The 144,179-nt window shown below is 48.1% G+C and overlaps 1 protein-coding gene across 1 annotated transcript; it reads right to left on the bottom strand.

Moving 5' to 3' along the window:
• Window positions 1–33,911: 33,911 nt before the first annotated feature.
• Window positions 33,912–97,656, bottom strand: LOC138848827 (calpain-13-like). Its single transcript, XM_070069721.1, has 23 exons — window positions 97,411–97,656; window positions 80,097–80,328; window positions 75,582–75,654; window positions 74,459–74,574; window positions 68,187–68,323; window positions 65,657–65,831; window positions 64,986–65,060; window positions 60,546–60,631; window positions 56,840–56,914; window positions 55,304–55,449; window positions 53,464–53,606; window positions 49,563–49,574; window positions 47,212–47,414; window positions 46,138–46,174; window positions 45,723–45,779; window positions 42,639–42,696; window positions 42,484–42,542; window positions 41,398–41,466; window positions 40,278–40,353; window positions 38,176–38,304; window positions 37,250–37,305; window positions 36,633–36,690; window positions 33,912–34,454 (listed from the first exon to the last, which is right to left on the bottom strand). Exons 2-22 carry the CDS (start codon window positions 80,292–80,294, stop codon window positions 36,664–36,666), a joined length of 2,007 nt encoding a protein of 668 aa, XP_069925822.1. The 5' UTR covers window positions 80,295–80,328; window positions 97,411–97,656; the 3' UTR covers window positions 33,912–34,454; window positions 36,633–36,663.
• Between the last annotated feature and the right edge of the window lie 46,523 nt (window positions 97,657–144,179).

Raw genomic sequence — 144,179 nt, 5'->3', positions numbered from 1 at the left:
ACTCTTTGCTAATGCATCTGAGGAAGCAGCCGAAGATGGCCCAACCAAGTACTTGAGCCCGAGCCACCTGCATGGGAGATCTGGATGGAGTTCCAGGCTCCTGGCTTCAGCCTGGTCCAGCCAGGCCATTGCGGTCATTTGAAGGGTGACCAGCAAATGGAAGAGTTCTCACTTTCTGTCCCCCTCTCTTTCTCTTTAACTCTGCCCTTCAAGTAAATTTAAAAAAAAAAAAAAAAGAAAAACTTTTGTAAAAAGCAGTGGGACCTTTCTCTGTGTCTCTCTCTCTTACTGTCCACTCTGCCTGTCAAAAAAAAAAAAAATGCAATGGGGAGGCCGGCGCCGTGGCTCACTCGGCTAATCGTCCGCCTTGGGGTGCCGGCACACTGGGTTCTAGTCCCGGTCAGGGCACCAGATTCTGTCCCGGTTGCCCCTCTTACAGTCCAGCTCTTTGCTGTGGCCAGGGAGCGCAGTGGAGGATGGCCCAAGTGCTTGGGCCCTGCAACGCATGGGAGACCAGGAGAAGCACCTGGCTCCTGCCTAAGGATCAGCACGGTGCGCTGGCCACAGTGCGCTAGCTGCAGCGGCCATTGGAGGGTGAACCAACGGCAAAGGAAGACCTTTCTCTCTGTCTCTCTCTCTCACTGTCCACTCTGTCTGTCAAAAAAACAAAAAACAAAAAAACAAAAAAAAAAAAGCAAAGGGGGTCTTTAGAGAGGGCTCTGCGCAGCTCCAGGGGGCCGTTTATTGGAGGAAAGCTTGGCCTGTTCATGCTCTCCCTCCTGTGCACTTTAGGGGTCAACTCTCAGTGATTTCCGTTTTCCAGAGAATCAGGCCCAGGGTCATAAAGCCGGACACACCTCACATTAATGGCATGGCAGTCACAGGAACAGGCCATGGCCCTCACATCCAAACACTCCCAGATGCAGCACACAGCTTCCCCTGCCACTGAGGCTCTGTGTCCTTCACTGATCCGCTGGGAGCTGTGTGGCTGAGGCCTGCTGAAGCCTCCATGCCTACCACCTGTGTCTACACGGCCACTTGCTGCGCCTTGGGCATTGACTGGGTGTAGGTAACATTGTCATCAGCATTGGGCTGTGGCTGTCCACAACCCTCCCTCAGCCAGTGCTCAGGCCACCCCTGTTGCTCAGGTTCCTTCAGGAAGGACGGTGACCTTGCTCTGATGTGTCACAAGAAAACTGTACACATATTAGAATCCGGGTCCCCAGCCACCCCTTATGAACCAGGGCTGCATTTCCAACTCAACTCTCGGCTAATGCAGCTGAGGAAGCAGCCGAAGATGGCCCAATCAAGTTCCTGAACACATGCCACCTGCATGGGAGATCTGGATGGAGTTCCAGGCTCCTGGCTTCAGCCTGGTCCAGCCAGGCCATTGCGGTCATTTGAAGGGTGACCAGCAAATAGAACATTTCTCACTTTCTGTCCCCCTCTCTTTCTCTTTAACCCTGCCCTTCAAGTAAATTAAAAAGAAAAAAAGAAAAACTCGTAAAAAGCAATGGGGGTCTGTAGAGAGGGCTCTGTGCAGCTGCAGGGGGGCCGTTTATTGGAGGAAACCTTGGCCTTTTCATGCTCTTCCTCCCATGCAATTTAGGGTTCAATTCTCAGTGATTTGCGTTTTCCAGAGAAATCAGGCCCAGGGTCATAAAGCCGGACACACCTCACGTTAATGGCATGGCAGTCACGGGAACGGGCCATGCCCCTCACATCCCACCACTCCCAGATGCAGCATGTAGCTTCCCCTGCCACTGAGGCTCTGTGTCCTTCACTGATCCGCTGCCAGCTGTGTGGCTGAGGCCTGCTGAAGCCTCCATGCCAACCACCTTGTCTACACGGCCACTTGTTGAGCCTTGGGCACTGACTGGGTGTAGGTACCATTGTCATCAGCACTGGGCTGTGGCTGTCCCCGACCCTCCCTCAGCCGGTGCCCAGGCCACCCCTGCTGCTCAGGGTCTTACAGGAGGGACGGTGACCTTGCTCTGATGTGTCACAAGAAAACCGCACACATATTAGAATCCAGGTCCCCAGCCACCCCTTATAAACCTGGGCTGTAATTCCTCTTTTCCAGGAATTTACATCTTTTTCCATAGAGGATACAGGGAGAAGGATATTTCTAGAACTTTGTGCTTTTCCCGCAGCTTTGCTCCCTGGCCCAGACCTGAGGGGACAGATTTGTTCAGGCACCCAACATCGCTCACTTTGTCTTGTGAGCACCCAGCATGGTGCACGGAGAGGAGACTGTAGGTGCATTTCGATCAGTCTGCAGCTCCCGTACAACCATGTGAACCCCATATGTGGCCCGAAGTGATTAGTTAAAAAACTGGTCTGGAATCTGTCCAGCTTGTATGGAACGTAGCATGTAAGAAAGTGCTTGTGCTCAGTCTCTCTTTGGAGATGCCTGTTTTTCTCAGATTTCGCCTTAGCTGGTTGCTGGCAGTCCCAGTTCTCTGGTAAATTCAAGACAAGTTGTCATTCTGGAGATTATTTGGCTTGTCTCCCCCCACCCCAGGAGCCATTTCATGGAACAGTTTTCTTTTTAATTGTTGCTCTTAAACATTTTTAAATTTAAGTTTTGAGTAGCTTGTGCTATCAAATGACTCAAAATTCAAAAGGCTGCACAGTAAACTATCTGAATGCCTCTCCTCTCCATTCTCCTAACACACCGTTCTCTATGCAGGATGCCAGTGCTACTAGTTATGTCATCCTTCTAGAAATCTTTTGCACAATTACAAGAAAATCCCTTCGTATTCTCCCCACTTATTTTTACACAAACAACAGCATGCCTCCCACACTCTTCTGTCACCTTACCCTTTTTTCAACTAGCAACACATGAGGGTACTTCAAAAATTTCATGGGAATGAAATTAAGTTATACATTTATTTTGGTGCATTTTTTTGATTCGCATGCATAGTTTTTTTCATTATATAGGTTTTTTAAGAAGATTTATTTATGTATTTGAAAGGCAGAGTTACAGAAAGGCAGAGGCAGAGGCAGGGAGAGAGGGGGTGAGGGAGAGGGCGAGGGAAAGGAAGAGGGAGAGGGAGAGGGAGAGAGAGAGAGAGAGAGAGAGAGAGGCCTTTCATCCACTAGTTCACTCCCCATATGGCCACAATGGTCAGAGCTGCGCTGATCTGAAGTCAGGAGCCAGGAGCTTCTTCTGGGTCTCCCACATGTGTGCAGGAACCCAAGTACTTGGGCCATCTTCCACTGTTTTCCCAGGCCACAGCAGAGAGCTGGACTGGAAGTGGAACAGCTGGGACTTGAACCGGCGCCCATATGGGATGCTGGCACTGCAGATGGCAGCTTGACCCCCTAAGCCACAGCACCAGCTCAACATCATATAGTTTTTTTTAAGTTTTATTTAATGAATATAAATTTCCAAAGTACAGCTTATGGATTACAATGGCTCCCCCCCCCATAACTTCCCTCCCACCCGCAACCCTCCCCTTTCCCGCTCCTTCTCCCCTTCCATTCACATCAAGATTCATTTTCAATTCTCTTTATATACAGAAGATCAGTTTAGCATATATTAAGTAAAGATTTCAATAGTTTGCACCCACATAGAAACACAAAGTGAAAAATACTGTTTGAGTACTAGTTATAGCATTAAATCACAATGTGCAGCTCATTAAGGACAGAGATCCTACAAGAGGAGTAAGTGCACAGTGACTACTGTGGTTGACTTAACAAATTGACACTCTTGTTTATGGCATCAGTAATCACCCTAGGCTCTTGTCATGAGTCGCCAAGGCAATGGAAGCCTTTTGAGTTCACCGACTCTGATCATATTTAGACAAGGTCATAGTCAGAGTGGAAGTTCTCTCCTCCCTTCAGAGAAAGGTACCTCCTTCTTTGATGACATGTTCTTTCCACTGGGATCTCACTCACAGAGATCTTTCATTTAGGTTTTTTTTTTTTTTTTTTTTTTTTTTTGCCAGAGTGTCTTGGCTTTCCATGCCTGAAATACTCTCATGGGCTTTTCAGCCAGATCCGCATGCCTTAAGGGCTGATTCGGAGGCCAGAGTGCTATTTAGGACATCTGCCATTCTATGAGTCTGCTGTGTATCTCGCTTCCCATGTTGGATCGTTCTCTCCCTTTTTTATTCTATCAGTTAGTATTTGCAGACACTAGTCTTGTTTATGTGATCCCTTTGGCGCTTAGTCCTTTCATTATGATCAATTGTGAACTGAAATTGATCACTTGGACTAGTGAGATGGCATTGGTACATGCCACCTTGATGGGATTGAATTGGAATCCCCTGGTATGTTTTTAACTCTACCATTTGGGGCAAGTCAGCTTGAGCATGTCCCAAATTATACATCTCTTCCCTCTCTTATTCCCACTCTTATGTTTAACAGGGATCGCTTTTCAGTTAAGTTTCAACACTTGAGAATAACTGTGTATTGATTACAGTATTCAACCAAAAGTATTAAGTAGAACAAACAAAAAAAATACTAAGAGGGATAACCTATTAAGTTGTTCATGAACAGTCAGGGCTATGCTAATCAAGTCACCGTTTCTCATAGTGTTCATTTCACTTTAACAGGTTTCCTTTTTGCTGCTCAGTTAGTTGTCACCGATCAGGGAAAACATATGATTTTTTTCCCTTTGGGACTGGCTTATTTCACTCAGCATAAGGTTTTCCAAATTCCTAAGAGGGATCACTTTTCAGTTAAAATTCAAACACCTAAGAATAATTGTGTGTTAGTTACAGAGTTCAACCAATAGTACTAGAACAAAAAAATACTAAAATGGATAAAGTATTACATTGTACATCAGCAGTCAGGACAAGAGCTGATCAAGTCACTCTTTCTCATAGTGTCCATTTCACTTCAACAGGTTTCCCTTTTGGTGCTCAGTTAGTTGTCGCCGATCAGGGAGAACATATGATATTTGTCCTTTTGGAACTGGCTTAGTTCACTCAGCATGATGTTTTCCAGATTCCTCCATCTTGTTGCAAATGACCGGGTTTCATTGTTTTTGACTGCTGTGTAGTATTCTATAGAGTACATGTCCCATAATTTCTTTATCCAGTCTACTGTTGATGGGCATTTGGGTTGGTTCCAGATCTTAGCTATTGTGAATTGAGCTACAATAAAGATTAATGTGCAGACAGCTTGTTTGTTTGCCAATTTAATTTCCTTTGGGTAAATTCCAAGGAGTGGTATGGCTGGGTTGTATGGTAGGGTTATATTCAGGTTTCTGAGGCATCTCCAGACTGACTTCCATAGTGGCTTAACCAGTTTGCATTCCCACCAACAGTGGGTTAGTGTCCCTTTTTCCCCACATCCTCGCCAGCATCTATTGTTGGTAGATTTCTGAATGTGAGCCATTCTAATTGGGGTGAGGTGGAACCTCATTGTGGTTTTGATTTGCATTTCCCTGATTGCTAGTGATCTTGAACATTTTTTCATGTGCCTGTTGGCCATTTGGATTTCCTCTTTTGAAAAATGTCTATTGAGGTCCTTGGCCCATCTCTTAAGAGGGTTGTTTGTTTTGATGTTGTGGAGTTTCTTGATTTCTTTGTGATTCTGGTTATCAACCCTTTATCTGTTGTGTAGTTTGCAAATATTTTTTCCCATTCTGTCGGGTGCCTCTTCACTTTCCTGACTGTTTCCTTTGTAGTACAGAAACTTCTCAATTTGATGCAATCCCAATAGTTAATTTTGGCTTTGACTGCCTGTGCTTCTGGGGTGTTTACCAAGAAGTCATTGCCAGTACCTATATCTTGCAGGGTTTTTCCAATGCTCTCTAATAATTTGATGGTGTCAGGTTGTAGATTTAAGTCTTTAATCCATGTTGAGTGAATTTTTGTGTAAGGTAAAAGGTAGGGGTCTTGCTTTATGATTCTGCATGTAGAAATCCAGTTTTCCCAGCACCATTTATTGAATAGACTTTCCTTGCTCCAGGGATTGGTTTTAGATCCTTGATCAAATATAAGTTGGCTGTAGATGTTAGGATTGATTTCTGGTGTTTCTATTCTGTTCCATTGGTCTATCCATGTGTTTCTGTACCAGTACCATGCTGTTTTGATTACAATTGCCCTGTAGTATGTGCTGAAATCTGGTATTGTGATTCCTGCAGCTTTGTTTTTGTTGTACAAGATTGCTTTAACTATTCGAGGTCTCTTGTGCCTCCATATGAATTTCAGCATCATTTTTTTCCAGATCTGAGAAGAAGGTCTTCGGTATCTTGATTGGTATTGCATTGAATGTATAAATTGCTTTTGGGAGAATGGACATTTTGATGATATTGATTCTTCCAATTCATGAGCATGGAAGATTTTTCCATTTTTTGGTATCCTCTTCTATTTCTTTCTTTAAGATTTTGTAATTTTCATCGTAGAGATCTTTAACGTCCTTGGTGTGGTTTATTCCAAGGTATTTGATTGTTTTTGTAGCTATTGTGAATGGGATGGATCTTAGAAGTTCTTCCTCAGCCGTGGCATTGCCTGTGTATACAAAGGCTGTTGATTTTTGTGCATTGATTTTATATCCTGCTACTTTGCCAAACTCTTCTATGAGTTCCAATAGTCTCTTAGTAGAGTTCTTTGGATCCCCTAAGTAAAGAATCATATCATCTGCAAAGAGGGATAGTTTGAGTTCTTCCTTCCCAATTTGTATCCCTTTCATTTCTTTTTCTTGCCTAATAGCTCTGGCTAAAACTTCGAGAACTATATTGAATAGCAGTGGTGAGAGTGGGCATCCCTGTCTGGTACCAGATCTCAGTGGAAATGCTTCCAACTTTTCCCCATTCAATAGGGTGTTGGCCGTGGGGTTTCCATAAATTCCTTTGATTGTATTGAGGAATGTTCCTTCCATACCCAGTTTGCTTAGAGTTTTCATCATGAAAGGGTGTTGTATTTTATCAAATGCTTTCTCGGCATCTATTGAGATAATCATATGGTTTTTCTTCTGCAGTCTGTTAATGTGGTGTATCACATTGATTGTTTTGCGCACATTAAACCATCCCTGCATACCAGGGATAAATCCCACATGGTCTGGGTGGATGAGCTTTCTGATGTGTTGTTGCATTCTATTGGCCAGAATTTTATTGAGGATTTTAGCAGGATTTTTGTTCATCGGGGATATTGGTCTGTAATTCTCTTTCAATGCTGCATCTTTTTCTGGCTTAGGAATTAAGGTGATGCTGGCTTCATAGAAAGAATTTGGGAGGATTTCCTCTTTTTCGATTGTTCTGAATAGCTTGAGAAGAATTGGAGTTAGTTCTTCTTTAAATGTCTGGTAGAATTCAGCAGTGAATCCATCTGGTCCTGGGCTTTTCTTTGTTGGGAGGGCCTTTATTACTGTTTCAATTTCTGTCTCAGTTATGGGTCTGTTTAGGTTTTCGATGTCTTCCTGGTTCAATTTAGGTAGGTTGCATGTGTCCAGGAATCTATCCATTTCTGATAGGTTTCCCTGTTTGCTGGCATACAAGTCCTTGTAGTAATTTCTGATGATTCTTTTTATTTCTGTGGTGTCTGTTGTTACATTTCCTTTCTCATCTCTGATTTTATTGATTTGGGTCTTTTCTGTCGCTCCCCCATTCGCGGAGGAACAACACTGGACCCTGCGCTGTTCTTTCTGCTCGGCTCTTCCCCTCCGTGGAGGGGCAGCACCCCCACCGCTTTCCCTGCTTCCGCGGAGGAGCGGCACACCACCGGCCGGCTCTCAGGGGTTCCTCAGATGTTCCTTCAGATGTTCCTGGTGCATGTTGTTTCTCTCCTCCTTTATAGTCCTCTTCCACCAATCCCAACTCTGCTACCCACACGCCGAGCATGCTGCTCTCCTCCAGTCAGGAGCAGGATCAGCTACTGCAGCTTATCAGTCAAATTGGCGAGAGGCAGCTGCATAGTGGTTGTTTGCTCCCTCTCTCAGTGCCATATTGTGGGAGAGCAGATGCATAGAATAAGTCTTAATTCCAGTAACTTAGTCTAGTCTCAGTTGCTCCCCATATTTTCTTTTTTTTTAGTTAGTTGGGCCAATGGGGTGTCATTTTGTTTATTTTTTCAAAAAACCAGCTCCTCATTTGGCTGATTTTTTGTAATTTTTTTTGATTCAATCCTGTTGATTTCTTCTCTGATTTTAATTATTTCTCTTCTCCTACTAGATTTGGGTCTGGTTTGCTGCAGATTTTTCTAGATCCTTGAGATGCATTGAAAGCTCATCTATTTGGTGCCTTTCCAATTTCTTGATGTAGGCACCTATTGATATAAACTTTCCTCTTAACACTGCTTTTGCTGTATCCCATAAGTTTTGGTATGTTGTGCTGTTATCCTCATTTACTTCCAGAACATTTTTGATTTCTCTTTTTAATTTCTTCTATGACCCATTGATCATTCAGGTGCATGTTGTTCAGTCTCCATGTGTTTGCATATGCTCTAGGGATTCCTGAGTTGTTAATTTCCAATTTCATTCCTTTATGGTCTGAGAAGCTGCATCATATGATTCTAATTCTTTTGAAATTGCTGAGACTTGCTTTATGGCCTAGTATGTGGTCAATCCTAGAGAAGGTTCCAGGTACTGCTGAGAAGAATGTAAATGCTTTATCTATAGGATGAAAAGTTCTGTAGATATCTGTTAGATCCATTTGGGCTATAGTATTGCTTAAATATACTGTCTCTTGTTGATCTTCTGTCCTGTTGATCTGTCTATTTCTGAGAGTGGAGTATTGAAGTCCCCCAGTACTATTGTATTGGGGTCTAAGTCTCCCTTTAAGTCCCTTAACAAATCTTTTAAATAAACCAGTGCCCTGTAATTAGGTGCATATACATTGATAATCATTATATCTTCCTGTTGAATTGATCCCTTAATCATTATATAGTGCCCCTCTTTGTCTCTCCTAACAGTTTTTGTGTAAAGTTTATGTTGTCCGATATTAAGATGGTTACTCCCGCTCTTTTTTCATTTCTGTTGGCATGGCACATCTTTTTTCCAGCCTTTCACTTTCAGTCTGTATGCATCTTTGTTGGAAAGATGTGTTTCTTGTAAGCAGCAAATAGATGGGATTTGTTCCTTAACCCAATCAACCAGTCGGTGTCTTTTAACTGGACAGGTCAGGCCATTAACGTTCAATGTGACTATTGATAAGTAGTAACTTTGCCCTGCCATTTGCCAAAGATATTTTGTAATATATGCTTTGAACTTCCTGTGATTTTTTGCTGTGAGGTTTCCTTCGTTTACCTTCTTTCATATTGATGACCGTGTTTCTGTGTTTCTGTGTGCAACACATCTTTAAGCATCTTTTGCAGGGCTGGACGAGTGGCGACAAATTCTTTCTGTTTGTTGTGAAAGGTCTTTATTTCACCTTCATTCACAAATGAAAGCTTTGCAGGATATAATATTCTGGGCTGGCAGTTTTTCCCTCTTAGTACCTGGGCTATATCTTGCCATTCCCTCCTAGCTTGTAGGGTTTCTGATGAGAAGTCAGCTGTGAGTCTGATTGGAGATCCTCCGAGAGTAATCTGACATTTCTCTCTTGCACATTTTAGGATCTTTTCTTTGTGTTTCACTGTGGTGAGTTTAATTACAACGTGTCATGGTGAGGTTCTCTTTTGTTCATGTTTATTAGGGGTTCTATGACCTTCCTATACTAGGATGTCTCTGTCCTTCTCCAAACCTGGGAAATTTTCTGCTAGTACCTCACTAAAAAGGCGTTCTAATCCTTTCTCCCTCTCCATGCCTTCAGGAACTCCTAGAACCCGAATGTTGGGTTTTTTTAATAGTATCCTGAAGATTCCCAACAATGTTTTTTAGATTTCTAATTTCCTCTTCTTTTCTTTGGTTTGACTGTATATTTTCCTGTTCTCTGTCTTCTAAATCCGATATTCTCTCTTCTGCTTCACCCATTCTGTTTTCAAGGCTCTCTAATGTGTTTGTCATTTGATCTCTTGAATTCTTCATTTCATTATGATTTCTCGTCACTATCACAGTTTCCTGTTCTACTAATTGTTTCATTTCATTTTGATTCCTCCTTAGTATTTCATTTTTGCGTGAGAGATTTTCTATCTTGTCCATTAAGGATTTCTATAGTTCAAGAATTTGTTTTTGAGAACTTTTTAATGTTCTTATCAATTTTTTGAGATCCGCTTCTTGCATTTCTTCTATCTCATCATCTTCATAATCTTGAGTTGGGGTGTCTATTTCATTTGGGGGCGTCATAGTGTCTTCCTTGTTCTTGTTACCTCAGTTTCTGCATCTCGGTTTCTCGGTTGTTGGGCATATTGGAGATATTCTTTGGTTTCTTCGGTGTGGTGTTTTTTCTTGTTATACTGTGACTCTAGATTAAGCGGACTGTCTTCTTTTGATGGATCCTTAGAGGCTGTGATGGATGTGGCCCGAGAGCTCTGTTTGGTTCTTCAGGGTTAAGGGTGTGCCAAAGGTGACTCACCCAGATTGGTCTCTCGCTTGCTCACTCTCTCTCTCTATTTTTTTTTTTTTTTGACTCAGTTGGGAAGTAATTCCACACAGCTGAGTGGAATTGAGGGTAGTTGATGTATGAAATCTGGCCCTTGTGGGTATTCGTCTGCTTACCCCTGGGACCACACAAAGAGTTTATGCAGCCCTCAGTGTGGTCTCAAATTTCTCTGCAGTCTCTCACCAGGTTGCCTAGGTTACCGAGTTTGTGTACTCGGTGAGTTCTCTCGCCTCTCCTCAGATTTTCACAGTCTCAGTTCATTAGCTCCACACTTTCACTAGGTTTTAACCTCCTGTTATTTCTCCCCACCAGAGTCAGGTTTTTCTGCTTGGCTAATGGTGGGAGCCGCTTTACATATGTAAAATGGCGCCCGCTCTTTGTCTTGCTCGGCTTTGTAAGGTGAGTGGAGAGAGGCTAATGTCCATGCCAGTTCCCCTTATTTATTTGTTTTTTTTTCTCTCCTCCAGTCAGCCTGGTGAACTTTCCCCAGTGGGGCTTCAGGCCTCGTTCCCTGTAGGCTCTTTCTGCCTTTCCCTGCCAATGTCTCGGGTTACCAGGGTTTTAGTCTCACCTCCCCTTCCAGCGCTGGCACGCAGACTCTGCGGCTCGGCTTCTGTGGCGGCTTGGCTCCCGTAGCTCCACTTCCACGTGGAGGGTGACCTTGCTCTCCCCGTAGGTCCTCTGTGTCACATCCACTAGATCCAGAAGAGTTTCCTCTGCAATTTTTTCCTGAGCTTTTCCTGAGGCTACAGTAACTCCACTTTTATTAAACTATCTTTTCCCGGACTATCGGTGCACGCCCTCACTATTTCGCCATCTTGGCTCCACCACCAACATCATATAGTTTTTGTGAATTATTTGAAGACCTCTTGTATGTATCATTTCAATAATTTTACACCAAGATAAACTTTCAATTCCATTCATCCCATGAACTTGTTGAAGTAGCTATATAGGTTTTGGAGACATTTTCTGATCAGGATCAGGAGTTTCTCATTCTAATGCCTGTGGAGGATCTCCCTGCATGGGCTACTATTTGTGTAACCATCCTCTGTGACCGACATCCAGGCTGTCTCCTGCCCTGAAACTGCTTACAACCAGAGCTGCAAGGTCGCTCCCCTTCTGCAGAGATAACCTGTAGCATGAAGTCCTTCACTCACAGAACTTATGGGCCTGACATGCAGGCACTTGTGTTACAGATGTTGCCAACGTGCCCTCCACAGGGGCTATCTTGCGCCCTACAATGCACACCAGTGCCTGTTTCCTACGCCTTTGCCCACACAGAACATTTTGGAACATGTGGATCCTTGCTAACCTGATAGCCTTCCTTCCTGGACGCACTGTGGGGCCCTCTCTGTCCTGGCTGGGGGTTGGGGCAGACCTGCTCCTGAGCGCCTTCCTCCCTGGCCTCTACTCTCACATCTCTGGAGAGAAGGAGCCACACACACAGTGGTGGCCATGCCTCATTCTTCCTTCGACACAGCACCCCTCCTGACAGCTACAGTCTCAGGATACCTTCCTCCCTGGCCAGGAGTGGGGATGAGCAGGGAGCCCCCAGAAGGTGCATTGCTTGCAGGGGCACACCCTGCTGAGGAGCTGTCCCCCACCCCCCACGTGTCTCTCAAGGCTCTGGGAGGAACTTCTCTCCCTCCTGGGCCCACCCTCCAGAAGTGGGACAGAGAGGGCAGAAGCAGTCGCCGAGGCTTGGAGGCGCAGGTGGAGACTCCCGGCCACCCACAGCCAGTGAACCCTAATTGCCCGTGATGCACCGGGGCTGCTGTAAACCCCTTGCCTGTCTGGCTTGGTAAACCCTCAGCATCCCCGTGACATAGGATCCCTGTTACCCCATTTAACAGAGGAGGAGACGGAGGTTGTCACTGTGCACAGGTGAGAGGCAATCCGTGTGGAAGGGCAGAGGCTGGGGGATCCCCTGCTCTGGCCAGCGTGCCCCCCCAGACCCAAGGCTCCTCCCTGGCCTGCCTGCAAGCCAGACTCACAGGACGGAGAAAAAGAGGAGAGAGGAGCAGTGGGCCCAGCTTGGGGCTTGGCCAGGCTCTGTCCCAGTCCCACAGGCCTGAGCGGCCCCAGCAGGGACACACGTCTGACATGCAGCCATAGAGGCTCCCCGGGGACATTTGGGATGATCGGAATAGAAGCCACCGAGCAGCAGATGCAATTGCTCAGGAGCCGAGCAAGAGGGGGATTAACCGAGGATTCCACAAATCACTGAGGCTGCCGGTGGCAGAGATTACTTGGGGATCAGAAGACGCCTGGCCGGATAAGGCAGAAGGAGAGCATGAGACATGGGCTGCATGCTCCCCCGGGGTCCCAGGTGCCCTTCCCGAGAGCCCAGGCTGGGCCTCACGCAGAGCTGGGGCTGGGGCTGATGGGCCACTCCCAGGAGCCTGGGCTCTGTGGGAAGGCATTCTGGCCCCTCCCTGCACGGGCTGCATGTGCTCCTCTGTGTCCTGAGGACTCAAGAGGCCCGGAACAGGGCAGGAGCCCCACTGACCTGACCGAAGACAGGGACTGGGCTTGACTGTTGCTCAATCCCACAGGGGTTCCTCTCCCCACCCCAGCTCACCTGTCTTCCTCTACGGCTTCCTACAAGGTCCTCAGGATTAAAATAAGGTGGGTGTGTTAAGTGCTTCCTGTTCACCTAGCCCTGTGGTTCGCTGTCCCTGCGGGTCCTGCCAGCCCCAGCATTCCAGGGTGACAGCCAAGGCTCTAGTTGCGCAGCCCGTGGCTGCCACCTGGTGGCCGCTTTGAAAGGCAACCAGCACGAGACGACAATGCCTGGAGGATTCTGACCTAGATATGGACCCAATATTTCACATGGTTTTCTCATTCATGGGTGAGATTCCTGGTGACTTCTTACACATATGTGTGGCCAGAGACACTACTTGTGCTATTTTGCTTACTCCTTACAACAACCCTGTCGGGCCGATGTAGAAAGAGGAGAAAATTCAGCTGTGTTAGGGAACGTCCCGGGTCACACAGCAAGTGCACAGCAGAGCCAGGGCTCACACCTGTTCCACTTCCTCAAATGCATCCTCCTACAGGAGGGGTTAGGGGCGGGGCCTAGCATGGAGGTGGGCACAAGGAGAGCTGCCAAGGAGGAAGGTCCTGTGTGGCTCCTGGCTTCATATGGACCTTCCTTTGCTTGAGAATGGAGATCGACTGGCCCTGAACAGATACTGGGGTGAGGTCTTTAAAGATAACCAAGCACTTTGCAAAGAAGCACTTATGTTCCCAGAACCTACAGATACACAGATTCCAAAGGCAAGGCTCGGGAGGGACACACCAGTGCTGGGAGCCGGGACGAGGACACACTTCTGTGCTCAACTTTGTACTTTGACAGTGTGTTCCTTTTATATTTCTTCCAGTTTATTTAAACTCCTTTGTTTAGAAATCATATCCCAAGGGGAAGAATAATGGAGATCATCTAGCTTAAAGTTGGCTCAGCGAAGTATTCCGTGAAAGGAGGAGGCAGGAATCAGGTCTGGGGAGACAGACACAGAGAGGGAAGATGTTCCCCAGGCACATAGCATAGCAACATTGAGGTGCATATGCAGAGTGTTCCCTTATACTCCACCCTGTTTCCACAGCCCCTTCCACCACCCCCCTCCCCTGACAGAGTGGGGCCTCTGCTGCAGTCGATGAATTTTCATGGGCACATCACCATCCCTCAAAATGCATGGTTTATACTGTGGTTCACTCTGGGTGTTGCTCATTCTGTGGGTTCTGACAAGAGTCGGTGTTTTAAAACTTCTACAAGTCAATTAGTTAATTAACAAATTTACTAGAGAGAGAGAGAGCAAGAGAAAGAGCGAACAAGAGAGAGAGAGAGAGCGAGAGAGAGAGCGAGCACACTCTCATCTGCTGGTTCATTCCCAAATGCCCACAATAGCCAAGGCTGTGCCGGGGAAACCCTGGATCCAGGAACTCCATGTGCACCTCCACCTGGGTGGCAGGGACTCAATGATTTGCTATCCTCAGCTGCCTCCTAGGGCACATGTTTGCAGGAAGCTGGAATTGGAAGTGGAGCAGGGACTCAGGCATTCAGCTATCGAATACAGGTGTTCTCACAGGTGCCTTCACTGCTCGGCCGAATGTCTGCACCAAGACGCAATGTATTTAAATGTGCATTTTACAGAGAATGGCAGCTTGGCCCAGAGGTGAAGGTCAAGATCACACAGCAGGAGGTGGCAAGGATCTGAGCTTGCCTCTGCCTGAATCTGCAGCGGGCCACAGGGCTTCCCCCTGATAGCCTGCGATATGACCTGCACAAGCTGGTCTCTGGAGACACGCCTGAGCAAGGCAGAGCATCCGCCTGGGGGCCTTGTACTCTTGTGGGGACCACAGATGTGGCTAACTTCTGCTTTGCACTCATGAGGCTGGCACCCACCAGCTTTCTTGCACAATGCGCTGATTGAGCAGCATGACGTGGGAAAGTGGACGGGGTTTAACAGGCTGGTGTTTGAGACATTTCCAAATGTCCCCATTCCTGAGGCTATTTTACATTGAAGTTGATCAGATATCATAATCTTGATAGGGTGATGGTGACTATGACCCCATGGATCTGGGTCACCATGTTCCCCCAGCCTCGCCCCCAGGTGTCTGTGTAGGGTTGGGGCCTGGGATCAGCACCCTCTCTCTGTGCTGGGACACTTCCGGCATCTCCTGCCTAGCTCTGACCATCCTGGCAGGCAGCATTGAGTGAGATCTCCCTGCCTCAGTCAGCTTCCCAGGGCAGGAAATGCTCAGCCCCTCTTGGGACTGGTCTGATTCTCCCTGAGCAGGTAGCCTGCTTGGGTCAGGCTGTTCCTCTCTCCCAAGTTCACCTGTGCCAGGGCAAAGCATGTGGCCAACCCACACTCCACTCCTTATGTCTGCACAGCCTTGGGCCAGAGCCTCGATCTCTTCATCTGGTGCTTTGGTTGTGGGGCTAATCCTTACACAGGGGTTTAAAGACTGAGCTAACAAAGCATAATCGTCGTCACACAACAGGTGCTCAAAACTGGTGGCTCTTGCTCCTAAGCCAGATGGGAAGACCTCTGGCACGCTCTGGCTCTGAAATATCACCTGTCCAGAAAGTGCCTAAAGAGGCTGTGAGATGGGGCCGGCGCTGTGGCATAGTGGCTAACGCCAATGCCTGTAGTGCCAGCATCCTGAATGGGCACTGGTTCAAGTCCAGGCTGCTCCTCTTCCCATCCAGCTCTCTGCTATGGCCTGGGAAAGCAATGGAAGATGGCCCAAGTCCTTGGGCCCCTGCACCCACATGGGAGACATGGAAGAAGCTCCTGGCTCCTGGCTTTGGGTCGGTGCAGCACTGGCCACTGCGGCCATCTGGAGGGTGAACCAGCATATCAAAGACCTCTCTCTCTCTCCTCCTCTCTCTCTCTCCCTCTCCCTCTTCCTTTGCCTATCTGTAACTCTGCCTTTCAAATAAATAAAAAAAAATCTTAAAAAAAGGCCTTGAGACAAGAGGCCATGGGTCTCAAGGCCCAGATCTCCAATCTTCCAGTTGGACATGTAGAGCCCTAGCAAGCCTCTACTGGACCCACCACAACCTCATCAGCTGTAAAGCAGACCCATGCACCTACTAGATTTGTCTTTGGGAAGCCAGGTGTCAGGATTGACCTCCCCATGCGGAGCTGGAGCTGAAAGGAGTTAGCCTGAAGCCTCACTCCTGCACCCCACCAAAGGTGGGCAGCTCCTCACCGTCCACTGCCAGCCCAGTGGGAATGGATGCTCCTCTGATGGAGTCTATCAGAGACTTCTGAGGGTTGTGCTAACATGCAGACTCCAGGGTGCTCCATCCCCAAATGTACTAAACTGGAATCTCCAGAAGCAGGCCCAGGAAATGATTTAACAAGGCTTCCATGGAGACTTTGGTTTGGGAATCACTACTCTAGATGCCCACAGGCATCTGCCTCACTGTCTCTCCAGGCTGGAGAGTCTAAGAACAAAGGCTGGGAAGGGTTGTATAGCTTAACAGAGGAGGACGAATCCAGACAGGTGGTCCAAGATGCCTGAGGAGGAGGGAGAAGACACACCGATTTTAGTCACTGGTAGATACCAGCAAAACAAAAGGAGCAGCTCCTCAGGGCACCGTTGGAGAGACATTTTCAGCAGACAATCTACAGAACAGCAGAGACTCCATGGAGAAGGGCGGGCAGTGGACAGAAATTCAGCAGCCAGCAGCATGCTACCAGTGATTCCTGCAGCTGGCCAGGAAACCCACCTTCCCAAGGCAAGCGGGAGGGCGGTGCCCAGCCTGCACCACTGGGATTCTGTCCAAGGGAGGATGCTGCAGCCCCCACTGGCTTTGAGTCCAGCGCTGGGAGCTGGCGGGTGACAGGGCATCCATTTAGCTCCATGAAGGGAGGCCACCTTTCTTCCCTCCCCTGCCCCCAGCCATTTGCCAGACTCAGTTTGCCGAGGTGGAGCTCCAACCTACTTCTGTCAGGGGGCTTGGTCCAGGGACAGGGAAGGTCACAGGGCAGAGAAGGGATCCCCAGGACCCTGTGGCTGTGAGAATCCTGGGACTGTGAATTCTGCATAAGCCTTGGGACTGAGAAAGGCATGGGTATAACTTGGTTTCTGGGTCCTTGCCCAGTCAGAATTCCCTGTGTGCTACAGAGGGACCCTGAAGAGGGTGCAGTGCTCATGCTATGGGGCACAGGGGCTATGTTCAGTTCATGCACCTGAATGGGCAGTGTGCACAGGCACTGTGAGCTCACTCGGGGCAGTAAGTCCCTGGTTCACCTTGGCACAGAGAAGGGCTGAGGCTGTGAACACACTAGCCAACATCAACATGCCCCACCCCCCACACCACTGATGATAGAGAAGACCTGCCATACCCAACTTGGGTGTCATTCTGGACTCGTGCTCCAGCCACAAATGCAGGCCAAAGATCCCTGGCCCTACCAGCACACAACCCTGAATATCTGCTGTGAGCCATAGGCATTCGTCCCAGCTGCAGAGGCACAATTCCAAGAACACAGCCTTCAGAGGTGACATGAACAAATGAGCTCCCAGATGTGTAAAAATCAAGGTAGAAACACAAGCAAATGAACAAGGAAGACAATATGAGTCCCTGAAAGGAACACAATAATGCATTAGTATTGGGCTATGAAATGAAATAATGGAAGGTGGATGAAATGCCTGAAAAGAAGTTCAAAAGAGTGATTCTAAGATTACTCAAAAACACAAAGAAGCAGTTCCATGAAATAAGGAAATCTGCACATGACATGGATGAGAAATTCTGCAGGGAGATAGAAATATTGAATAAAAATTAAACCAAGATATTGGAAATGAATTCAATATGTCAAATAAGAAAATGGAAAGCCTTAACAGATTCAGTGAGGCAGAAAAAATAATACACTATCTAGAAGAAAAGTTTTTGAAGTATCTCAGACAAAAAAAAAAAAAAAAGAAAAACTTAGAAGAAACTGAAAATGGTGTCATGATCCATCTAATACCCTAATGTGACCAAATATTTGTGTCCTAGCAGTTCCTGAAGGTATGGAAAGTAGAATGGCTTAGAAAATGTATTCAGGGAAATAACAGCAGAAAATTCCCCCAATTTGTAGAAAGATATGGACATCCAAATACAGGGAACACATAGAACCCCAAATAGGCATGAGCAGAAAAATATTCACCATGACACATTGTAGAAATCTTTCAAAAGTAGAACGTTAAGAGAATATTGTAAAATGTGAAAGAGAGAAATGCCAGATACCTTTAAAGGATCTCCATTAGACTGATAGCAGATTTCTCAACAAAAACCCCATAGTCCAGGAGAGAATGGAAAACTGTATCCCAAATACTAAAAGAAAAAGCTGTCAACTCAGAATACTTTACCCAGGAAAGCTGTCTTTTAAAAATGAAGGTGAAATAAAAACCTTCCGAGGTGAGGAAAAAAATTGAAGACTTTGTCATCACTCAGCCAGCCTTACAAATGATACTTAAGGATGTGCTACTACATACAGAAACAGAGAACCATAATCAGCATGATGAAAGAATACGAAGGCAGAGAACCCCGTAGTAAGAGAACAAAGGAGATCCAAAACAAACAATAGGAATATTCATGGAAAATGGCAGGACCAAGTTATTACTTATCAATAACAACCTTGAATATAAATAGACTCAATCCTCAAAAGATGTAGACTGGCTTAATGGATAGATTAAAGAACAAAACCCATGCCAGGGGATTCCAATACAATCCCATGAAGATGACATGTACCAATGCCATCTCACTAGTCCAAGTGATCAATTTCAGTTCACAATTCATCACACTGATAGGTCTAAGAGTCAAAGGAATCACACAAACCAGAATAGTGTCTGCTAATACTAACTGATAGAATAAAAAAGGGAGAGAAGGATCCAACATGGGAAGCGGGATACACAGCAGACTCATAGAATGGCAGATGTCCTAAATAGCACTCTGGCCTCAGAATCAGCCCTTAAGGCATTCGGATCTGGCTGAAGAGCCCATCAGAATATTTCAGGCACGGAAAGCCAAGACACTCTGGAAAAAAAAGAAGACCTAAATGAAAAATCTCTGTGAGTGAGATCTCAGTGGAAAGAATGGGGCCATCAAAGAAGGAGGTACCTTTCTCTGAAGGGAGGAGCGAACTTCCACTTTGACTATGCCCCTGTCGGAATAAGAACGAAATTGGCGAACCCAAAAGGCTTCCACAGCCTTGGCGACTCATGACAAGAGCCTAGGGTGATTACTGATGCCATAAACAAGAGTGTCAAATTGTTATGTCAACAACAGGAGTCACTGTGTACTTACTTCTCATGTGGGATCTGTCCTTAATGTGTTGTCCAATGTGAAATAATGCTATAACTAGTACTGAAACAGTATTTTACACTTTGTGTTTCTGTGTGGGTGCAAACTGATGAAATCTTTACTTAATATATACTAAATCGAACTTCTGTATATAAAGATAATTGAAAATGAATCTTGATGTGAATGGAATGGGAGAGGGAGTAGGAGTGGGAGATGGGAGGGGTGCGAGTGGGAGGGAAATTATGGGGATGGGAAAGCCATTGTAATCCATAAACTGTACTTTGGAAATTTATATTTACTAAATAAAAGTTAAAAAAGAACAAAATCCATCTATATTCTGATTATAAGAAGCATACCTCACTAATAAACACAGACTGAAAGGGAAAGGATGAAAACAGAGATTCCTTAAAAATAAAAAATGCAAAATGGAAATAAAATTGAGCAGGTGTAGCTATTCTCATGTTAGACAAAGTAGACTTTAAGACAAAACTGCTTAAAAAGACAAATAAGGCAATTATATAATTAGTAAGGATCAATTCAATAAGAAGATGTGATTATAATAAATGTATATGAATCAATGCTAGGGCACCCAGCTATTTAAAACAAATGTTAATGGAGACTTATGCTCCAATAAAATAAAACTGTATACACCACTTTCAACCATGGAGAGATCATGCAGATGAAAAAATAGACAAAGAAACAACAGAACTAATCTGCATTATTGACCAAATGGAGCTAACAGATATCTACAGAACATCTCCCCCACAGCTGCAGAAAGTGCTTTCTTTTCACCAGTGTATGAAATATTCTGTAGCACAGGCCATGTACTGGGCCATAAAACAAGTCTTGGCAAATTAAAGAAAATAAAGACGTACCATGTATGTTTCTGACCACAATGGAATGAAGCTGAAATGAACAACATAAGAAACTCTACAAATATGCAAATCCCTGGAGACAGAACACATTGCTGAAGGAACAGTGGGGCATAAAATAAATCACAGGGGAAAACAAAAAATTCTTGAAATGAATGAAAATGACAACACAACATACCAACACTTATGGGATGCAGCCGAAGCAGTGTTAAGAAGAAAGCTTATAGCAATCAGTGCCTACATCAAGAAATTGGAAATGCCCATCAATGACCTAGAAAAAGAAGAACATACCAAAGCCAAAATCAGTATGAGGAAAGAAAGAATACAATTCAAAGTAGAAATAAACAAAATTGAAGTAGCAAAAACATTGAAAATCAGTGAAATGAAGAGCTAGTTTAAAAAAATAAATAAAATTGATAAACCCTTGGCCCAACTAACAAAAAAGGGAGTAGACTCAAGTTAATAAAATCAGAGATGAAAAAGGAGATGTTACATCTGATACCCAGAAATAAAAAGAATCATCATGAAGTATTACAAACAGCTATCTGCCATAAAATTGGAAAATCTAGAAGAATTGGATAGATTTCTGGACACATACAATTTACCAAAATTGAGGAATGAAGACACAGAAAACCTGAATAGAGCAATAACCAAGGCTGAGATTGAATCAGTAATAAAGAGCTTCCCATCAAAGAAAAAAAAAACAGAACTTCCTGTTTTTCACGGCTGAATTCTACCAAACTTTTATGAAGCACTGATTCCAATTCTTCTTAAACTATTCAAAAAAAAATTGAAAGAGAGAAAACCCTCCTAAATTCTTTCTATAAGGTCAGCATTACCTTAATTCCAAAACCAGTAAAAGATACAACAAAAAAGATAACTATAGGTCAATATTCCTGATAAACAAAGGAGTAAAAATCCTTAACAAAATACTAGCTAATAGAATTCAACAACACATCAAAAAGATCACTCATCCAAACCAACTAGAATTTATCCTAGGAATGTGGGGATGGTTCAACACACACAAATCAATAAATGTGATACATCATATTAACAAAATGAAGAATAGAGATCATATGATAATCTCAATAGATGCAAAGAAAGTATTTGAAGACCATGGCTCAATAGGCTAATTCTCTGCCTGTGGTGCCGGCACACTGGGTTCTAGTCCCAGTCGAGGCACTGGATTCTGTCCCGGTTGCTCCTCTTCCAGTCCACTTCTCTGCTGTGGCCCGGGAGTACAGTGGAGGATGGCCCAAGTCCTCGGGCCCTGCACCCGCATGGGAGACCAGGAGAAGCATCTGGCTCCTGGCTTCGGATCAGTGTGGTGTGCTGGCTGCAGCATGCCAGCTGCAGCAGCCATTGAAAGGTGAGACAATGGAAAAGGAAGACCTTTCTCTTTGTCTCTCTCTCTCTCAATGTCCACTCTGCCTGTCAAAAAAAGTATTTGAGAAAACACAACATACATCATGTAAAAAAACCTTTAAAAACTGGGCACAGAAGGAACATACCTCAACACAACACAGTCAAGGCAATATATGACAAACTCACAGCCGCCATCATATTGTAGGGAAACAGCTGGAGGCATTTCCACTGAATCCTGGACTAGACAAGAATACCTAATCTCATGATTATTATTCAATATAGTTCTGGAAGTTTAAGCAGAGTCATTGGGCAAGAAAAAATCAAAATCAAAGAGATATAAATTGGAAAGGAGGAAGTAAAAAATCCCTATTTGGAGATGACATGATCCTAGATACAGGGAAACCAAAATCTCAACTAGGCAACTACCATAATTCATAAAAGAACAACAATTCAATGGTTGAGAGAGAACTTATAAAGACAGTTCCATTCCAAATAGCTACAAAAATATTAAATATCTTGGATAAATTTAATGACGAATGTGAGACATTTCTACAATGAAAATTAGAAAACATTAAGGAAAGAAATGCAAGACACAAAAAATGGGAAAATCTTCCACATTTGTGAATGAGAAGAATTAGCATCACCAAAATGTCCACGCTACCCAAAGGGATTTATAGATTAAATGTGCTCCCAATCAAAATACCAAGAAAATTCTTCTCATATCTAGAACAGAATGACCCTAAATTCACATGGAAACACAAAAAATTCCAAATAGCCAAAGTGATCTTAAACAATAAAAACAAAGCAGGAGACATCACAATGTCAGATTTCAGGACATGCTACAAGACTGTTATAATCAAAAGAACCTGATACTGGCACAAAAATAGACATGTGGACCAGTGGAACAGAGTATACATCCTAGGAACTAATACACACATCTTCAAGCAACTAAGGAGTTAAAATCACTACTCCCTGGAGAAAGGATAGTCTCTTCAACAAATGGGAAAATTGGATCTCTGCATGAAGTATGAAACAAGACCCCTACCTTCACCCCTTTACAAAAATCAAGGATCTAAAGCTTTTAAATTACTATTTTAAAAGACATTGACATAGGCAAAGACTTCTTGAATGAGACCCCAAATGTACAGGCAATAAAAGCAAAAATGGACAAATGGGATTACATCAAGCTAAGAAGCTTCTGCACAGCAAAGGAGACATTCAACAAAGAGGTAACTGACAGCATTGGAAAAACATTTGTTAACTAAGCATCTGATAAAATATTAATATCCAGAAGATATTAGACACTCAAGAGACTTAACAACAAAATAAACAATCCAGTTAAGAAACAGGCAGAGGACATAAACATACATTTTTTGGAGGATGAAATACAAATGGCCAACACACGTAGGAAAAATGCTCAGGATCACTAGATATCAGCAAAACGATGATAAGAAGTCACCTCACCCCAGTTAGAATGGCTATCATCCAAAGTCAAAAAGAAACAAATGCTGGTGAGGATGTGGGGAAAAAGGTACCTTAATATGCTGTTGGTGGGAATGTGAATTGGTACAATCATTATGGAAGACAATACGGAGATTCCTCAGAGACCTAACGATAGATCTATCATATGATCCAGCCATCCCACTCCTGGGAATATACTCAAAGGAAACAGTCACCCATCCCCTGTGTTTATGGCAGCTCAATTCACAACAGCTAGTTTATGGAGTCTGCCTGGATGTCAACCAAGTGATGACTGGGTAAAACAAATTGTGCTATATACACACAACAGGACACTACCCAGCCATAAAAAAAAAATCCTGTCTTTTTCAAGAAGCTGGATGCATCTGGAGACCATTATGCTTTGTGAAATACGTCAGACCCACAATGACAAATATCACGTTTTCTCTAATTTGTGACAGTCAACATATACAGTACAAAAAATTTAATTCATATGAGTGAAATTCACATTTTGGGGTTTGATTGCTGTTTATAGTCCTTGTCTATACTCCTGCTGAATAGTGGTCTTCTTACTTTTTACTTGTTGAACCCTTTACTTACTGAGTTAAACCTATGAAGTAAATTTAAAACGTTATTGCAGCCGGCGCTGCGGCTCAGTAGGCTAATCCTCTGCCTGCGGCGCCGGCACACCAGGTTCTAGTCCTGGTCAGGCCACCAGATTCTGTCTCGGTTGCCCCTCTTCCAGTCCAGCTCTCTGCTGTGGCCCGGGAGTGCAGTGGAGGATGGCCCAAGTGCTTGGGCTCTGCTCCCACATGGGAGACCAGGAGAAACACCTGGCTCCTGCCTTCGGATCAGTGCAGTGTGCTGGCTGCAGCCGCCATTGAGGGGTGAACCAACGGTAAAGGAAGACCTTTTCTCTGTCTCTCTCTCTCTCACTGTGCACTCTGCCTATCAAAAAATAAATAAATAAAAATACAATGTTATTGCAAAAATTCAAAAGCAAGGTAGCAAGCAGGAGGGATGCAGAGAGGGAAGGAAGTATCATTATTTCTTAGAATTCTGTCTATGAACCACATGAAATCTGTTCCCTTTGTTTTAATAAAAATTAAATTAGTAATTAAAAGCAGTGATGTGGGGCTGGAGAGGGAGAGAATGAAATCTTCCCGTCCTGAGTCCTCTGCAGAGCAAAGCAGCGTGAGCCTGCTGTGGAAGCCCACACCAGGCCCCAGGAGCCACCCACAGACCAGCTCAGCCACACAGTGGTTTCCTGTCTTCTCACGTTACTTCTAATGTCAAGTGTCTTCATCCAGTTCAAAGGATAATAGATGAGATTATGGGATGCGAGAGGAACACGATGTACAGCCTGGCACCGAGCTGGCATGGAGCCCATGCTCTTGTTACTACTCAGGTCTTCTGTGCATCATTTCATAATACTGGACCTGAACCCTGTGCAAACACAGCGTCTGTGCCCACCAGTGCAAGATTAGCACTCAACAGTAGAGGGTGCTAAAGGTCAACCCAAGAAAGAGCCCCTCCCCTGGCTCCCTAGTTCCCTTTCTCTCCCTATGATGAGACAGAGGAGCATGTAGGTTGCCCTCTCCAATGGGTGTCACTGGCACCCAGCAAGGGGCCCCTTGGGCCCTAGCTCCAATCCGTGGCACCTCCATGGGCTGCTCCACTATCCAATGGCCTGCAGCTATACTTGTTCCAACAAGATCTATATCTTGTTAAGTTCTTAGTACTTCCCGTGGTAGCACCCTCAGCTACTGTGGTGACAGCTGCGTGCTGAGTTTACTATTCCTGTAGTCTGTGGAGTCCTCTCTTGCTCCTTTTAGAACGTAAACACATCTAACCAGTTTATAATTCCTTATGTGACACTTTCTGCTTTTTAAAGGGTTATTTGAGGGAGAGGGAGAGGGAGAGGGAGAGGGAGAGGGAGATGGGAGGGAGGCGGGAGAGAGTGATGGAGGGAGGCAGGAGAGAGAGGCAGTGAGCATGAACACCACCATTAGCAGGTTAGTCCCCAGACAGCCTACAACAGTGAAAGCACTGAAGCCAGGAGCCAGCAACTCAGTCTAGGTCTCTTATGGGTGGCAGGAGCCCTGTTACTTGAGTCATCACCATTACCTCCAAGGATCCACATTAGCAGGAAGCTGGAGTCGGGAGCTGGAACTGGAGCTGGGAATTGAACCCTGGTCCTCCACTGTGGAATGCATGTGTCCTGGCCTGCAGGTTAACAGCCGACCTAAATGCCTGTCCCTCTATTGCACTGTCCATGTTTAACTGGCTAGTGTGATTACTTGTTTCTCTACTATATCTTAATACATCATGTTTAAAATTGGCTGTTCTCCTTTTCCCCACCTCTGGACGAGTCTGTTTGCATACATTATTCAGTGACAAGGGAAATCACCATGCACCACCTGAAACCATGGCAACCCCAGAAACCGCATCCCAGTGTGAATGAATGACTTGGCTCCTCAAGGGATCTGGGTCTTACCCGTGACACTTCTTGAGCAATGGCTTGGGGAAGGCTCGGAGGGGTGAGAGTGGAGGAAATCCACACAGTTGCCTCGGGTGTCTCTGCAGTTTGCAAGTGGGAAGGCACCAAGGTTTCTGCAGGAATCTTGCAGTGCTGAAAGCGGCACTGTGAGACGAGTGAGTAAACAACAAATGCTGGTGATCGGGAACATGGCCAAGAGGCGGGAGCCCAGCTCTCCCAGGAGAAGAATACCGGGGGGCTCAGGAAAGTCCCAACACACTTGACACACACTCGACTCTGTCCTTCACCAAGCTCAGTCCCTGGGCCTTGGGGAAGGTTCTGGAGCCTCAGTTCACATCCCCTGTCCATGCTTTGCATAGAGAGTAAGCTTAGTTAAGGGAACCCATCTGCACTGTTCTTCAGATCCATGTGAACACTATGGACCCCACGCGTAGGTAAGACCCTGGTACCCAAAATGGCAAAATCTGCTGACCATACTGCCCTCAACAAGAAACTAGCAAAGCAGGCTTCTGTCTGCCTGCCTCTCTTTCTCCTCCCCCACCTTGGCCACCGCTGGATTGGATGCAGACCTTGGCATAGAATGGCTGTGGTCAGTGGCTGAACCCTGGGGTCCTGCTTCCTGGCTGTGTGGACAGGGATGGACGACCCTGTGGGTGGCACCCCTGGCCCCTGTGCTGAACCCTCTATGTCGTGGGGATCTCCTGCTTCCATGCGGGCCTAGAACCTCTGACCATGGAAGTCCTGTCTGGAGTTAGAGGAGGAGAGAGTGGCTCAGGCCCAGTGACAATGGAAGCAGCTGACCAGGGTGAGACGGAGAAGCAGTGGCAGGGCTGCAATCGCACTCGGAGTTGATTTCGTGTTGCCGGTTTAACCACAGGAGGACCGGACTTGCTGTAGGCTTCTGGTCTGCAGTGTTGGGGCAGGGCTGGGCTGTGATTAGTGGAGATGGCCACTGGGTGGCAGTGTCGCACCACTGTGATTTGCACCATGCACTGTGTCCTCCCTCGGGCCATGTCAGTGCTGGCTCTAGCCAATACATTACATTTGTCAGAAACTTCAGAGAGAAGCAACACCTCCCAGGCTGAGGGAAGAAAGCTCTGTTAGCTGGCGGCCCCAGGAGTGTGGGTTCCCAGTTGCTGCATTGCTGGGGGCTCTTTCTGGCTTCTCATCCCCCCCTCCCCAAGTTGGCTGAGATTAGATCAGAATCTGTTAGGACCTGGCTTCCCAACTTTGTGATCTGAGAGATGCATCAGTCCAGGCCTTTCATTTTTAGAGACGGCAGCCCAGCTGCAGAAGGTCACTTCCCCTGAGGACACACAGCCGGCTGGAGGCAGAAACAGGACTTGAAGCGTAGAAGCCAGGGTCCTTGCTCAGGGCTCTGTCCAGTCCTATCATTATACTACACGTGCTCAGTCCATTCTCTCTGCATTGGTGCAGACGCTGTGGCTGAACACAGCTGGAAACTCTTAATCACCTAGGATGACACGACATGGTGTGTGGGGACCACAGCCGGGGGACTGTTTGCTTCCTCTTGGTCCAGAGTGCTTGCACTCTTTATTCAAACACTGGCAGAAGTGAGGTGAGGAGTCAGTCACACAGACAGCAGGGCTCCAACGGTGGGAACTCGGGCTGGGCTGACAAGAGGCTCCACACTGGCCAAACCTTTGAAATGTGAATGATCGGAAGCTGCAACAGTGGTGACCACCAGGGGGCAGTGTTTTATCGCATTCTCCTTGGTCCAAGGGAAGCTTGTCCAGGGGCTGAAGAAAGTAAATCCTTTTAGGAAATGGAGTGGTGTGTAACGTAAGAGCTGTAGTGCAGAAGAGAAAGACGTGTCAGTCTGGGTTGGCCCTCCGCCCACCGTCCAGAGTGGCTCAGAGCTCTAGATACCCTCTGCGGGAACTTGGTGCTCTCAGAAAGAACAGTCCAGAATGTTGTTAGAGATGCCCCAGGCAATGTGGTCCCAAAACAGGCCCCCTTGCCCTCCTCCGTGCTGCACTGGTACAAAGCTGGGCCACTAGCCCCCGTACACCCATCTTCTCTGACAGCTGTGTCCCGCGGCCGAGCTCGGCATCGACCCTTCTGCTGGGATGTTCAGCACTCGGGGCTTGGTTAATCAACCTTGTCAGAGCGATGGATTCTTCTAGGATTATTGCTCAATTAGCTTGTTTAGAGGGGAAAACCAGCCAGGACATTGGTTCTTCGGGAGCTGCAAGGAAGGAAGGGATTTGGGGTGTGGCGAGGCCTCCAAGGGGCAGGCCTTACCCTTGACTTCATTGTGTCTTTCAGGGTTATCCTGGATGCTTCAGCCCAAACTGCCCTTTTCCATGGGGATGCAGGAGCAGTGATCCCCAGAATTTCACTGAGGCACACACCTGTTCTGGGAGCTTGTAGGAAGGCAGATTCCCAGACTGGCTTTCTGAACTAGAACTCGTGAAGATTTTTTGAAAAAGATTTATTTTATTTGAAAGTCAGAGTGAGAGAGAGAGAGAGGGAGAGAGAGAGAGAGAGAGACCTTCCATCCACTCGTTCATTCTGCAAAAGGCTGCAATGGCCAGGGCTAGACCAGCCCAAAGCCAAGGGCCAGGAGTTTCACCCAGGTCTCCCACGTGGATGGTAGAGGCCCAAATACTTGGGCCATCCTCTGAAGCTTTTCCCAAGTCATTAGCAGGAAGCTGGATCAGAAGCGGAGCAGCTGGGACAGGAACTGACACCCTTATGGGATGCCAGCACTGCAGGCAGCAGCTTGATCCATCACGCCACAGCGCCAGCCCCTGAGGATGTCTTAAATCATTTCATTTCAGGTGCACAAAAAAATTGAGAGCTGCAGGCCCAGAGGGTTGAGGTTAGAGGAGCTGGACAAGTCAACATTTCCATGGGGCATGGATTTCACAGCCTGGGTGCCATCGCCGACACTCCCAGCAGCACCCACAGAGCCTCTTCTGCTTCCTTCTCTTTTGATCTTTTGTTCTCCATCTCTCCCTTTCTGTCAATGTCATTCCAGGCCACATCCCCCTGGTCTGTGTCTGTCTTCTTCCTCCTCCCACTCTAGCGCCATCTGCTGGCCTTTCCTCCTGTCCCTCCACTTTGCTCTTTCCTCTGGGCTGGCTACTGCTATTAGGGCCCCTGCACCCCTCGTACTCCATTCCAGAGCTCTGCAGTGTGGCAGGGGCTGGGGGCCTGGGCTCTCCCCTGGGCAGGAGACAGTCCCAGATGCACTTCACGAGGGAGGCTCTGGGAGGCAGGGAACTGCTCTGCCCCATGGATGCGGATTCAACCAGCACAGACGGGGCCTGGCCCAATCCCTGGGCCGCTTGCCACTGACCTGAGGCCTTTCTTGCCTGCTGGTAGCCCAGGCCCCAGAAGGAGCGTGGTCACATATCCTGGCTCGCCAAGCAGGGGACCGGGAGACAAAGCGGCCTGGTCCAGGCTTTGCTGGGAGTCTGACCCTCTGGCCATTTCAAAGCCAAACAAGAGGGACTCGGCTCTGCGAGGATGGGATGACGCACACTTGGCTGCTGCCCCAGTGGCTGCCGGTTGGATGGCTGTGCTTGCTGTGCGCACACCAGACGATCCACTTCAGAACACTGACCTTGTTCCTGGTGTGGCTGTGTGCACCGCGACACCCCCTGACGCCCTCTGCTCAGAGAGTGGCACACAGGAAGGTCCCCATGGTCCTGCCCTTTTGGCCCACACATTTGCAAGGATTCCCCCACTCGGCACATGCTTCCAGAAATCACCTCCAAAATTGCAAAGTCTCCTGAGTCGGGTCTGACCTGCTCATTCTCAGGAACCTCTTCTGCCCGCTGTGGCCATGACCTCCAGAGCCTGCTGACCACTGCGTGGCTGACGGGGGCCGAGCGCCACCTGCCTTGCTGGCTGCCTTCCCCTCCCCCGCTGTATTGCTGAGCCACACTCAGACCTCTCTTGTCACGGGGAGGCCTCCATGGAAAACATGTCTTGTTTAGCCACTTGGCTGTGAAACAATCAGGATTCAGACACTGGGGAGAGTGATTTCTTTTTAAAATAAAAAAAGGTAATTGACATAACAATTATACATATTTATGGGATATCACAGATGTTTCAGTGCATACAGACATTGTATAATGTTCAAATCAGGGCAAGCATAACTCATGTCACAAACATTTATCATTTCCTTGTTGCAAAAACATTCAGTATCTTTTCTTCTAGCTTTTTGAACCACATAACGCACTGTTGTTCGCAACAGTCGCCCACTGTGTGACAGCACAGCAGCAGTTCCTGCCCCTGTCTCGCGGTAACTTAGTGCCGCTGACCGTCTTCACCCACTCCTCCCCCTCCCCTAGCTGCCCAGCCTCTGCTGACCCCCATTCTACTCTCAGCTGCTATGAGATCAGCTGTTTTAGTTGCCACAGATGAGTGACATCATGCAGTACCGGTCTTTTTGAGCTCGGTTCACTCCACTCAGCACGATGTCCCCAGGTCCACCTCTGCTGTTGCAAATGACAGGATGGCATCCTTTCCAGGGCAAGGGTGCACCACATGTCCACCAGGGGGTGGGTGCTAAGACTGCTGTGTTACTTGCTGATGAGAGTGTGATTATCTGCTAACGGCCCCAGTCATGTGTCACCCACAGCTCCCCAAGGGCAAACTGGCTCATTCTGGCTCTCCCAAGAAATGGATATAACTGATGGGGGGTGACTGGAGCTTCTCCCCTCCTTTCTCACACACAGAGGGCTATTTCCTGTGTCATTGTCTAGGGAGTCCAGGCTGTTGTCCCGAAGTGCTCAGGTGACCTGCAAGGCGGCCTTGGGCTTGCCAGAGCCGGACCTGGCCAAAGGCGAGGCCCACAGCCCTGGAAGGTCACTGCTTTATGGGGCTGGTTTAGCGGCCTCACAGCCACCGGGGACCACGGACACCCCTGGAGTAGGAGCCAGCTTCTCCAGCGCTCACTGTGGGTGCGTCCTGGAGACAGACAGGGACATTCCCGTGCAGAAGGCACAGGGTGAGTGAGAAACTTCCTTCCTTTGAGGGACCACCGAGGCCACTCTGGACAATCCCGCAGCACAGCGAGCACAGCCTTCTGCACGCCTACTGCAAGGCTGACCGGTGCCACCACGCCAGAGGTCCCCCAGGGAGTGGGAATGGCCCCACCCCCTTCCTCAGGATTCCTTGGAGGACATCTCCCCAGTGGCTCTGTCATGGCTCCAGCCTGAGCCCAAGCCACAGGCAATTCATGCACCTTGAGGGCCAGCAGCAGCATGGAGGGAAAGTCGGGAGCAGGCACTCCTCCCTTACCCCAGGCCAGGGTCAGGGGCCAGGCCAGGGGCAGCTGTAACAACAACGGCTCCTCTGCCTGAGCCAGGCTGCAAGGCGCTGCCTGCGGACTTCCACCCTGGCGTGGCTTTTCTCAGGTGCATGGGGCTGCGTTAGGTGACGTCTCTCATACAGATGCTACCTTTCTGTAACTATAATCAGCTGACTTCCCTGTCCCTGGTGTACAACAGCAGCCCTGGCTCTTGTTTCCTCTCTCCCTCCCTCCCTCCCTCCTGAGTCATAAAATCTTGTCTCTGGCTATTTGCTAGTTTACTTATTACTTCCTAAAATGTTGGTCTAATGTACATCATTGAAAAACTCAGATAGTATTACAAGGCATGAAGGTAAAACAGAACTCCTCTCTCCCATTCCTGCTCTACATTTCTCTCCCCAAACTGTCTTCTGATGTGCTGCCTCCATTTTTTTCTAAATAAGATGCTTACACAGCTAATATTTGACATGTCGATTTTCAATGCCTATTGATTTTTATGATGGAAGATGGGGCTTCACCTAGTTTCCTATCTGTATCTTTTCTTGCTCCATTCTCCTAATGTACTTGTATCACATTTTTGTTAAATCAATATTAATTTTTATTTTATTACAATTATGTATGTACTGTTTTCTGAGTGAAGAAATAGTGTAAGATCACACTGCTTTTCTTTCATAATTCTTTGTTCTTCCACAGTTAAAAATTACCTCATTTTTTTTGCCTGCATAGTCCTTCATTATCTTAATAATTCTTTCAACACTCTGCAACAGAATTTCAAAACCCTCATGAGCAGTATTTTTCCTATCATTAAGCAAACTGATAAATGATTGGTTCCATTTTCCCAGATATCACCCCTCGGAACAGCCTGCTCTTCACATTCCTCTCCTGTCTCTACTGTTGGGCCATGACTTTCCTGGTTTCCAGCTGTTCCCTTCCTGATTTACGTCCTTAGAGTGTAAGTGTCATTCTCTCAGTTGGTTACGCTTCTGTTCCAACACCAGCCCCAGAAGGCTGGACACCCTGGCCTCGCCTGTAACCACCAGCTCTGTGTTTGCTAATGGGGTTGGGGGTTTTCACACTGCCAATGGAAAATCCAGACTCCAGCCCTCAACTCAACCTGCACAGCAGTTTGACTCAAACTTCTGACAGTCTTGTCTGCCCCATGGTGTCAGTCTTCAACCCAAATTTGACTCAAGAGTCTCAAAGAATTTCTCTGGTCCAAAGAGTGGGAGAGATGGATGTATTGGGACAGAGGCAGGTGCACTCTAGAAAAATCTACTGTTGGTGATCAGCAAGATCAAGGCCACTGTGGCCCACATTTTACCTTCATGTAGGTTAGAAGGTGGTCCTTTCCTCAAGAGACTTTATTTCTGTGTAGAGGAAGTTGCTAAACCATGAATTCTGTTGGAGTAAGGTGGTTGTGGATGACATCAGCCCACCTCTCAACAGTATGGAACTGGCAGTACATTAAACCTCTAGACTCTACTCAATACAGACCAGCACAGCTTCAAATGTCTGAGGAGCACATACCAATGCACTGAGTATTAGCATTTTAAAAATTATGATCTTGATGTTTTAACATCAGTATTGCCTTCAAAGTGGCAATGGTGCTTTGTTCAGGAAGCAATGGAATTCAATGGGAGGAGAGGATGGGTTGTTCAGCCTAGTTGCACCTACCCATTTCCCAAGCTAACAAGTCAGAGAGGAGAAGATGGGTTGAGGATGAGACCCAGAGAGAAGTCTTCTCACAATGGACGCATACCCCAACTTGCCCAGCGAGTCCAAGGGCAAAGGTCAAAGACCTTTCTTCGTAGTTTGTAGGGAATGACCCAGAAGCAAAGTAGACTAGTGATACGGTTCCAATAACCCCAGTAACACGACTCCCTTAGCTCCTAAGACAAGCCTTAGTTTGTTCCAGTGACATTTTCTTGGGCAAAGGACCAAAAATGAGGAGAGGGAATTCTTTGCATTGAGTGCTGGCCAACAGTGCAAGCCTCGTTGCTGCCTGAGAGTGATGGAAATCCTGGAAGAAAGGAGTCTGACTGTGAACCAGCAGAGCTTACATGTGCACCAAGCACAGCAAAGCAGGTCTCACAAATATGAGGCTGAACAGGTCAGATAGTGGTCTTCATCAGAGAACAGAGATTCTGACAGGTTACAGAGAGTAACAAGATAATCTTAGCCATCTGCTTCCCAGTACCCCAAGAGGGAAGAAAATAGAGAAACAGCTAAAATACTGGGGAGACTTGGGTATAAAATAATATTTGTAAAAGTTAGGATGAGAACAAAACAGAAGAAGATACAAAGCTGAATAAATAATTTAATTCAGTCATTTGGGAAATGGTTTTACAGAATAATTTCTCTATGAAGGCACTTTGATTTTTTACTAAGTAGATATCAACAAGAAAGGGACTCATAAGCTCACAGTCTAGTCGGGGATACAGACATCAAACAGTAATTTGAAGTGTGTTAACTCTGCCAACTACAAATAGAAGAGAATGTCCTCAATCTGATAAATGCTATCTAGGAAAAACTCTCAGTTGACATCATACTTAGGATAATAAGGGCAGAGAAAGAGTAAAAGGAATTCAAATTGGAAAATAAGAAATAAAATTATATCCATTTACAGATGACATGAGTTTGTATATATGAAATTCTAAGGAATCCAGTACAATATTTGAACTAATCAATGAGCTTAGTAATGTTACAGTATATCAGATCAATAGACAAAAATCTATTTTATTTTTAAACACTAGCAATGAATAATCAGGAAATGAAATTAAGGAAATAATTCCATTTATAATAGCATAAAAATAATATAATCCTTGAGAGTAAATTCAAGAATGAAGTACAAGATTCTACACTGAAAATCAGAAACATTATCAAAAACTAGAGCTTTAAAAAAAAAAGTGGAGAAACATCCCATGTTCATGGATCAAAGGACTATCACGGTGTGAAGCCATCAATGTTTCCCAGGTTACTTTATAAATTTAATGTGATGTCTATCAAAATCTCAGCCCCGCCAACACAGTTTTTTGCAGTAAGTGACAAGTTGATCCTAAAAAATGATACATGTATGTGAATGCTTAGAACCCAGAAAGCCAAAATAAACTGGAAAAATAAAGGAATCTGAAAGTAACTAGAAAACCAGAGAAAACAATGCATGTGTACCAGAATAAGGACAGACAAAATCCTTACATTAGGACGCTTTTATTTTTTTAAACGAATGCCAAGGCAATACAATGGGGGAAAATAATTTTTTTCAACAAGTGGTGCTGGAACAGCTGATTAACTGAATGCAAATCCATGATGTCAGACCCCTGCCTTATACCATGAACAAAAGTCACCTCAAAATAAATCACAGACCTAGGGAGAAGAGCTAAACCATAAAACTTCTAGCAGAACAAAGGAGTAACTACTTGTGATTTGGGGTTATGCAATAATATCTTTTTAAAAATCAATCATCATAGTTTTTAATGTGGGACAAGAAGAGTATATTAATGTTTACATGGTATGATTCAGTGAAGCAGAGCAGAGTGGGGTCAAGGACCCGAGGCTGGGCAAAGCATGGAAAACAGATGGAAATAAAGACAGACTTCTGTGGTGGGAGGGGAGCACGGCGGAGGGGCGCAGGTGCAGGCCAACGGGCAGGCAGGTGGGAGATGCTGCTCAATCTTGCGGTCCACACGGAAGACTCCAGATTTTTCATACATAGCAATGGGGAGACATTGAAGGGTTTTAACCTGTGAAATGGAAAGATAGCATTTGGAGTTTTAAATTTACACCCTGGCTGCCAGAATTGATTTCAGGGCTATGAGGGGGTATAGGAAACTCAGACTGATAACCAGTGCAAATGTGAGTGGGGGGGAGGGGGGAGGAAGGGGGAGGAGGGGGAAAGAAGGAGGGGGAAGGAGGTGGGGGAGAGGGAGGGAGAGAGGGAGAGGGAGGGGGGGACCTGCTCTCTGACACCACAGGCAAGGGGGCCTGGTTATAGATGAAGGTGAGGAGGGGGGCCTGCTCTCTGACACCACAGGCAAGGGGGCCTGGTTATAGGTGAAGGTGAGGAGGGGGGACCTGCTCTCTGACACCACGGGCAAGGGGGCCTGGTTATAGGGGAAGGTGAGCTTGCAGATGGGGAGGTGGAAGTTCCTCACCCCCCTGCTTCCAATTCTGCTGAGGGACCATGAGCCCAGAAGGAAAGCCTGTGCTTTAATAGGATAGAGCCAGAGCCTGGTGATTAAGGAGGGCACCGGGGGCAGCACTGGGAGGGGACCAAAACACCCATAGCTTGTATCTTCTACTTCCTCCTTATGCAGCCTTCAAAACAGAAAAGGTGGAAAAATTCATCAACAGGGAACTGGCCTCCCATATAGAGAAAAAGCTGATGAGAGAGAGTCCAGCCATTGCAAAAGTTCACACTTTCGGGACCTGTGTGCCAACTTAGCTTAAAGATATAATTGAGGAGTCATTCTTGATTCTACAAATCATGCAGATTTTAATAGGCACAAAAACTTAGAGGTGGTTAAATATCTTGTAGCAAAGAAAGACTAAAAGAGGAATCTAAGAAAACAGAATGGACTTGAATTAACCATGATCTCTGTGATGTTTACTAACAGGAAGCACCACGAATCTATCAGGAAGTGTCTACACTAAAATATTATCTCCTCATGGAGACGGTATCTGTCTCCAGATTCCAAGCACATGACTGGGGGACCAGCACAGCGGCACAGCTTGGGATGCCCATGTATCACGTCGGGAGTGCTGGTGTGAGTCCTGGTGGCTCTGCTTCCAAATCCAGCTCCCTGAAAAAGTGCCTGGAAAAGCAGTGGATCACAGTCCAAGTGCTTGGGTCCCTGCCATCCGCGTGGAAGATGGAAAGGTGTGCCAGCTCAGCCTTGGCTGCTGTGGGCATTGGGGGACTGAACCCACAGATGGACGATCTCTTTATCTCTGTGTCCCTCCATCTCTGTCACTCTAACAAATAGGTTAATGAATCTTAAAAAAAAATACATGCTTGGGAGGGTCAATAAATGTTTAGAAATACATTCACGTTTCAGAGGTTATAGATCGCAGGACTGCTGTGTGGAGAGGGTACTCATCAAAGAAACACTGTTGCAGACGTAAGGTCACCAGCAGGTCCCAAGTGAGAACCAACAGGGCAACTGGGGAAGGAAGGCTTTCGGGGAGGCAGCAGACATCCTCAGTATCTGAAGGCCTGGCACATCTGGTCTGTGATTCTACGGTGGTCCTGAGGGTGGAGCTAGAGGCATGGGTAGAGTGTTCTCTGGAAGCAGGTGTTGTCCCACAAGGAACCTTCAACATCTGGAGATGTCCAACAGGGGAGAGCATGCACTACTGGGCTCCCCAGTCACAGAGGAGCCTAGAAGAGTCTGTTGGGGCTTCTACTACTGCAGGGGAGCAGCGTGGACTACGTAATTGTAGGGTGTATCCCACACAAACCAATGTGGAGAAAATGAGAGAGTGTGCTATTTCTTCAGTACACTCATACCAGAGGTATGAACACAGACGCCTACAGATGGATGTGGTCGGTCCACTGTACGGTGAGGCAGTGGTGGAGGTGGGACCAGACCTGGAGCTCCCCTCCACATGATCTGTCTCTACTGCTGCACACCGTTCTACCTGCACTGCCTCTCCTGCCTGGTCTGGCATGAGTGATGCCCCTTTGTCTTTGGAGCTTCAGCTAAGACTTCTAAACCCCCACTCATTACTTTCAGGCTGCTTCCTTCCATGAATGCCCCCTGGTCTTCACGACACAGACATTTGCAGCACTGGCCTTGAAATTCAAGAGTCCTGAGCAGCTGAGCACTGGCTCACACAGATAAGGTTTCAGCCTTCCCAGTGAGGGAGGAGAAGGGGCATGGTCCCTAGGAGGAGAGGATTCCAACACTACCATGTCTTACCTGGACCACACGGTCTTCTCTCCTCCTCGCCTCAATTGTACATGACCAGGTTCAGCCACTGGGAAATAAGCATTGTCGTTACAACCAAGTCCTTCATCTCGTTAGCCTAGCCCAGAGTAGGGAATGCCACCCTCCTCCCTTGGGAGATCTCAGTCCAGTCCCCTCACCCCTTTCTAGCTAATTTCAACCCAAGCAGGAGGTCTCAGCACCCCTGTCACATACATCTTCTGCTCCTCTCTGAGAAGCCAGGTACTGATAGGTACATTGGAGGTCGACCAGCTGGCCAGTTGGGAGGTTCAACAATTCAATGGGAGTCAGTTTAATGTACAGTGAGCTCCGTGGCTGTTCCTGAGTTTCCCCTTGGATTTATGACTCCCACACAATCCTCTGCTTTATTAAGCTATTGGAAAAAAAATAAAATCTCTCTGCCAAGGTCCTCCAGCAGCCTGGCAGCTGGCAATATATAAAGGCAGTAATTGGAGGCCGGGGGCCAGCAGCCTGGCTGCTGCTGATGGATGATCCCTTATCCTCAGGGAGAAAACTACCCCAGGAGTCCGATCCGCAGAGGTGGCCCCGGGGGACTGCGGTCCATCTCTGGGGTTGGGGAGACAGCTCACCTCTATTTCTGTCAGGTACAGTCCTGTTCGATCCTTGGAGAGGTTACGGAAAGTCTCTAGGACAAAGCAGGAGAGGCGTCAGCTGAACGAGGAGGGAGTATGGCAGGGCTCAGGTGGAGACTGTGGCCATGTGACCTTACTTGCAGCAGCCCTGCTCTGCAGAGCACCACTGGCTCCCGCCCTCTCCTCCCTCCTGTTCCCTCTGCACGTCGGGCAGCTGGGACTCTTCTCCTCCCCCCAGGGCTGCTCTGGCCCTTGCTGCTGCGTGACCACACCTTCAGCTCCGTGTATGCTGGCCCGAGTGCAGCGTGGGGAGCTCCCTCGTCCACTGAGGACTCGCTGAGAGCAAGGCTGGGGCCCAAGTGCCCACCCACAGCTTAGGTTTGCAGAGGCACCTCCCAGCTGGGAGGGATCAGAAGAAAAAGGACTTGCAAGCACTTTGAGCCCCCTCCCCCTCCCGCTCAGTGCCAACAGCTCCATGTTGAGCTGCACCATGGCCTGGGCTTCACAGCAGCTTTCATTTAACGCAGGAGCTCAGGCTGCTCGAAGATGTCAAACCCTCTGCCTCCACCGTGGGGGTGAGCGCTGAGCCTGGGGAAGACCTCCCACCCCCACCTGGTCACTAGTGTGGGAGGTTCCTCAGCAGAGGCCAGAGCCTTCCCTGCCCAAGGAGAGAGCAGGTGCGGCTAGCAACACAACCCGCTAAGGGCACACAGGGAGCCACACCGACCTCTGAGAGAGGAAAGAGAGGCCCGGGCAAGGGGAAGGTGCCGGGGGCCCACGGGGACAGTCGCCAGGCTGGGAACGCCACTGCTGACACTGAACCAAGCCCACCCCCTCCTGAGGCCCTGTCCAGGGCTGAGACGAGGTGCCCCCCCAGCCCTCTGCTGTATTCTTTGGTCACCCAGGGTGTCAGGGACACTTACTTGCCATGGTTTCCAGGCGCATCAGAAAGCAGACCAGGCTGGGGAAGCTGATGCTACCGGAGCTGTCACTGTACCGCAGAGTCATGAGATGCAGCAGCTTCCCGCTGATGGAGACCCCTGTGAGGAAGTCTGGGGCCCCAGGGTGAGCTGGTGAGTCGGGGGAGCCTTGGGGGTGGCCCTCTGCCTCGTGAGGTTTGGGTACCCAGCAGCCTCTCTCCCCTCTCCTGCTCGGTGTCTCTTCCCCCCCGGTGGCTGCCAGGCCCCATGAACACAGTTCTGGAGTCGGCCAGAGACCGGGCTTAGGGCTTAGGGCTAAATTAAAGCACACGGCATGTCTGCTTCAAGGAGGCGAAGCTTCCAGGCCTGGGATGATGACAATAAAGCCAGAGGGTGCACAGGTGCTTCATAGTTCACCAAGAACTCCTCATCACGTCATCCCGCCTGATTGTCTGAAACCACCATGGCCCCCAGGTTAGCACTGGGAGACAGTCTCCATAATTCTCCCTCCAGTGACACCTGGCTGGGACATGGACTAGGAAGACAGGGCAGCTGGTGCCCATGTAAGCACCGACCCGCCCTCCAACCAACCCCCCTTCTGGGGACACAGCAGCCCTCAGAGCACTCAGATCATTCCCATGCTCTGTGCAAGTTGTCAGGGTGGTGGGGCTTGCTTCCAGCCCTGCCTCTGCCCGGCCTCCCCCTACCCCCAACCATGGCAGTCTCCAGGTCTGTATGAGGGAAGCTGCTAGGGGGGGGTGTGTGGAAGAGGGCCGGGGAGGAGGGAGATTCAGTCCTGGGCTGCTCTGCCAGAGAAGGGCTGGGCCTCGGAGTGGAGCCAAGGCTCAGACGATGCTCCCTCTGGTGGGCAGGAGATCAGCACCTGGCTCACTCTGGCCCGGCTACCTCGCACTTCCAGAAGACTGGCCAGTGGTGGGGCCTGAAGCTCAGGTGACCCTGGAAGTCACACTACCCACCAGGGGCTGAGCCTGCTGGAGGCAGGACTGGTCTTGCCAGCAGAGTCAGAAAGACGCGAACTTGGATGCCTGTAGGCAGAGCACGCACACTCTCCCACTGGCCACCTTCAGAGGTCACCCCTCTTACGAGACCATGACCTGCCTGGCCCTGATGCCTTTTCAGCTGAACTTGAACTTCTCTTTTTCTGCTTTTTATTATTCTGGAGCCATTAGTGAGGTCTGTGTTACAGACTTTGCTCTGACTCTTCAGCGGTTCTCAACGTATGGTTCCCAGGACAGAGGCAGGAGCATCACCGGGGAGCTTGTTGGGAAAGCAGCTGCTCAGTCCCTCCAGGCTTGTGCCTCAGAAACGCTGCGCGAGGCTCAGCCACGTGTGTTTTAACAAGCCCTGCAGGGGATACCGCAGCACGCTCAGCTTCGAGCACAGTCTCCCCGGTTATGACAGATTGGAGGGCGGGTCGGTGCTTACATGGGCACCAGCTGCCCTGTCCTCCTAGCCCACGTCCTGGCCAGGTGTCACCGGAGAGAGAATTATGGAGACTGCCTCCCAGTGCTAACCTGGGGGCCATGGTGGTTTCAGACAATCAGGCGGGATGACGTGATGAGGAGTTCTTGGTGAACTATGAAGCACCTGTGCACCCTCTGGCTTTATTGTCATCATCCCAGGCCTGGAAGCTTCCCCTCCTTGAAGCAGACAGATGCCATGTGGTTTAATTTAGCCTAAGCCCTCAGTGAAGAGAGGGAAGAGAGATCATGAACCTGCTTCTGGGTATTTAACCCCCATGGCCCAGGTCCTGAGATGCGAGCTTCTGCAAGGCGAGCCCCGTTCATTCCTGGTAGGGTATCAATCCCCCAGGGCTCTTTTCTCACGGTCAGAGCTGTACTGGGAGAAAGGTCGCTGGGGAAAGTGACTGGCTCATGAGGACTCGGGTTGGGGCAGGAGGGGTGAAGCCCAAGTCACAGAGGCCCACTGAGGCCGAATGAACGGGGGAGGGGGAGAGTGACAGGATCACCTCTCTGACTTCCCAGAATGACTACGCCCGCCTTGCCTACAGCAGCTACCAGCGTGCACATCACACACGCCACCCCCATGTCCCCTGTCTCACAGCTGAAAGGGCCCCGCCTTACCTGTATTCTCTATGGCCTTCCTCAGGTCTGAGCTCAGGAGAAATCCAGAGCTCTGCTGGAGTTTCTGGAAAACACGCTGAAACGGAAAACGAAGCAAGAAGCTCATGTGAGACCTAGAGGTGTCCAGCACTGGGGCAGTTCCCAGAAATCTCTCCATCCCCCCTAGAGGTGGGGGAGGCTGCTCACCAAGACTGGGGTGGAGCCAGCTCAGAGGCAGGCGGGGCAGCTGAGCAGCTGGCTGGGGAAGGCAGGAGTGGCTACACCTGGCCATGCCCGGGACTGCAGCTCCTCGGCTCCCCAGCTGCTCCCCAATCCACTCCCCCTCTCCAACCCTGACATGACCCCTGACACCAAGGGCAATTTGCTGACTTCAAGGGAGGTGTGGGGCTCTCTGGAGAGTTCACACGGTGTCACGACAAACAGCAGATTTTATAACCAAACTGCTCCGATGGAAACCCCAGCTCCACTGCCCACAGCTGTGCAGCCTTGGGCACACTGTAGCCCTTTTGAGACACCAGTTTCCTAATCAGAAGCACAGGGCAAATGATGATGCCTACTTCAGCCTTATTGCAAGGACTAAAGGAGCAAATCTCTAGAAAGTGCTTAGGAGCGGGGCTTGCACAGGAGTGAGCGCTGTGTCGTCCCTACTGAAAGCAGACTAGAACTGCCTCCCCATCCCCGTGCACACGCAGTGCCGAAGGTGGTCTGCGAACCAGCTTGCTGTTGCATGGGCCTTCCACCCATGGAAGCCAGTGGGAGAAGGTGAATCTGAGGGAGCTCGGCCCTGGAGGACCTGAAATCTAAAAGGTGGGGAGGGCAGACTTGACAGCCCTTGCAGAAGCTGAACAGCCCCAGGTCAGGGTCTAGGTGCAGCTGACTGGCAGGCCAGAGTCCCCAGTGACCTGGCTCTCCTCCATTATCCTGCCACTTCATCGGGCAGTGCCTGCACCCTCTCGTGCTGCCAGCACACCTCCTCAAACAAAATGGGAGCTGTCTGCGAGGGCAGGGGCGAGAGTCCCTCTGTTTGTACCACTTAATCCCAGTGCAGGTCTGTGACCCCAGCAAACGTTTGCTGAACTGGAAGGAACAGGACTGTCAGTCATGGAGAACCTGCTCGCACCTGGTAGTGGATGAGGCGCTGCCACAGTCTTGCAAACTCCTCTAGGTCGAGCCACCCGTTCACTTTCAGCTGATGGGGAGTTAAGGGTTAACCGGTCCAGCGTGCAAAGAGCAGAGGGGCCTCTGGTACTGCCAAGGAGGCTGAAGCCCAAGCATTCCATCCATCAGCAATAACCCCCTGCATGTGGCGTCACCAGGGCATGGCCTCATGCCAGTGAGCTTCCTCTGATTCTGGGAGCAAACAGGCTTAGACTGGTTTTCTAGAGAAAGATGAACAGCTGGAGGGAGAAGGAAGCCTTGAGAAAGGGAGGCCAATGTCGCTGGCATCTGAAGACAGGAGCCCAGGAGACGGCCTTCACCGGTCGGGGTGGGGTCCCAGCCAGGGAGCATGGGGGTTGTCACTCCGGAAGCCGCAGTGAGAGGTGTGTGCAGGCAACACTTTCCAGGGTAAAGCCAGCCCTGGTCACCCCGTAAGATGGGTTCAACGACAACAGATGAAGTCCTCTGAGAAACAGGAAGGGAAGCTGGCAAGTGGGGAGGAGGGAGGCTAGCAAAGCCCCATTTGCTTTGCTTGGGTCCGGCCCCAGGCTGTTGGCTGCCCAGGCCAGGAGACTGCTGTGTGTCTCCGAGCACTCCCACCACAGCCAGTGGAGACAGGACCTGATTTATCATTTCATCGAGAAGCTTCTTGTTCTACAGTGGCCACCCTTGCGTTGCCAATCAAGCCTTGTTAACAGTGTGCTAGCTGGGTGATCTGTCTCTCCCAGGAGACAGCACATGGGCCAGTGGGGTGCGGGGAGAGCCATGTGCAGAGCCCGTCTCTCCTGCCTGGGAGACAGGGAGGGCAGGGGCAGAACAGCTCATTGGAGAGCACAAGCCCAGACCTTGATGCTTGGTCCTGCCGCTTGTAGCCACTTCCTGCACCTGCCAATGCAGTGTATTAGCAGAAATGGGTACAGGGGCTGTGGTTGGTCCAGAGGGTTAATGAGCTAGCAGAGAATCCACAAGACCCCAGCTCCTGGGTGAGCCCTAATTAGGCCCCTGGGGAAGCTCTCAGAATGCATAGGCTCTGAATGGCAAAGGATACATCCATCAGAGCCACAATGCTGCGGCACTCATCCAAGGAGAATGTGTCCCCCGCAGGTCCTGGAGAGAGAACAGGAAGGCTGGAAATGCTGGTCTGAGGGGGCAGGGGGACGGTGGGGTCAGGCTGGGAGCAGAAGGTCCTTGGGATGACCATACCTGACAGGAGCTCCTGGTTGAGAAGGCTCTGCAGCCTGGTAGCGTCCACGTCCAGCCCCTGGTGCAATTGAGAGAGGACCATGGGCATCAGCACAGCTGGGACCCAGCAGGCACACCTGCCTGACAGTAGAGCACTCTCTAAACACTCACTTCCCACCCACCTCGGGCCCGGCAGGCTTTGTCTCAAAGCCTTCCCCTGAACACCTGTGGTGCTGGCCACCCCCGACATTTGGCACCTTGCTTTTCTCTCTCCATTCACCCCTGGACTGCAAGCAGTGGGTGCTTCCTCCTCGCTGTCCCAGGTGCTGGGAGCCCCTCTGGATAAGGGCTGTTGTGTGCTTCCCCTCTGCCTCCAGAAACACACTGAGAACATACGACTACGGTGTGTACCTCGGTGGGCACGGAGTAAAAAATACCAGACATCTAGGCTGTGGGATGCGGCTGCACCTGAGCACATTACTGGTCTTCCCAGCAGCTGAAGCAAAGAGGGAGCTGGCATGGTTTTCCTTGGATTAAACTCAGGAAGCAACTGAGGCTGCGGGGGAGAGAAACCTGTCCTGGCCTGAGCTCTGCAGGAGTTAGCTGCACTCGAATTTTTGTTGGGGGCCGTGAACAGCTCGATGGGCAGCGTCTTCAATGATGTTCTAGAGGCAAGGTTGTGCTACGTCCTCCTGTGGCCCTTTCTCACCTCCTGGCAAGAGCTGAGAGGAGGATGTGACACTGTCACCTGGGGAAGCCTTTGCCTAGGGAGCTGGCATTGGTGGTCTTGTAGAGTGGGTGAGGGAGGGTAAGGTGCCTCCTAGGAGTTTTCATGAGAGCCAGCACCTCAAAGGCAACAGACGCACTGTCCCTTCCCACTCTTAGGGTTGCCCTCGCCACTTCCAACTGGACACAAAGCAGCCCCATCATCTTTCCTTTGGGGGCCCTTCAGCTCTAAGCCAGATCCCTCAGGATCACTCTGACCCGGACCCTACACGTAGTAACCAACCACAGTATTGGAGGAAATGAGGGGTGATGAGTTGAAATGGAGATAGAGAATGGAGATGATAGCTGCTTGAATAATTCCCAAAGAACTGCATGTTTGCCTGTACCACCAAAATGTATGACACCCAAGGGCCAGTGCTTAGGTATTCCCAAAGCTTAACGTTGTGGCACAGGAGGTTAAGCTGCTGCTTGCAAGGTTGGCATCCCATGTTGAAGTGCCAGTAGTCATCCTAGCTGCTCCTTTTCTGATCCAGCTCCCTGCTCATGTGCCTGGGAAAGCAGCAGCCGATGTTTAGGCCCCTGACACCCACGGGGAGACCCAGGCCTCACTGTAGCCATCTGGGGCGTTAACCAGCAAATGGAAGTCATTCTCTTCCTCTCTCCCCCCACCTCTTCTCTCCTCTCCCCCTGTCAAATAAATAAGTAAATCTTTTAACAAGTGCTTGGCATAGTACTCTCAGTGTCCTTAGTGCTTTGCAATTAAATGATGGGTAGAAGAAAGGACCTAGCCTGTCCAAGAATCCCAGTGTGTGCTTCCTTGCCCTCAGGCAGAAGCTGGTTGGAGTGTTACACCACACTCTGGCTAATGGAAGAAGTAGGAGGAGTGGTAAGAACACACTGTAGTATTAGTTCATAAGTTAAACTCATAGAAGAGATTAGGGGATTGTGAATGCATGGATGAATATTTTTGCTTTAAACTTGCTGTGGAGGACACAGCCTCTGAGGATAGCCTACAGGTTTTGCAGAATGAAGCCAAGTAGGACCAGTTCAAGACCGTCCCCACCATGGGCTGAAAAGGAGGGCTGGCATCTACTTCCAGCTGTGTCCCTTGGCACAGTGCTGCACCTGCGTCTTCTCATTCCTACAAAGGCCCCACGGGGGCTCCCAGTCACCATCTGTGAGGAGGTGTTTGGCTACTGGGTAGGAGAGCTGTGATTAGGGAATCTGTACCATGTCATCACATGACAAATGGTAGCTTATTTTAGAGGTGCAGGTGCACGGGCCACGTGTGAGAATTTCCCACCTGCCCTGAAGGAAACAAGGACTCAGGCATTCTAATGAGGCCCTGCTGACCGTCTCTGGGAAGCTAACCTTGGCTTGGGCACCTGCTCTGGGGGAGCCAATCTGTCTTAATTCAATTCCACAGAAATGATTGAGCACCTCTTCTGGCCAAGGACAGCGTTCAGAGTTGGGGACAAGGAATGCATATGATGTCATCTCTGCCTTCCGAAGCTCATGGGCTGGAGACAGTCATCCTGTCTTGCCTTGCTGTGCATCAAGGAAAGTGCCTGAGTCCATGTCTGGACTCCATCTTTCAAAATAAGTCTGGATCCCAGGGGTCCAAAGTCATTGTACTTTGCACTGGCCCCCTCTATGTCTGGTCACACTTTTCATTTCTCCTTTTGCCTCCTTGCTGGGGCCAGGCTGCCTCCAGGTTACCACTACCCATTTAGCACTGGGAATGAAAATGCATTCTTGTCCTTGGCCTCTGGCTGCACCAAGGCAGCAGGTGCATGTGGTCATCTGTATCGCTTTCCACTTCCCATGCCAACATGATTAACGACGGTAAAGGCCCATCATGCAGAGCCCTTGGCAGCTGCTTTTAACCTGACAAGTCAGGGAGTTCTTTATAACAGTTTACTAAACCATTAGGCAAATCCCGTGTGCACATAGGTGGCTTGGCAGGAAGCGTGCCATTGGTGCTCTCTGCAGCTGGCCAGCACTGAGGAAGAGTGATGCCAGGTTGGTATAGAGGTGGCCAAGTGGGAGAAGGAAGGATTTCAAGGGACAGCGCCAGCTGCTTGTTTAAAGATTCAAAAGGCAACACACTTCATATATACCTCCTATAATTATCCCCTCCCTTCCCAAGCTCTAAGTTCCATATGGATGCCATCCCAATGAGGACGCCACTTCTCTACGGAGCTTGGCAGTTGGAGACGTTCTGGAGCCAATCCAGGGAGAGAGAGGGGCTGATAGAATGATCTGTCACCTTGCTTTTCCTCCCTGAATTCTCATGAGGGCCTGGGAGAAGTCTTCCTTCCTCAGCTCTCTCCCTCCCTCCCCAATCCTCCAAAAGGCCCTCAGCACTAGACACTGTACCTGCTGAGTGTATCTGTGGAAAACAACTTCTGGGGAGGCATCCTCCGGTAGACTTCCCTGGACCAAAGGGAAAATGGTCAACATTAAGCTTGTGGGGAAAGAGGCCACCAACAAGGACACAACCACCCCGCCTAGATCAGAGATAGAGGTCAGACAAGTGGAGAACCCCTTAGGGGCATGAAAAATCAATGGAAGGTTGTAGAAGGAAGGCTATTGTGTCCAGCCTGGCCCTGGGGGCCTGGTCTCCTCCCCTAACCCCTCTGCTCTGTCTCGCCCATTCCCCTTCAAGCCCCCTTTTGCCCATTATGGTGTCTCTGTTTCCATGGTCACGGGTAAGGCAGTGAAGGAGACAGAATCTCCTGGAGATGGGATGTGGGCAGTGACACTCACTAGCCAAACTTTGCTGCACACCTACCTTCAGTGCCTTGAGGTTGAAATCACTGCCGACCTTCCTGGAAAAACAGGGGAATATGTGATGTAAATGGCCAGCTCACTATTCAAAGGACACCTGCCTATGGAGAGCAGCCAAGGACACTAGGTATCTCTGCCAAGGACTTGAGTGGAGTCTTCAGCACTGCTGGCTGGGGCGTGGACCGCTATGGCAGTTCACAGGCAGTCAAGCACTGTGGCCTTGTGTGCAGCCTTGGGAGTGACTGTGGTCTGGTCTTCCAGTCACTGGTGAATGGTGTCTTTCACAATCAGATACACTCAGCACAGTAACCTCCAATGCCATCAGGCAGAGAAGCTGTGTCTTACGTTCCACCACCAACTGGCAGTGTGCTGCCTGCAGGCCTCACCCATGCTATTATAATGCCCAGCATGGCTGTGGTGGTGTCTTCCTCAGCCCCAAGAGGGGACGAGGTGCCCAGCAGAGCGAGTTCTTCTCGATCCCACTTTTGACCCAATGACTTTGCATTCAGGACCCTTCATGACTGGGGTCATCCATCTTTAAAGCCCACCTTTCAGTGTCTCCCTGATATGTTTCCCTGATATACCCACAACTCTAGACAACTTGACACACGTGCTCACAAACCACTTTCCCATACACGTGGCTGCCACCACTCAACTCTTCAAAAAGCCCCATGCTCACCCCCTTCCATCCTGTTTGGGCTTTGTCTTCCACCTGCGTGGCCTTCCCCTTTAAGCCATTAACTTTCACTGTCCTGTGGGGAGTAGCTCAAGTGCTGTTTCCTCAAGGGGCAGTGTTCTCCCCCTCTCGCTGGAAGCAGTCCCCTCCAGTCTGCTGTCTCTGCATCGAGTGTTGCATCCAGCAGCAGCGCCTCCTTCTGGTGGTAGGGTCATTCGCTCCTAGGCCTTGTCACCCCCCTTTACAGTGTCTCTCAATAGGCTCTCAATAGCGAGGCCCTCACCGTGTCCCCCTCGGACACAGCACACACTAGTGCGACACAGAGGGCACAGCGCAGCGTGGCACGATGAACCTCAGACAACAAAGCAGAAGCAAACATGCAGGATGCCGCAAGCCCTGTACCTGTCACCATCCGGCACTTTCAGGAAGATTCGGAGCAGGAACTCGGCTTCTTCTCGATGTGTGGAGGGGACCACGACGTAGGTCCCAGGGTTCAGATGGAAGATCTTTGTCAGGTTACACTTGGTTTCACAGTCTACACCCTGGACAGCATTTCTGAATTGGGAAAAAAAATTGGGCGGCAATCTCTCCCGGAACTCCTGGAACTGGAAGACACAGGATCATCATGAGAAAACGCTCTCCAGCCACCAGGAAAGGATCCCTCCCTCCTCCACCTTCTAGATCCTTCTCTGTTCACCAGAACAGCACCAAAGACAGTGACAATAGAGGCCATCTTTGTCTGAACTCTTACACAGCACAGTTGAGGCTGCTCTGTTTGGGTGGCCCCTCGACAATGAATGCAGAGAAGTAGAACACACAGTTTTGTCTCGCTGAGCCTGAGACCACATTGGCTTCTGGGTTTCCTTTCTCAGCTTAGAGAGATGATTTCCAGGAAAACTGATGGCCTTGTGTAGTACCGAGGTTCTTTCTTTTCCCCTTGGGTCTTGCCCTTCTCTTCTGAACCTGGCACAATACACCCCAGCCTGTGATAGCGTGGCACAGTAGGATTCCTTTCACTTCCTCTGGTTCACCTGCAGTGGGGCCCTGAGATTCCTTCTCATTGGAAAATAATAGGCCCTGATGACTTTCCTTTTATTTCAATATTTTTCTTAGAGATAAAACAATAAATATAATGCAGTTCCCATTTTTGGATGTCACAGTCATATTACATAATAAAAATCCCTTACTAAACAAATTTTCCCTACTATAGTGTAGCCTGAAGAATCCATCTAGAATGGTTACACAGCATGAAATGATTATTTACGAGCTCTGCTTGAAGGGGGAAGGAGAGAGCTGCTGTGTACACGGCAAGGACAGGGCCGTCTCCCAGGTGAGCCAGGAGCCAGTCCCCCAGGTGAACAGGGGGGGGGTTCAGCAGCTCCTCCAAGGCTATCCAGCTGATGGAACCTGCAGTCCCCAGTGGGCTCAGGAACCTGACTCACTTGGACCCTCCTGACAAAAGCAGTGTTGGCACCCACGAGCCCTTTCCCAGAGGGTGAGCCATGCCAGGAGTCCCTGGGTTGATCGTGTGTGAGGGTGGGGGGAGGCAGCGCATGGCCCACCATCCAGAAGGCGAAGATGGCCCTGCTTACTGCTCTCTTTCCACCACTGGACACTCACAGCCCTGTCCCGGGTCCCCAGTGACAGTGAGAAATGGAGTGTGGGGAGAGAGGGGAGGCCTTGGTCCAGGGCTCAGGGGTCCCCTTCCCCACACATCAAGTTAACACAGGACTAGTTGTGCACAGACCTGTTTATGTTGTTCTAGGGATGGGCATGTGCCTTCCTGGTCCAAGTCTCCACACTGTCCTCCAGAGCTGGGAATGGGCTGCTGACCACTCCTCACACCTGACTGCTCCTCTCAAAGCCCTGCCAGATATTTCCCTTCCTGGGCTGGGGCACCCAGGGCCAGAGCAGGATCCTAACCCCTGCCTGCAGCTGGGACACAGCTCCCAGGCAGGCCTCCTTGTTATCAGCTCTCTGCCTGAACTTCCGACTGTCCCCTGCACTGAGACTCCCTGCTCTGACCTCTGTCGGGAAGGGCTGGAAATGCCGCAGCCATGCTCAGCTGACTGTGGCCACATCCTGCTCCCCACACCTGTCTTCAGTAGCCAGGCAGATGTGCCTCCACTACACCTGCCCACTTGGCAGTGAGGGCACCACACGGCTCCTCTACACGGACAGAGCTGAGTGCTGTGAGCACGGACTTTGCCGAATCTGTCTGACCTTCTGGTCCTTCCTAATAGTTCTAAGTTGCTTTTCACTGACACTGAGCCAGGTCACCCATTTCGGAGGGGGGGATTTGCTTGTGAGTGGAGTTGGAGGACATTCCCTGAGGCTGCCTTTGGAGCGCACGCATTCTGTGGGTGGCGGCTTTGTGGGGCTGACTAACGCAGGGGGCAAAGGATGCTCCTGAGGCACCCACTTTGTGCTGCTCTCGTCTTTGGTGAGATGGGATTGGATGCATCAAGCTCACCCCTCTACCAGTGGCAAATGCTTGCAAATGGGTCCAGCCCCTCTTGAATGCTAAACAAGGGAGCAGCTCAGGGGATCCAACCTTCAGACCAGGGCAGCTCAGTGTTTTCCCACCGAGCTGACCTGTCTGGGGAGCCCAAGTATCTGATGCGAGACAAAGCAAGGCTGCATTTGCAGCCACTGATTGCATGAAGGCCTGGGTGCCGGAACAGGAAGAGCACTTTACCAACGGACAGCAGCCAAGGCATGGGAAGCCCAGGGAGGGTGCCGGTGAGCCATACCTGAGAGTCCACCTGTGGACGAGAGGAAGAAAGACAGGTTCAGGGACCTGCACTGAAACAGAAAGTCAAGTGGCCCTGGATCTCTTCACCTCCTGTGTCAGCCTGTTCCCTGGTACCCCTGGACGGAATGAGGATGATTACTGACCCGCTGTGCAAAGTTGTAAGAAAGGAAGCCGATTCAGCTACAGGCAGCAGCAAGTTGGAGACCAGGAGGGGAAGTATCTGAGGCCTGCCTACCGCTCCTAACAACGCTGACAGCACTCACGGGGCCTGCAGAAAAGACAGAACTTGGACCCAGTGTAAATTCCCCAACTTTGGGAGCTCCAGTGAGAAGGGAACTGTCTTCCCATCAGACCACCGTAAGATATGGGTGTTTGTTCTAGGATGCCCAGCAGTCAGGAACCTCTGCATGTCTATTCAGAAATGGCCAAATGCCGGTCTTTCTGTGTAGTCAAAGGAAGCACCGAATCCAAGCCACTCTGCATTTTGTGAAGCACTTGTATGGGACATGCCATTCACAAAATTCCTGCCAGCAGACCCTAGGATCCAGGTCTATGGATATGGATATGGAAAGTGAAGCTCAGTGGAGTTGGGGACACACAACAAGCCATGTGACTTTGTCACTGGAACACACATCAAGCCATGTGACTTTGTCACTCAGTCCTGCTGCCATGACACTGGGATTTGGTTCTTTTCCACTGTTGATCCTGAGGCCCACCCATGTGGACTGACTTGGTTTGCATGTTCTTCTCTGGAGGCCGAGGGTGACATGAGAGGAGGCTGGAGAGTCCCAGAATAGGGGTGGAGATTTGGGGTGAGGATTGCATGGCTTGTCCACCCCTGTCCCTTTCCACCTCCTGTCTTCTCCCTCCCTGTTCTTACACCACACATGTTCCGCATGTTGGTGTAAAGCAGAGCAGAGGCCCCATAGTAAGCAGGGAGCCACAGGCCCATGCCAGGGCTACAGTGCTGTTTTCACTGGGTCTGCCCTGTGCCACAAACACCCTGAGAGCTCGAGGGACTCCTGAGAGCTTGGCTACTGCACCGTACAGGGCCTGCTGCAACCCAAGTGTTTCTGGAGCTGTCTGTTGTTTAAGTGAAGATCTGAAATCCTGGTGTTGCAAGCTGGGCAAGTGAGAAATAATGCAAATCTAGCTGAAAAGTCGAGAAGAGGTCTTGCTAGCATCTTAAAAGTGAGTGTGATTACCTCCTGGCTAGGGCTCCTGAACTGTAAAGCCCTCTGAGAAAACATGTTGTGTTGTCCAGCTCAGAGACCTGGACTCACAGATGACCATGTAAATAGCAGACCCAGGGGCTGTGCATCAGAGCCGTCCTGGGACCCTCTCTGGGCTTCTGACTCATGTCAGAAATGGGAGACTCAGCTGACCTATTGTTACTGGGCTTACCTGGAGCCCTGGCTTATTCCATCCTGGGTGGGAGGACCAAGTGCCTCAATGTCTTCCCTGCCCTTCCCAAATCCTTGCTTTTGGTCCAAACTTTTATCTGCACAGAGCTGAGAGGTGAGGGACATGGGGATGAGGATCCCCTTAGCAGGCATCTGAATCAGGAGGGATTCTTGACTGAGAACACCATAAACAACCCAGCTGGCATGGGCCAGAAAGCATTTCTTGGAAGAGTGTAGCTTCTCATGTCCATGGGAATCTGAACAGCACAGCTTGGAAGGTGGGCAGGTGCCAGGTGAGCTGGCTACATGGATGGACACCACCGTAGGGACTGCCCTACTTTGCTGCTGTGAGGCTCAGAATTCTAGTCTGTTCCCATCTCTTCCATTTAATTCTTCAAGAGGAAAACTCCGAGTGGCAGAGTGTGTGTGGGTGTGTTGGGGGCAGGTAGGTCATGGTGGCGATGGGGGAGCACCTAACTGGACCAACCTGGGTCACAAGTCTACACCTTTGGCATCCAAAGTCTGGTAAAGGGAATTCCTGGTCTCCTTGGCTACCGCAGTGGAGGATGGACCCTGGTTCTCTCCAGTTCCCCCACTGTGGAAGGGTGTTCTGGTGCCAGAGTGCAATGAAAATGTCCAGGCCTGGCACTGTGGCATAGAGGGTAAGCCTCTGCCTACCACACCAGCATCCTGTATGGGTGCCAGTTCAAGTCCCAGATGCCCTACTTCCAATCCAGCTCCCTGCTAATGTGCCTAGGAAAGAAGTGGAGGATGGCCAAGTTCTTGGGCACCTGCACCTGCATGGGAGACCTGGAAGAATCTCCTGGCTCCTGAGTTTAAGACAGCTCTGCTGTTGTGGCCATTTGGGGAGAGAACCAGTGGATGGGAGACCATTCTCTCTCCCTGCCCCTCCCCAACTCTCCTTCTCTCTGTGTAACTTTGACTCTCAAATAATATCTTTTTTTTAAAGTCTAGAAAACATTCTTGGGAGATGTCCTTTGATAGCCTCAGTGGGTTTGGGACACCCTCAAGGTGCTGTGCTGAACCCCAACAAGTTCCACTGAATTCTTACCACCCAGTGCCACTCTCTCCCTTTTCCTGAGACAGGATCTTGGTTTCCCTTGGGGCCCTGGGCATCAAGAGAAAGGCAAGGGCCTAAGTCCAGCGTAGAGCCCTGGACCTGGGATCACAGGTCTTGGGATCAAACCTCCCCATTAGCTCCGAGTAGCACTTTGGCTAGCTCATTCTCACTCCCTGAACTTTAGCTTCTGCATCTCCAACAGTGGGGCTATCCGGGTTTTGAGACCATGAATGTGATCATGCTTGTAACTTTGAAGCACACTATTGCTGTGAGGCCTTCTCATCAGTACAACCAACTGTTCAGCCAGGAGCAGAGTACCCAGGGATCTTGCCTGCCCCTAAATGAGCTGGGGCCCAAATTCTGCCTTACTCCCAGTGAGCAGGATTGAAGTCATTCCCAGAGATGCTGTCATCAGTAGTCTGGTCTGGTGATGGGACTCAGGCATCCCTGGCACTCACAACGGCAACTGGAGTGCTGGACAAAGGCATGGTGGACATCTGGGCTCCACCCCCAGCTCTGCTATGAACTCTATGTCATCTCCTCCCTGGGCCTTACTTTCTTCATCATGAGCAGAGGAAATCCTTCGTTTGGTGGTGGCGGCTTTTAAATGACCCACATTAGTGCAGAGAATGACTTGAGAACCAATTCCCCTTCCTTTGGGTGTGCTGAATTGTTTGGGGCAGAAGGAGGAAGCAGAGGCATCAAATTTCCTTTTGCAGCTTGTTCCCCTTTTAAATGATGTTGTACAAAGCAGATTCCTGTGTCTTCTACTCACACGCTGTATGTGCTGGCGTGCTGAGGGGCAGACGGCACCTCTGCAGCTAAGAAGTTGGTTGGGGGTCCACAAAGAGAGAAAGACCTGGACTTGGGCAAATGGCTGAACAGCTGCTCACAGGCCACATCCCAGCTATGGCTGCATTTTGGTCGACACATAAGAGAAAAATGCACCCTTTTCATTTATGTCCAGGATTTGCTAATCAATGATTAGAGAAGTCAATGATTCTCAAACTTTACTGAGCATAACCAGCCCCAGGGAACTCTTGAGAGTGCAGATTTTCACGCTCTGTCCTTGGAGATTCTGCTTCACGAGGCCTACGGTGGGCCCAGGAATCTGCAGTGCTGCAGTAACCGGGCTTGGACCAGACTCCTTTCTGAGCAACAGGTATTAGCTTCTGCAAAACAGGAAGTGATGCAAGTGGCCCAGGAAGGTGTGTGTCCCATCATCAACACGGGAACATCTAATCTCCCTCAGCTCCTAGGTTATCTTGCAAATGTAGAGTTGGACCAGATGAATATGATGGCCATGGTAAGCTTAATTTCCATGATGTGATGCATTCAAATCTCCCAGCCTGGCAGAGGCTCTCCCCAGCTGGGAGAAATGTCCCCAGTGAAAGCCCTGCGGCAGGCTGTCTTACCTTGAAGACCTGGAAGTGTGGAGGAAAGTGGTCATCTTCTGCCTTCAAACTTTGTGGCCTGACGGTGAGGGACACGATGACATTGCTGCCTCCCATGTCCTCTTGCACAGAAAACAGATAGTGAGTGTCCCTCTGAGGTCCTCCTATATGGGAAAGAGATGTTACTGATCTCAGCTCCACTCCTGGGGCTCCCAGTTGGGTCAATCACCAAGTTCAAGATTCCTGTGGGGTTGGATTATAAGCTCTGGATTTGGAGACCTAAGGCCTGGGTCTGGTCTTTACAGTTACTTGTTGGGGTACACGTTTATTTTCTAAACCTCAAATACAGGGTGGTAGAATATAGTCCCAGCTTGGCAAAAACATTTCTCAACGTGTAAAGCCAAGGCCTATTTTTCTAATAATAAGGGGAATGAGAGAGCCCTTGGGTGTTAAGGCATTAGGGGTAACCACCAGAGCCTTGAAATGGCATCAATCACTCAAGCACCAATAGAGACAGAGGAAGATCAAACGGGAGGTGCCAGGCTAGGGTTCTCTTCTGCCCAAGCATGCTCACGGCAGCCATAGCAAGAGAGAGGACCATTGTGGACACCATTAGATTCAAATGCATGGAGGAATGAAGATAAGACAGAGATGAGCGAACACACATCAGAGGGTCCAGGTCTCAACCCGGGAAGCTCTGACAGGGGAATGGGAAGCTGCCGAGGACATGGCCATGGGCTTCCTGCTCCCCTCGAGTAAGGGGAGGCGTTAAACTGCACCTAACAGGTACTTGATCAAAGCTTCCTTTCTTCTCTCCCTTGTCAGCTATTGCTAAAAATGGCCACAATGTATAACTTTGGTTAGTTTACAACGTGCAGTACATCCGTGGACGGGGACTTGGGTCTCACAGGCAGACAGGTGCAGCTCAGGCAGGTGAATTAGTAACTTAGCCACCTAAGAATGACCGCCTGGTGATGAGGTTGTGAGCAGCACAGTGAGCACTACAGCTGGAGGTGGAAAAGGTCACCCCAACTATGGAATCATTCAAGCAAACCATTGTCACAAGGCAGCCATTAAAGAGAATGCATGTGTCTCAGTGCCAACATACACACCTATGCAGGCATGCACATACACACACACACACAAATATATTTACAGCTTCTTTTATCAAGGGTAGATAGGCACACTCATATTTGTCTCTACAGGGAGCTGTTTCACGTATCAATGTCACAAACAGCGAGCAGGATATAGAGTGAGGGAATGTGACTCTCCCAGACTCAAGAGCAATAAGATTCATCTCAGAGGAGCCGAGGGATAGACTCAAAAGGACCTACCTCTGTGGGCTCACCAACCAAAACAGGGCACAGGGACTCACACATCCTCTTGCTGGTGGGCGGGTGGTGCGTGTGGGTTCAAGAGGGCTCACGGGGATTTCTAGTTCCACTGCTAACAGCCGGGGTGCTGAGGACCCAGAGGTCAAATGTACCCCAGGATCTCAAAGCTAACACACAGCAATGATAATGGTTTAATCTAGATTCTCACTTCTGTCCTGTGTTCTTTCCTCAGCTCTGTCCACTGCCTGAACATTCACCGATAAGCAGAGAGCCTGCTCCTCTCCCAGGAGAGGTGATATGGACAGAGGCAGACCATGATGGGCCAGAGGATGCTCACTGGAGCTTCTGCTACCCACTCCCCATCAGCAGTCACTTTCCTTGGAGAAGCAGGGGCTGTAAAATCCCCCTCCTTTCAGCTCCAGGGTGATGGTCTATCCAGAATCAAGGCCCAAAGAGAGCTGAAGCCAGGCCAAGGCCAGGGCTGATAGCTTCCATGCTAGCAGAATGACCACCAACACCAGGAATACCTGCAGTGTTTCCTAGAGTCACTTGATTCTTCAATATCTTTGGAGACCATCTCTCATGGGACATAAATCCTTCGTCCAGGATGATTGGAAATTGGTTGCATACATATAAGCAGGTGAAGTTCTCCTGGAAATCTTGACATGACATCCTGTTAACAACAGATATACACCAGGATCAGCAAAGGACCACTGGTGTGTCCCAGGGGTGGATTCCACCCCTTTACTGTACCTTTTCTGTGCCAGCTGAAGTAGCCATTGACTTACCTCTGTCCTACCTGAAGCCCTGAGTCTGACACAGGCTCACTCCCCTCCAAGAACCCTTCTGTTCAGTGGCCGGCAGGACAAGGGCAGGGTCAAACCTTCAATTCTGCACGTCTCTTGGCACTTACCATCTCCTCAACCCCTTGAGCCAATTCCCAGCCCTCTCCAGGCCACAGCGACTGCCAGGTTCTCTTTGCTACAGGCCTCACATGCTGCTGCAAGCATTGCCTTTCTCTGGAGCCTCTTGCCAAAGTCACTGTTGAGGTCTTTCTCAGAATAAAGCTCATTCCACACTGAAAACCCCACCTTGTTCTGTGGTTACACCAGGGATACTGAGAATATCTCCTTCTAACTCACATTTGTCCCTCTGAGTTTTAATTACTCAGATCCGGGCTCCTTTTCACATATTCACAATAAATAAACCAAACAAGCCCTCTAAGAAATGTCCATCTTGGGACCAGCCCTGTGGCATGGCAGGCTAAGCTTCTGCCTGCAGTGCTGGAATCCCATATGGGCACTGGTTTGCGTTCTGGCTACTCCATTTGCAATACAGTTCTCTGCTATGGCCTGGGAAAGTAGTGGAAGATGGCCCAAATCCTTGGATCCCTGTATCCATGTGGGAGACCCAGAAGCAGCTTCTGGCTCCTGGCTTTGGATTAATGCAGCTCCGGCCATTGTGGCCATCTAGGAAGTGAAGGAGCAGATGGAAGACCTCTCCCTCTCCCTCTCCCTCTCCCGCTCCCGCTCCCTCTCCCTCTCCAGCTCCTGTTCCCTCTCCCGCTCCCTCCCTCTCTCCCTGTCTGCCTTTCAAATAAATGAATAAATCTTTTAAAAAGATTTATTAAAAAAATTTCCATCTTATCCTCTAAGTAAAGAAATGAGCCGCTGGCCAAGAATGTGGTTTTAGACCGTCCATCCCTCCCTGACTTCTGGGTGGTGATGCTGATGTCTACCCCTGTACTCAGAGGCAGAGCTGGGCAGTGACCTCCTGCTGCTGTTTGGCATATCACACCAGGGAGACTGCAGAGTGCCAGGGTGGTAACACATTGGCACAGTAGACAGAGGTGTGACAACCATGCCTCCTAGTTGCTAGGAAACCTTTGGTACCAATATTCCTTTTGACCATTAAAATGTCCCTGGAGGTACAGTATTTCATACCCAAAAAAACCTTCACACACAAGGAAAGGACATGGAAATCTCCATCCAAAATTGTGTGTTTGCAGGTACTGTCCATCCTTCTAAAGCAGGGATTTTTATGTAGTAAAGAAGGGTAAATACCAAAACTCGCCATCTTCTTTGTCCTCATGTAGCTGGCTTTTCCACTGATTATGGATTTCCTGCCACTCTTGAGACCTGAGCATAGAGAGACAATCATTAGTGTGACCTATGCAGAGCGTTTGATCTCATCCAGGTGTGTTGCCCAGCAGGGTGCTTCGCCTAGTCGGGGAGCAGGTGGAGAGTGTCATCTACCTGGGGACAGGAGTCAGTCGTTCCCTGTATGCTGATGACTTCCAAACACCTGTCCCCAGCCTGATCCTCACCGGTGAACTCTGGATGGCTCTACAGTCCGCCCCACTTCTCTGTAGATACTTCAAGACACTTGTCTCAGACCACACTCATCCACTTCCTCCTCCTACTGCCTGAGTGGGAGTAGCAGGGGGTAACTCTCACTCCTGTCTCCCACGTCCAGACAGTCACCACACGTTAGTCACTGGTTGATTCCACCTCCTCAACTGCTCTCAAAGTCATCCACTAATTTCCAGCCCTCCTGGGATTACCCTAGTTCAGACTACACTCATCTCCCTGCTGGACTTCTGACTGGCCTCCCTGAACTCAGTCTTGGCCACTTTCTTATCCATTCCTTGCACCGACAGCAACAGGATCTTTTTAAAGTTTAGTCATGGGATGTCATTCCCCCGCTCTCAGGGTACATTCAAGCTCCTGAAGGAGAGCCTTGGTTTCTTCCTACCTTCCAGGTCTCCCTGGACCATCTCCCACTTCCTCTCCTCTTCCCACCCTGGATTCTGTACTCCAGTGATAATGGCTGAATTCATTTCCTTAGAAATCCCTCCTTTCCCACCATCTCGGCTTTCACCATGATGCTTCCTCCACCTGGAACGTTCCTTCTCTCAGCTGTGGAGCCCATTGTCTCTTCCTCATCTTTCCTCTTAGAGGACACTTCCCCTAGGATGACTTTCTTGGCCCTGTGCCACCTACAAGCTCCCTACACAGGGTTGGTACGGTGCCTTTGAGCTCCCATAGCCCACTGCACCACTCCTATCTTGGCAAAATGCACCCTGCTGCTGGTTTCTTTGATGCTGTCCCCCACTGAGCTCCCAGTGCCATGAGGTCAGTGGGCTCTCTTGGCCTCCATCCCATCCCAGGTGTTTAACACGTGCGCTTGACACAGCAGGCAAGTGAGCTTTTGTTTGCCTTCTTCTCTGCTTAATGCTGGAATGAGGTACGAGGGATAATTCTAAAAGGTCATGGGAAAAATGAAGTAAAAGAACTGTGTAATAATGTGCATTTTCCGGACACTTACTGAATACCCCCGCTATTCCAGAAGCTAGTCCTAGGGTCTGCAGACAAGGAGACCCTCAACAGGCAAAAGGGAGGAGCTGCCCCTCCGTCTGCCCACTTTTCAGAGTGGAGTCATGCTCATGGGCAACAGCCCAGCGGCATAAAAAATTTAATGAGCTCCTTCTCCTGAAAGGGCTTGCATGGAGAACCCGGGTCACCTCCCCACCAGGATGACAAGCAGGGGCCACCACTCCGGCTTCCGGCTGCAGGCTGAGGCAGTCAGATATGTTATTGTAAAATGGCAATTTCATAATTAAGGGATAATTACATTTTCTGCAGTGTGTAAGGGAAAATAAATGTAGTGTAAATCAATATGCTATTGATTCATGCAAGTTTGCCTTTAAGTGTGTATGAGTGAAATTTTAATTACGGCTGGCACAAGACCATCCAGGTGCTCCATCCATCTCCGCTCCTAAAAAGCAGGGAAGAAATCGCCCACCTGCAGACAGTGCAGACAGTGATTTGCCGGCCCCGTGGCTGCCTTCCAGCCTGGCTTCTGGTGGAAGTGGGTGTCCCTTGCCATTCAACCAGGCAGTGACCTACAGACTTGGTGCTGCTGCCACTCCTGCATCCATTGTCCAAGCCCTGCCCTCCCGGCTTAGAAGCCCCCCGTCAATGCCCACACCTGTAGGGTACAAATCCAAGTTCCCATGCAGGCATTGGGCACCCCAAGCCCAGCTCCCCATACTCCTTCTCTTACCTTCCTCTTCATCAGGCTAGCCTGGCTGTGTCCTGGCCTGCACGTCCCCTCCCACCCAGGGGCACCCAGGGTTCTCCTTGCCCACTCCCTAGTGCCTCTGCTAGGTTCACAAAGGACTTGATGCTTAGTTGCAGACATGAGTGAACCATCAGCTCAGGTGGGTTTGTGCCTCCTCCCCGCCTCCCCCAGGGAATGTCACTGCCTTTTGCCCTCTCTCCATTCCTGCCCCCCAGCCAACCCCACATCAGGAATTCAACCTCAGGCTGTACTGGGCAGCTTGGGGTAAGGAATGGGAATGAGAACTGGACAAGGATAGAGGCTGTTAGGATTTCCCTGGGGAAGGGGAGGAATAGAAGTATCAGAGGGAAGAGGGGTGACCAAGCTGGCTTAGTTTGGAGTTTACAAGTTCATTCCCCTTCTCGGGGCAGGGATGGGCAAGAGCCTGGATCTACTCTTCAGGGGCACCTGAGGTCACAGCCAGGGCTACTGTACCCATCACTCTGCTTTGCTTCCCTTCGCTTCTTTCTCCCTCACCCCAGTCCTGCATTCATCTCACACGTGCAGAGCGCCCACATGTGCCAGGCACACACCAGCTGCTCGGGCTCACCTGGAATCAGCGACCACTGCACAGCTTATCTGAGAGCATCAGGCCAGCCAGAGTCTGGGCAGCCTGGACCTGGGCCTGGAGCCCTGGTTGGCTCTGCGTCTCCTTCTGGAACTCACTGTCCTCACTGTATTGATTTTCACTCCTGCTGGGCCCAGTCCTCCTATTGTTTTGGATGCATTTCATTTCCTTTCCAATCACGCCTCCCTCCCCAGCAATGCTGCTGGTGGCCACTGAACCATGGCTCTTTCTATTGGTCTACACAGACCTGCAGAGCCACACCATGGGGCTGGGACCCAGAGAAGCTGGGAAGAACAAGTAACCTGCTGCTGCCCCTCTGTCTTTCCCGGGACCACTTCTCCTTCTCGGTCAGCAAGCAGGTGGGGGACCAGGAGTCAACCCCCATGGCAATGGCGAAGGGCCAGCCTAGCTCTTGGGGGAATGCTGGGACCACTCTGCTGGCCCCCGCTGGGGCCTACTTAAGGGCACTGAGAGCATCCACTCCCACAGTGAGCAAGGCACTATTCCAGCACCCAGGACAGCGGCAGTCCAGGTCAGCAGGCAGGACTGAGATTTGGAGTCCACTGAGCAGAAGGTCGTTCAGACCCCTGCCTCCGTTTCCCCACCTCCCCCTACATAGGAAGCCTTCTCCATCTTGATGATGCAGCCTCCTCCAAACCAGAATCCCATGGGATCCCATCAAAAGATGACGTTCCTTTTCTCCATCTCTCTGGCCAAATGGGGGCTTGGCTCCTGCCCTGCCTCCAGCCCTCTGTGCTAATTCTAGGTATGTGGGTTCATAGCTCCAGACCGTGGCCAACTGGAGGAGAGACACTGGCTTTTGTCAACTGTATAGATCCCACAGCACCTGTCCCCTCAACTCAGGGCACTGAATACAGAGAACACAATAGGTGTCTAATAGGCACTCAGTGAATGGCACCATGGGAGCTTGAGTTAGAGTGACAGCCATACCAGGTGTGAACCAGACAGGTCTGTGGTAAAACCCACAGTCAGCAAGAGAGATGTGCCCACGTGGGCAGGGTGCCCCCTCCACACTGGCCTCTCAGGGAAGAATGGGGAGAAGTTTGCAGAAGCCATACCCATCACTCCAGCGCCCTTTCCACTCCGTCTTGCCCCAGGGGTTCCACAGGCGAATGAGTCCTTCCTGTCTTCCCCTGTACTGGATCTGCAAAGAACAGAGAAGCAAGTGGTCAGGGCTCTCCAGTGCAAGTCAGAGCAGAGGAAGCTGAGCACAGCTGCTTTTTACCAGTAAGGATGAATTTAACCTCAGACCTCAGCTGGCTGCAGCCAGAGCAAGAAAAATGGAAGCAAACAAACCACCATATCTCTGATGCCTGCATGGTGTTGGGATGAGAGAGGGGAGAAACTTGCCCCTGTCTCTGTTGGCCCTTCGCAAGGGCAGGTGCCACTTCAGCACCCCTGTGACTGCATCCAAGACCCTGGGCGAGCTGAGAGGCAATAGCAGATAAATGGCAGCGATGTTGCTTCAGGCTGCAGAGGAGAGATCTTTACGGGTTCCCAGGGCCTGCCAAGCCCTGTCACAGGCAGCATCTCTATTCTATAGACACAGCCTGTTTCCTGGCTCCCAGCCCATTAGGAGCTATGGCACCATTTCCATGGCACTGGAGTGAGATGGGAAGGTAGAAGAGGCTGATATGATTAAGAGTGGGATAGCCCGACAGCCATAGCCCAAGGCTAGCCCTCCTCATCCTGCATCCCAGCACTAACCAGATGTCTCTGTCTGTGAGCAGGTGGCCCACGATGACCTAAACTTTTCTCCCTGCTACCTGCCCCTGGGAAGCTCATCATCACTCACTGCAGAGGCCAGGGTTGCCCCTTTGTTCCATTCTACCCACACACGGGAAAGCTACAAGCAAACGAGGGCAGGCCCTTGAGCCCACGTCCCAGGAGCCAAGAGCCCTCAGCCGGGCAAGGGCATTAAAATGCCACTGAGTCACAGCCGTGATACTGCTTTGTGTCAATGTTCTCTGAGCAACAGAGACCTGCAGGGGAGAGAGAAGGGCCGAGCTTGCCTGCTGATTCTAAGGCAGGGGAGACAGAAAACCACAATAAACCTGGAAGAGAACCCCTGTGGGGAAGCGGGGCTCCAAGCCAGCCACCCACTAGTGTGTTAGGTCCTTTGTTCCTCCCTTGCAGAGCTGGCAATGAGCATCAGAGCTTAGGTACTTTCCCAAGGACACAGGGCAAGTGGCAGGGGCAGAGCTGTGATTCCAGTTGTCTGTTCCCCAACTCTGGGCTCTTAATGCTGGAATTGCGTATGGGTGAAGATCCATTCCTGGGTATGCCTGTGACCTTGACCTTGAATGTGACACTGGAGCCACTGGGCTAGGCTCTTGGACAAACATTAGGTCGTCGCCATAAAGGAGCGGTCACTTAAGCGCTCGGGAGCTTGCCCATTGTGGTCCTTCTTTGCTCCCTGTCTCTGGCTGGCACTGCAGTGGAAGGTGCTCTGGCTCTAAGTGGCACAAACCCAGGCTTCTCACCCCTCTCTGTGCCCCTCCAGGCACTCTGAGCCTTGCACAGAGTTAATTATTAACTACCAGCATCTGATGGAGCCCTGGGACAGGGACATGAGAAACAGTTGCCTGGTGGCCCAAAGAGTTTTACAGCCACCCTCTGTGCACAGTGGATGGTGAGGGGGCTCAGTTAGCACAGGGAAGAAAATCAGCCAGAGACTCAAAGGGGCTGAGGCCAGGGCTCAATGAGGCATGCAGATAACACTCACCCCCTTGCCCAGGGGAGTTGCTGACTGAGTTAGGTGCATAAGAAAGAATGCCAGCTTCATTTGTCTTCCTGGCTGTGACCTGCCTGGAGGAAGGATGAGCAGATTACAAAGCACAATACATTCACAGGCTCATTTAATCTCAGCACTGGTGGGTCAGCTCTCCGACCTCCTCGCTCTCAGCCCTTGTAGGACTATGTCATGCCTTCATGATGGTACCCTACTGAGAAGCATGTGGGCCTTGGCCAGGGAGCACCAGGGTCACCCTCAAGGCCAAGGCCTTTGCTGTGGATGAGAATGGGCTGGCTCATGTGCTTCTTCCTGGGCTACTGACCATACTCTTATCCCCAGGCAGCTCTCAGAAAAGGCCAAGAGGCAGCCCAAGTTATCTAAACCTAGACTAGTGGTTCCTCAGATATATTCTCTTGAATATAGTTTCCGCTGACCACTAACAATTATTCCTAGAGAGAAATCCAAGCAGTACCTGTGTGGTTAATGCAGACTCTCTCAGAACCTTTTAGAAATTAATATACTCCATGAATTTCCAAGAAGGGGCTATGCAAGCTGCACTTGTCCAGTGTCCTAGAAAACCTGTTTCTACAGAGGACACAGCCAGCCTGTCCGTCCTCAGAGCACATGCTGGGGAACGGCAGCTGCTGGGAATGGAACACGTGGGACATGCGGTCTTGATCACCTCTTGTCACAGCAGAGGTGTGCTGATCAGATCGCTCAGGGTGTCCTAAAAGCAAGTCACTGCGTGTTGCGAAGCATATGGGCTGTGAATGGGATGGGCAGCGGCCCCCACCAGCTGAGGCATTTTCATTGCTGCTCTGTGGCCCGGCAGTCACAGCCACCCCTGCCCACCTCTAGCCACCCCCTGCAGGCACTCACACTCCAGTGAGACGTCTGGCTACACAAGCCCATCTCCCCTGTATTCAGAGGAGACAGAAAGGCTGTCTCAATGTTTATAAAGTGTTTTCTCCAAGGGTGGCAAGTAGACAGTGTGGGGACCACGACTTCCTTGGTCCCAGCCCAACACAGGTGTTTCCCATTGATCACAGCTCTATTTCACCAGTCTTGGGCAGAGCCATAATCTGGTGAACCTGGTAATCCAGGCAGGGCTGAAAACTGAGCAAAACTGGCACACAACATAAAGTCTATTCTCTGTCCCAAGACGTGGCCATGTCTGGGACAGGGGAGCTGTGGGGACAGATGTGTCCATATGTGGCCAGTGGTGATGATGTCATTGCCTGACACCAAGGAGACCTCAGGGAAGGCCCTGGTGCACAGTTCAGAAGCAGAGAGTCAGGTGACATCACGACCAGGGTCTCTTCTGGCCTGTGTGTATCAGAGGAAGCTCTTCCTCACTGGCAGGAAACAACATTTGAGCTCCTCACATACATTCTGGGATGGTCAGTCAGCAGGGTCCCCTTCACAGCCAAGGGCAATGCACCCATTCATTCATGCCAGTGCTCCCATCCATTGATCCAACAAGTATAGATTAGATGCCTAGTGGGAGACAGTAGGCACCTACCCCAGAGAGGGCGCTAGGGAGACAGGAGATATTGTCCCATTTTATGAATTGGGACATTCTCCATCAATGGAGCAACTGGCCTCAGGTCATTGGCCAGGGGAGAGAGACTGATGCAGAGGGAGGTGGTGCAAGCATGGGAAAGCGACAGATAGAACCTGATACTCTGCATTCCTTGCTCCATAATCCTGTGGGAAATGTGTCCTGGGGGTTAGACCCTGCCTCTCTCTGCTTACAAATTATCATTAGGTGTAAAGAGTGCTAGAAGAATAGAGATGGGCGGCGTTAGCAGGAAAGCCTCATAGGGACGTTGAGATGAGAAGTGAGGAGCTGCAGCGGCTGCACCAGCCGTGTCACAGGTGCTGTCTCTGGATCCCAGTGAGAGACATCCCTCCGGGCAGGCCTCAGCCTCTGCATTAGTGGATGGAGGAGGCTGGACTTCAGCAGGGTCTTCCAGGCCCTACTCCACCCACCGACCTCCTTAGACTTATGTCTGTTTCAAGTCAGTTCTCCCTTCCAGGGCCAAGGGTGCCCTCCAGCAATGTCCTCCTTCTTTTGAACAGAGACAGAGGTTTATCTAGGCACATGGTGGTCCAGCTAGCACACCCTGGCCTTGGTGGGGCCATGGGACTACGGCCAGACTCGTGGGCAGTGAGAGGAAATGGTCCGTGCCCCCGACACGGATGAATGAGGGTGCCCTGGCCTCTTTCTCCCGCACTTGGGAGAGAAGGGGTTTGGGAGGAGCTGGATTTGGACTCCCAGATGGCAGCTCTGAGCTGAGGAAGGCAGAGCCACCCATGAGCCCTGGATCGCCTGTGCCCATCAGAGAGCTGTGACCTCTATCTTGTTTAAGCGCCTGTTATTTGGAGTGGGCTTCACCATAGTGGTTCGGCTTGTACATTACAAAGAAACCCCTTTCAGGGCAAACTCCCCTCCAGAGTCCACTAGTGGGGCAGTCAGCTCCTCCTCTCTGGGGTTGAATCTTGCAGCCACGCTGACATCCTGACCTGAGTCAGCTCAAGGACAGTGTGTCTCAGGTATGTTCCTCGGGCGGGTGGGGCGTGGGTGCCAGGAACTCTGGACAGACAGGGGACCCGAGGCTGGCTGTGGTGGGTACCACGGGAGTGCACGTGATAAAGGCTCTTGGCAGCTTTGCTGGGGGCCTTTGTGATGGCTCCCGGGTAGAGGGAAAAGAACACTGAGCCGAGCCCAGTGCAGACACACCAGGCCTGTGGCCGGCCTTACCTGCTCAGCCCCGGTCACCGTGTAGGCATGCTCAGCCACCAGTCCGTTCTCCATCACCGGGGCATGACCTGTTGGCTGCAGGTGAGAAAGCAAGGTGAACTTCTCACAGACGTGGAAGCCGTCAATTCAGAGAGGGGCAGAGCCAGCTGGGTCCCCCCAGCCCACTGGGGATGGTGCCGGTGCCTAGAATTCTTTTCTCGAGAGGTGGAGTAGGAAGGCCCTTGGGTGTGGAGGTTCCAGGTAGGTCCAGTCCCAGGAGACCACCCATGGCTGAAGGGATCCCACAGAGACCTGAGACCCTGCGCTGCTTGCTAGTCCAACCACTGGCCATCAGGGAGACACTGCACAGAGTGTGCCTGCTGGGCCATTTACAGGGGCCAGGAATCTCCCTCCTTGTGCTGTAACTGGGTTCTGAGTAAATCCTGGGTTTCCAGTGGCATTTGGGATCAGGATCATGTGAATCAAGGCCCACATGTTTAAAGAGTGTGAGAACGGTCCCCGTGCACAGGGAGCCAGGCGACTCAGAGAGACTCAGATAACGCAGAGGTGCGCCTCTTGCCCTCCCATTTGGGCCAGCAAGAATCAGAGAGCCCAGGGCTCCACGGTCACCTGGGAATCTACCACTCCTGGTTGCCAGGAAGCAGCAGGTCCTGGCTTTGCAGCCAACTCACCCCCTCCGGCGTGGCGCAGGTCATCAGGGAGCCTGCCCTGGTGGCCATCTTCACTGCCCTCACCAGCTCAGAAGGGGAAGAGTGCAGGTTGATGTTGGTGACTAATCCTCCCATGAGGTCCTCCAGGGCATCAGAGAGGTAGCCGTAGTGCAGGTGGGAATAGGATCCACGTAGCCTGGGAGGAGGAAGTTGGATTACACAGGGGGCTGCTTTTGCCGCTCTGACCGTCTCCGGGGAGGGAGGAGGCTGCACTGACTGCACGTTTCCCAGGCGAGGAACTACCGATCCACTAGGAGCACAGCCACCCCTGCCACTCATCCAGCTGGGACTCCAGCAGTCAGCTGCCCGTGCGGGGACCAGAACTTTCCTCCCTGCCTCGCTTCCTTGGCCTTCCAGAACTAGACAGTCCCACGAGCACAGCGTTGTGTGGAGGTGGGCAGTACAGGTGCTGGAGTCACAGGCCAGGGGTCGAGCCCCAGCCTCGCCACAGGCTTAGCCGTGGGACCTGGGTGAGCTGCTCGGCCTCATGGGGTTTGCTCAGCATCATGCACACCAATACTGGATGCTATTACAGTGAGCATCTGCTCTGATTGGTGGCAGTGTTAATCTCTGACTGTGTGCCAGACACCAGGCAGGGTGTATGTTCTGCCCTCCAAGGACTCCCAGTCACCAGCCCTGCCGCCTTTTGATTTTTATTTTTCAGATTCACGTATTTGTTTGAAGGTAAAAATTACACACAGAGAGGGAGAGACAGAGAGATCTTCCATCTGCTGATTCGCTCCCCAGATGGCCGCCACAGCCAGGGCGGAGTCAGACTAAAGCCAGGAGCTCCCACGTGGGTAGCAGGGGCTCACACATGTGAGCCATCTTCCTCTGCTTTTCCCAGGCCACCAACAGGCAGCTGGATCAGAACAGGAGCAGTTGGGACATGAACCAGAGCCCACATGGGATGCTGGTGTGTCACGAGCGGTAGCTTTACCTGCTACACCAGCAGCAGCCCTAGGAAGTGTTTTATTAAAGAAAGCCAGGGTGCACAGGACAAAGGGTTGTGGCCACAGCAAGTACCACATGACAGATTTCTACCAACTTGTTTTAGGGCTGGTTGCAGACCTTAGCGTCCTGTCTCTCCTTCCTTCTGACTCAGGTTATGGCTGGCACTAGGCTCTGATTGCAGGAGCACTGACTCAGCCAACAGCAGAGCCTCTGGTTGGCCATGCTTATGCCCTGCTGGGTCTCACTGCTCCACTTCCTTGATGCTCCTGGATTCTGGTTCCTGGTCCTCAATCCATAGTGCTGCAGTAGGCATTTACCTTAGCAGTTAAGGTGCACGAGTTTCACATCAGAGTACAGGGATCCACACCCAGCTTCCAGCTATGCACACCCTGACGTGGGGTGATGACTGAAGTAATTGGCTTCCTGCCACCCATGTGGGAGGTTAGGGCTGAGTTCTCAGCTCCTGGCTTCAGCTACCATTCAGCCTCAATCACTCATACACATACACACGCATTTGGGGAGTGAACCAGTACATGGGAAATCTCTTTCTCTCTCTGCCTCCACCCTCCATGGTCCACTAGCTCCCTGCCTGTGTCCTTTGGAGCCGTCTGTCTATGCATAGTTCCCATAACACTCATTGTGGAGGTAGCTGGCTTGTGGACAAGGAGATCTCACTCCCTCCGCTGTATAAACATGAGTTCTGTCCTGCTGGCGCTTTGGGAGCCAGGTGACTACTCTTAGCCCCTGTGGCTGACAGCAAGCACAGCAGAGAGAGCTGTGCTTGTCATGCTGTCACCATCCCTTGCCACCTGAAGGGGGGAATTCTGAGAGCCTGGTCCTTGTCCCCTGCTTCAGCCTGATTTGTGGGCAGCGTGGGCCCAACCATGGTGGAGAAGAAGGAGGAGCGAAGAGATCCAGGGCAGGGCCAGCCAGCAGGGGTCAGTGCTGGGATCTAGGGCAGGGGTGGCCAGCAGGGGGCAGTGCTGGGATCCATGGCCGGGGTGGCCAGCAGGGGGCAGTGCAGCAGATGCACTCTGCAGATTATCCGGGTGGGTGGATGTGCGGCCAACCTGGCCATCATCCCCATTCTCCTCTCGATGTTCCAACCTTGGGGAGGGGGTTTAAAAAAATCCCCACATAAGCTTTTCTCTCCCCTATATTCAACAGACTTGGCCAATTCATGCCCATACTCCCTAAGCAGGAGGACAACTGAGCAGGTAGGGTTCAGGTGTTCATGTGGGTGCTACCCACACCAGTAACATTGTCTCTGCATCTCTATCTGGTCACTGCAGTGCTGCCCCTTTCTTCAGTTCCTCTGGCCCCTCTCAGTGGCCCCAGTGCTGACCCTCGAGGTGGTAACTGTTCACAGAGGATGCTCAGCCAGGTGGCAAAGGCTTTGACGCCACGAGGGGGCACTGCTTACATTCGGGAGAGCCGTGGGGAGCTGCAGGGCCAACTGGCCGAGAGTGCCTGGCAGGTTGAGATGCTGGCCAGCAGGGTTGGCGTGGGAAGTCTGGGCTGAGGGCGCCATACTTACTTGGCATAGGCTTTCTCCAGCAGGCAGGGCCAGAACTCTTGGTTGCCTTGGCGAGGACGCACGAAGAGGCAGGCCTTGTCCACAACAGGCAGGCGGTCATCCACCACCACTTCCACCAAGCGGCCATCCTGCCAGAACTGGAGAGAGACAGGCAGATGCCTCAGTGGAGGTGGGGCAGCTCCCGCACCCCAACTCCTGCACCCCAACACCACGGATGCACCCGCAACTCCATCTGGAAGAAAACCACACCAGCTTCACCCAGAACAAGATGTCATCCAGGCTGCTGAGCAGAAGACAGGCATGGCTGGGTCTCTGGCAGAGGGAAAGAGTGAGCCCTGTGCCAAGGTAGCCGAGGAAAGTACAGGCAGGGCAGAAGAGACTTGGGTTCTAGTTCGGCTTCACTACTCGCTGTGGCCTAACATGGGCATGTCCTCCGAGAGCACCGAGATGCAACATAGGGCAGACGGGGAGTGCGAGCCTACCACAGGGGGCGGGAAGGAGCAGGATGGCCATGAGGAGCTGGAGACTTGAGGGAGGAGGTAGAGTATAAGCACGTAGCAAGCATCTAGGGAAGACACCCCCAGGCCATGGGGACTGTGCGGGCATGGGGGTGGGGGGCTGGAAGCAAATCGACACTGCCGGCTTGGGAAGAATAAGAGCGACAGCCCCCCTGTGGCCCACCTTCTGCTTGCTGGCCCTGTTGTCACAGCTGAGACACAAGACTGGATGGCGTTGCCACCACTAAGAGCACCGATGAAGCAGGTGCCCCTCACCAGAGCAGACTGCTTTCAACTTTAGAGTGCAGCTCTGGGTGGGTCACCCGGGGGTACTACCTAGGAGGGCAATGCATGACAAAGCAGCCTCTTGTGCCCCTTCATTGGCCTCCCCTGCGCTGGCTTCAGGACTGGGCATCAGAAAAGAGAAAGGCAAGTCTGCGCCAGGTGGGCTGCAGAGTCCTGGGTGGATGTGGCCTCTCATGCACATGACCTTCGCACAGTCACACACCCCAGAGGCCAGGCTGTGTGTCCAGCTGAGGACACACTTCCAGAGAAGAGCTGGCGTTGTCAGCGGAGACAGCCACGGAGATGATCTCACCCTCACTAGTGAGCCATTGCTCTGAAGGAGCTCGCAGTAGAGCCGTGGACTCAACATTCTCTGGGCAGGTGCGGAGGCAGGGGAGGTTGAGGTCACGGGGACGGCATTGGGAGGGAGATCACCCGGAAGCCTGGTCACAGCTCCTACATAGTGGGGTCCTGGAAGAACCATCTGGACTTCCTGCTGAATTCTGAAGCAACGTACAGTAGACGGTGTCGTTGATGGGACTGTGCTGGATTCTGGTGTTGCCTCTTATCACCCAAACAACAGATGCTGAGCAAGACGCTTGATTCTCTGTGACTCAGCTTCTGCATCTGTCAGTTGGTTGGAAGAGTAGGAGCTGGCCCAAGGGCCACAGCAGAGTCGGCTGAGATTGTGAGGGTGAGAGTCCAGTGTTGAGAAGGGGGCCCGTGTCTTTAACAGCTGGGATGTTCAGCGCCCAGGATGCTATCTGGTGCACAGTTGGCCATCAAGAATGAGTTCATTCAGGCCCTTTTACTGTAAAGTCATTTATTGGATTGCTTTGAAGTAATGGGAAAATGATAATGTTTTATGTAGGAAAATGCTTTGCCATTCTAGTAGAATATACACAAGGAAATTTAAAAAAAAAAGTAGGGGAGGGAGGAGGATAGGGACAGGGACAGCGACAGAGAGAGGAAGAGGGAGAGAGTCCTGGCTTGAAAGAGCACTTCCGGTGGGTTTTCCTCTAAAAGTTTCCTCCCCTCTCTTCTCCTCCCAGATAACGGGGACCAGGCTTGCTCTGTCTACACAAAGGGAGCACAGGTAAGAGTTCCATTCCAGATAAGGTACAGTTGACCTGACTGTGGCCAAGAATGAGACTACTGACCTATGTGTCCTGGTTCCTGGCTCGGGGTGAGGAGGACTGGCATTTGGACATTGCCTGTAGACTCCCAAGAACCATGCTGGTGCCATCTTTGCAATAGCCAAGGGTCTGATAAGGAAGCCAGAGCTTTGTTGACAGACCTTTTGAGGTACTCTAGGAAATGGGTCCTTTCTGGAAGCAGGGCCAGAGCACACAGGGACAGGAAGAGGTTGCAGAGGTCAGCACCACAGCCGCTTCTGCAGAACCACTTGCGGAGGAGCACAGTATGTCCCTCCTGGGCCTTAGGTTGTCCAACCACCTCCCTAACTCCCTCTATGCTGGCAGCCCCGGGACAGACTCGGACACAGCTCAGCCCTGGAGCCTTTCAGCTGCTCCTGTGGTGTGGTCCTCGGACCAGCAGCAGCAGCAGCAGCACCTGGGCACCTGTTGGAAGATCAGGATACACATGTTGGCACACAGGAAGCAAGAACATGATGAAGGCGGGAGCCCAGGATAAAGGCACAGAAACCTGGCTGAGCAGGAGGCAGGACTTCAGATTGAAAATGCTGAATTCCAGTGAGATGAGTTTCTTTGCTTTTTCTTTCTTTTGTAAATAAAGATTTATTTATTTATTTGAAAGGCAGGGCTGGGCCAGGTTGAAGCCAGGAGCTTCTTCCAGGTCTCCCATGTGGGTTCAGTGGCCTAAGCACTTGGGGCATCTGTTGCTGCTTTTTCCAGGCCATTAGCAGCAAGCTGGATTGAAGTGGAGCAGCTGGGACTCAAACTGGCACCCATATGGGATGCCAGCTCTGCAGGCAGCAGCTTTAGTTGCTGCACCACACACTGGCCCCATGAGATGAGTTTCTAGAAGACATATATCCAGATAGAGTCTTGAGAATTTCCTGAACTCCATAAAGACAGACAGACAGACACACACACAAACACAAACACACACACACACACACACACACACATAGAGATAGCGAGCAAATGAGCAAGTGAGCATCTCTTACAGACAAGCAGCCAGGAAGCCCGTGCTGAAAGTCAGGAGAACAGAGTAACTCTGGATCTCTCTTCTGCACTGTTAGATACTACAAGACAGTGGGGCAACGTTTACAGACTTCCGAGGAAAAGGAACGGGATCCCAGAATTGCACGCCTGAGTGTGACCTGTTCTCGAGGGCGAGCCAGTGAGACTTCCTGTCGTCTGAGGAGGTGATTGAAGGTCTTGCTTCTCTCCATGGAGGAGACGTTAGAGGAAAAGTGTTAAGACAAGGAGGAAAGGGAAGAAACAGTGACTTTTCAGTTTCTTCTTACATACTTATGTATAAGAGACATACTCATCACACCGGGAAAATGACAGCGATGGCAAAGGCTCAGCCAAGGATGGAAGGGAAGTATGAGGGCGAGGTGCCAAGATGACAGCAGGAGAACATGAACTCGTGGCCAAAAGCAAGGTAAGTGCAGCAGGTGGGGACCCTACGCAAGCTTTAGGACTCCAACAAGAAGATGGCAAGATTGTAACCCCCTGACCAGCAAAGAAGAGCACAGGCAGAGGCCAGCCCGAAGGTCTGGAAGCATCAGGGATCTCCAGAGAAAAGCCATGAGGGGCAGCTTTGTCTGTTTCAGAACTTGGTACAGCAAGCAGGCAAATGAGGCTGAGACAAAACAGACAGCGCAGGTGATGCCAACTGCAAGTCAGAACAGGTGTTGATTCCCTACACGAAACTGACGAACAAGTGGATGGTCCGCATCTCTTGTGCATCCAGGAGCCACTCACAGGAGCTGTCCTGGACGTGGCCACAAATACAAATAACTTAGTAATTTCCCCAAACGGAGACAGACATTGTATAAATTATATTCTCTGACCATAATCTAATAAAATGAAATCCCAGCAACTGGAATATTACTCTCTGCAAACTTAATCACTTGAGAATGAAATAAACATTAAGAAAAACCACCATGTGAAAGAAAAAAAATGAAACTAAGAACACAACATCTTAACACTGATAAAAGGAAGTCATTTATATTGAAACCGATGGCTCCAGGTAAGACCTCAGATATAAATTATGAGCCTTACATTACTGAGAAAAAACTAAGGATATTAAATGTGTAATTTCAGGAAAAAAACAAAACGAACAATAAAATTAACCAGGAGAACATAAAAGAATAAAAATTAAATTTGGCCGGTCCCATGGCTCACTAGACTAATCCTTCGCCTGCGGCACACGCACACCGGGTCAGGGCGCCGGATTCTGTCCCAGTTGCCCCTCTTCCAGTCCAGCTCTCTGCTGTGGCCCAGGAAGGCAGTGGAGGATGGCCCAGGTGCTTGGGCCCTGCACCCGCATGGGAGATCAGGAGGAAGCACCTGGCTCCTGGCTTCGGATTGGCGCAGCGTGCTGGCCGCAGCAGCCATTTGGGGGTGAACCAATGGAAGGAAGACCTTTCTTTCTGTCTCTCTCTCTCACTGTTTAACTCTGTCTGTCAAAAAAAATAAATAAAAAATAAAATAAAATTAAATTTAATTATTTACAAACAATTTCAAAAAAATAAGAAAAATGAAAACCCAAAGTTAATTTGCTAAAATAATTAGTTATATCAATTGGTTGGATTAAGAAAACTGGAAAAATGAACATCTAGCACTGTGACTGAGAAGGCAGGCTTAGCCATAGATTACAAGATGGAATGAACCCTCTGAAAATCGTACGTGGAACTCTATGGCAGTACATTTGGAAATACAGAAGAAACAGTGGAGTTTTTTTCTTGTAAAGCATAAATTTCCAGAACTCATTCCAGTAGAAATAAGAGGTTCAGGCAGACCCATAGCTGAATACACTGAGAGAGTTAAAGAATCACATTTGAAGAGTAGGTAGGCCTTCAACAATGGTCAATCTTACTTTCACAAAACAGATCATCAGGGATTAGCAACTGTTATTCAAATTACTTCATATTTAAAAAGTCATGCATAATCAGTTCATTTTTTAAAATTAGTGTAATTCAAACATGATAAATGTAACATCACTTAGAAACCAATTTCATGCATGATATAGGTAAAAATGCTAACAGCACTCCCAGCACATTGAATCCAACAGTGTATGGAAAGAACAGAATGTCAAGAAAATATGTTCCTAAAAGCCAGAGAAGGCAGGGTTTCCCTCTTGACTGGCATCCCACATGGGCACGGGTTTAAGTGCTCGTTGCTCCTCTTCTGATCCAACTCCCTGCTGTGGCCTGGGAAAAACAGCAGAAGGTGGCCCACATGCTTGGGACCCTGCCACCTATGTGGGAAACCTGGAAGAAGAAGCACCTGGCTCCTGGCTTCAGCCTGGCCCAGCTCCGGCTGCAGCTGCCTCTGGGGAGTGAATCAGTAGATGGAAGATCTCTCACTCTGGCTTTCCCTCTCTCATAACTGTCTTTCACATAAATAATAAATCTTAAAAAAAAAACCAGAATACTGAGGTTCTTTCCCATGTGACAGACAAAGGAACAAAATAGGTTTTACAAATATTAAAATGAGAGACAGAATTATCTTTACTTACAGATATTATCAGGTAAAGAAAAAAAGGAAAACTAATAAAAAATTGGTAAGGTAGCTGGATAGAGTTAAATACATAAGTAGTAGCTTTTCTATTTTCCAGCAACATCAAGCTAGAAATGAGAGGAATAAAATCTCATTCACATTCGGTACAAAATCATAAAATATTTGAGAATAAATTTACAAAGAACGGCACAGCACCAATATGAAAACATAACTGCAACATTTTATAGAAGGGCATAAAACTACTTCTGAATACATATAGAGAATAACATGTTTCTGGAAAGGAATAATTAAAATAATAAAACAGTAATTTTTTCCAAATTAATACATACATTTAAGGCTCTTCTATTCTGCATCATAATGGTGCTTCTTTTTAATTAGACAAAAGGGTTTTTTAATGCTCATGAAAGAATAAATGTGCAAGAATTAGGAAGATCTTTTTGAGAAAAGAGTAATGAATAACGAAGGGGAACTCAGCCAGTGAGGTGTTGCAGCTTCATAGAAAGCCCCTGTAATCGACAGAACACACTATGGCACAGAAATAGACTTGGAGACAAATGTTCAGTGCTGGCTGCAGGGTTCTTGACCGACAGCTCTTTCCTCTTGCTAATTGTTTCTGCCATTTCTCTTCATTTGCACAAAAACATTGTGACTCTCGTCTTTCCCATGCGCTGTCAGACCATAAACGCCAGTCCCTTGTAGAGAGGGGACTTCCCCCACTCCTCTCTCCAGCTGCCAGGCCATGAGACTCACCCTGCCTCTTGCCACTTCCCTGTGCTCACAGAGAACCTGGTCGTGCAGGAAGTGGTACACGTACCTGGAAGCGGAAAATCCCCGCATACTGGTGAGAAAAGCTCTGGTGTAGCATGATCTTCTCCAGACACTGTGGGTTCTGGGTCAAGGAGCCCAGCGCTGCCAGGAACCAGCAGTCTCCTGGAAAAGGGTAGAGCCACGGGAAGCTGACTGGCCACACCTGGAAGCCCCTCCCCAGGATTTCACAGGTCCCTGTCTCCAGGGTCTGCACAGCTCCTTCTCAATCCCGTATCTGCAATGCCTGGAAGCAGAAATGTCTAGCTTTTGGATGTTGGGACATTTGCATGTCCCAAAGAAAATATCCTGGGGATGGCCTCATGTCTAAACATGAAACACCCTTTTCTTCCCGGGCTACCTTAGACACAGCCTGAAGGCAATGTGACACAGCATCTGTAGTGCAGCTGCATCTTCCTGCAATCCATCACGTCAGGTGTGGAATTTTCCACGGTGGCATCACGCCAGCCCCCAAAAAGTTTGGATTTAAGAGTGTTTTGAATTTTGGAGATTTGGATTATGGATGTTCAGATTGTAATGGTTTTCTACCCTTTGAAAGAGCACTGGGGGAAGGATTCAGTGGGTCAGTTCTGAGCAAGATAGGCAAAGGGCTGGTGGTGTTCGTGGCAGTGGTGGTAGCTGACAGTGAGTGAAGATGGGGCGAAGATGCCCCAGCCAAACCTGGGGTGAAGCTGAGGAGCCGACGTAATCCTGATTCTCTTTTGGCCATAGGCACCCAGGGCTAACATCATAGTGAGTTTGGCTGCCAACATCAGGGACAAGAGTGTTCCGTGCAATTGCAGTAACCAGATTTCTATTTTTCTCTGCTCATATTTGCTCAGCCCCTGTGCATGCTGGGAACCCTATAGCCCTCACCGGATTTCTCTCCTCTTCCCCACTGAGGACTGTGTGGTCTTGAGTTCCTCTTTGGATGTCATGTGAGCCCTTCCCTCCCACACTTTCCATGCAGTCAATCCTTGCCATGACATTTCATGCCACAAAGACGCCCACGGAGAGATCATCTCTCCAGGCAGGAGAAGCCCTGATGGGGATTTATGGGCTGGTGTACAGATGGGCATCTACCTACTTGGTCCAAGGAACAGTGGCTTCCCAGGAAAATGCTGATTTCTTACCTGCTTCTCCTTGTTGGATGTCAAATCTGCTCACACCTTCCAGGATGAAGTGAGGGGGGCCCGCTGACAAATCCTTAGGAAAGAGGAAGAAACACTATAGCATCCTTCGTCCTCTATGTCCCAGGGGGGTTCCTAAGACATCATTCCCTTTGTCTTTGAGGGACCAAGGTTAATTCTTAATTGAGTACTGAAAATCAGAGTTTGAACCTTCCCTTTGTTCTTCAGCTTTTCCTGCTACCAGGAAGGCAGGAATCAGAGGCAATGATGCCCACACAAACTGCGTGAGGATAACATAAATGAGGATTCAAGATTCTTGTAGCAAATAGCCCTCCGCAAACCAGCGTTTTATTAAGAGGTTGCAAACGGACAAAACGGAATGGGATATCTGTATTAGAGGAGACATTTCTAAACATAATACAGTACCAGACCAGCTCACACCGAAGCTTAGGCATTCTGGACTCCAGGTTGAAATCCAGCCTTATGCCACATGGGACATGCGATTGCTCAGTTCTTGGCCCACTGCTCAGATGCGGCTAACTCAGAGTGAGACCGGAAGGTGCCTGGGCCCTTGTCCCAAGTGCTGTTTACTCAGTGTCCAATTCTTCCCTGACCTCCAACACACAGAGCACCTGCCAGCCACAGAAAGGGCGGGAAGAGGCGAGTGGAGGATTCCAGAGAGCAGCAGTGTCTGGCAGAATTCGGGGGACTCTGAGCTGACCTGAGAGTTCCTGCAGGGGGCCCACATGCACATTCAAGGCACACTGTGCCAGGGTCTGTCTCCCGTCCCAGCCACAGCCAGGCCTCGAGGTTTGTGTGCACAAGGAGCCCTCGGTGTTCGTCTCAGCTACCTCTCAGTGCAGCTCTGCCTGCAGTTCTGTGGTACAAGGTGCACAGCTTGGTAATTTTGGCTGTGTCATTTCTTCTTATATTGACAAGCAAGTTCCCAGGGTACAGGGCAGGGCTGTAAATGGATTCTTTGGCTCCACAGTGATCAGTGTACAGAGTCATGTGTCCAGGAGCACCTGCCAGCCCTGCCTGAGCTGCCAGTCTCCTGGTAGAGGTGCAGAATCCAGGACAAACAGAAGTGTACACCTCACCCAGCTGAGGGCATCCTCCCCCTGCACTGTTTCCCTGCTTTCCCAACAGACACCAGCCCATCGGATGCCAGGCGGAACACGCTCAGGCCCAGGCCTGCAGGGTGGGGGTTGCCCGGCCAGAGCCAAGGCTGGGCAGAACCGCGTCTCCTCTAACACAAGCCAGCAGGGAAGAAGGCCCTGCCTGAGTCTGGCAGTGTGCTGGGGCCACGGAGCCAATTTTAAAACACCTTGGGGGCACCCTAAGAGCTTTTGAAATGAAGTTTTGTTTATTTTTATTTTAAAGGAAGAGAAAGAGAGAGAGAGAGAATCTTCCATCTGCTGGTTCACTCCCCAACAGTCAGGGCTGTCAGGCCAAAGCCAGGAGCCCAGAACTCCATGTTGGCCTTCTCAGACTCACGAGTGGAAGCTGGGAGCAGCAGCAGGGGCAGAGACGGCACTCAAACCCCAGCACTCTGATACGGTATGCTGGCACCTCAGTGTCTCAAGTGTGCCACCCCACCCTCCACTCCATCTCACTTTTTCCATACTGGAAAAGGAGTTGGAGCTCTTAAAGGAGGCTGCTGCCATGAGCAGGGACACCCAGAGCCCTCCTCTCATGGGACTTTCACAGGCTGGGGCCCCACGGCGGGACCAGGAGTGAGGACTGTTTCACTCCATTTCTCTGCCACGGAGCTGCAGCCCTTCCTCATGGTGGGCATGCTTGGACAGCCCCGGCAGACAAACCGGTGTGGATTCTGCCATGACAGTTCTCCCTGCATGACCTTGAGCCTGGAGCTCTCTGCTCTGCTTGGCTAAGCCTCAGTATCCTTCCATGTAAAATGAGCATGAACACAGAACAGGTGCACCCAGGTGGGAGAAACATGTGATAGAGCCACCATGGCAAGGGCCAGCTGCTGGATGCCACGACTATGCCCTGCAGTGGAGGAGAACCAGACCTGCCACCTGCGAATGAGGAGCAGGAAGTGCAGTGCTTAGCTCAGCAGCTGACAGAGTCCTTGCTCAATAAATATTGATGCAGTTCTTTTGTAATACCTGCAGAATGAAAAAGGCTGCCCCCACAGGCCAAGCCAGAGTCTAGGGCGCAGTCATTATTGAACATGATAGAATATAAACACGAATTAGGCAGCGGCCCTGTTGGGGGTGGACCAACGGAAGGAAGACCTTTCATTCGGTCTCTCTCTCTCACTGTATAACTCTGCCTGTCCAAAAAAAAAAAAAAAAAAAAAAAAAAAGAAGAGAGTGAAGAGAGAGAGGGAATCAGTGTATGGAAGAATGGATGGAAGAATCTCTCTCTGTCTCTCTCTCTAACTCTGACTTTCAAATAAATAAATAAATCATAAAAAAAGAAAAGGAAATGCTCTCTCTGGGGTTAGGTACTGGGTGAAGTGGTTAAGATGCTGCTGCTTGGATGCCTGTGTTGCGTGTTGGGAGTGACTGGGTTTGAGTATGGCTCTACCCCTGACTCCAGCTCCCTGCTAATGTGCACCTGGGGAGGCAGCAGGCAGTGCTCCAGTGGCTGAGTCCCTGTCAGCCTGGTGGAAAACCTGGCTCTGGTTCCTGTCTCGGGCTGTTTGTGACCACAGTTACAACTATGGCTGTCAAGGTCATCACAATGTTGAAGGGTTGAACACATTGGTTTATTCCTCTGCCATCCTGCCTAGGAAAGAGGGCAACCCGAGTTTTCTCTAATGCACATACAAGCTGGAAAGTTGCATCTCACAACTCGGAGTCATTCATTCAAGTGTTCTTTCACTCATTCACTCAAATCCTAGCTGAGTTCCCATTATGCATTCATGTCCATGTGAGTAAGAATACAGTATGTGGAGTCAGGAGTCTGAATTTCAATCCTGGACTCTTCCCTTCCCTAACCATGTCACCTGGGCAAGTCTCATCACCTGGCTGAGCCTCAACTCACCTTCCTATAAAATTGGGAGCAAACAGAGGAGATAAAGGAAGAGAGGACACACGGAAAGTCCTCAAAAGTTCTACTAAAATATGCATGTTGCCAGCTGTGATAAGAGACCCAAGGGAACGTCACATTTAAAGGCTTAGAGTCATTCATTCATTTGTTCACTCACTCGTGTATTCATTCATCCAAATCCTAGCAGAGTCCCTGTTACGCACTCAAGTACCACGTGAGGAAAAGAACAGCATGTGTGGTGCCTGCCTCAGCTCTCCGTGACAGGTGAAGGTCAGAAGAATGAAGTTGTTGGTGGAGATTTACTGAGGATGGATAATGAGAAAGACCCTAGGAGGCTGAAATACCCACATCTTCCTTTAAGCAGCTCCTCAAGCCTAACCTCATCCCCATGAACGCTTCCCTTCCCCTAAACTACAAATCTGTCTAGATGCAGGGAAGAGGCTGTCTCCCGTACAGCTGGATGCCGTCAACTTTTCCCTGGAGAAGATATCCACTACGTATCCACAGCCAGAAAGTTCCTTTCCTGTTTAACCTCCCTGGCCATATTGAAAGAGCTCAGTAGAGTGCTTGGTGGGTATTCAGTGTTTAGTGATGGCTGCTGATATTAGATTCATTAACTTACTGGATATTATCCTGTTTTCCCTTGGTCTGGGTTCTGCCATCAGTTTGCAGAAGCACCAACAGCAGCAATGGGTTTCAGAACCCTCACAATGGTTCTAATCCAGATCTTTTGCCTCAACATTAATCCCGAGGAGAGTATGACCATGAGAAATATCCCATGGAGTTTCACACCCTAAAATTGAGATTGTTCTAGAAAAATCATCAGGGCTCCCCTTGCTGCAAGGCAGAACTAGTAGTGGACATCTGCTGGGGCGGAATGAGGCTGGTTTAAACATTGCTCTGCTATATCTCCTTAGTTTGATGGCTGATGTCTGAAATTCTTTTATAGGTGATCAATTTTCTATAAGATTAAACATGTAAATATAAAAGAGAGGCAGGGCAAGAACTGAAATTCATCCTACAGTATGAATGACTGACATGATATATTCCCTGGGAGGAAATTCAGATAGGGGCACAGAAAAGGACATATAGTTATTCATATCTGAAGAGAATAAAGGATGGCAGACTGATAAATGGACCAATAACGGGGGTGGAAGAGACTCTGTAGACCAACTACTATACCTATAGACCAACTACTATAATATTCATAACTGGGGTTTCCCATTTTTCTGGTGAGAAAACTGAGGCATTTTAACCTAGTGATGTGCTCACTCAACATAATGATGTAGTTTGTTAGAACTGGGTTACGTACAGCTCAAGGGTCCCAGGTCCTGTTTTCATTAGTCTCCCCATCCCCCCGAGTGCATACACCACTGACCACTGTAGCAGAGGGACCAGGCCAGTTTCATTCTGAGTCCTTCCTCCTTTTAGTGGGAGGCACCAAGGCAGGTGCTCCAAGGGTCCCAGAGCTGGGTGTGTTCCTGGGGGTTCACTCACGTGTGGCCGCTTCCACTCCACTTGGGACAGGTTCTTTTCCTGGAGCAACTTATGGCCTATGGAAGAAGCCGTGGCAGGGAATGTCTCATCCTCAAAGAGCTGGCGCCTGCTTAAGCAATGATCCCGCAAGGAGCTGAAGTCCTGCTCCTTGAACTTGATGAAGGAAGACTCTGCCACAGGCCTGCGGTTTTGCGCCATGACTCCCTTGTGAAACTTCGGAGATGGTTTCTTTCTGGTGAGAGAAGGAATATTTTCTGGAGTGAGCTGTCAAGTCATTTGGATCATCAGCCCTGAGTCTATAAGGGTACTCAGATGTCCACTACCCTCCCTCCATTTACAAGTGGGAAGACTGAGACCCAGATCCACGCTGTTCCTGGTGACGTGGCCAGTGGGTAGGCAAGCCTCAGGTAGAATTCAACATTCTTACTCCAGATCTGCATTCAGTCTGCTGTACTGAACAGCTTCACCGTGCGCTCCGATGTACCTGAGAGCCTACCGGGCCATTGATACATTTAATGGACACTGGTTGAGCATTGACCTGTGCCAGGCGTTCTCTGGAATACTGGCAATCCAAATATAAATACAACATGATCTTTATCCCCTAGAGGCTCATTATCAAGTGGGAAAGATAGAAGACATTTCAATAACTATATATATCATCCAACAGGAAGAGTTCAACTGAAAATGTGTACAAAGTCCGGTGGAGTAAAGAGGAGGAGCTGTGAATTGCATGGCACTCTGAATGACTCTCTCACTGGCAGTGACCTTTGAATTGTGCCTTCCAGGAAGAAATTTCCAGGCACAGGATGGATTGACTTCTTTCCAAAGTGCCTACGGGCACCCCGAGTGGTCAGTGTACGGAGGTCCAGCAGTTGGGCTGGAAATGTCTTGGAGCACTGGACAGAATGTAGAGTCACTGGAGGCTTTGTTGGTTTTGTGGGGCAGGGGGCAGGGGGAGCTAATGGCAGGGACTTTGGAAGAGATGGCCAGCAATACGGGTTAGAGTCAGATTCTGAAGGGTTTTACATTCTGCAAGCAGGGTCTGAAGAGGTAGGGTCTGATCAGATGGATCAGATCTGATGTCCAGTGGTGATGTAGGGAGCAAGTTGGGAGCCAGGTGGAGAGGATGAGAAGAGATAGAAGTGAGGAAGAAGTGAGGAGGCTGCTGCTCTTGTCCATGGGACAGACAATGATAGAGAGTGGAGAGTGAACATGGCAGAGGGGAGAGACACTTCAGGTGGAACCAAGAGGATTAGTTGGTAAATTGAATATGGCAAGGAGGGGGGAAGGAGTAAAAATCAAGACATGGTGGAGAACGGTCATGTGGTTTTGAAGTTTCCTTTCCATGTCCATCAAGTCTACAATACTGAGCTAATCCTAGAGCTTGGACAGCTACATCTCTACCTGTGTGGACTGATCAGCCCACCCTTGCAGGGCTAGTTGTAGTGTTCTATGAGGTTTGACCTAAAAGAACACACATACAGTCGGCGTTCAATGAATGTGCATGCCCCAATTTCCCTAAAAAGAAGTCGAGTAAGTCTGAGGTTTTTCATTCAGGCCACCATAATGATGATACTGTCTGCCAATATATATATCAGATCCTGCACCTGTGAGCTGGCCTGGGTCTCGATGCAGAATCCACGCTTACCTGTTGTGGGGCTTGAAAAACCTCCTCAGACCCCAAGGTGCTGCTTTTACAGCTTCTCCATCAGTCTGCTTAGGTGGCACAAAAGACCCCAGCGTCTGTGTGTCTCACCCCTCCCCATCTCACATGGGAAAAGGAATCATGTGATCAAGAATGTGACGTGAACCTAAGCAAGTGATTGTAAGCAAACTTACAATAACTTAGCAATTTTCTTACAGCTAAATGGCTGTATGTGGCAAATTGTTTAGATTTCATAGATTAGAATATTACCAATGAAATGTAATTTGGAGGGAAATGTACATACAATTGTCTTGCAAACAGGATATGAATAATTTATATTTGAACTAGTAGATGGAACAATGTGTAATTGTCATATTTGTAGGTAATTTTGGTTAAATATAGTCAGTTTTGTATGGTTTAACCTAAGGTAAAAAATGGTTAAATATACACAATTTCATTTGGTTTTTACTTAACATGATATATACATTTCTTCAACATAGTTTTTGTAAAATAACAAGTCGAAATATCCAATATGCCTCACCATTCGCAATAGGGTTAAGTCCACAACAAATTAAATAAACAGTGATGAAGCTGAAATAACAGCCAGACATCATTCAAGAGCAAGAAAACAGTGACAGAAATTGACAACTCAAGGCAAAGGCAGTAACACCTGGTAATGAAGAGTTGTGAAAATTGTGGGTTTACCAGCTCTCCGTGTGTGCTCAGGGACAGCTTTGCCAAACTTCCCACCTCTCTGTGAAATATTAGCACATAAGATCAACTCATGTGGTGAGCTAATTTTAGTTTATGAAAATTAAACTGGTTACCCTTAATAACACAATCTGGGGTTCCAGCAAGCAGCCCTTACTTGTATGGAGAAAATGAACATCTAAAGACTTGCTTCACATCTCCATCAGCATCATAAAACTGGGTCCCATGGGGGTCAGGGCTGTGGCATAGCAGGTAAAGCCACGGTCAGCAGTGCCAGCATCCCATATGGGCACCTGTTTGAGTCCTGGCTGCTCCACTTCCAATCCAGCTCTCTGCTATGGCCTGGGAAAGCAGTAGAGATGGCCCAAGTCCTTGGGCCCCTGTACCCATGTGCACCCCCACGTGGGAGACCCAGAAGAAGCTCCTGGCTCCTGACTTTGGATCAGAGCAGCTCTGGCTGTTGCAGCCAATTGGGGAGTGAACCAGCGAATTCTCTCTCCCTCTCTGACCCTCCTTCTCTGTGTAACTTTGACTTTCAAATTAATAAATAAATATTTAAAAAACTTTGACTTTCAAATAAATAAATAAATCTTTAAAAAAAATCAACTGGCTCCCAGCCCACCTGCAGAACCCCACTGCTCATGCTGGGTAGTGACCTGGCTGGACTTCAGGAACTCCCATTCTTTTTTTTAAAAAATATTCATTTTATTTATTTGAAAGAGAGAGTTACAGAGAGAGGTAGAGACAGAGAGAGAGGTCTTCCATCGGCTGGTTCATTCCCCAGGTGGCTGCAAGGGTCAGAAATGGGCTGATCCAAAGCCAGGAGCTTCTTCTGGGTCTCCCACATGGATGCAGGGGCCCAAGGACTTGGGCCATCTTCTACTGCTTTCCCAGGCCATAGTAGAGAGCTGGATTGGAAGAGGAGCAGCTGGGACTAGAACCGACTCCCATATGGGATGCCAGTGCTTCAGGCCAGGGCTTTAACCCGCTGCACCACAGTGCCCGCCCCTGGAACTCCCATTCTAGTATTTACTTGCCTCATTGGTGAAGTGGAGATGATAGTAGTGGTACACACATCATAGGGTTGCTATGAGGTGCAGAGGAAGCCACACTTGTAAGATGCCTATCACATGGATAGGTGAATGGACAGCGGTCAGTTAATACAGTTATCCATGTGATGCAATTATTTTGGGTGTGGAGAGAATGTGCAGAGACCCAACAGCCCCAAGAGGAGGATGTGCTCATACCCTGGACAGGCTAGGCTCAGAGAGGCTGGCAGAGGCGAGGGCCACAGTGGGCGGCCAGACCTGTGTCCTCAGCTCTGCTGCTGCTCACCACTCATGACTGGCCTGCCCAGGCCCAGGGGGAACAGAAAGGCTGTGGGGACCACTCACAGGAATACATCTAATGCTGGAGGAGCTGGGCATCTCTGAGGGGAGAATCTTTATCTTTTTTTAAAGATTTATTTATTTGAAAGGCAGAGTTGGGGTGGGGGAGAGACAGAGGTAGAGAGAGACAGATGTATCTTCAATCTCCTTTCATCTTCCATTTGGGACACCTGCTGCTGCTCTCCCAGATGCATTAGGAGGGAGCTGGGTTGGAAGTGCAACAGCCAGGACTAGAACTGGTGCTTACGTGGGATGCTGGCATTGTAGGCGGTGACTTAACCTGCTGTGCCACAGCATCATCAACTGAGGGATGAACCTTGGTGAAGAAAAGGGAAAGCAGGCAGGGGAAGCTTGCTCGGCAACCCCTCCCCCCAACCCAGCCCCAACTCACACACACACACACACACACACACACACACCTCCCACCTACCAGGCTCTCCCTTTCTCTTTGAACTGCTCATGTCATTGCTGGGGAACAGCCTGAAGCCTCACTTTCTCAGGATGGGCGTATAGAACATGCCAACAGGTCCCTCTTGTGTGCCCCAGGAGGGACCCCCCAAAGTGTTCTCACTCGTCACACTGGTTTCTTCCCCTCTTTTCTACTTTACACTTACCTCACAAGCCAAGACAGCCAAAGGCAGAAGACAGCCGCCTGAAGTGACGGAAAGAGAGAGATTAAAGGCCTGGTATTAAGTTTTCTGCTGTTGGGGTAACTCTTGGGGGTAGCAAGAAAAATGGCACCGGAGTGGCTAGCAAGATGGCGAACATAGCTAGCATAAAGCTCTCCCTGGGAGAGTGTGTGTGCTCCTGTCTCCAGCTCCAGAGGCAGGCGGGAGGTGCTGCCGGGGACGGAGGCCTCTTCTGCTCACCTCAGCATCTATGACACAAAGTGTAGCCCAGGTCCTCGCAGTAACCCCTGCCGAGCTGACTGTCTGCTCAGCCTGGGTACCAAAAACCCCTGCATGTTAAGCTTAAACCACAGAGCTCATTTTCTCACACTTCTGGGAATGAGGAAGCTGGCACAGCATGTGCTGGTGAGAGCCCCCTCCCTGGCTCATGTCCTCACACAGCATGGGATGGGGTTGGAAGGGAAGAAAGAGGAATGGGTGGAAGGGAGGGAGAGAGAGAGGTCCCTCCACACCTCGTGTTCTTATAAGGCCACAGTCCTATCAGATTAGGCTCCACTCTTTAACCTTAGGTAACTTCTAGAGACCTGGTTTCAGAGACAGTCCCACTGGGGTCAAGGCCCCTTGTGAAGTTGGCAACAGGATAATTCAGGCCACAGCATTGACTGGCCCCGGGCTGGCCCAGTGCCTCTCTCAGCCCTGGCTGCCTAGTTGAGGGAGAATGTAGATCAAACGGGAGCTGGGTGTATCACTAAGGACCTCCGGCAACAGGTGCTGGATGCCACTGGACACCAGGACAATGACGGAGGAGAGCTTGACAGTGCTGGGTGAGCAGACATGTCTTGGATTCACAGTAGAAAGGGGATGAGGGCTCCTGACTGACCGAGATGTCTCAGGTAATACCAAGGCCTGCTAATGGGGCTCCACAGTATTTTTGGTCTGCCAGTACCTGGCGCCAAACCAGGCACATAACAGATACTCAATGCACTGCTGGCAGGTGTTGTCAGAATGAATGTCACATAGCAGCTCTTCCTGGGTGTGTCCTGTGGAGCAGCAGCTTTCTGATGTGCATCATAACCAGCAGCTTATGTGGCCGAATTGTTCTGGGAAACATTTCATACTGATCAATCTCTACGGGGATTCACAAGAAGCTCGAAGAAGTCCTCAGTGAAGAAACTAAAGTTCACTTTCAGGGTTTCACACACAGGACTGGAAAGCCCTTTTGTTGGAACATAGAAAAGATTCACAGAAGTTAAATGACTTCAGGATCCCCGGCCTCCAGTCCTCATTCTGCCCCTTCATAGCTCTCTGACCCCCAGGGAATTTCCTGAGCACCGAGCACCTAAGTTTCTTCTTTCGCCAAGGATGCTTGATGCAAAAACCCAATGAGAAAATAGACAGGAGATGTAAGCTGTGAGCCTTAGGCAAGAACACCCATTATTAGTTACTTTTCTGGTTCTAATCTTGTCCTATGCTTCCTTGCATTTCTCCCCCTACACCGTGAAAATGAAGAGTTGTGAGAACAGGCACAGCAGAATCTAAATCACACCTGCCTGGGCACAGGGTAAGGGCATTATTACCTCACCTTCCCCCTTCCTCCCAGTTATTCTTCTACACGAAATGCACAGGCTGGATTTCATAGCAATAGGATATTTAAGAAAACCCCAAATAACTCACGAGGGAACGATGATGGCATAAGTCAGATTTAAAAAAAAAACTCAGAATAAAAGCAAATAACAAATACAAGGGCACAACTTAATAAAATAGACCATGGAGGAAACAGGAAAAGTAAAAATCTGTCAACAAAATGGACACACTCTCCCAGTCAAGCCAAAAAGATCTAAAGAGAGAGAGCAAATAGGGCTGGCGCCGTGGCTCACTCAGTTAATCCTCTGCCTGAGGCGCAGGCATCCGATATGGGCGCTGGGTTCTAGTCCTGGTTGCTCCTCTTCCAGTCCAGCTCTCTGCTGTGGCCCAGGAGGGCAGTGGAAGATGGCCCATGTGCTTGGGTCCTGCACCTGCATGGGAGACCAGGAGGAAGCGCCTGGCTCCTGGCTTTGGATCAGTGCAGCGCGCTGGCTGCAGCGCGCCAGCCGTGGCGGCCATTTGTGGGGTGAACCAACGGAAAAAGGAAGACCTTTCTCTCTGTCTCGGTCTCTCTCTACTGTCTAACTCTGCCTGTCAAGAAAGAGAGAGAGAGAAAATATCACTATCATCATTGATAAAACGGTTGTCATCATGCGTCCTGAAGACATTAAAGACTAACAGGAAAATACTACATACAATCCAATGCTAAAAAATTGATGAGCTATATAAATGTGCTGACCAAAGTTGGTATAAGAAGAAACAGAAACTCTGAATAATCCTATATCCACAAAGAAACTCAATTTGCTAATCAAAGGTTTTCTCACAAAGAAACCCCCAGGCCCACAAAATCTCACTGGTGAAATGTATGATACTTTCAAGGACAAAGTAACACTGATCTCACATAAAAGTCTTCAGAAAATAGAGTAGAAGAGAAACAGACACTGCTGAGTTTATTTTATCAGTTCAGCACCATACTAACAAAACCTCATAAAGAAATTCAGCCCCTGAAAAAAAATTACAGACCAATATTCTCCAATGAATGCAAAGGGATGCAAGGACCCTTGACAAAATTTTAGCAAGTGAAATCCAATAATGTAAGAAAACAAATAGATATTTTATCATGACTAAGTTAAGTTTGTCACAGGAATGGAAGACTGGTTTGCAATTCACCACGTTGAAGGGCTACAAAGACATATATCTATGATTTAAAACACAAAAACAAACCAAAAAAAACTCAGAGAAAACTAGAAACAGTAGGTAACGCTCTTAAATGTACGCAGGGCACCTGTAAAGAACCTACAGGTAACATCATACTTAATAACGGAAGAGTGTATTTTCTTCTCTTTGTGGTCAGAATGAAGGTGGCAATACCCTGATACCCTTGTCACTACATTAACCACAGTACTGAAGGTCCTAGCCCATGCAATAAAGAGAAAAGGCCAAAAGATCAGGAAGGAGAAAAAGTGGCCCCTACTTTAACATCTTGATGGTGGGAGATCCTCAAAACAACTACTACAAATAATAATTAAACTTAGCAAGGTCACAGATACAAGGTTAATACCCAAAACAGCTTGTATTTCCTACCATAGCAGTAAACAGTAGGAAACAACAGGAAAATAGTAGCACCTAGAAAAAAACGACATAGGAACATATCTAGCAAAAGATCTCTACAAAAAAAAAAAAAACAAACAAATCTTTGACGAAAGAAACTGAAGGAAACCTAAATAAATGGAGAGAAATATCAGAGTCGTTGATTAAAAGATTCAGTAATGAGCAGATGACAAGTCCCCCCCGATTTATTTACCCATAGCATTTCCACAACATGATACTAACCAAAACTCCAGCATATTCTTTTTATTAGAAATCAACAAGCTGATGCTATAATAAACATCTGAATGAAAAGGATCTAAAATAGTCCAAATTTTCAAGAGAAGAAAAATACTGGAAGACTTAATTAATTGGGCTTTAATACATGTTATAAATCTATAATAAGGGCAAACAGATGGACAGGTAGATTGATGGAGCAGAGTGCAGAATGCAGACACGTGTATGGTCAATTATGTGAGCTAATACAAAGGCAGCTCAATGGGGAAATAAAAGTCTTCCAATAAAAGTGTATCAACAGGCTCGCCATATGGAAAAGAGTAAACAAACCTAGACTACACATCACACCATACACACAAGTGCAAAGGACCATAGACCTAAAGGTAAATCTTAAAATTACATTTCAAAAGACAACATTGGAGAAAACATTTGCTCAATTGAGACAAGTGGAAATGTATTTGATAAGACATAAAAGCTTGGGGGCCGGCATTCTGGCATAGCAGGTTAAGCCTCTGCTTGAGACACCCGCACCCCACAAAGGAACCAATTACAGACGTGGCTGCTCCACTTCCGATCCAGCTCCCTGCTAATAGGCAAGGAAAGAACAGAAGATGGCCCAAGTCCTTGGGCCCCTGGCACCCACAAGGGAGACCTAGAAGAAGCTCCTGGTTCCTGGCTTTGGCCTGGCCCAGCCCTGGTCATTGGGACCATTTGGAGAGTGAACCAGAGGATGGAAGATCTCTCTCTATGTTTCTCTCTCTCTCTCCAACTCTGCCTCACAAATAAACAAAAACATAAATCTTTACAAAAAAGGCACAGAAAAATTTATAAGCCTTACTAGGAAAAAAAAAAGTGGAGGAAAGGTAACTTAGGTTTAGCAAGGTTAAAGAGATACCATTAAGAAAACAAGAAAATCTGGATCAGGAGAAAATGTTCATGGCACATATATCAGAAAAAAGGACTTGTATTCAGAATATGTAAAGAAGAGATAAATAATGAGTGAAAAATAATCCATGAGAACGATCAAAAGATCTGAATGGATACTTTACCGAAGAACATGTAAGTACAGGCAATGATCAACATGAAAACATGTCCCAAATCATAAGTCACCAGTGATACAGAAATTAATAGCATACTGAGAAGTCATTATAGACTTTAGAAAGACTAAAATTGGAAAGATGAGAGTAATTGTGAGAAAATAAAGCAGCCAGAACCTTCACAACATTGTGGTGGATATACAAAATTGTACAGACCCATCAGTAAACAGTGGCAATAAGTTTTCCTAAACTTCTTTTTAAAAATGTCTTAAACATTTCCTAAAAAGGTAAACATCCACATACCATATGATCCAGCCATTCCAGTCCCAAGAATTCACCCAAGAGAAATGAAAGTGCTATGTTCCTGCAAAGCTGTGTAGATAAAAGCTCAACACAGGCTTCCACTTAACAGCAAAAACTGGAAACAACCCAAACTCTGTCACAAGGTGAATGAATATACACATTGTGACATAATATAACCATAAAATAAAGCACTACTCAGTAATAAAAAGGAATGAATTATTGATAGACACAACATGAATAAATCTCAAAAAAAACCCACAAAAATACCGAGAGAAACCAATCAAAACAGTACACAGCATATTGTCCATTTATATAAAATCCTAGAAATGCAAATTAATGTACCATGACAGAAATTCTGTGGTTACTCACAAATGTGGATGTAGGGAGCAATGCATTAAAAAGAGTTATAAGGAAACCTTTGGGGGTGATAGAAATATTTATTGAGTACGGTGATGTTTCACATGTGTAAAAACTCACCAAGTTGTACAGGTTATGTTCAGTTATTGTATGTCAGTTACAACTAAAGTTGCCTAAAAGTTAAATATACAACTTATGCATCAGCAACTCTTTTTTTTAACCCCACCAGGTTAATAATAGCTAGATTTCACTCACTTCCTCTTCTGTACAACTAACTATCGCCAGTCCTTGGATGTTTAATAATCTTCTCCTGTGTTTTATTGAAAAAGCATGCTGTAAATGTTCTTGGGCACACCTGCTGTTTTCTAGGTCACATTCCCAGGAGTGGAATTTCCAGGTTTAGGGTACACACAGACTCTGCCTCGCCAAGTATGCCAACATTTAATATTTCCAAGGCTGTGCCAGTTTTTAACCTCACCAGTGCTGTAAGAGGTCCCATTGCAATAAATCCTCATTCACCCTTGGTATTGGCAAGCTTCTTATTTGTATCCGTCTAGAGAGTGGAAAGGGCAACCCCCTATGGTCTTAAATTGTTTCCCTGATTACTGTGAAGATTGAGTATCTTTCAATATGTTTCTTCCCCATTCACCGTTCCCTGTCTGGTGAAATGAATACTTATATCTTACACCCATTTGTCCCCTGTGTTGTCTTTTATTTATTGATTTGTAGGAATTCTTCCCCTACACTGGACATTTGTCTTTCATTGGTTGTGTTACCAGTATCTTCTCCCACTCAGGTTTATCCTGTTCATTTTTACAGTGTCTACTGATGAACAGATATCCTCCACTTCACACAGATAGAAATGTATTACAAGCAATTATCAGTTTAACTTTTAGAAGCTGAGCCAAATGTTCATCTTTGTTTTCAGATATTTATTTATTTCTTAAAGAGCAAGCATCCGTGTCTGCTGGCTCACTCCTCAAGTGCCCACAATGGATGAGTGTTTTGGCCAAAGGTGGGAGCCAAGAACACAATCCAGGTGTCCCATGTAGCAGCCAGGAACACAATTTACTTAATAAAAGAAACATTGTGAGTCTTTCTAAAAAATAGAACATTTATTTGTGATTCACATTTTTCTAAAACACTGATTTAAATTTTTTATAGTTCTAAATAATATTTTTAAGAAGCTTGGTATTCATAGCCAAATTTTGTGATGGAACTGCAAAGAGATATTTTTAAGTGTTTGTTAGGAAATAATGCTGGTATTTCTAAAAACAGGTAATAATCTCATTAAAGCCAAGTATTTAATTTCCCTCCACTTCTCCTCCCTACTCACACCCCTAAATAGAGTCCCTACTTTGGAGAAAGACAAAAATATGTAAAACATTTGCTTTTAAAAAGTTTTACAAAACTATCTTTCCAGCAATACTGATACACACAGACATTTCCTTTTCTTTCTTTCTTTCTTTTTTTTAATTTTAGCTCCCATGCCCTCTACCTGTAAGATGGTAAAACGGGATGGGTTGTATAACATGTAGTACAGCAGTGCACTGTAGCATAGTAAGTATAGTGCAGTGAGTAGAATTTTCTACTTGACCCAGAGATGATAGATTAATGATTCTGACTTATCCTGGAACCATTGCATTGTAACAGTCACAGAGCTCTCCTTGTCCTGCTCTGTTCAACATTTCATCTCAGTTGTGGAAGAAGATGTTAAAATGAAAATGAAGATCCTTTTCAAGTCTTTCAGCATTTTGAATAATAAAAATACAAGAATAACCTTTAACCAACAGATGGCAGAATTAAGATTCCAAATGATCTCAAAACCAAGAAAATGGGGGCCAGCAGTGTGGCACAGCAGGTTAATGCCCTGGCCTGAAGCGCCGGCATCCCATATGGGTGCCGGTTCAAGACCTGGCTGCTCCATTTCCGATCCAGCTCTCTGCTGTGGCCTAGGAAGCAGTGGAAGATGCCCCAAGTCCTTGGGCCCCTGCACCCACATGGGAGACTCGGAAGAAGGTCCTGGCTCCTGGCTTTGGATTGGTGCAGCTCTGGCCACTGCGGCCAGCTGGGGAGTGAACCAGCAGATGAAACACCTCTCTCTCTCTCTGTGTGTGTGTGTGTGTAACTCTGACTTTCAAATAAATAAATAAATCTAAAAAAAAAAAAAACCAAGAAGATAGAATTTCACAGAGGAAACTGTCTTGAGTCTACCTTCTGCTGCAGCCTACACCCAACACAGAGCACTCTTCCCAGGTTCTATAGCTCTCTAGCAGACTGTCTGCTGTAGCCTTTGGACACGGCAGAGTAACATTTCTGGGTTCTAGAACTATATGTGTCTCAGGAGCACCAACAGTTAATATTTCTGGGCATAGATTTATTTTTTCACCCATGAAGAAGGGATGTGCTTCCCACTAAGCAGATTCATGTTTTCTTGGAATCGGATTAGGTTTAGGAGCTTGGGGCCTGCCATGATCAAGTTAAATTGTTGGGTCGCACAGGTCCCTCGTTCAGATAGAGACCACAGGCAGGACCCAGGCTCCAAGCTGCTCACTTCCCAAAGGCATTCACCAGAGAGAACAGGCCCTGGCGTCCTTTTTCCTTACATTTTTCTTTCTTTTTTAAAAAGGTTATTTGCAGCTGAGGATTCATTTAGATAGTCCATTTGTTCTTAAGGATTCGCTCTTAGCCTACTGTCTCAGGTTTCATTGTATGGGAGATAAAGAAAAATAGACAATGGCTGGGATAAAGACAGAGGGACCACACAGAGAAAGGCAAGATGGCAGGGAGTCTCAACCAGAGAGGCCGAGAGACAGAGAGAGCAAGCCAGGGACAGCAGTCAGTGGAGACAGAGACTGAGGCAGAGGACGGAGGAGAGGCCAAGATGCAGAAATGAGAGCCAGGGAGGATACCCATTCTCATGCGCTTCGAGCACCCCATGGGCCACAATCACCACGCATGCCTACCATCAGATGTGGCTACCAACGCACAGCAGGAAGACAGAACACAATCGCTGTGACTTCCAGGTGGAGCTCTCAAAAGATCCCCACCCCAGAACGCTGCCTCTGGCCATGGCACAGGGGAGAGACAAGTATGGCAGGGCCAGCACTGGGCCTCTGGCCATGACCTCAGGCATCCCAGTCTGGTCACTTTGGGCATCTCAGGCTGGGTGGAGGTCACAGAGGCAAGGAGTCCAACCCTGGGCTGGGAGCCTGGTTCCAACTTTGCTGATGGCTCTTCCTACTGTGGCCTGGATGTGCCAGGGGTGGGAGAGAGAGCCAGTAGTGCCAGCAGCCCAGCAGCCATCTCCCCCAGGAGCTCAGGGATACCTGAGAGTGGCTCCCAGGGAGGCCCAGATCAACTTCCTTGTTCTGAGATTTTTTTTGAAAGAAAGCTTCTACGTAACACATAAGGTCATATCTCTGGGAACCGGGACAGTGTGTGTACATGGGAGGGGAAAGTCTTCAAATATAAGAGTTAGGGGCAGGCACTGGGCCTGTGTTAAGCTGCCTATGGGATGCCTGTATCCCATTACCACATATTGGAGTGCCTGGTTCAATCCTGGCTCTATTTCAGATTCCAGCCTCCTGCTAAGTGCACACCCTGGGAGGCAGCAGTGATGACCCAAGAAGTTGGGTCCCTACCACCCACATGGGAGAACCCCATCAAGTTCCTGGTTCATTGCCTCAGCCTGGCACAGCAGACATTGAAGGCATCTGGGGAGTGAAGCAGCAGATGGGATCAATCCATTTCTCTCTTCCTCCCCTCCCCCAACCATCTCTCTGCATCTCAAATAGAACACAAACAACCAAGAACTTTTCTGTAGTACCTATGTGAAAGAGCAGCACAAAAGAGCATGAACTTCAAGCACAATTGTGTCAATGTGTGTGCCGGTGTGGGCGGCAGCGTGAGAATCAGAAGGGGAGCAGAGAAGAGCAGGGTGAGGAGAGACGGGCATGTGGTCAGGAGAACCCTCTGACCTTCCCCCTACCTGGACTGCATTCCAGAACAGGTGAGGCGGTCAGTGAGCCATAGCAAGTCCTAAGCCCACTTGGGGAACGTGACCTGGCTGAGGGAGCAGGCAAGGGTTCCAAGGCAGTGCAGGGGGAGACAGTCCCTGGGCTATAGCGAGGTGCCCAGGCGGGCCACCGGTCACAGCAACCAGCCTATTCAGAAAGCCTCTGGCCTGCATGTGTCCCACAGGCAATGCCATCTGAAAGCCTCTTCAGTTCCCGAGAGGAATTGGGGCTATGGGAGATGAAGCTTAGTGAGGAAGCTCAGCAGGTTGGCAGCAGCTCCTGGCTACAGATTAGACTGGGGAGCAGACAGAGTGGTTGACTAAGAGGACTGGGGCCCCCAGTCCAATGGCTTGGGAGCCCATGACCTCTCCTGCCTTGTGCCCTTGGGGGGAAGATACTGCAGCTCCTGTAGGCAGACATGCGCTCATTAATGATGGAGACAACGGCTCTGTGCGTCTTTGGTGCATAGGCATGATGGGATCTAGCTTAGTCCTTGAGCTGAGTGGGAGTTCCTGGCAGGTCCTGAACCACAGGCAGAGGAGGTGGGCACGGCAGGGCTGACCCAGCCTTCAGCCAAGGGCCCAGTGCTGGTGGAAGGGCTGTTCCTTTCAAGGTCATGGACACTCTCAGTTCCAAAGGTCCCTGAGGGCTTATTTGGTGGACAAGGATGTTGACCCCAGAGGCCTGGCCCTCTTTTGGTCCAGTAATGTAGAAGCAACCCATTGTCTGAGCCACAGCCTCAGGACGAGGTAAGGAGGGTAAGGGGCACTCTTTGCTCCCTTTTATCTGAACATCCCAGGTTACAAGGGGCTGGGAGTTCCCCTGGGGTGCCTTATTCCTCTGTTTTCATTATGAAGACAAGGAAGCAAGGCTTGGCTGAGCTTTCCTGGTTGTTGACTTTGCAGATTAGTGAGCTTTCCATGTACCCTGCAGCCTCCCACCATATCACAATATATATCTTGTTCCTTTTCAGAAAGGTTTGTGCAAAGCAAAAAGTAGTGCATAATCCGGGAAGTTCCCCTGAGAACCCGGGATCAAGACAGAGAGAGACAGCCCAGAGCCACTAGGACCCCAATCAGTGCTTCCAACCAGTGGTTCTGGAAAGTGCTGGTGCTCTCAGGTCAGCCGATTCCTTTGTTTTGGTCTTCTCAGGGCCTTTACGTACAAATCTGAATCATGAGTCTCCAAGGAGGGAAAAGGAGGAGGCAACATCTGTTCAAATATTTGATCAAAGAAACTTTATATCAATGAGTTCCCAGCAACAACGCCGAGAATTCATGTTCTGGGTGTCCTGATTTAGAAATACTTGTTCAAGAAACAGAGTCCCGGGGCTGGCATTGTAGTATAATGGGTTAAGCTGCTGCCTGCAAATCCGGTCCCATATGGGCACTGGTTCAATTCTCAGATGTTCTGTTTCTGATCCAGCTCTCTGCTAATGGCCTGGGAAAGCAGTGGAAGATGGCCCAAGTGCATGGGCCCCTGCACCCACATGGGAGACCTGAATGAAGCTTTTGGCTCCTGGCTTTGGCTGGGCCCAGCCCCGGCCATTGTGGCCATTCACAGAGTGAATCAGCAGATGGAAGCTCTCTCTCTCTCTCTCTCTCTCTCTCTCTCTCTCTCTCTGTGTCTGTCTGTCTGTCTGCAACTCTGCCTTTCAAATGAAATAAATCTTAAAAAGAAGGAAAATAAATTGAGTTCCAGGGGTGGTAAGAAATTAACAGTCTTCTCTGGATTCTGTTCTAACATCTGTGTGGTCTTAGGCTTTCTCACCAGGCTAAGCTTTGAGGGGTTGAGATGTGCTCACCCTGACTTCTTCCAAAGAGTGAGCAGTGGTGGCATGGACCAGCCCACTTGAAGACCTCTTCCTGGGTTTCTCATGGGAAAGAGGTGATTCCAGGAATCAATAGAGTTTTGCACCATGTCCAGAGAATATTAACAATGATACTTTGGTCTTTATTGAACATATCTAGGCACTGTCTCGAGTTCCCTTAGCCACACCTTTCTCTGGGACTCTCGGTTCCCCCAGCCAAGGGAGTGACCACATGTGGATTCAGGTTCATGCCAAGCCTCAAGGGCTAGGATCCAGAATTCCTGGTGGCTGCCAAAGGGGTCAGATAACACAAGCTAGGAAGCAGGGTGGAAGAGCCAACTCCCCATGGGTCAAACCTTGAACAAGAAGAGCTAGGAGACACGAGGAGCTGGTTTATAAATTCCCTCTCCACCCTCTTATTGAAGGACACAGACACAATGTTTTTGTAAAGCTAGTCTGCGAGTGCCCTGCTTTGGCCCAGGTGGCTGGCCTTGTCTTTTTGTGGAGTGACCATCACCTTGTACAACTCCCATTCTCTGTGCTTTTCTCTCACTGCCTTGGTTTTGTACCCACCCAGATCAGTGAGTGTACTAGCACTTCTGCTCTGCCTCGGGTTTTGTTTTATAGAGAACCCAGACTAAAATAATATCAACAGCAATAACTAAAATTTCTTGGGCACTTTTCTTGTGCAAGTCACTGCTAATACTTTTACATAACTTTTCAATAGCTGGATGAGGCAGATACTGTTACTATCACATTTAGTGAAGAGGAATCTAGGACCAAGGGATGCACAGAAACATGCCTGAAGCCACACTGCTAACACAGAGCTTGACATCAAGCATGCCCTCAGGGTGGCAGGTGAGTCACTAATTTCTGTATTTGTTAGCAGCTTTTCTTCTAAGGCATTCTTCCAAGTGGATCCTTGAATATAATTAAGTAACCAAGGGACAAGACAGACTACCAGGCACAACAGAACCCTAGCTCTGTCATTTGCATTTGGCATGAACTTGGCAGTAAGTCAGCTTTCCATCTACAAACTGGGGGTAATGAGCTGATGCTACATGTAACTCTTACCTATTATACAATAAGTAGATTACTGTATACTCATCAATCAATGCAAGGATACAAATACATAAGGCTTTCTGCAGCTGCCACCTGCCCCCGTCCCATACCCCTGCAAAGAAAAACAGAGGTTCCGTCAAGCTGGGTACAGGGTGGGAGAGCTCCAGAGAATCTGCTGACTAAAGGCCCAACAAACATCACTTGGGGTTAGCAGTGTTCTGTGTGTGACCCAGGACAAACAGGGCAGCCCAGCTGGAACTACAGAGGGGAAACACTGCCTTTGCTCTAATCTGGTTAGTTTGGGGTCGAGCTATCCAGCTAGAACTGTCTCCCTGAGAACAGCATCCTATCTCAGAGGTCACGCAGGTTCAACAGCTGCAGAAACACAGGAATGAGACAGTGACACAGCTGGTGGGGTGTAGGGACCACCTGACCCTCTGAAGTGACAGCGACCTGCCTTTTGTGATTAACTCACATTTTTCAATGTCTCTCATATAACTGTTAAGCTAAATAATTAGAAAACAACGGGCTGGACTCATTATTCCTTTGACCAAATATTTCTTAAACACCTACTATATGTCAGAGGCCATACATCAGTGAACCAAGAGCACAGGATGGCCACCATCAGGGTGTCCCTTACGGTCAACATAGCCCTCCAGGTTGTCACTTTGAGCAGATAGCAAAGGCAGCTCAATGACTGACATCCTGGCTACCACAACTGCATAGTTTACAGGAGCTTCTCTTAGAAAACTAACTCATCTCTTGGTTTTTCCTAGAGCCCATCCTTGGACCATCTGCCTCCACATCCCCAGTTTCCACATCCCTCTGGGGGTGGGGCCTCAGCTGCTGTAGGCTAAAGAAGCTCTCGGGGGCAGCGTGGAGGCCAGCACCATTTGGAGGACTGTCCTGACCCCGAGCTCCTGGAGACCACCACTCAGTCCGTACCTGACTCCCAGACACGTGTGTCTGCTGGGTGCCGACAGCAGCCTTCCTGCAGGGAGCTGGCTCGGGACGGAGCAGGCCCACAGGCTGAGCTGCAGCACTTCCGCGGGATGGAGAGTGGCAGAGAGGACAGGCAGAGAGAGAGGTCCGGCAGATGAGTGCGGCAGTCTCGGGGGAAGAATTGCCAGCAGACCGGCAGGGCTGACAGCTGCTGGTGTCTGCCTCTTCGGCTCTTCCTTATATGGGCACACCAGGTGCTAATGCTCCACCTTAGTTAAACAGTGATGCCAGCAACTCTCAGAGGGAGAGAGAGAGGATACTGATTGTTTTATTAGCAAGATCCCCAGAGCCTCCCCATAACCCCTGATTCCCCCTTCACCCCCTGTGACCTTGAACTGCTGATTTCTCGGCTGCCTTGTTTGTGGTTTTCAATGGTTCCAGATCTTTCCATTTCTTCACTTTCCTCCCGCTTCAGGGATTTGGTGTTTTCCCTCAGCACACAGGATGTGCTGAGAAAAGACTCAGGGTAGCAGCCTGCCTCCATGTGCCATCCTCACCCAGGAAAGCGCTGAGCCCTGTGCCTCTCATCGAGTGTGCCCACTCTAGCACATGAATCAGGTGCTTTCTCCTGAGCCAGCATCTTCTTCCTAGAGAAGAGAGCAGAGTATCCATTTTAATGATCGATTTATTTTAAAGGTAGAGTGATGGGGGGAGCAGAGGGGAGAGAGAGAGATCCTCCATCTGCTGGTTCACCCCCAAAATGGCCACAACTGCTGGGGCTGGGGCAGGTCAGAGCCAGGAGCCTGGAACACCATCTGGGTCTCCTCCATGGATGGCAGAAGCCCAGGTCCTTAGACCATCTTCTGCTGCTTTTCCAGGTGCACTAGCAGGAAGCTGGATTGGAAGCAGAGAAGTTAGTACTTGAACCAGCCCACCAATATGGGCTGACAGCTTGGCATGCAGCTGTTTAACCCACTGTGCCAAAATGTCAGCTCCTAGTTGCAGAATCCCTTACTCCTTGGACATAGTAAGATCTAGGGAAAGTTTGTACAGCCTCCCAGCTGGCAGATCCAGAAGAAAGAGATAAACAGGCAGCAAATGCTTCCTGCCAACCTGGTTTCCCCTATGCTGAAGGACGCAGGGTAAAGGCAGCAAAGCAAGGAGAAATGTTGAACTGGTGGGAATATTTAGGACGCATCCATCCCCACACTGTGCTGGGTAGAAGAGATGAATAGTAACAAGGACAGATGAACGTGTGCCCCTGCACAGTGTGGTTGTGACCAGCCTGGGAGATGGCACGCTGGGCCGGGGGGAGCCGCCTGCCTGACTAGAAGCGTGTTTTCACCTGAGGTCTATGAGTTTTGATTCTATGACCTGGACAAGTCCCTTCCCTCTGAGTCCTGGTTTCCTTATCTGTGAAGTGAGGATCACACTGCTTGCTCATCTCTCTCACATAATTGGAAAAAGATTTTATTTATTTGAGAGGCATAGCTACAGACAAAGGGAGAGACAAAGGTCTTCCATCTGCTGGTTCACTCCCTAAATGGCCACAATGACTGGGACTAAAGCCAGGAGCCAGGAGATTGCTATGGGTCTCCCATATGGGTACGGGGAACCAAGCACCTTGGCCATCTTTCACTGCTTTCTCAGGCCATTAGCAAAGAGCTGGATTGGAAGTGGAGCAGGTGGGACATAAACAAGCAGCCATATGGGATGCTGGCACCACAGGAAGAGGCTTAGCCCACTATGCCACAGTACTGGCCCCTCCCTCATGTTCATTAAGGGGGACCCCTGGGAATACCCTATTAGAACTTTCAACTAAAAATACCGGAAACAATACATAGACCCCATTATATAAATATAGCTAATGAATAAATAAGCAAATACTTGCGCAACATGCACAAAATTATTTTACTAATAGTGCCTTTGAAAGTCAGTTTTGGAACAAAAAACATGGTTGGGGAGTTCTGTAGAATGCCATTCCCCCATGAGCCTACCTAGACATGGGGCCTCGAGGAAAACCATCTGAAGGATTTCCACTTCCTAATGCAGATTTTTCTCCCCTAATAGCAGACAAGATATCTGTTTAGAGCAGTCATTGGGAGCAGTGAGTTCAAAAGAAACCATCTACCCATTGGAGAATTTGGTACCCAAATTGCTCACGTGGGGGACAACTGTGCAGAATAATGGCTTATAGGGCTGGTGCTGTAGTGAGTAAAGCTTTCGCTTTCAACAGTGGCATCCAATAACGGTGCTGGTTGCATTCTGGTTGCATCACTTCCAACCAAACTCTCTGCTAATGCACCTGAGGAAGCAGCCGAAGATGGCCCAACCAAGTACTTGAGCCCGAGCCACCTGCATGGGAGATCTGGATGGAGTTCCAGGCTCCTGGCTTCAGCCTGGTCCAGCCAGGCCATTGTGGTCATTTGGAGGGTGACCAGCAAGTAGAAGATTTCTCACTTTCTGTCCCCCACTCTTTCTCTTTAACTCTGCCCTTCAGGTAATTAAAAAAAAACTTTTGTAAAAAGCAATGGGGGGCCGGCGCCGCAGCTCAATAGCCTAATCCTCCGCCTAGTGGCGCCAGCACACCGGGTTCTAGTCCCAGTCGGGGCGCCAGATTCTTTCCCGGTTGCCCCTCTTCCCGGCCAGCTCTCTGCTGTGGCCGGGGAGTGCAGTGGAGGATGGCCCAAGTGTTGGGCCCTGCACCCCATGGGAGACCTGGAGAAATACCTGGCTCCTGCCTTTGGATCACCGTGGTGTGCTGGCTTCAGCGCGGCATCCGTGGCGGCCATTGGATGGTGAACCAACAGCAAAGGAAGACCTTTCTCTCTTTCTCTCTCTCTCACTGTCCACTCTGCCTGTGAAAATAATAATAACAATAATAATAAAGCAATGGGGGTCTGTAGAGAGGGCTCTGTGCAGCTCCAGGGGGGCCGTTTATTGGAGGAAACCTTGGACTTTTCATGCTCTCCCTCCTGTGCACTTTAGGGGTCAACGCTCAGTGATTTGCGTTTTCCAGAGAAACAGGCCCAGGGTCATAAAGCCGGACACACCTCACATTAATGGCATGGCAGTCACAGGAACAGGCCATGGCCCTCACATCCAAACACTCCCAGATGCAGCACACAGCTTCCCCTGCCACTGAGGCTCTGTGTCCTTCACTGATCCGCTGGGAGCTGTGTGGCTGAGGCCTGCTGAAGCCTCCATGGCAACCACCTTGTCTACATGGCTACATGTTGAGCCTTGGGCACTGACTGGGTGTAGGTAACATTGTCATCACCACTGGGCTGTGGCTGTCCTTGACCCTCCCTCAGCCAGTGCCGAGGCCACCCCTGCTGCTCAGGGTCCTACAGGAAGGACGGTGACCTTGCTCTGATGTGTCACAAGAAAACCGCACACATATTAGAATCCGGGTCCCCAGCCACCCCTTATGAACCAGGGCTGCATTTCCCACTCAACTCTCGGCTAATGCAGCTGAGGAAGCAGCCGAAGATGGCCCAACCAAGTACTTGAGCCCAAGCCACCTGCATGGGAGATCTGGATGGAGTTCCAGGCTCCTGGCTTCAGCCTGGTCCAGCCAGGCCATTGTGGTCATTTGCAGGGTGACTAGCAAATAGAACATTTCTCACTTTCTGTCCCCCTCTCTTTCTCTTTAACTCAACCCTTCAAGTAAATTAAAAAGAAAGAAATAAAAACTTGTAAAAAGCAATGGGGGTCTGTAGAGAGGGCTCTGCGCAGCTCCAGGGGGCCGTTTATTGGAGGAAACCTTGGCCTGTTCATGCTCTCCCTCCTGTGCACTTTAGGGGTCAACTCTCAGTGATTTGCGTTTTCCAGAGAAATCAGGCCCAGGGTCATAAAGCTGGACACACCTCACGTTAATGGCATGGCAGTCACGGGAACGGGCCATGCCCCTCACATCCCACCACTCCCAGATGCAGCACACAGCTTCCCCTGCCACTGAGGCTCTGTGTCCTTCACTGATCCGCTGCCAGCTGTGTGGCTGAGGCCTGCCGAAGCATCCATGCCTACCACCTGTGTCTACACGGCCACTTGAGCCTTGTATGCCTCAGTTGCTCCTTGGGCACTGACTGGGTGTAGGTACCATTGTCATCAGCACTGGGCTGTGGCTGTCCTCGACTCTCCCTCAGCCGGTGCCCAGGCCACCCCTGCTGCTCAGGGTCCTACAGGAAGGAGGGTGATGTTGCTCTGAGAAAACCGCACACATATTAGAATCTGGATCCCCAGCAGCCCCTTATGAACCAGGGCTGCAATTCCAACTCCACTCTCTTAATGCAGCTGAGGAAGCAGCCGAAGATGGCCCAACCAGGTACTTGAGCCCGTGCCACCTGCATTGGAGATCTGGATGGAGTTCCAGGCTCCTGGTTTCAGCCTGGTCCAGCCAGGCCATTGCGGTCATTTGGAGGGTGACCAGCAAATAGAAGATTTCTCACTTTCTGTCCCCCTCTCTTTCTCTTTAACTCTGCCCTTCAATTAAATTAAAAAGAAAAAAAGAAAAACTTGTAAAAAGCAATGGGGGTCTGTAGAGAGGGCTCTGCTCAGCTCAAGGGGGGCCGTTTATTGGAGGAAACATTGGACTTTTCATGCTCTACCTCCTGTGCACTTTAGGGGTCAACTCTCAGTGATTTGTGTTTTCCAGAGAATTCAGGCTCAGGGTCATAAAGCTGGACACACCTCACGTTAATGGCATGGCAGTCACGGGAACGGGCCATGGCCCTCACATCCAAACACTCCCAGATGCAGCACATAGCTTCCCCTGCACTGAGGCTCTGTGTCCTTCACTGATCCGCTGCCAGCTGTGTGGCTGAGGCCTGCCGAAGCCTCCATGCCAACCACCTTGTCTACACGGCCACTTGTTGAGCCTTGGGCACTGACTGGGTGTAGGTACCATTGTCTTCGGCACTGGGCTTTGGCTGTCCCCGACCCTCCCTCAGCCTGTGCCCAGGCCACCCCTGCTGCTCAGGGTCCTACAGGAAGGACGGTGACCTTGCTCTGATGTGTCACAAGAAAACTGTACACATATTAGAATCTAGGTCCCCAGCCGCCCCTTATGAACCAGGGCTGCAGTTCCAACTCAACTCTTTGCTAATGCATCTGAGGAAGCAGCCGAAGATGGCCCAACCAAGTACTTGAGCCCGAGCCACCTGCATGGGAGATCTGGATGGAGTTCCAGGCTCCTGGCTTCAGCCTGGTCCAGCCAGGCCATTGCGGTCATTTGAAGGGTGACCAGCAAATGGAAGAGTTCTCACTTTCTGTCCCCCTCTCTTTCTCTTTAACTCTGCCCTTCAAGTAAATTTAAAAAAAAAAAAAGAAAAACTTTTGTAAAAAGCAGTGGGACCTTTCTCTGTGTCTCTCTCTCTTACTGTCCACTCTGCCTGTCAAAAAAAAAAAAATGCAATGGGGAGGCCGGCGCCGTGGCTCACTCGGCTAATCGTCCGCCTTGGGGTGCTGGCACACTGGGTTCTAGTCCCGGTCAGGGCACCAGATTCTGTCCCGGTTGCCCCTCTTACAGTCCAGCTCTTTGCTGTGGCCAGGGAGCGCAGTGAAGGATGGCCCAAGTGCTTGGGCCCTGCAACGCATGGGAGACCAGGAGAAGCACCTGGCTCCTGCCTAAGGATCAGCACGGTGCGATGGCCACAGTGCGCTAGCTGCGGCGGCCATTGGAGGGTGAACCAACGGCAAAGGAAGACCTTTCTCTCTGTCTCTCTCTCTCACTGTCCACTCTGTCTGTCAAAAAAAAAAAAAAAAGCAAAGGGGGTCTTTAGAGAGGGCTCTGCGCAGCTCCAGGGGGCCGTTTATTGGAGGAAACCTTGGCCTGTTCATGCTCTCCCTCCTGTGCACTTTAGGGGTCAACTCTCAGTGATTTGCGTTTTCCAGAGAATCAGGCCCAGGGTCATAAAGCCGGACACACCTCACATTAATGGCATGGCAGTCACAGGAACAGGCCATGGCCCTCACATCCAAACACTCCCAGATGCAGCACACAGCTTCCCCTCCACTGAGGCTCTGTGTCCTTCACTGATCCGCTGGGAGCTGTGTGGCTGAGGCCTGCTGAAGCCTCCATGCCTACCACCTGTGTCTACATGGCCACTTGCTGCGCCTTGGGCACTGACTGGGTGTAGGTAACATTGTCATCAGCACTGGGCTGTGGCTGTCCACAACCCTCCCTCAGCCGGTGCTCAGGCCACCCCTGCTGCTCAGGGTCCTACAGGAAGGACGGTGACCTTGCTCTGATGTGTCACAAGAAAACTGTACACATATTAGAATCCGGGTCCCCAGCCACCCCTTATGAACCAGGGCTGCATTTCCAACTCAACTCTCGGCTAATGCAGCTGAGGAAGCAGCCGAAGATGGCCCAATCAAGTTCCTGAACACATGCCACCTGCATGGGAGATCTGGATGGAGTTCCAGGCTCCTGGCTTCAGCCTAGTCCAGCCAGGCCATTGCAGTCATTTGGAGGTTGACCAGCAAATAGAAGATTTCTCACTTTCTGTCCCCCTCTCTTTCTCTTTAACTCTGCCCTTCAAGTAAATTAAAAAGAAAAAAAGAAAAACTTGTAAAAAGCAATGGGGGTCTGTAGAGAGGGCTCTGTGCAGCTCCAGGGGGGCCGTTTATTGGAGGAAACCTTGGCCTGTTCATGCTCTCCCTCCTGTGCACTTTAGGGGTCAACTCTCAGTGATGTGCGTTTTCCAGAGAAATCAGGCCCAGGGTCATAAAGCCGGACACACCTCACGTTAATGGCATGGCAGTCACGGGAACGGGCCATGCCCCTCACATCCCACCACTCCCAGATGCAGCACATAGCTTCCCCTGCACTGAGGCTCTGTGTCCTTCACTGATCCGCTGCCAGCTGTGTGGCTGAGGCCTGCCGAAGCCTCCATGCCAACCACCTTGTCTACACGGCCACTTGTTGAGCCTTGGGCACTGACTGGGTGTAGGTACCATTGTCATCAGCACTGGGCTGTGGCTGTCCCCGACCCTCCCTCAGCCTGTGCCCAGGCCACCCCTGCTGCTCAGGGTCTTACAGGAGGGACGGTGATCTTGCTGTGATGTGTCACAAGAAAACCGCACACATATTAGAATCCGGGTCCCCAGCCGCCCCTTATAAACCTGGGCTGTAATTCCTCTTTTCCAGGAATTTACATCTTTTTCCATAGAGGATACAGGGAGAAGGATCTTTCTAGAACTTTGTGCTTTTCCCGCAGCTGTGCTCCCTGGCCCAGACCTGAGGGGACAGATTTGTTCAGGCACCCAACATCGCTCAATTTGTCTTGTGAGCACCCAGCATGGTGCACGGAGAGGAGACTGTAGGTGCATTTCGATCAGTCTGCAGCTCCCGTACAACCATGTGGACCCCATATGTGGCCCGTAGTGATTAGTTAAAAATCTGGTCTGGAATCTGTCCAGCTTGTATGGAACGTAGCATGTAAGAAAGTGCTTGTGCTCAGTCTCTCTTTGGAGATGCCTGTTTTTCTCAGATTTCGCCTTAGCTGGTTGCTGGCAGTCCCAGTTCTCTGGTAAGTTCAAGACAAGTTGTCATCCTGGAGATTATTTGGCTTGTCTTTCCCCCCCAGGGTCCATGCTCTTGGTGGCTTTCTGTGCCCTGAGCAGGAGGCAGAAGTCCCGATGACTCGAAGTTGAAAAGTCTGCAAGCTTATTTTGTGAAGCAATTTTAACTAATCTTTAAAATGGATTTTTCTTTTTTGTCCTGACGTTTTTGATTCATTGAGAATATCAATCATGCTATGAGGAGGAAAAATCATTTCATGGAACAGTTTTCTTTTTAATTGTTGCTCTTAAACATTTTTAAATTTACGTTTTGAGTAGCTTGTGCTATCAAATGACTCAAAATTCAAAAGGCTGCACAGTAAACTATCTGAATGCCTCTCCTCTCCATTCTCCTAACACACCGTTCTCTATGCAGGATGCCAGTGCTACTAGTTATGTCATCCTTCTAGAAATCTTTTGCACAATTACAAGAAAATCCCTTCGTATCCTCCCCACTTATTTTTACACAAACAACAGCATGCCTCCCACACTCTTCTGTCGCCTTACCCTTTTTTCAACTAGCAACACATGAGGGTACTTCAAAAATTTCATGCAAATGAAATTAAGTTATACATTTATTTTGGTGCATTTTTTTTGATTTGCATGCATAGTTTTTTCATTATATAGGTTTTTTTAAAAATATTTATTTATGTATTTGAAAGGCAGAGTTACAGAAAGGCAGAGGCAGAGGCAGGGAGAGAGGGGGTGAGGGAGAAGGCAAGGGAAAAGGAGAGGGAGAGGGAGAGGGAGAAAGAGAGAGAGAGAGAGAGAGAAAGAGAGGCCTTTCATCCAATAGTTCACTCCCCAGATGGCCACAATGGTCAGAGCTGCGCTGATCCGAAGTCAGGAGCCAGGAGCTTCTTCTGGGTCTCCCACAGAAACTTCTCAATTTGATGCAATCCCAATAGTTAATTTTGGCTTTGACTGCCTGTGCTTCTGGGGTGTTTTCCAAGAACTCTTTGCCAGTACCTATATCTTGCAGGGTTTTTCCAATGCTCTCTAATAATTTGATGGTGTCAGGTTGTAGATTTAAGTCTTTAATCCATGTTGAGTGAATTTTTGTGTAAGGTGAAAGGTAGGGGTCTTGCTTCATGATTCTGCATGTGGAAATCCAGTTTTCCCAGCACCATTTATTGAATAGACTTTCCTTGCTCCAGGGATTGGTTTTAGATCCTTGATCAAACATAAGTTGGCTGTAGATGTTTGGATTGATTTCTGGTGTTTCTATTCTGTTCCATTGGTCTATCCATGTGTTTCTATACCAGTACCATGCTGTTTTGATAACAACTGCCCTGTAGTATGTGCTGAAATCTGGTCTTGTGATGCCTCCAGCTTTGTTTTTGTTGTACAAGATTGCTTTAACTATTCGAAGTCTCCTGTGTCTCCATATGAATTTCAGCATCATTTTTTCCAGATCTGAGAAGAAGGTCTTTGGTATCTTGATTGGTATTGCATTGAATCTATAAATTGCTTTTGGGAGAATGGACATTTTGATGATATTGATTCTTCCAATCCATGAGCATGGAAGATTTTTCCATTTTTTGGTATCCTCTTCTATTTCTTTCTTTAAGATTTTGTAATTTTCATCGTAGAGATCTTTAACGTCCTTGGTTAAGTTTATTCCAAGATATTTGATTGTTTTTGTAGCTATTGTGAATGCGATTGATCTTAGAAGTTCTTCCTCAGCCGTGGCATTGCCTGTGTATACAAAGGCTGTTGATTTTTGTGCATTGATTTTATATCCTGCTACTTTTCCAAACTCTTCTATGAGTTCCAATAGTCTCTTAGTGGAGTTCTTTGGATCCCCTAAGTAAAGAATCATGTCATCTGCAAAGAGGGATAGTTTGAGTTCTTCCTTCCCAATTTGTATCCCTTTCATTTCTTTTTCTTGCCTAATAGCTCTGGCTAAAACCTCGAGAACTATATTGAATAGCAGTGGTGAGAATGGGCATCCCTGTCTGGTACCAGATCTCAGTGGAAATGCTTCCAACTTTTCCCCATTCAATAGGGTGTTGGCCGTGGGGTTTTCATAAATTGCTTTGATTGTATTGAGGAATGTTCCTTCCATACACAGTTTGCTTAGAGTTTTCATCATGAAAGGGTGTTGTATTTTATCAAATGCTTTCTCTGTGTCTATTGAGATAATCATATGGTTTTTCTTCTGCAGTCTGTTAATGTGGTGTATCACATTAATTGATTTGCGAATGTTGAACCATCCCTGCATACCAGGGATAAATCCCACTTGGTCTGGGTGGATGATCTTTCTGATGTGTTGTTGCATTCTATTGGCCAGAATTTTATTGAGGTTTTTTGCGTCTATGTTCATCAGGGATATTGGTCTGTAATTCTCTTTCAATGCTGCATCTTTTTCCAGCTTAGGAATTAAAGTGATGCTGGCTTCATAGAAAGAATTTGGGAGGATTCCCTCTTTTTCGATTGTTCTGAATAGCTTGAGAAGAATTGGAGTTAGTTCTTCTCTAAATGTCTGGTAGAATTCAGCAGTGAATCCATCTGGTCCTGGGCTTTTCTTTGTTGGGAGGGCCTTTATTACTGTTTCAATTTCTGTCTCAGTTATGGGTCTGTTTAGGTTTTCGATGTCTTCCTGGTTCAATTTAGGTAGGTTGCATGTGTCCAGGAATGTATCCATTTCTGATAGGTTTCCCTGTTTGCTGGCATACAAGTCCTTGTAGTAATTTCTGATGATTCTTTTTATTTCTGTGGTGTCTGTTGTTACATTTCCTTTTTCATCTCTGATTTTATTGATTTGGGTCTTTTCTGTCGCTCCCCCATTCGCGGAGGAACGACACTGGACCCTGCGCTGTTCTTTCTGCTCGGCTCTTCCCCTCCGTGGAGGGGCAGCACCCCCATCGCTTTTCCCGCTTCCGCGGAGGAGCGGCACAGCGCCGGCCGGCTCTCAGGGGTTCCTCAGATGTTCCTTCAGATGTTCCTGGTGCATGTTGTTTCTCTCCTCCTTTATAGTCCTCTTCCACCAATCCCAACTCTGCTACCCACACGCCGAGCACACTGATCTCGTCCAGTCAGGAGCAGGATCAGCTCCTGCAGCTTATCAGTCAAATTGGCGAGAGGCAGCTGCATAGAGGTTGTTTGCTCCCTCTCTCAGTGCAATATTGTGGGAGAGCAGATGCATAGAATAAGTCTTAATTCCAGTAACTTAGTCTAGTCTCAGTTGCTCCCCATATTTTCTTTTTTTTAGTTAGTTGGGCCAATGGGGTGTCATTTTGTTTATTTTTTCAAAAAACCAGCTCCTCATTTGGCTGATTTTTTGTAATTTTTTTTATTCAATCCTGTTGATTTCTTCTCTGATTTTAATTATTTCTCTTCTCCTACTAGATTTGGGTCTGGTTTGCTGCAGATTTTCTAGATCCTTGAGATGCATTGAAAGCTCATCTATTTGGTGCCTTTCCAATTTCTTGATGTAGACACCTATTGATATAAACTTTCCTCTTAACACTGCTTTTGCTGTATCCCATAAGTTTTGGTATGTTGTGCTGTTATCCTTATTTACTTCCAGAACATTTTTGATTTCTCTTTTAATTTCTTCTATGACACATTGTTCATTCAGGAGCATGTTGTTCAATCTCCATGTGTTTGCATATGCTCTAGGGATTCCTGAGTTGTTAATTTCCAACTTCATTCCTTTATGGTCTGAGAAGCTGCATCATATGCTTCTAATTCTTTTGAATTTGCTGAGACTTGCTTTATGGCCTAGTATGTGGTCAATCCTAGAGAAGGTTCCAGGTACTGCTGAGACGAATGTAAATGCTTTATCTGTAGGATGAAAAGTTCTGTAGATATCTGTTAGATCCATTTGGGCTATAGTATTGTTTAAATCTACTGTCTCCTTGTTGATCTTCTGTCCTGTTGATCTGTCTATTTCTGAGAGTGGAGTATTGAAGTCCCCCAGTACTATTGTATTGGAGTCTAAGTCTCCCTTTAAGTCCCTTAACAAATATTTTTACATTGATAATCATTATATCTTCCTGTTGAATTGATCCCTTAATCATTATATAGTGCCCCTCTTTGTCTCTCCTAACAGTTTTTGTGGTAAAGTTTATGTTGTCCGATATTAAGATGGTTACGCCCGCTCTTTTTTCATTTCTGTTGGCATGGCACATCTTTTTTCCAGCCTTTCACTTTCAGTCTGTATGCATCTTTGTTGGAAAGATGTGTTTCTTGTAAGCAGCAAATAGATGGGTTTTGTTCCTTAACCCAATCAGCCAGTCGGTGTCTTTTAACTGGACAGTTCAGGCCATTAACGTTCAATGTGACTATTGATAAGTAGTAACTTTGCCCTGCCATTTGCCAAAGATATTTTGTAATATATGCTTTGAACTTCCTGTGATTTTTTGCTGTGAGGTTTCCTTCATTTACCTTCTTTCATATTGATGACCGTGTTTCTGTGTTTCTGTGTGCAACACATCTTTAAGCATCTTTTGCAGGGCTGGACGAGTGGCGACAAATTCTTTCTGTTTGTTGTGAAAGGTCTTTATGTCACCTTCATTCACAAATGAAAGCTTTGCAGGATATAATATTCTGGGATGGCAGTTTTTCTCTCTTAGTACCTGGGCTATATCTTGCCATTCCCTGCTAGCTTGTAGGGTTTCTGATGAGAAGTCAGCTGTGAGTCTGATTGGAGATCCTCTGAGAGTAATCTGACATTTCTCTCTTGCACATTTTAGGATCTTTTCTTTGTGTTTCACTGTGGTGAGTTTAATTACAACGTGTCGTGGTGAGGCTCTCTTTTGGTCATGTTTATTAGGGGTTCTATGAGCTTCCTGTACTAGGATGTCTCTGTCCTTCTCCAAACCTGGGAAATTTTCTGCTAGTATCTCACTAAAAAGGCGTTCTAATCCTTTCTCCCTCTCCATGCCTTCAGGAACTCCTAGAACCCGAATGTTGGGTTTTTTAATAGTATCCTGACGATTCCCAACAATGTTTTTTAGATTTCTAATTTCCTCTTCTTTTCTTTGGTTTGACTGTATATTTTCCTGTTCTCTGTCTTCTAAATCCGATATTCTCTCTTCTGCTTCACCCATTCTGTTTTCAAGGCTCTCTAATGTGTTTGCCATTTGATCTCTTGAATTCTTCATTTCATTATGATTTCTCGTCACTATCACAGTTTCCTGTTCTACTAGTTGTTTCATTTCATTTTGATTCCTCCTTAATATTTCATTTTTGTGTGAGAGATTTTCTATCTTGTCCATTAAGGATTTCTGTAGTTCAAGAATTTGTTTTTGAGAACTTTTTAATGTTCTTATCAATTTTTTGAGATCCGCTTCTTGCATTTCTTCTATCTCATCATCTTCATAATCTTGAGTTGGGGTGTCTATTTCGTTTGGGGGCATCATAGTGTCTTCCTTGTTCTTGTTACCTCAGTTTCTGCATCTCAGTTTCTCGGTTGTTGGGCATATTGGAGATATTCTTTGGTTTCTTTGGTGTGGTGTTTTTTCTTGTTATACTGTGACTCTGGATTAAGCGGACTGTCTTCTTTTGATGGATCCTTAGAGGCTGTGATGGATGTGGCCCGAGAGCTCTGTTTGGTTCTTCAGGGTTAAGGGTGTGCCAAAGGTGACTCACCCAGATTGGTCTCTCGCTTGCTCACTCTCTCTTTTTTTTTTTACTCAGTTGGGAAGTAATTCCACACAGCTGAGTGGAATTGAGGGTAGTTGATGTATGAAATCTGGCCCTTGTGGGTATTTGTCTGCTTACCCCTGGGACCACACAAAGAGTTTATGCAGCCCTCAGTGTGGTCTCAAATTTCTCCGCAGTCTCTCACCAGGTTGCCTCGGTTACCAAGTTTGTGTACTCGGTAAGTTCTCTCACCTCTCCTCAGATTTTCACAGTCTCAGTTCATTAGCTCCACACTTTCACTAGGTTTTAACCTCCTGTTATTTCTCCCCACCAGAGTCAGGATTTTCTGCTTGGCTAATGGTGGGAGCCGCTTTACATATGTAAAATGGTGCCCGCTCTTTGTCTTGCTCGGCTTTGTAAGGTGAGTGGAGAGAGGCTAATGTCCATGCCAGTTCCCCTTATTTATTTGTTTTTTTTTCTCTCCTCTAGTCAGCCTGGTGAACTTTCCCCAGTGGGGCTTCAGGCCTTGTTACCTGTTGGCTTTTTCTGCCTTTCCCCGCCAATGTCTCGGGTTACCAGGGTTTTTGTCTCACCTCCCCTTCCAGCGCTGGCACGCAGACTCTGCGGCTCGGCTTCTGTGGCGCTCGGCTCCCGTAGCTCCACTTCCACGTGGAGGGTGACCTTGCTCTCCCCGTAGGTCCTCTGTGTCACATCCACTAGATCCAGAAGAGTTTCCTCTGCAATTTTTTCCTGAGCTTTTCCTGAGGCTACAGTAACTCCACTTTTATTAAACTATCTTTTCCCGGACTATCGGTGCACGCCCTCACTATTTCGCCATCTTGGCTCCACCACCAACATCATATAGTTTTTGTGAATTATTTGAAGACCTCTTGTATGTATCATTTCAATAATTTTACACCAAGATAAACTTTCAATTCCATTCATCCCATGAACTTGTTGAAGTAGCTATATAGGTTTTGGAGACATTTTCTGATCAGGATCAGGAGTTTCTCATTCTAATGCCTGTGGAGGGTCTCCCTGCATGGGCTACTATTTGTGTAACCATCCTCTGTGACCGACATCCAGGCTGTCTCCTGCCCTGAAACTGCTTACAACCAGAGCTGCAAGGTCGCTCCCCTTCTGCAGAGATAACCTGTAGCATGAAGTCCTTCACTCACAGAACTTATGGGCCTGACATGCAGGCACTTGTGTTACAGATGTTGCCAACGTGCCCTCCACAGGGGCTATCTTGCCCCCTACAATGCACACCAGTGCCTGTTTCCTACACCTTTGCCCACACAGAACATTTTGGAACATGTGGATCCTTGCTAACCTGATAGCCTTCCTTCCTGGACGCACTGTGGGGCCCTCTCTGTCCTGGCTGGGGGTTGGGGCAGACCTGCTCCTGAGCGCCTTCCTCCCTGGCCTCTACTCTCACATCTCTGGAGAGACGGAGCCACACACGCAGTGGTGGCCATGCCTCATTCTGCCTTCGACACAGCACCCCTTCCGACAGCTACAGTCTCGGGACACCTTCCTCCCTGGCCAGGAGTGGGGATGAGCAGGGAGCCCCCAGAAGGTGCATTGCCTGCAGGGGCACACCCTGCTGAGGAGCTGTCCCCCACCCCCCACGTGTCTCTCAAGGCTCTGGGAGGAACTGCTCTCCCTCCTGGGCCCACCCTCCAGGGGTGGGACAGAGGGGGCAGAAGCAGTCGCCGAGGCTTGGAGGCGCAGGTGGAGACTCCCGGCCACCCACAGCCAGTGAACCCTAATTGCCCGTGATGCACCGGGGCTGCTGCAAACCCCTTGCCTGTCTGGCTTGGTAAACCCTCAGCACCCCCGTGACATAGGATCCCTGTTACCCCATTTAACAGAGGAGGAGACGGAGGTAGTCACTGTGCACAGGTGAGAGGCAATCCGTGTGGAAGGGCAGAGGCTGGGGGATCCCCTGCTCTGGCCAGCGTGCCCCCCCAGACCCAAGGCTCCTCCCTGGCCTGCCTGCAAGCCAGACTCACAGGACGGAGAAAAAGAGGAGAGAGGAGCAGTGGGCCCAGCTTGGGGCTTGGCCAGGCTCTGTCCCAGTCCCACAGGCCTGAGCGGCCCCAGCAGGGACACACGTCTGACATGCAGCCATAGAGGCTCCCCGGGGACATTTGGGATGATGGGAATAGAAGCCACCGAGCAGCAGATGCAATTGCTCAGGAGCCGAGCAAGAGGGGGATTAACCGAGGATTCCACAAATCACTGAGGCTGCCGGTGGCAGAGATTACTTGGGGATCAGAAGACGCCTGGCCGGATAAGGCAGAAGGAGAGCATGAGACATGGGCTGCATGCTCCCCCGGGGTCCCAGGTGCCCTTCCCGAGAGCCCAGGCTGGGCCTCACGCAGAGCTGGGGCTGGGGCTGATGGGCCACTCCCAGGAGCCTGGGCTCTGTGGGAAGGTAATCCAGCCCCTCCCTGCATGGGCTGCATGTGCTCCTCTGTGTCCTGAGGACTCAAGAGGCCCGGAACAGGGCAGGAGCCCCACTGACCTGACCGAAGACAGGGACTGGGCTTGACTGTTGCTCAATCCCACAGGGGTTCCTCTCCCCACCCCAGCTCACCTGTCTTCCTCTACGGCTTCCTACAAGGTCCTCAGGATTAAAATAAGGTGGGTGTGTTAAGTGCTTCCTGTTCACCTAGCCCTGTGGTTCGCTGTCCCTGCGGGTCCTGCCAGCCCCAGCATTCCAGGGTGACAGCCAAGGCTCTAGTTGCGCAGCCCGTGGCTGCCACCTGGTGGCCGCTTTGAAAGGCAACCAGCACGAGACGACAATGCCTGGAGGATTCTGACCTAGATATGGACCCAATATTTCACATGGTTTTCTCATTCATGGGTGAGATTCCTGGTGACTTCTTACACATATGTGTGGCCAGAGACACTACTTGTGCTATTTTGCTTACTCCTTACAACAACCCTGTCGGGCCGATGTAGAAAGAGGAGAAAATTCAGCTGTGTTAGGGAACGTCCCAGGTCACACAGCAAGTGCACAGCAGAGCCAGGGCTCACACCTGTTCCACTTCCTCAAATGCATCCTCCTACAGGAGGGGTTAGGGGCGGGGCCTAGCATGGAGGTGGGCACAAGGAGAGCTGCCAAGGAGGAAGCTCCTGTGTGGCTCCTGGCTTCATATGGACCTTCCTTTGCTTGAGAATGGAGATCGACTGGCCCTGAACAGATACTGGGGTGAGGTCTTTAAAGATAACCAAGCACTTTGCAAAGAAGCACTTATGTTCCCAGAACCTACAGATACACAGATTCCAAAGGCAAGGCTCGGGAGGGACACACCAGTGCTGGGAGCCGGGACGAGGACACACTTCTGTGCTCAACTTTGTACTTTGACAGTGTGTTCCTTTTATATTTCTTCCAGTTTATTTAAACTCCTTTGTTTAGAAATCATATCCCAAGGGGAAGAATAATGGAGATCATCTAGCTTAAAGTTGGCTCAGCGAAGTATTCCGTGAAAGGAGGAGGCAGGAATCAGGTCTGGGGAGACAGACACAGAGAGGGAAGATGTTCCCCAGGCACATAGCATAGCAACATTGAGGTGCATATGCAGAGTGTTCCCTTATACTCCACCCTGTTTCCACAGCCCCTTCCACCACCCCCCTCCCCTGACAGAGTGGGGCCTCTGCTGCAGTCGATGAATTTTCATGGGCACATCACCATCCCTCAAAATGCATGGTTTATACTGTGGTTCACTCTGGGTGTTGCTCATTCTGTGGGTTCTGACAAGAGTCGGTGTTTTAAAACTTCTACAAGTCAATTAGTTAATTAACAAATTTACTAGAGAGAGAGAGCGCAAGAGAAAGAGCGAACAAGAGAGAGAGAGAGAGCGAGAGAGAGAGCGAGCACACTCTCATCTGCTGGTTCATTCCCAAATGCCCACAATAGCCAAGGCTGTGCCGGGGAAACCCTGGATCCAGGAACTCCATGTGCACCTCCACCTGGGTGGCAGGGACTCAATGATTTGCTATCCTCAGCTGCCTCCTAGGGCACATGTTTGCAGGAAGCTGGAATTGGAAGTGGAGCAGGGACTCAGGCATTCAGCTATCGAATACAGGTGTTCTCACAGGTGCCTTCACTGCTCGGCCGAATGTCTGCACCAAGACGCAATGTATTTAAATGTGCATTTTACAGAGAATGGCAGCTTGGCCCAGAGGTGAAGGTCAAGATCACACAGCAGGAGGTGGCAAGGATCTGAGCTTGCCTCTGCCTGAATCTGCAGCGGGCCACAGGGCTTCCCCCTGATAGCCTGCGATATGACCTGCACAAGCTGGTCTCTGGAGACACGCCTGAGCAAGGCAGAGCATCCGCCTGGGGGCCTTGTACTCTTGTGGGGACCACAGATGTGGCTAACTTCTGCTTTGCACTCATGAGTCTGGCACCCACCAGCTTTCTTGCACAATGCGCTGATTGAGCAGCATGACGTGGGAAAGTGGACGGGGTTTAACAGGCTGGTGTTTGAGACATTTCCAAATGTCCCCATTCCTGAGGCTATTTTACATTGAAGTTGATCAGATATCATAATCTTGATAGGGTGATGGTGACTATGACCCCATGGATCTGGGTCACCATGTTCCCCCAGCCTCGCCCCCAGGTGTCTGTGTAGGGTTGGGGCCTGGGATCAGCACCCTCTTCTCTGTGCTGGGACACTTCCGGCATCTCCTGCCTAGCTCTGACCATCCTGGCAGGCAGCATTGAGTGAGATCTCCCTGCCTCAGTCAGCTTCCCAGGGCAGGAAATGCTCAGCCCCTCTTGGGACTGGTCTGATTCTCCCTGAGCAGGTAGCCTGCTTGGGTCAGGCTGTTCCTCTCTCCCAAGTTCACCTGTGCCAGGGCAAAGCATGTGGCCAACCCACACTCCACTCCTTATGTCTGCACAGCCTTGGGCCAGAGCCTCGATCTCTTCATCTGGTGCTTTGGTTGTGGGGCTAATCCTTACACAGGGGTTTAAAGACTGAGCTAACAAAGCATAATCGTCGTCACACTACAGGTGCTCAAAACTGGTGGCTCTTGCTCCTAAGCCAGATGGGAAGACCTCTGGCACGCTCTGGCTCTGAAATATCACCTGTCCAGAAAGTGCCTAAAGAGGCTGTGAGATGGGGCCGGCGCTGTGGCATAGTGGCTAAAGCCAATGCCTGTAGTGCCAGCATCCTGAATGGGCACTGGTTCAAGTCCAGGCTGCTCCTCTTCCCATCCAGCTCTCTGCTATGGCCTGGGAAAGCAATGGAAGATGGCCCAAGTCCTTGGGCCCCTGCACCCACATGGGAGACATGGAAGAAGCTCCTGGCTCCTGGTTTTGGGTCGGTGCAGCACTGGCCAGTGCGGCCATCTGGGGGGTGGACCAGCATATCAAAGACCTCTCTCTCTCTCTCCTCCTCTCTCTCTCTCCCTCTCCCTCTGCCTTTGCCTATCTGTAACTCTGCCTTTCAAATAAATAAAAAAAATCTTTAAAAAAGACCTTGAGACAAGAGGCCATGGGTCTCAAGGCCCAGATCTCCAATCTTCCAGTTGGACATGTAGAGCCCTAGCAAGCCTCTGCTGGACCCACCACAACCTCATCAGCTGTAAAGCAGACCCATGAAGCTACTAGATTTGTCTTTGGGAAGCCAGGTGTCAGGACTGACCTCCCCATGCAGAGCTGGAGCTGAAAGGAGTTAGCCTGAAGCCTCATTCCTGCACCCCACCAAAGGTGGGCAGCTCCTCACCGTCCACTGCCAGCTCAGTGGGAATGGATGCTCCTCTGATGGAGTCTATCAGAGACTTCTGAGGGTTGTGCTAACATGCAGACTCCAGGGTGCTCCATCCCCAAATGTAATAAACTGGAATCTCCAGAAGCAGGCCTAGGAAATGATTTCACAAGGTTTCCACGGAGACTTTGGTTTGGGAATCACTACCCTAGATGCCCACGGGGCATCTGCCTTACTGTCTCTCCAGGCTGGAGAGTCTAAGAACAAAGGCTGGGAAGTGTTGTGTAGCTTAACAGAGGAGGACGAATCCAGACTGGTAGTCCAAGATGCTTGAAGAGGAGGGAGAAGACACACCGATTTTAGTCACTGGTAGATACCAGCAAAACAAAAGGAGCAGCTCCTCAGGGCACCGTTGGAGAGACATTTTCACCGGACAATCTACAGAACAGCAGAGACTCCATGGAGAAGGGCGGGCAGTGGACAGAAATTCAGCAGCCAGCAGCATGCTACCAGTGATTCCTGCAGCTGGCCAGGAAACCCACCTTCCCAAGGCAAGCGGGAGGGCGGTGCCCAGCCTGCACCACTGGGATTCTGTCCAAGGGAGGATGCTGCAGCCCCCACTGGCTTTGAGTCCAGCGCTGGGAGCTGGCGGGTGACAGGGCATCCATTTAGCTCCATGAAGGGAGGCCACCTTTCTTCCCTCCCCTGCCCCCAGCCATTTGCCAGACTCAGTTTGCCGAGGTGGAGCTCCAACCTACTTCTGTCAGGGGGCTTGGTCCAGGGACAGGGAAGGTCACAGGGCAGAGAAGGGATCCCCAGGACCCTGTGGCTGTGAGAATCCTGGGACTGTGAATTCTGCATAAGCCTTGGGACTGAGAAAGGCATGGGTATAACTTGGTTTCTGGGTCCTTGCCCAGTCAGAATTCCCTGTGTGCTACAGAGGGACCCTGAAGAGGGTGCAGTGCTCATGCTATGGGGCACAGGGGCTATGTTCAGTTCATGCACCTGAATGGGCAGTGTGCACAGGCACTTTGAGCTCTCAGGGCAGTAAGTCCCTGGTTCACCTTGGCACAGAGAAGGGCTGAGGCTGTGAACACACTAGCCAACATCAACATGCCCCCCCACACACACCACTGATGATAGAGAAGACCTGCCATACCCAACTTGGGTGTCATTCTGGACTCGTGCTCCAGCCACAAATGCAGGCCAAAGATCCCTGGCCCTACCAGCACACAACCCTGAATATCTGCTGTGAGCCATAGGCATTCGTCCCAGCTGCAGAGGCACAATTCCAAGAACACAGCCTTCAGAGGTGACATGAACAAATGAGCTCCCAGATGTGTAAAAATCAAGGTAGAAACACAAGCAAATGAACAAGGAAGACAATATGAGTCCCTGAAAGGAACACAATAATGCATTAGTATTGGGCTATGAAATGAAATAATGGGAGGTGGATGAAATGCCTGAAAAGAAGTTCAAAAGAGTGATTCTAAGATTACTCAAAAACACAAAGAAGCAGTTCCATGAAATAAGGAAATCTGCACATGACATGGATGAGAAATTCTGCAGGGAGATAGAAATATTGAATACAAATTAAACCAAGATATTGGAAATGAATTCAATATGTCAAATAAGAAAATGGAAAGCCTTAACAGATTCAGTGAGGCAGAAAAAATAATACACTATCTAGAAGAAAAGTTTTTGAAGTATCTCAGACAAAAAAAAAAAAGAAAAACTTAGAAGAAACTGAAAATGGTGTCATGATCCATCTAATACACTAATGTGACCAAATATTTGTGTCCTAGCAGTTCCTGAAGGTATGGAAAGTAGAATGGCTTAGAAAATGTATTCAGGGAAATAACAGCAGAAAATTCCCCCAATTTGTAGAAAGATATGGACATCCAAATACAGGGAACACATAGAACCCCAAATAGGCATGAGCAGAAAAATATTCACCATGACACATTGTAGAAATCTTTCAAAAGTAGAACGTTAAGAGAATATTGTAAAATGTGAAAGAGAGAAATGCCAGATACCTTTAAAGGATCTCCATTAGACTGATAGCAGATTTCTCAACAAAAACCCCATAGTCCAGGAGAGAATGGAAAACTGTATCCCAAATACTAAAAGAAAAAGCTGTCAACTCAGAATACTTTACCCAGGAAAGCTGTCTTTTAAAAATGAAGGTGAAATAAAAACCTTCCGAGGTGAGGAAAAAAATTGAAGACTTTGTCATCACTCAGCCAGCCTTACAAATGATACTTAAGGATGTGCTACTACATACAGAAACAGAGAACCATAATCAGCATGATGAAAGAATACGAAGGCAGAGAACCCCGTAGTAAGAGAACAAAGGAGATCCAAAACAAACAATAGGAATATTCATGGAAAATGGCAGGACCAAGTTATTACTTATCAATAACAACCTTGAATATAAATAGACTCAATCCTCAAAAGATGTAGACTGGCTTAATGGATAGATTAAAGAACAAAACCCATGCCAGGGGATTCCAATACAATCCCATGAAGATGACATGTACCAATGCCATCTCACTAGTCCAAGTGATCAATTTCAGTTCACAATTCATCACACTGATAGGTCTAAGAGTCAAAGGAATCACACAAACCAGAATAGTGTCTGCTAATACTAACTGATAGAATAAAAAAGGGAGAGAAGGATCCAACATGGGAAGCGGGATACACAGCAGACTCATAGAATGGCAGATGTCCTAAATAGCACTCTGGCCTCAGAATCAGCCCTTAAGGCATTCGGATCTGGCTGAAGAGCCCATCAGAATATTTCAGGCACGGAAAGCCAAGACACTCTGGAAAAAAAAGAAGACCTAAATGAAAAATCTCTGTGAGTGAGATCTCAGTGGAAAGAATGGGGCCATCAAAGAAGGAGGTACCTTTCTCTGAAGGGAGGAGCGAACTTCCACTTTGACTATGCCCCTGTCGGAGTAAGAACGAAATTGGCGAACCCAAAAGGCTTCCACAGCCTTGGCGACTCATGACAAGAGCCTAGGGTGATTACTGATGCCATAAACAAGAGTGTCAAATTGTTATGTCAACAACAGGAGTCACTGTGTACTTACTTCTCATGTGGGATCTGTCCTTAATGTGTTGTCCAATGTGAAATAATGCTATAACTAGTACTGAAACAGTATTTTACACTTTGTGTTTCTGTGTGGGTGCAAACTGATGAAATCTTTACTTAATATATACTAAATCGAACTTCTGTATATAAAGATAATTGAAAATGAATCTTGATGTGAATGGAATGGGAGAGGGAGTAGGAGTGGGAGATGGGAGGGGTGCGAGTGGGAGGGAAATTATGGGGATGGGAAAGCCATTGTAATCCATAAACTGTACTTTGGAAATTTATATTTACTAAATAAAAGTTAAAAAAGAACAAAATCCATCTATATTCTGATTATAAGAAGCATACCTCACTAATAAACACAGACTGAAAGGGAAAGGATGAAAACAGAGATTCCTTAGAAATAAAAAATGGAAAATGGAAATAAAATTGAGCAGGTGTAGCTATTCTCATATTAGACAAAGTAGACTTTAAGACAAAACTGCTTAAAAAGACAAATAAGGCAATTATATAATTAGTAAGGATCAATTCAATAAGAAGATGTGATTATAATAAATGTATATGAATCAATGCTAGGGCACCCAGCTATTTAAAACAAATGTTAATGGAGACTTATGCTCCAATAAAATAAAACTGTATATACCAGTTTCAACCATGGAGAGATCATGCAGATGAAAAAATAGACAAAGAAACAACAGAACTAATCTGCATTATTGGCCAAATGGAGCTAACAGATATCTACAGAACATCTCCCCCACAGCTGCAGAAAGTGCTTTCTTTTCACCAGTGTATGAAATATTCTGTAGCACAGGCCATGTACTAGGCCATAAAACAAGTCTTGGCAAATTAAAGAAAATAAAGACATACCATGTATGTTTCTGACCACAATGGAATGAAGCTGAAATGAACAACATAAGAAACTCTACAAATATGCAAACCCCTGGAGACAGAACACGTTGCTGAAGGAACAGTGGGTCATAAAATAAATCACAGGCGAAAACAAAAATTTCTTGAAATGAATGAAAATGACAACACAACACACCAACACTTATGGGATGCAGCCGAAGCAGTATTAAGAAGAGAGCTTATAGCAATCAGTGCCTACGTCAAGAAATTGGAAATGCCCATCAAGGACCTAGAAAAAGAAGAACAAACCAAAGCCAAAATCAGTATGAGGAAAGAAAGAATACAATTCAAAGTAGAAATAAACAAAATTGAAGTAGCAAAAACATTGAAAATCAGTGAAATGAAGAGCTAGTTTAAAAAAATAAATAAAATTGATAAACCCTTGGCCCAACTAACAAAAAAGGGAGTAGACTCAAGTTAATAAAATCAGAGATGAAAAAGGAGATGTTACACCTGATACCCAGAAATAAAAAGAATCATCATGAAGTATTACAAACAGCTATCTGCCATAAAATTGGAAAATCTAGAAGAATTGGATAGATTTCTGGACACATACAATTTACCAAAATTGAGGAATGAAGACACAGAAAACCTGAATAGAGCAATAACCAAGGCTGAGATTGAATCAGTAATAAAGAGCTTCCCATCAAAGAAAAAAAAAACAGAACTTCCTGTTTTTCACGGCTGAATTCTACCAAACTTTGATGAAGCACTGGTTCCAATTCTTCTTAAACTATTCAAAAAAAATTGAAAGAGAGAAAACCCTCCTAAATTCTTTCTATAAGGTCAGCATTACCTTAATTCCAAAACCAGTAAAAGATACAACAAAAAAGATAACTATAGGTCAATATTCCTGATAAACAAAGGAGTAAAAATCCTTAACAAAATACTAGCTAATAGAATTCAACAACACATCAAAAAGATCACTCATCCAAACCAACTAGAATTTATCCTAGGAATGTGGGGATGGTTCAACACACACAAATCAATAAGTGTGATACATCACATTAACAAAATGAAGAATAGAGATCATATGATAATCTCAATAGATGCGGGGGGCGGAGCCAAGATGGCGGAATAGTGAGGGCGCGCACCGATAGTCCGGGAAAATTTAGTTTAATAAAAGGGGAGTTACGGTAGCCTCAGAAAAAAGAACCAGGAAAATATTGCAGACAAAACTCTTCTGGATCCAGTGGGCGTGAATCGGAGGACCTACTGGGAGAACAAGGTCGCCCACCGCGCGCGAAAGCCGAACCGCAGGACCGAGCCGCGGGACTGAGCCGCGGAAGCCGAGCCGCGGGACTGAGCTGTGCAAGCTGCAGGGTCTGCGCGCAAGTGCTCGAAGGGGAGTGCAACAGCGGGGAGACTTGGGAAGTCCAGGGCTCCAAGTCCACACATCGGCGCTGGAAGGGGAGCAGACCTGCGTGGAGAGCGTGGGAGCCCACAGTTCGGGACATCAGCGGCAGACTCAACACACCAGCGCTGGAACGCGAGGTGAGCCGAACCTCAATAACCCGAGACAACGGCAGGCAAGCGGAGAGAGGAGACTAGAGGGAACGACCCCCGGGGCGGGGGGGACTTCACCAAGCTAACTGGAAGAGAGAGAGAGGGAAAAAAAAAAAGGTGACTGGTATGGACATGGGTTTCTCTCTCTCCGCTCACCTCTCAAGGGCGAGCAAGACAAAGAGCAGGCGCCATCTTGGACATACGTCATAAGCAGAGCGACCTCAGGTCTGCACCGGCCCTGAGCCTAGCAGTAAAACCTGACTCTGGGTGGGGCGAATTAACAGGAGATTAGGACTTAGTAAATTTATGGTGCTACTGAACTGAGACTGTGAAAAAAGAGACGGTGGGGGAGAGAACTCACGGAATTCACGTGAGCACTCTCCAGAGACGCTACAATTCCGTAACTTTGGCAACCCAGTGGGAGACTGAAGGAGAATTTGAGCCCACTCTAAGGGCCGAACAGATTCCCTGTGTGGTCCTTGGGAAAGAGCTTCTGATCTCTGGCTCCTGTGGGTATATCATTTGCCTGCTAACTACCTCCAACTTTGTTCAGCTGTGCAGACTAACTTCCCTGTTGAATCAAAAAAAAAAAAAAGAGAGAGAGAGAGAGAGAGAGAGAGAGGTTTACCACGCCTAACCTGGGAGTGTCACCTTTGGCACACCAAACAGAGCTCTCAGGCCACACCCATCTCAAGCCCTAAGGCTCCATCAAAAACAGATAGTCCACTTAATCTAGAGTCATAGTATAACAAGAAAAAGCACCACAGTGAAGAAACCAAATATCTCCAATATGCCAAATAACAAACGCAAAAACCAAGGTAATAAAAACAAGGAAGTCACCATGAAGCCCTCAAATGAAAAAGACACCCCAATTCAAGATTATGAGGATGATGACATAGAAGAAATGCAAGAAGCAGATCTCAAAAAATTGATAAGAACATTAAGAAGTTCTCAAAAACAAATTCTTGAACTACAGAAATCCTTAATGGACAAGATAGAAAATCTCTCTCGTGAAAATGAAATATTAAGGAGGAATCAAAATGAAATGAAACAACTAGTACAACAGGAAACTGGGATAGTGACTGAAGTGAAGAATTCAATAGATCAAATGAAAAACACAATAGAGAGCCTTACAAACAGAATGGGAGAAGCAGAAGAGAGAATATCGGACTTAGAAGACAGAGAACAGGAAAGGATACGGTCAGACCAAAGAAAAGAAGAGGAAATTAGGAATCTAAAACATATTGTCGGGAATCTTCAGGATACTATTAAAAAACCCAACATTCGGGTTCTAGGAGTTCCTGAAGGCATGGAGAGGGAGAAAGGATTAGAAGGCCTTTTTAGTGAGATATTAGCAGAAAATTTCCCAGGTTTGGAGAAGGACAGAGAAATCCTAGTACAGGAAGCTCACAGAACCCCTAATAAACACGACCAAAAGAGACCCTCACCACGGCACGTTGTAATTAAACTCTCCACAGTGAAACATAAAGAAAAGATCCTAAAATGTGCAAGAGAGAAACGTCAGATTACTCTCAGAGGATCTCCAATCAGACTCACAGCTGACTTCTCATCAGAAACTCTACAAGCTAGGAGGGAATGGCAAGATATAGCCCAGGTACTAAGAGAGAAAAACTGCCATCCCAGAATATTATATCCTGCAAAGCTATCATTTGTGAATGAAGGTGAAATAAAGACTTTTCATAACAAACAGAAATTGAAAGAATTTGTTGCCACTCGTCCAGCCCTGCAAAAGATGCTTAAAGATGTGTTACACACAGAAACAAAGAAACACGGTCATCAATATGAAAGAACGTAAAGGAAGGAAACCAAGGAAGGAAAGCTCACAGCAAAAGATCACAGGGAATTCAAAGCATATATTAGAACTTATCTTTGGCAAATGGCAGGGCAAAGTTACCACTTATCATTAGTCACATTGAACGTGAATGGCCTGAACTGTCCAGTTAAAAGACACCGTTTGGCTGATTGGGTTAAAAAACAAAACCCATCTATTTGCTGCTTACAAGAAACACATCTTTCCAACAAAGATCCATACAGACTGAAAGTGAAAGGCTGGAAAAAGATATACCATGCCAACAGAAATGAAAAAAGAGCAGGCGTAGCCATCTTAATATCAGACACCATAAACTTTACCACAAAAACCATTAAGAGAGACAAAGAGGGACACTACATAATGATTAAGGGATCAATTCAACAGGAAGATATAACAATTATCAATGTATATGCACCTAACTACAGGGCACCAGTTTATCTAAAAGATTTGTTAACGGACTTAAAGGGAGACTTAGACCCCAATACAATAGTACTGGGGGACTTCAATACTCCACTCTCAGAAATAGACAGATCAATAGGACAGAAGATCAATAAGGATACAGTAGATTTAAACGACACTATAGCCCAAATGGATCTAACAGATATATACAGAACTTTCAATCCTACAGCTAAAGATTATACATTCTTCTCAGCAGTACATGGAACCTTCTCTAGGATTGACCACATACTAGGCCATAAAGCAAGTCTCAGCAAATTCAAAAGAATTAGAATCATACCATGCAGCTTCTCAGACCATAAAGGAATGAAGTTGGAAATGAACAACTCAGGAATCCCTAGAGCATACGCAAACACATGGAGATTGAACAACATGCTCCTGAATGAACAATGGGTCATAGAAGAAATCAAAAGAGAAATCAAAAACTTTCTGGAAGTAAATGAGGATAACAGCACAACATACCAAAACTTATGGGACGCAGCAAAAGCAGTGTTAAGAGGAAAGTTTATATCAATAGGTGCCTACATCAAGAAATTGGAAAGGCACCAAATAGATGAGCTTTCTATTCACCTCAAGGATCTAGAAAACTTACAGCAAACCAGACCCAAATCTAGTAGGAGAAGAGAAATAATTAAAATCAGAGAAGAAATCAACAGGATTGAATCAAGAAAAACATTACAAAAAATCAGCCAAACGAGGAGCTGGTTTTTTGAAAAAATAAACAAAATTGACACCCCATTGGCCCAACTAACTAAAAAAAGAAGAGAAAAGACCCAAATCAATAAAATCAGAGATGAAAAAGGAAATGTAACAACAGACACCACAGAAATAAAAAGAATCATCAGAAATTACTACAAGGACTTGTATGCCAGCAAACAGGGAAACCTATCAGAAATGGATAGATTCCTGGACACATGCAACCTACCTAAATTGAACCAGGAAGACATCGAAAACCTAAACAGACCCATAACTGAGACAGAAATTGAAACAGTAATAAAGGCCCTCCCAACAAAGAAAAGCCCAGGACCAGATGGATTCACTGCTGAATTCTACCAGACATTTAAAGAAGAACTAACTCCAATTCTTCTCAAACTATTCAGAACAATTGAAGAAGAGGGAATCCTCCCAAATTCTTTCTATGAAGCCAGCATCACCTTAATTCCTAAGCCGGGAAAAGATGCAGCACTGAAAGAGAATTACAGACCAATATCCCTGATGAACATAGATGCAAAAATCCTCAATAAAATTCTCGCCAATAGAATGCAACAACACATCAGAAAGATCATCCACCCAGACCAAGTGGGATTTATCCCTGGTATGCAGGGATGGTTTAATGTGCGCAAGACAATCAATGTGATACACCACATTAACAGACTGCAGAAGAAAAACCAGATGATTATCTCAATAGATGCCGAGAAAGCATTTGATAAAATACAACACCCGTTCATGATGAAAACTCTAAGCAAACTGGGTTTGGAAGGAACATTCCTCAATACAATCAAAGCAATCTATGAAAAACCCACAGCCAACATCCTATTGAATGGGGAAAAGTTGGAAGCATTTCCACTGAGATCTGGGACCAGACAGGGATGTCCACTCTCACCACTGCTATTCAATATAGTTCTGGAGGTTCTAGCCAGAGCTAATAGGCAAGAAAAAGAAATGAAAGGGATACAAATTGGGAAGGAAGAACTCAAACTATCCCTCTTTGCAGATGACATGATTCTTTATTTAGGGGACCCAAAGAACTCTACCAAGAGACTATTGGAACTCATAGAAGAGTTTGGCAAAGTAGCAGGGTATAAAATCAATGCACAAAAATCAACAGCCTTTGTATACACAGACAATGCCATGGCTGAGGAAGAACTTCTAAGATCAATCCCATTCACAATAGCTACAAAAACAATCAAATACCTTGGAATAAACTTAACCAAGGACGTTAAAGATCTCTACGATGAAAATTACAAAACCTTAAAGAAAGAAATAGAAGAGGATACCAAGAAATGGAAAAATCTTCCATGCTCATGGATTGGAAGAATCAATATCATCAAAATGTCCATTCTCCCAAAAGCAATTTATAGATTCAATGCAATACCAATCAAGATACCGAAGACCTTCTTCTCAGATCTGGAAAAATTGGTGCTGAAATTTATATGGAGGCACAAGAGACCTCGAATAGCTAAAGCAATCTTGTACAACAAAAACAAAGCCGGAGGCATCACAATACCAGATTTCAGGACATACTACAGGGCAGTTGTAATCAAAACAGCATGGTACTGGTACAGAAACAGAAGGATAGACCAATGGAACAGAATTGAAATACCAGAAATCAACCCAAACATCTACAGCCAACTTATATTTGATCAAGGATCTAAAACTAATTCCTTGAGCAAGGACAGTCTATTCAATAAATGGTGCTGGGAAAATTGGATTTCCACGTGCAGAATCATGAAGCAAGACCCCTACCTTACACCTTACACAAAAATCCACTCAACATGGATTAAAGACCTAAATCTACGACCTGACACCATCAAGTTACTAGAGAACATTGGAGAAACCCTTCAAGATATTGGCATAGGCAAAGAGTTTCTGGAAAAGACCCGGGAGGCACAGGCAGTCAAAGCCAAAATTAACTATTGGGATTGCATCAAATTGAGAAGTTTCTGTACTGCAAAAGAAACAGTCAGGAGAGTGAAGAGACAACCAACAGAATGGGAAAAAATATTTGCAAACTATGCAACAGATAAAGGGTTAATAACCAGAATCTACAAAGAGATCAAGAAACTCCACAAAAACAAAACCAACAACCCACTTAAGAGATGGGCCAAGGACTTCAATAGACATTTTTCAAAAGAGGAAATCCAAATGGCCAACAGGCACATGAAAAAATGTTCAAGGTCACTAGCAATCAGGGAAATGCAAATCAAAAGCACAATGAGGTTTCACCTCACCCCGGTTAGAATGGCTCACATACAGAAATCTACCAACAACAGATGCTGGCGAGGATGTGGGGAAAAAGGGACACTAACCCACTGTTGGTGGGAATGCAAACTGGTCAAACCACTATGGAAATCAGTCTGGAGATTCCTCAGAAACCTGAAGATAACCCTACCGTTCGACCCAGCCATCCCACTCCTTGGAATTTACCCAAAGGAATTTAAATTGGCAAACAAAAAAGCGGTCTGCAGCCTAATGTTTATTGCAGCACAATTCACAATAGCTAAGACCTGGAACCAACCTAAATGCCCATCAACGGTAGACTGGATAAAGAAATTATGGGATATGTACTCTTTAGAATACTATACTGCAGTAAGAAACAATGAAATCCAGTCATTTGCAACAAAATGGAGGAATCTGGAACACATCATGCTGAGTGAAATAAGCCAGTCCCAAAGGGACAAATACCATATGTTCTCCCTGATCGGTGACAAGTGACTGAACACCAAAAAGGAAACCTGTTGAAGTGAAATCGACACTATGAGAAACGGTGACTTGATCAGCATAGCCCTGACTGTTAATGAACAACTTAATACATTATCCCTCTTAGTAGTTTTTTTGTCTGTTCTACTTAATATGACTGATTTAATTCTGTAATTAATACACAGTTATTCTTAAGTGTTGAAATTTAACTGAAATGTGATCCCTGTTAAACATAAGAGTAGGAATAAGAGAGGGAAGAGATATATAATTTGGGACATGCTCAAGCTGACTTGCCCCAAATGGTAGAGTTAGAAACATACCAGGGGACTCCAATTTAATCCCATCAAGGTGGCATGTACCAATGCCATCTCACTAGTCCAAGTGATCAATTTCAGTTCGCAATTGATCATAATGAAAGGACTAAGAGTCAAAGGGAGCACATAAGCAAGTCTAGTACCTGCTAACACTAACCGATAGAATAAATAAAGGGGAGAGTGATCCAACATGGGAAGTGAGATACTCAGCAGACTCATAGAATGGCAGATGCCCTAAATAGCACTCTGGCCTCAGAATCAGCCCTAAAGGCATTCAGATCTGGCTGAAAAGCCCATGAGAGTATTTCAGGCATGGAAAGCCAAGACACTCTGGCAAAAGATCTCTGTGAGTGAGATCTCAGTGGAAAGAACAGGTCTTCAAAGAAGGAGGTACCTTTCTCTGAAGGGAGGAGAGAACCTCCACTTTGACTATGACCTTGTCTAAACAAGATAAGAGTCGGAGAACTCAAGGGGCTTCCATAGCCTTGGAAACTCATGACTGGAGCATAGGGAGATTACTGATGCCATAGACAGGAGTGTCAATTGGTAAAGTCAACAACAGGAGTCACTGTGCACTTACTCCTCATGTAGGATCTCTGTCCTTAATGTGCTGTGCATTGAGATTTAATGCTATAACGAGTACTCAAATAATATATTTCACTTTGTGTTTCTATGGGGGTGCAAACTGTTGAAATCTTTACTTAATGCATACTAAACTGATCCTCTGTAAAAAAAAAAAAAAAAAAAAGAAACTATCAACTCCCAACTTGACTCTCACTGGGATTAAACATGACAATAGGTCTGATCTGATTTCATCATCATTAAAAAAATCATCTATTATTTTTCACTTTATGTTTCTGTGTGGGAGCAAACTGTTGAAATCCTTACTTAATGTATACTAAGCTGATCTTCTGTATATTAAGATAATCGAAAATGAATCTTGATGTGAATGGAAGGGGAGAGGGAGTGGGAAAGGGGAGGGTTGTGGGTTGGAGGGACGGTATGGGGGGGAAGCCATAGTAATCCATTATTCGTACTTTGGAAACGTATATTCATTAAATAAAAGTTAAAAAAAAAATCTCAATAGATGCACAGAAAGTATTTGAAGACCATGGCTCAATAGGCTAATTCTCTGCCTGTGGTGCCGGCACACTGGGTTCTAGTCCCAGTCGAGGCACTGGATTCTGTCCCGGTTGCTCCTCTTCCAGTCGACTTCTCTGCTGTGGCCCGGGAGTACAGTGGAGGATGGCCCAAGTCCTTGGGCCCTGCACCTGCATGGGAGACCAGGAGAAGCATCTGGCTCCTGGCTTCGGATCAGTGTGGTGTGCTGGCTGCAGCATGCCAACTGCAGCAGCCATTGAAAGGTGAGCCAATGGAAAAGGAAGACCTTTCTCTTTGTCTCTCTCTCTCTCAATGTCCACTCTGCCTGTCAAAAAAAAGTATTTGATAAAACACAACATACATCATGTAAAAAAAACCTTTAAAAACTGGGCACAGAAGGAACATACCTCAACACAACACAGTCAAGGCAATATATGACAAACTCACAGCCGCCATCATATTGTAGGGAAACAGCTGGAGGCATTTCCACTGAATCCTGGACTAGACAAGAATCCCTACTCTCATGATTATTATTCAATATAGTTCTGGAAGTTTAAGCAGAGTCATTGGGCAAGAAAAAATCAAAATCAAAGAGATATAAATTGGAAAGGAGGAAGTAAAAAATCCCTATTTGGAGATGACATGATCCTAGATACAGGGAAACCAAAATCTCAACTAGGCAACTACCAGAATTCATAAAAGAACAACAATTCAATGGTTGAGAGAGAACTTATAAAGACAGTTCCATTCCAAATAGCTACAAAAATATTAAATATCTTGGATAAATTTAATGACGAATGTGAAACATTTCTACAATGAAAATTAGAAAACATTAAGGAAAGAAATGCAAGACACAAAAAATGGGAAAATCTTCCGCATTTGTGAATGAGAAGAATTAGCATCACCAAAATGTCCACGCTACCCGAAGGGATTTATAGAGTCAATGTGCTCCCAATCAAAATACCAAGAAAATTCTTCTCATATCTAGAACAGAATGACCCTAAATTCACATGGAAACACAAAAAATTCCAAATAGCCAAAGTGATCTTAAACAATAAAAACAAAGCAGGAGACATCAGAATGTCAGATTTCAAGACATGCTATAGGACTGTTATAATCAAAAGAACCTGATACTGGCACAAAAATAGACATGTGGACCAATGGAACAGAGTACACATCCTAGGAACTAATACACACATGTACAAGCAACTAAGGAGTTAAAATCACTACTCCCTGGAGAAAGGATAGTCTCTTCAACAAATGGGAAAATTGGATCTCTGAATGAAGTATGAAACAAGACCCCTACCTTAACCCCTTTACAAAAATCAAGGATCTAAAGCTTTTAAATTACTATTTTAAAAGACATTGACATAGGCAAAGACTTCTTGAATGAGACCCCAAATGTACAGGCAATAAAAGCAAAAATGGACAAATGGGATTACATCAAGCTAAGAAGCTTCTGCACAGCAAAGGAGACATTCAACAAAGAGGTAACTGACAGCATTGGAAAAACATTTGTTAATTAAGCATCTGATAAAGTATTAATATGCAGAAGATATTAGGCACTCAAGAGACTTAACAACAAAATAAACACTCCAGTTAAGAAACAGGCAGAGGACATAAACATATATTTTTTGGAGGATGAAATACAAATGGCCAACACACGTAGGAAAAATGCTCAAGATCACTAGATATCAGCAAAACGATGATGAGAAGTCACCTCACCCCAGTTAGAATGGCTATCATCCAAAAGTCAAAAAGAAACAAATGCTGGTGAGGATGTGGGGAAAAAGGTACCTTAATATGCTGTTGGTGGGAATGTGAATTGGTACAATCATTATGGGAGACAATACAGAGATTCCTCAGAGACCTAGCGATAGATCTATCATATGATCCAGCCATCCCACTCCTGGGAATGTACTCAAAGGAAACAGTCACCCATCCCCTGTGTTTATGGCAGCTCAATTCACAACAGCTAATTTATGGAGTCTGCCTGGATGTCAACCAAGTGATGACTGGGTAAAACAAATTGTGCTATATACACACAACAGGACACGACACAGCCATAAAAAAGAAAATCCTGTCTTTTTCAAGAAGCTGGATGCATCTGGAGACCATTATGCTTTGTGAAATACGTCAGACCCACAATGACAAATATCACGTTTTCTCTAATTTGTGACAGTCAACATATACAGTACAAAAAATTTAATTCATATGAGTGAAATTCACATTTTGGGGTTTGATTGCTGTTTATAGTCCTTGTCTATACTCCTGCTGAATAGTGGTCTTCTTACTTTTTACTTGTTGAACCCTTTACTTACTGAGTTAAACCTATGAAGTAAATTTAAAATGTTATTGCAGCCAGCGCTGCGGCTCAATAGGCTAATCCTCTGCCTGCGGCGCCGGCACACCAGGTTCTAGTCCTGGTCAGGGTGCAAGATTCTGTCCCGGTTGCCCCTCTTCCAGTCCAGCTCTCTGCTGTGGCCCGGGAGTGCAGTGGAGGATGGCCCAAGTGCTTGGGCTCTGCTCCCACATGGGAGACCAGGAGAAACACCTGGCTCCTGCCTTCGGATCAGTGCAGTGTGCTGGCTGCAGCCGCCATTGAGGGGTGAACCAACGGTAAAGGAAGACCTTTTCTCTGTCTCTCTCTCTCTCTCTCACTGTCCACTCTGCCTACCAAAAAATAAATAAATAAAAATACAATGTTATTGAAAAAATTCAAAAGCAAGGTAGCAAGCAGGAGGGATGCAGAGAGGGAAGGAAGTATCATTATTTCTTAGAATTCTGTCTATGAACCACATGAAATCTGTTCCCTTTGTTTTAATAAAAATTAAATTAGTAATTAAAAGCAGTGATGTGGGGCTGGAGAGGGAGAGAATGAAATCTTACCGTCCTCAGTCCTCTGCAGAGCAAAGCAGCCTGAGCCTGCTGTGGAAGCCCACACCAGGCCCCAGGAGCTACCCACAGACCAGCTCAGCCACACAGTGGTTTCCTGTCTTCTCACGTTACTTCTAATATCAAGTGTCTTCATCCAGTTCAAAGGATAATAGATGAGATTATGGGATGTGAGAGGAACACGATGTACAGCCTGGCACCGAGCTGGCATGGAGCCCATGCTCTTGTTACTACTCAGGTCTTCTGTGTATCATTTCATAATACTGGACCTGAACCCTGTGCAAACACAGCGTCTGTGCCCACCAGTGCAAGATTAGCACTCAACAGTAGAGGGTGCTAAAGGTCAACCCAAGAAAGAGCCCCTCCCCTGGCTCCCTAGTTCCCTTTCTCTCCCTATGATGAGACAGAGGAGCATGTAGGTTGCCCTCTCCAATGGGTGTCACTGGCACCCAGCAAGGGGCCCCTTGGGCCCTAGCTCCAATCCATGGCACCTCCATGGGCTGCTCCACTATCCAATGGCCTGCAGCTATACTTGTTCCAACAAGATCTATATCTTGTTAAGTTCTCAGTACTTCCCTGGGGTAGCACCCTCAGCTACTGTGGTGACAGCTGCGTGCTGAGTGTACTATTCCTGTAGTCTGTGGAGTCCTCTCTTGCTCCTTTTAGAACGTAAACACATCTAACCAGTTTATAATTCCTTATGTGACACTTTCTGCTTTTTAAAGGGTTATTTGAGGGAGAGGGAGAGGGAGAGGGAGAGGGAGGGAGGCGGGAGAGAGTGATGGAGGGAGGCAGGAGAGAGAGGCAGTGAGCATGAACACCACCATTAGCAGGTTCAGTCCCCAGACAGCCTACAACAGTGAGAGCACTGAAGCCAGGAGCCAGCAACTCAGTCTAGGTCTCTTATGGGTGGCAGGAGCCCTGTTACTTGAGCCATCACCATTACCTCCAAGGATCCACATTAGCAGGAAGCTGGAGTCGGGAGCTGGAACTGGAGCTGGGAATTGAACCCTGGTCCTCCACTGTGGAATGCATGTGTCCTGGCCTGCAGGTTAACAGCCGACCTAAATGCCTGTCCCTCTATTGCACTGTCCATGTTTAACTGGCTAGTGTGATTACTTGTTTCTCTACTATATCTTAATACATCATGTTTAAAATTGGCTGTTCTCCTTTTCCCCACCTCTGGACGAGTCTGTTTGCATACATTATTCAGTGACAAGGGAAATCACCATGCACCACCTGAAACCATGGCAACCCCAGAAACCGCATCCCAGTGTGAACGAATGACTTGGCTCCTCAAGGGATCTGGGTCTTACCCGTGACACTTCTTGAGCAATGGCTTGGGGAAGGCTCGGAGGGGTGAGAGTGGAGGAAATCCACACAGCTGCCTCGGGTGTCTCTGCAGTTTGCAAGTGGGAAGGCACCAAGGTTTCTGTAGGAATCTTGCAGTGCTGAAAGCGGCACTGTGAGACGAGTGAGTAAACAACAAACGCTGGTGATCGGGAACATGGCCAAGAGGAGGGAGCCCAGCTCTCCCAGGAGAAGAATACCGGGGGGCTCAGGAAAGTCCCAACACACTTGACACACACTCGACTCTGTCCTTCACCAAGCTCAGTCCCTGGGCCTTGGGGAAGGTTCTGGAGCCTCAGTTCACATCCCCTGTCCATGCTTTGCATAGAGAGTAAGCTTAGTTAAGGGAACCCATCTGCACTGTTCTTCAGATCCACGTGAACACTATGGACCCCACGCGTAGGTAAGACCCTGGTACCCAAAATGGCAAAACCTGCTGACCATACTGCCCTCAACAAGAAACTAGCAAAGCAGGCTTCTGTCTGCCTGCCTCTCTTTCTCCTCCCCCACCTTGGCCACCGCTGGGTTGGATGCAGACCTTGGCATAGAATGGCTGTGGTCAGTGGCTGAACCCTGGGGTCCTGCTTCCTGGCTGTGTGGACAGGGATGGACGACCCTGTGGGTGGCACCCCTGGCCCCTGTGCTGAACCCTCTATGTCGTAGGGATCTCCTGCTTCCATGCGGGCCTAGAACCTCTGACCATGGAAGTCATGTCTGGAGTTAGAGGAGGAGAGAGTGGCTCAGGCCCAGTGACAATGGAAGCAGCTGACCAGGGTGAGACGGAGAAGCAGCGGCAGGGCTGCGATCACACTCGGGGTTGATTTGGTGTTGCCAGTTTAACCACAGGAGGACCGGACTTGCGGTAGGCTTTTGGTCTGCAGTGTTGGGGCAGGGCTGGGCTGTGATTAGTGGAGATGGCCACTGGGTGGCAGTGTCGCACCACTGTGATTTGCACCATGCACTGTGTCCTCCCTCGGGCCATGTCAGTGTTGGCTCTCGCCAATATATTACATTTGTCAGAAACTTCAGAGAGAAGCAGCACCTCCCAGGCTGCGGGAAGAGAGCTCTGTTAGCCGGCGGCCCCAGGAGTGTGGGTTCCCAGTTGCTGCATTGCTGGGGGCTCTTTCTGGCTCCTCATTGCTGCCCACCCCCCATGTTGGCTGAGATTAGATCAGAATCTGTTAGGACCTGGCTTCCCAACTTTGTGATCTGAGAGATGCATCAGTCCAGGCCTTTCATTTTTAGAGACGGCAGCCCAGCCGCAGAAGTCACTTCCCCTGAGGACACACAGCCGGCTGGAGGCAGAAACAGGACTTGAAGCGTAGAAGCCAGGGTCCTTGCTCAGGGCTCTGTCCAGTCCTATCATTATACTACACGTGCTCAGTCCATTCTCTCTGCATTGGTGGAGACGCTGTAGCTGAACACAGCTGGAAACTCTTAATCACCTAGGATGACACGACATGGTGTGTGGGGACCACAGCCGGGGGACTGTTTGCTTCCTCTTGGTCCAGAGTGCTTGCATTCTTTATTCAAACACTGGCAGAAGTGAGGTGAGGAGTCAGTCACACAGACAGGAGGGCTCCAACGGTAGGAACTCGGGCTGGGCTGACAAGAGCTCCACACTGGCCAAACCTTTGGAAGGTGAATAATCTGAAGCTGCAACAGTGGTGACCACCAGGGGGCAGTGTTTTATCGCATTCTCCTTGGTCCAAGGGAAGCTTGTCCAGGGGCTGAAGAAAGTAAATCCTTTTAGGAAATGGAGTGGTGTGTAACGTAAGAGCCGTAGTGCAGAAGAGAAAGATGTGTCATCCTGGGTTGGCCCTCCGCCCACCGTCCAGAGTGGCTCAGAGTTCTAGATACCCTCTGTGGGAACTTGGTGCTCTCAGAAAGAACAGTCCAGAATGTTGTTAGAGATGCCCCAGGCAATGTGGTCCCAAAACAGGCCCCCTTGCCCTCCTCCGTGCTGCACTGGTACAAAGCTGGGCCACTAGCCCCCTGTACACCCATCTTCTCTGACAGCTGTGTCCCGCGGCCGAGCTCGGCATCGACCCTTCTGCTGGGATGTTCAGCACTCGGGGCTTGGTTAATCAACCTTGTCAGAGTGATGGATTCTTCTAGGATTATTGCTCAATTAGCTTGTTTAGAGGGGAAAACCAGCCAGGACATTGGTTCTTCGGGAGCTGCAAGGAAGGAAGGGATTTGGGGTGTGGCGAGGCCTCCAAGGGGCAGGCCTTACCCTTGACTTCATTGTGTCTTTCCAAGTTATCCTGGATGCTTCAGCCCAAACTGCCCTTTTCCATGGGGATGCAGGAGCAGTGATCCCCAGAATTTCACTGAGGCACATGCCTGTTCTGGGAGCTTGTAGGAAGGCAGATTCCCAGACTGGCTTTCTGAACTAGAACTCGTGAAGATTTTTTGAAAAAGATTTATTTTATTTGAAAGTCAGAGTGAGAGAGAGAGAGGGAGAGAGAGAGAGAGAGATCTTCCATCCACTCATTCATTCTGCAAAAGGCTGCAATGGCCAGGGCTAGACCAGCCCAAAGCCAAGGGCCAGGAGCTTCACCCAGGTCTCCCACATGGGTGGTAGAGGCCCAAATACTCGGGCCATCCTAAGAAGCTTTTCCCAAGTCATTAGCAGGAAGCTGGATCAGAAGCGGAGCAGTTGGGACAGGAACTGACACCCTTATGGGATGCCGGCACTGAAGGCAGCAGCTTGATCCATCACGCCACAGTGCCAGCCCCTGAGGATATCTTAAATCATTTCATTTCAGGTGCACAATAAAATTGAGAGCTGCAGGCCCAGAGGGTTGAGGTTAGAGGAGCTGGATAAGTCAACATTTCCATGGGCATGGATTTCACAGCCTGGGTGCCGTCGCCAACACTCCCAGCAGCACCCACGGAGGCTCTTCTGCTTCCTTCTCTTTTGATCTTTTGTTCTCCATCTCTCCCTTTCTGTCAACGTCATTCCAGGCCACATCCCACGGGTCTGTCTCTGTTTTCTTCCTTCTCCCACTCTAGCGCCATCTGCTGGCCTTTCCTCCTGTCCCTCCACTTTGCTCTTTCCTCTGGGCTGGCTACTGCCATTAGGCCCCCTGCACCCCTCGTACTCCATTCCAGAGCTCTGCAGTGTGGCAGGGGCTGGGGGCCTGGGCTCTCCCCTGGGCAGGAGACAGTCCCAGATGCACTTCACGAGGGAGGCTCTGGGAGGCAGGGAACTGCTCTGCCCCATGGATGCGGATTCAACCGGCACAGACGGGGCCTGGCCCAATCCCTGGGCCGCTTGCCACTGACCTGAGGCCTTTCTTGCCTGCTGGTAGCCCAGGCCCCAGAAGGAGCGTGGTCACATATCCTGGCTCGCCAAGCAGGGGACCGGGAGACAAAGCGGCCTGGTCCAGGCTTTGCTGGGAGTCTGACCCTCTGGCCATTTCAAAGCCAAACAAGAGGGACTCGGCTCTGCGAGGATGGGATGACGCACACTTGGCTGCCGCCCCAGTGGCTGCCGGTTGGATGGCCGTGCTTGCTGTGTGCACACCAGACGATCCACTTCAGAACACTGACCTAGTTCCTGGTGTGGCTGTGCACCCCGCGACACCCCCTGACGCCCTCTGCTCAGAGAGTGGCGCACAGGAAGGTCCCCATGGTCCTGCCCTTTTGGCCCACACATTTGCAAGGATTCCACCACTCGGCAGATGCTTCCAGAAATCACCTCCAAAATTGCGAAGTCTCCCGAATCGGGTCTGACCTGCTCATTCTCAGGAACCTCTTCTGCCCGCCGGGCCATGACCTCCAGAGCCTGCTGACCACTGCGTGGCTGACGGGGGCCGAGCGCCACCTGCCTTGCTGGCTGCCTTCCCCTCCCCCGCTGTATTGCTGAGCCACACTCAGACCTCTCTTGTCACGGGGAGGCCTCCATGGAAAACATGTCTTGTTTAGCCACGTGGCTGTGAAACAATCAGGATTCAGACACTGGGGAGAGTGATTTCTTTTTTTAAATAAAAAAGGTAATTGACATAACAATTATACATATTTATGGGATACCACAGATGTTTCAGTGCATACAGACATTGTATAATGTTCAAATCAGGGCAAGCATATCTCACGTCGCAAACATTTATCATTTCCTTGTTGCAAAAACATTCAGTATCTTTTCTTCTAGCTTTTTGAACCACATAACACACTGTTGTTCGCGACAGTCGCCCACTGTGTGACAGCACAGCAGCAGTTCCTGCCCCTGTCTCGCGGTAACTTAGTGCCGCTGACCGTCTTCACCCTCTCCTCCCCCTCCCCCGGCTGCCCAGCCTCTGCTGACCCCCATTCTACTCTCAGCTGCTATGAGATCAGCTGTTTTAGTTGCCACAGATGAGTGACATCGTGCAGTACCGGTCTTTTTGAGCTCGGTTCACTCCACTCAGCACGATGTCCCCAGGTCCACCTCTGCTGTTGCAAATGACAGGATGGCATCCTTTCCAGGGCAAGGGTGCACCACATGTCCACCAGGACGTGGGTGCTAAGACTGCTGTGTTACTTGCTGATGAGAGTGTGATTATCTGCTAACGGCCCCAGTCATGTGTCACCCACAGCTCCCCAAGGGCAAACTGGCTCATTCTGGCTCTCCCAAGAAATGGATATAACTGATGGGGGGATGACTGGAGCTTCTCCCCTCCTTTCTCACACACAGAAGGCTATTTCCTGTGTCATTGTCTAGGGAGTCCAGGCTGTTGTCCCGAAGTGCTCAGCTGACCTGCCAGGTGGTCTTGGGCTTGCCGGAGCTGGACCTGGCCAAAGGCGAGGCCCACAGCCCTGGAAGGTCACTGCTTTATGGGGCTGGTTTATTTTATTTTATTTTATTTTTTTTATTTTTTTTTTATTTTTTTGACAGGCAGAGTGGACAGTGAGAGAGAGAGACAGAGAGAAAGGTCTTCCTTTGCCGTTGGTTCACCCTCCAATGGCCGCCGCGGCCGGCGCACTGCGGCCGGCGCACCGCGCTGATCCGATGGCAGGAGCCAGGAGCCAGGTGCTTTTCCTGGTCTCCCATGGGGTGCAGGGCCCAAGCACCTGGGCCATCCTCCACTGCACTCCCTGGCCACAGCAGAGGGCTGGCCTGGAAGAGGGGCAACCGGGACAGAATCCGGCGCCCCGACCGGGACTAGAACCCGGTGTGCCGGCGCCGCTAGGCGGAGGATTAGCCTAGTGAGCCGCGGCGCCGGCCTATGGGGCTGGTTTAGCGGCCTCACAGCCACCAGGGACCACGGACACCCCTGGAGTGAGAGCCAGCTTCTCCAGCGCTCACTGTGGGTGCGTCCTGGAGACAGACAGGACATTCCCGTGCAGAAGGCACAGGGTGAGTGAGAAATTTCCTTCCTTTGAGGGACCACCGAGGCCACTCTGGACAATCCCGCAGCACAGCGAGCACAGCCTTCTGCACTCCTACTGCAAGGCTGATCGGCGCCACCACACCAGAGGTCCCCCAGGGAGTGGGAACGTCCCCACCCCCTTCCTCAGGATTCCTTGGAGGACATCTCCCCAGCGGCTCTGCCCTGGCTCCAGCCCGAGCCCAAGCCACTGGCAATTGTGCACCTTGAGGGCCAGCAGCAGCATGGAGGGAAAGTCGGGAGCAGGCACTCCTCCCTTACCCCAGGCCAGGGTCAGGGGCCAGGCCAGGGGCAGCTGTAACAACAACCGCTCCTCTGCCTGAGCCAGGCTGCAAGGCGCTGCCTGTGGACTTCCACCCTGGCATGGCTTTTCTCAGGTGCATGGGGCTGCATTAGGTGACGTCTCTCATACAGATGCCACCTTTCTGTAACTATAATCAGCTGACTTCCCTGTCCCTGGTGTACAAAAGCAGCCCTGGCTCTTGTTTCCTCTCTCCCTCCCTCCGTCCCTCCTGAGTCATAAAATCTTGTCTCTGGCTATTTGCTAGTTTACTTATTACTTCCTAAAATGTTGGTCTAATGTACATAATTGAAAAACTCAGATAGTATTACAAGGCATGAAGGTAAAACAGAACTCCTCTCTCCCATTCCTGCTCTAAATTTCTCTCCCCAAACTGTCTTCTGATGTGCTGCCTCCATTTTTTTCTAAATAAGATGCTTACACAGCTAATATTTGACATGTCGATTTTCAATGCCTATTGATTTTTATGATGGAAGATGGGGCTAGGGTGCTCTTCACCTAGTTTCCTATCTGTATCTTTTCTTGCTCCATTCTCCTAATGTACTTGTATCACATTTTTGTTAAATCAATATTAATTTTTATTTTATTACAATTATGTATGTACTGTTCGCTGAGTGAAGAAATAGTGTAAGATCACACTGCCTTTCTTTCATAATTCTTTGTTCTTCCACAGTTAAAAATTACCTCATTTTTTTTCCCGCATAGTCTTTCATTATCTTAATAATTTTTCCAACACTCTGCATCAGAATTTGAAAACCCTTATGAGCAGTATTTTTCCTATCATTAAGCAAACTGATAAATGATTGGTTCCATTTTCCCAGCTATCACCCCTCGGAACAGTCTGCTCCTCACATTCCTCTCCTGCCTCTACTGTTGGGCCATGACTTTCCTGGTTTCCAGCTGTTCCCTTCCTGATTTACGTCCTTAGAGTGTAAGTGTCATTCTCTCAGTTGGTTACTCTTCTGTTCCATCACCAGCCCCAGAAGGCTGGACACCCTGGCCTCGCCTGTAACCACCAGCTCTGTGTTTGCTAATGGGGTTTGGGGTTTTCACACTGCCAGTGGAAAATCCAGACTCCAGCCCTCAACCTGCACAGCAGTTTGACTCAAACTTCTGACAGTCTTGTCTGCCCCATGGTGTCAGTCTTCAACCCAAATTTGACTCAAGAGTCTCAAAGAATTTCTCTGGTCCAAAGAGTGGGAGAGATGGATGTATTGGGACAGAGGCAGGTGCACTCTAGAAAAATCTACTGTTGGTGATCAGCAAGATCAAGGCCACTGTGGCCCACATTTTACCTTCATGTAGGTTAGAAGGTGGTCCTTTCCTCAAGAGACTTTATTTCTGTGTAGAGGAAGTTGCTAAACCATGAATTCTGTTGGAGTAAGGTGGTTGTGGATGACATCAGCCCACCTCTCAACAGTATGGAACTGGCAGTACATTAAACCTCTAGACTCTAATCAATACAGACCAGCACAGCTTCAAATGTCTGAGGAGCACACACCAATGCACTGAGTATTAGCATTTTAAAAATTACGATCTTGATGTTTTAACATCAGTATTGCCTTCAATGTGGCAATGGTGCTTTGTTCAGGAAGCAATGGAATTCAACGGGAGGAGAGGATGGGTTGTTCAGCCTAGTTGCACCTACCCATTTCCCAAGCTAACAAGTCAGAGAGGAGAAGATGGGTTGAGGATGAGACCCAGAGAGAAGTCTTCTCACAATGGACGCATACCCCAACTTGCCCAGCGAGTCCAAGGGCAGGTCAAAGACCTTTCTTCGAAGTTTGTAGGGAATGAGCCAGAAGCAAAGTAGACTAGTGATACGGTTCCAATAACCCCAGTAACACGACTCCCTTAGCTCCTAAGACAAGCCTTAGTTTGTTCCAGTGACATTTTCTTGGGCAAAGGACCAAAAATGAGGAGAGGGAATTCTTTGCATTGAGTGCTGGCCAACAGTGCAAGCCTCTCTGCTGCCTGAGAGTGATGGAAATCCTGGAAGAAAGTAGTCTGTTAACCAGCAGAGCTTACATGTGCACCAAGCACAGCAAAGCAGGTCTCACAACTATGAGGCTGAACAGGTCAGATAGTGGTCTTCATCAGAGAACAGAGATTCTGACAGGTTACAGAGAGTAACAAGATAATCTTAGCCATCTGCTTCCCAGTACCCCAAGAGGGAAGAAAATAGAGAAACAGCTAAAATACTGGGGAGACTTGGGTATAAAATAATATTTGTAAAAGTTAGGATGAGAACAAAACAGAAGAAGATACAAAGCTGAATAAATGATTTAATTCAGTCATTTGGGAAATGGTTTTATGGAATAATTTCTCTATGAAGGCACTTTGATTTTTTACTAAGGAGATATCAACAAGAAAGGGACTCATAAGCTCACAGTCTAGCCGGGGATACAGACATCAAACAGTAATTTGAAGTGTGTTAACTCAGCCAACTACAAATAGAAGAGAATGTCCTGAATCTGATAAATGCTATCTAGGAAAAACTCTCAGTTGACATCATACTCAGGATAATAAGGGCAGAGAAAGAGTAAAAGGAATTCAAATTGGAAAATAAGAAATAAAATTATATCCATTCACAGATGACATGAGTTTGTATAGATGAAATTCTAAGGAATCCAGTACAATATTTGAACTAATCAATGAGCTTAGTAATGTTACAGGATATCACATCAATAGACAAAAATCTATTTTATTTCTAAACACTAGCAATGAATAATCTGGAAATGAACTTAAGGAAATAATTCCATTTATAATAGCATAAAAATAATAGAATCATTGGGAGAAAATTCAAGAATGAAGTACAAGATTCTACACTGAAAATCAGAAACATTATCAAAAACTAGAGATTTTTTTATGGGATACAGCAAAAGCAGTGTTAAGAGGAAAGTTTATATCAATAGGTGCCTACATCAAGAAATTGGAAAGGCACCAAATAGATGAGCTTTCAATTCACCTCAAGGATCTAGAAAACCTACAGCAAACCAGACAGAAATCTAGTAGAAGAAGAGAAATAATTAATTTTAGAGAAGAAATCAACAGGATTGAATCCAAAATAACATTACAAAAAATCAGCCTAACGAAGAGCTGGTTTTTTGAAAAAATAAACAAAATTGACACCCCATTGGCCCAACTAACTAAAAAAAGAAAAGACCCAAATCAATAAAATCAGAGATGAAAAAGGAAATGTAACAACAGACACCACAGAAATAAAAAGAATCATCAGAAATTACTACCACGACTTGTATGCCAGCAAACAGGGAAACCTATCAGAAATGGATACATTCCTGGACACATGCAACCTGCCTAAATTGAACCAGGAAGACATCGTAAACCTAAACAGACCCATAACTGAGACAGAAATTGAAACAGTAATAAAGGCCCTCCCAACAAAGAAAAGCCCAGGACCAGATGGATTCACTGCTGAATTCTACCAGACATTTAAAGAAGAACTAACTCCAATTCTTCTCAAACTATTCAGAACAATCAAAAAAGAGGGAATCCTCCCAAATTCTTTCTATGAAGCCAGCATCACCTTAATTCCTAAGCCGGAAAAAGATGCAGCATTGAAAGAGAATTACAGACCAATATCCCTGATGAACATAGATGTAAAAATCCTCAATAAAATTCTCGCCAATAGAATGCAACAACACATCAGAAAGATCATCCACCCAGACCAAGTGGGATTTATCCCTGGTATGCAGGGATGGTTTAATGTGCACAAAACAATCAATGTGATACACCACATTAACAGACTGCAGAAGAGAAACCATATGATTATCTCAATAGATGCCGAGAAAGCATTTGATAAAATACAACACCCTTTCATGATGAAAACTCTAAGCAAACTGGGTTTGGAAGGAACATTCCTCAATACAATCAAAGCAATTTATGAAAAACCCACGGCCAACACCCTATTGAATGGGGAAAAGTTGGAAGCATTTCCACTGAGATCTGGTACCAGACAGGGATGCCCACTCTCACCACTGCTATTCAATATAGTTCTCGAAGTTTTAGCCAGAGCTATTAGGCAAGAAAAAGAAATGAAAGGGATACAAATTGGGAAGGAAGAACTCAAACTATCCCTCTTTGCAGATGATATGATTCTTTATTTAGGGGACCCAAAGAACTCTACTAAGAGACTATTGGAACTCATAGAAGAGTTTGGCAAAGTAGCAGGGTATAAAATCAATGCACAAAAATCAACAGCCTTTGTATACACAGACAATGCCATGGCTGAGGAAGAACTTCTAAGACCAATCCCATTCATAATAGCTACAAAAACAATCAAACACCTTGGAATAAACTTAACCAAGGACGTTAAAGATCTCTACGATGAAAATTACAAAACCTTAAAGAAAGAAATAGAAGAGGATACCAAGAAATGGAAAAATCTTCCATGCTCATGGATTGGAAGAATCAATATCATCAAAATGTCCATTCTCCCAAAAGCAATTTATAGATTCAATGCAATACCAATCAAGATACCGAAGACCTTCTTCTCAGATCTGGAAAAAAATGGTGCTGAAATTTATATGGAGGCACAAGAGACCTCGAATAGCTAAAGCAATCTTGTACAACAAAAACAAAGCCGGAAGCATCACAATACCAGATTTCAGGACATACTACAGGGCAGTTGTAATCAAAACAGCATGGTACTGGTACAGAAACAGATGGATAGACCAATGGAACAGAATTGAAACACCAGAAATCAATCCAAACATCTACAGCCAACTTATATTTGATCAAGGATCTAAAACCAATCCCTGGAGCAAGGAAAGTCTATTCAATAAATGGTGCTGGGAAAACTGGATTTCCACATGCAGAAGCATGAAGCAAGACCCCTACCTTACACCTTACACAAAAATCCACTCAACACGGATTAAAGACCTAAATATACGACCTGACACCATCAAGTTATTAGAGAACATTGGAGAAACCCTTCAAGATATTGGCACAGGCAAAGTTTTTCTGGAAAAGACCCAGGAGACACAGGCAGTCAAAGTCAAAATCAACTATTGGGATTGCATCAAATTGAGAAGTTTCTGTACTGCAAAAGAAACAGTCAGGAGAGTGAAGAGAGAACCAACACCCGTTCATGATGAAAACTCTAAGCAAACTGGGTTTGGAAGGAACATTCCTCAATACAATCAAAGCAATCTATGAAAAACCCACAGCCAACATCCTATTGAATGGGGAAAAGTTGGAAGCATTTCCACTGAGATCTGGGACCAGACAGGGATGTCCACTCTCACCACTGCTATTCAATATAGTTCTGGAGGTTCTAGCCAGAGCTATTAGGCAAGAAAAAGAAATTAAAGGGA

The sequence above is a fragment of the Oryctolagus cuniculus genome, chromosome 2 (assembly GCF_964237555.1).
Source record: "Oryctolagus cuniculus chromosome 2, mOryCun1.1, whole genome shotgun sequence".
Taxonomy (NCBI): Eukaryota; Metazoa; Chordata; class Mammalia; order Lagomorpha; family Leporidae; genus Oryctolagus; species Oryctolagus cuniculus.
Note: the sequence above shows the minus strand (reverse complement) of the source record. Positions and strands in the feature narration are given on the sequence as shown.

Excerpts from the sequence above, each read along its gene's own strand:
- LOC138848827 (XM_070069721.1), bottom strand. The coding sequence starts at position 80,294 with ATGGCGCAAAACCGCAGGCCTGTGGCAGAGTCTTCCTTCATCAAGTTC. Across the intron at positions 60,632-64,985 it reads CGGTGACCGGGGCTGAGCAG|ATCCAGTACAGGGGAAGACA; the intron begins GTAAGGCCGGCC and ends TGTTCTTTGCAG. Across the intron at positions 42,543-42,638 it reads CAACCAGGAGCTCCTGTCAG|GACCTGCGGGGGACACATTC; the intron begins GTATGGTCATCC and ends TTCTCTCTCCAG.